Source organism: Nomascus leucogenys, chromosome 13 (genome assembly GCF_006542625.1).
Source record: "Nomascus leucogenys isolate Asia chromosome 13, Asia_NLE_v1, whole genome shotgun sequence".
In the NCBI taxonomy this organism is placed as follows: domain Eukaryota; kingdom Metazoa; phylum Chordata; class Mammalia; order Primates; family Hylobatidae; genus Nomascus; species Nomascus leucogenys.
In genome coordinates this window covers 79,164,610-79,280,677 of record NC_044393.1, presented here as the reverse complement: position 1 = coordinate 79,280,677, position 116,068 = coordinate 79,164,610, and the positions used below count along the sequence as shown (strand labels likewise).

The 116,068-nt window shown below is 46.2% G+C and overlaps 3 protein-coding genes and 2 non-coding genes across 9 annotated transcripts; all 5 read right to left on the bottom strand.

The window, feature by feature from the left end:
• Positions 1 to 10,597: 10,597 nt before the first annotated feature.
• Positions 10,598 to 34,483, bottom strand: CPA5 (carboxypeptidase A5). Of its 3 annotated transcripts, XM_003261331.2 has the most exons (13): positions 34,073 to 34,483; positions 33,387 to 33,444; positions 32,681 to 32,889; positions 31,460 to 31,541; positions 29,174 to 29,308; positions 19,643 to 19,741; positions 18,086 to 18,187; positions 16,784 to 16,885; positions 16,330 to 16,440; positions 15,816 to 15,906; positions 11,759 to 11,958; positions 11,340 to 11,424; positions 10,598 to 10,921 (listed from the first exon to the last, which is right to left on the bottom strand). In XM_003261331.2, exons 3-13 carry the CDS (start codon positions 32,794 to 32,796, stop codon positions 10,734 to 10,736), a joined length of 1,311 nt encoding a protein of 436 aa, XP_003261379.1. In that variant the 5' UTR covers positions 32,797 to 32,889; positions 33,387 to 33,444; positions 34,073 to 34,483; the 3' UTR covers positions 10,598 to 10,733. The 3 variants fall into 3 exon arrangements, with proteins under 3 accessions (XP_003261379.1, XP_003261381.1, XP_003261382.1); XM_003261333.2 differs by lacking the exon at positions 33,387 to 33,444 and having other exon boundaries at positions 34,073 to 34,458; XM_003261334.2 differs by lacking the exons at positions 11,340 to 11,424; positions 33,387 to 33,444 and having other exon boundaries at positions 34,073 to 34,458.
• Positions 34,484 to 34,755: 272 nt separating this feature from the next.
• On the bottom strand, positions 34,756 to 34,859 carry LOC115838158. The gene has a single exon (XR_004033199.1). It is a non-coding gene; the product is annotated as a small nucleolar RNA U13 (small nucleolar RNA).
• Positions 34,860 to 56,580: 21,721 nt separating this feature from the next.
• On the bottom strand, positions 56,581 to 89,160 carry CPA4 (carboxypeptidase A4). Of its 2 annotated transcripts, XM_030825495.1 has the most exons (11): positions 89,046 to 89,160; positions 82,619 to 82,700; positions 82,042 to 82,176; positions 80,539 to 80,637; positions 76,574 to 76,675; positions 75,233 to 75,337; positions 74,243 to 74,353; positions 72,728 to 72,818; positions 70,108 to 70,307; positions 68,971 to 69,055; positions 56,581 to 58,266 (listed from the first exon to the last, which is right to left on the bottom strand). In XM_030825495.1, the coding sequence occupies exons 1-11, from the start codon at positions 89,111 to 89,113 to the stop codon at positions 58,079 to 58,081; spliced, it is 1,266 nt and encodes a 421-aa protein (XP_030681355.1). In that variant the 5' UTR covers positions 89,114 to 89,160; the 3' UTR covers positions 56,581 to 58,078. The 2 variants fall into 2 exon arrangements, with proteins under 2 accessions (XP_030681355.1, XP_030681356.1); XM_030825496.1 differs by lacking the exon at positions 80,539 to 80,637 and having other exon boundaries at positions 89,046 to 89,133.
• LOC115838157 lies at positions 61,357 to 61,460 on the bottom strand. Its single transcript, XR_004033198.1, has one exon. It is a non-coding gene; the product is annotated as a small nucleolar RNA U13 (small nucleolar RNA).
• A 3,340-nt stretch (positions 89,161 to 92,500) lies between the features above and the next one.
• Positions 92,501 to 114,953, bottom strand: CPA2 (carboxypeptidase A2). Of its 2 annotated transcripts, XM_003261329.3 has the most exons (11): positions 114,870 to 114,953; positions 112,642 to 112,723; positions 111,849 to 111,983; positions 110,868 to 110,963; positions 108,488 to 108,589; positions 106,409 to 106,507; positions 104,924 to 105,034; positions 103,748 to 103,838; positions 102,003 to 102,202; positions 99,494 to 99,578; positions 92,501 to 92,735 (listed from the first exon to the last, which is right to left on the bottom strand). In XM_003261329.3, exons 1-11 carry the CDS (start codon positions 114,938 to 114,940, stop codon positions 92,548 to 92,550), a joined length of 1,260 nt encoding a protein of 419 aa, XP_003261377.1. In that variant the 5' UTR covers positions 114,941 to 114,953; the 3' UTR covers positions 92,501 to 92,547. The 2 variants fall into 2 exon arrangements, with proteins under 2 accessions (XP_003261377.1, XP_030681493.1); XM_030825633.1 differs by lacking the exon at positions 108,488 to 108,589 and having other exon boundaries at positions 92,548 to 92,735; positions 114,870 to 114,928.
• Positions 114,954 to 116,068: the final 1,115 nt, after the last annotated feature.

Sequence of the window (116,068 nt, the reverse complement as noted above, 5' to 3'; positions counted from 1 at the left end):
CAATACAGATGTTCTCTGACCTCAGGGAGCTCATGGTCTAGCTGGGAAGACAGAAGTAACCAACTAACTTGTTGGTCCTCTAACAGGTCCTCCAAGAAGCTGTCACCAATACGGGATTAGACGTACAAAGGACTTTTGGGGACTGTTCTCCCTGCAAGAGACATAAACAGCACATTTTCTGTGATGTGGTATGGAAAGTACCATGAGGGCTAAAAGGACACACACTATGGCACAAAGTCCAGGGAAGACTTTACCAAGAAGGTGACATTTGACCTAGACCTTTTTGTTTTTTTTAAGACAAGTTCTTGCTCTGTCACCCAGGCTGGAGAGCAGTGGCACCATCATGGCTCACTGTAGGCTCAACCTCCTGGGCTCAAGCGGTCCTCCCATCTCAGCCTCCCGAGTAGCTGAGACTATAGGTGTGTACCACCATACTTGGCTAATTTTAAAATTTTTATTGTAGAGATGGAGTCTCACTATGTTGCTCAGGCTGGTCTCAAACTCCTGGGCTCACCCAATCCTCCCACCTTGGCCTCCCAAAGTGGATTATAGGCTTGAGCCACCGTGCCCAGCTTAACTTAGGTCTTATGACAGGATTTTGCAAGGTGGGGAAGGGTGTTCATCACACTATCTAGTACTTGAACACAAACTCAATTGATTTCTTCTTCATTGCTCCTAGAATGTTATTTTTGTCTCTCCATGGAGACTGTAAACTTCCTTAGCTGGGCGTGGTGGTGCCTATAGTCCCAGCTACTTGGGAGGCTGGGACGGGGGGATCTCTTGAGCCTGGGAGTCCAAGGCTGCAGTTAGCCATGATTGCCCCAGGCTGGGCAACAGAGTGAGATCCCATCTCTCTAAAAAGTTAAAAATGAAATTAAACATTAAAAAAAAATTAAATTACCCGAGGCCAGGAGCCATGTCTTCCCTACTCCTCATCTCCTGGTGCCCCACAGGGTCCTCACGCTTCTCTACCCTGCTCCCCATGGGGAAGGAAGGTTTTGTAGAGTCTTTATTTAGTTTGCATTATAAAAACGATATTGCTTTTTCTATTCCTAAATATGAAGCTGTCCTATAATTTTGAATCTCTTTTGCTCACACTACACGTTGGGGGATGTTGGCTGGTTCTTGGGCCTTCTGTGAATTCCTTCCAGAAAAGATGACACCTCTGAAAAAGGGGGCAGCCTGGGGGAGAGGGTGCAGACTCACCAAGGGAGCCTCTTGTACCTCCAGCCAGCAATTTACGATGCCCAAGAGTCATATAATGTATTTTTTTGCGAGGCTGGAAAGGATTAATTCGATGCTACAAGTTCATCAGGGCCAGCACCAGCAGAAAGTGGGCAGCATCATGGCAGAGGAATTTGGGTCTCAGGTGCGGGCTAAGCCTAATGCTTCGGGCCCCTCCCGGCCACCTCCAGAAGCCAAAAATGTACCTCTTGGTAAAGGCCAATTTGCTAGAATGTAACCTAGGTCAGAGGGCTAGGGTTCTGCCTTCCCACTCCATGTGATGGTTTCACATTGGTCCAAGCAAGGCAAGGGCAAAGATGGAGGCCACTGGGCCGAGGGCTGGGTAAATAGAGCACCAGGACCTATCGCCATGAGAAAGAAGCCACCAGGCTGGGATCTAGATTCAAGAATGAGTCATGGGCAAGTGCCAGAACGCAAACAGTGGGAGGCCTGCAGCAGCCGCGCTGACTGTGGCCCACAGCGTCCCTCCCCGTTTCTTCCTTGCTAAATAAACCAGATTGTGTGTCGGCATCCGCCCCCAGAAACACTGCCATTGCCAGCTCAGGGACAAATTCTGACTGGTCTAAGACAATTGAAGAAATCTCATTGGCTTTTGCAAGTCACTGGTTTAAAGGTGGGCACATGACCCAGCTTTGCCAATGAGACATGAGAGGAGGCCCATGAGGAAGCTTCTAGAAAAGGTTTCCCCACTCCCAAAAAGAGGGCACCTTTCTCTGGATACTGTCAGGTCTGTTGCCTCACCTTCAGACTATATATATGTATATATATGTTTATGTATATGTTTAGGTCTATATATATATATAGGTGTTATATATATGAAAGAATGTACATTTCTTTTTTGTTAGTTGGAGTTTATGTTGTTGAAAAAAGCATTCTAACTGATGCAGCTCTTAAGCTTTTAAAGTGTTTGTATTTTCGGAAAAGGGGACCAATTCTAGCCTATCAGAGCCTTTATGTAAAATGCAGAAAGGCACCTGTTTTGGTCCATGTTCACACTGCTGATGAAGATATACCTGAGACTGGGCAATTTACAAATGAAAGAGGTTTAATTTGACTTAGAGTTCCACATGGCTGGGGAAGCCTCACAATCATGGCAGAAGGCAAGGAGGAGCAAGTCACATCTTACATGGATGGCAGCAGGCAAAGGAGAGAACTTGTGCAGGGAAACTCCCCTTTTTAAAAACCATCAGATCTCATGGGACTTATTCACTATCACAAGAACAGCACGGGAAAGACCTGCCCCCATAATTCAATTACCTCCCACCGGGTCTATCCCATAACATGTGGGAATTCAAGATGAGATTTGGGTGGGGACACAGCCAGCCCATATCAGCACCCCTCCTTGTCTGGGCAGGTATAGTCCCTTTCTCTGTCAGCAGGATGACTTTGAGCAGTGCACAAACTAGACAACTATCCATGACAGCCCTCCTTCCAGAACATCCCCAAACATGGTAGACAGAGGCTCTAAGGCAATGCTTAGAAACCCCCAAACTGAAACTTAGAAAATGGATTGTCAAAGAAGCAAAAGGAGAACTGGTCCTCAGTGTCCACATTAGGGATCAGTAGGGGACAGTGGAGAAAGATCCCTGTAGAGAATATGATGGGCGCTGTCAGAAGGGCCGGATGCAATAGCTAGATGAGACTTCAGCTGCCTCCCTTCGGCAGGCGCGTTCAGGGTTGGACATGACACAGTTATGCACATGGAAGGGAAGTCTGAGAAACTGCAGCAGCCGAGTCAGGGACTGCAGTGTATACCTCTCATTACCCTGCCTGGTAGCCTCTTCCATCTGATAACAGGACCTCCATTTTCCCCTGGAGACCACTCCTTGCCCACTCTGAGACCACGTGATTCAGGTGGACTTAGACATCCCAGCCCAACCCCAGTTCTCCGGATGGGCCAATGAATTAATTTCTTCTTTTCCTCAAGCTTTTTCAAATTGGTTTTCTGTTACATGTGACTGGGGACAGTGCACAGGTGATACAAAGACATTCTCTAACTTCAGAAGAGAGCAAAATAAAACAGGAATACTTTCTAAGTGGTTTGCCACAAACTCGTTATAGGACTTTGGGCAGGTCACTTCACATCCCTGGGCCTCGGTTTCCTCATCTATTAAATGGAGGAGTTGGTCAGAATAATCTCCGTGGTCCCTTCCAGTGATGACACTTTACAATGCTAGGATATTTGGGTTTTCTTTTTTCTTTTTCTTTCGTTTTTTGAGATGGAGTCTTACTCTGTTGCCCAGGCTGGAGTGCAGTGGTGTGATCATAGCTGATTGCTGCCTGGAATTCTTAAGTTCAAGGGATCCTCCTGCCTCAGACTCCCAGGTAGCTGGGACTACAGGTGCATGCCACCACACCCTGCTGATTTTTTTTTTTTTTTTGAGACAGAGTCTTGCTGTGTCCCCCAGGTTGGAGTGCAGTGGCGCGATCTCGGCTCACTGCAAGCTCCGCCTCCTGGGTTCACGCCATTCTCCTGCCTCAGCCTCCCGAGTAGCTGGGACTACAGGCGCCCGCCAACACGCCCGGCTAATTTTTTGTATTTTTAGTAGAAACGGGGTTTCACCGTGTTAGCCAAGATGGTCTCGATCTCCTGACCTCGTGATCCGCCCGTCTCGGCCTCCCAAAGTGCTGGGATTACAGGCGTGAGCCACTGCGCCCGACCACCCTGCTAATTTTTTAAGTTTTTTTTTTTTTTTTTTTTTTGTAAAGATGAGGTCTCACCATGTTACCTAGGCTGGTCTCAAACTCCTGGGCCCAAGCAATCCTCCCACCTCAGCCTCCCAAGATGCTGGGATTACAGTCATGATCCACTGCATCTGACACACTTAAATTTTTTACCCCAAAACAAATCAAGCCATGGTGACAGGTCTGGGAAGGGTGGAGAGAGGATGCCATGTTTGCAGGGAGGTAAAGATTGAGCCAGGGAGGGCCTGGGCTTGCAATGGCTATGCATGTCCAGGGCAGTGTAGGTTGAGAGGGGCTGCATCCTGCTGAGGCTGTGGTAGTGGGAGGTCACCAGGGCTTGGGGGCATTGTGGGAGGCTGAGAGGATGAGGTCCCGTCAGTGGCCTCCTTAAGTTTTGCTTTTATAACTGAGTGTCCAGCAGAGCCTATTGGTGTGTTTGCTTTGAAGCTGCAGGGCTGTCAAAACTTTAAAGTGGCTAGTGGTATTTTTTCTCTAGAAGTAGAGGCCGAATTTTTCTCTGATGGAAGGGTGCCCTGAAGAGAGAAGCCCCCCAGTGTCCAGGGTCTTTAGGGAATGTTGAGAACAGAGCCCCAGTCTCAGAATGGAGATCTGCCACTAAGAGGAACTGGGCCGGGGTGCACCTCGGGTACCGGGAAAGATGGCGGGAGCCTGAGAGGCTTCAGGAGCACCTGGAGGGTGTCCTCACTGTGGGAGGGGGTATGGGCCACCCCAGCAGTGTGGGAGCCGGCTGAGGGTCAAGGAGAGTGAAGGCCTATTGGGGTGACCCGTGGTGGGACATGAACCACAAGCTCCAACACCAGAGACATCCAGCGTCCAGCTTCCATGTTTTATTTTCTATATTGTATGTTCCTTCCATATCCCAAGTAAAGTTGTCGGAACTGTTACCCCGTGGTCTAGCCATGCTTTGGGGAATTGAGAGAGGTGGGCTGACAGGGCAGGAAGGTGGAGGGAGAGCCGCAGAGCTTGGCAGAGCTGGTTAGGAGAGAGCAAGAGGTGAACTGCAGGCCCCAGAGCAAGAGCCTGGTAAGGGACGACCAGAGGGAACGGATTCCCACGCTAAGGACATCCCAGAAGCTCAGGGAAGAAGAACCGCAGTCAACCAAGCAGGCTGGAGTTCTTCTTCAGGGGCCCCCTCCACAGAAGGACATTTTTTGCCCCCCAAGTTTGAGATGTGGGACAGGCCTGTCCCACACGGGCAGGCCATGCTGGAGGACAGGGCAGGAGAAGTCTGCTACGGAAGGGGTATCAGCAGGACCCAGGGCTGCAACCCAGGAAGTGGACCTGCTGCCTGGGAACATTCCACAGAGCCCAGCCGGCCCGTGTCCCAGCATGCCTGGGACTGGGTCTGGGAGCCACAGCAGACAGGCCTGGCTCTGGAACGTCAACAAAGTGACAGCAATAAATAATGGGCGAGGGAGGCGTCCGGAAGGACAAATCCAGGCAGCCTGTTTGGCCTTCAAGGTTCTCCTACCCCACGTACTTGGGATAGTCCTTGGAAATGATAACACGTTTCCCAAATCCGGTCTGGCTTGCCCGTCCTAGCCTCTGGCCCTGGGGCCCCGCAGGCCTTCTCCCGCCTGCTGTTGACTCTGTGCTGGTGTGGTTCCCACCACCAGTCTGGGAAGCTCCGACAGGCCCCATGTTCGCTGCATTCTCTCCCAGCCTGTGCTGACCGGCTGCCTGGGCCTTCTTGTTTTCCTAAAGGAGCATTTTTACATTAAATTAAATGTTCTCAGTAAAGTCTTTTTCTGTCTGGCCCTGTTTCTCCCTGGAGTGGTCAGAGGGGCCATGGAGGAGGATCGGGGCGTGAAGGGCCCCTCACTGCACTCTCTGGATCCCTGCCAGGGCCCAGCCCCCGCGGCCTCCCGGCCAGCCTGGCCTCACACAGGCCCCTCACATTCCAAACTGCCTGCCTGGTTTGTTTTTTTAAGAAAGCAATAACCGCAGCACATTCGCTGTGGTTCTTTATAGCTTTCCATATGTAGAATTGCTCTTTCTCTCTTCAGTTTTTCCAATGCTTTTTTTCTTTTAAATAAATGCTCATAAATTTTGCTGGTGTAAAGGATGAAAAAACATACCTAAAAAGAGCAGTTTGTTGGAAAAAGAAAAAAAAAACACCACCAAGCAGTATGTTGAAAAACGGAGCTGCTGTTTAGCATTATATACTTGAGAAAATGGGGGAAAAAACATTCAGCGTTTATAAAAAGGAGAAGGTTCTTCTGTAACAGCTCTACAACTTGCATGTCTACGTCTTGAGCTGTTATTTGATAAACTTAAACCCCCGCCATCATCTCTCTGGGCTTGCTGAGGAGACCCAGAGGGGTGGACCCTCAATCTGTGGCGGAAGGAAGCTGCAGTGGGGCTGGGACTAGAGCATCCCCCTGGCTTTAGTCTTCTCCCAGATGTTAAATTCACGTGGGGCCTTGTGCAAATCTTGTGATCCAGAGGCCCCTGTCTTCATAACTGCAAAAATGAGCAGGTTGGGCTAAAACATCTGGATAATTATATGGCTTTAGGATTAAGTCCTTGATAAACTAGAGCAAGAAATGAGTTCTGAGGCCTCTTCAGATCCTCCCTGCCCCTCAGAGAAGCTGCTGCAGACTCTGCTGGCTCCTTCCAAATATCCGTTCTTCCCTTCCTCCTTGCCCACAGAACTCCAATTTTCTTTGGGGCAGCAATATGCCCAGCTATGGAGCAATTTCCCAGCCTACCTTGCAGCTAGGCATGGCCACATGACACAGTTTCAACAAATATAGTATAAGGCGAAGTCTCTGGACCCGCCACCTTGGCTGGCTCACTTGTTTGCCCCTTGCTCTTCCTGCCTGGAATTCCATCACAAGGGAGGTAGAGCAGCCAGCCATCTTGAAAGTAGAGGTCAAAATAGATCAGAATGGTGAAGCTCTATTTCTGAAGAGATCAGAAGGGTCTGGGTCCCCAGTATACCCTGGAGTCACTGTCCAGCCCTGGACTGCCCACCTCAGATGACTACTTGTTATATGACAGAAATAAAACCCCTATCTGGTTAAGCCACAGTAAGGTGGACTTCTGCCACATAGAGTGAAACCTAGTCCTAATTTTACTAGGCTGAGGAGAGACAGTCCTTTAACAAATATAGAGAATCTTCTGTGTGCCCAATGCTGATAGGTGCAGAGAGAGTGAGCAAAGCACACACGGCCCCTGCCCTCACGTAGCTCGCACATGATGGGGGCGACAGACAACAGTAGACTAAGAAGTCAATTAGTTATTGATTATCATTGCATTGCTCTGAAGGAAATAAATGAAGTCCTGGAAAAGAGAATAATAGGAGAAGATCTACTTCCAGTGGGTGGCCCTAGGACTTGTGAGGAAAGGATATTGAAGGGGGAGAGAGGGAGAAAAGAATGTTCCAGGAAAGCAGCACACACAAAGCTGCTGGGCAGGAGCATTGGTGTTGAGGGAACTCAGAGGAGACAGTGAGGTTGGAGCTGATGAGCAGGGAGGCAAGAGGTACTGGCACAAGGCAGGAGATGTAGACAGAGCCACCGGGCAGCACCTTGGGCCTTTTAAGAAGACCTCCATCTGGGGCCAGGCGCAGTGGCTCATGCCTGTAATCCCAGCACTTTGGGAGGCCGAGGAGGGCAGATCACCTGAGGTCAGGAGTTCAAGACCAGCCTGACCAACATGGAGAAACCCTCTCTACTAAAAATACAAAATTAGCCAGGCGTGGTGGCACATGCCTGTAATCCCAGGTACTCAGGAGGCTGAGGCAGGACAATCTCTTGAACCCGGGAGGCAGAGGTTGTGGTGAGCCAAGATCGCACCATGGGCAACAAGAACAAAACTCCGTCTCAAAAAAAAACCCAAAAAAAACCCCTCCATCTGGACAGCAGTTTCAGCCTCAACTTTTGTGAGCTTGATGGCTGTACAGAGATCTGGCCAAGCTGGCTGTGAGAACAAGTTCCCCATCCCTGATCCTGCAGAGCCTTGGCCGTGAGTTGGGCTCAGGTTCTGAAGGCAGATGATGAGCTAGCAGGCTGCAGGTCAGCCCCAGCCCTGCCACTCAGGACCTGTGTGCCTTTCAGCGACCATCCTGTCTCAGCCTGAGTCACTTCCTTGGCTGAAAATAAGGACAGTAATAGTCCTGCCTCTGAGAGCTGTGAGGAGGCGACATGTTGAATCCCCTAATGCACTTGGCACCATGCCTGGCACATTGTAAGTGCTAGAAAAGAGTTTATTTCGGCTGTTACTGGGAAGCTTATCAGAGCCCAAGGCCTTCTGCCCCTAGGCCAGTTCTTCTCCAATTTGGCATTTGAATCTCCTAGGCCCCACGCCCCAGAGACTTGGATTTAGTAGGGCTGGGATTAAGCTCCCAGGTGATGTGATGCCTGTGGTCTGCAGACCATACTGCTTTAGGCTAGGGCCAAGGCAGCCCCCAGGAAGTACTCTAGAGAATGACTGGCCTCCCTCTGTGGCAGCCATCTCCAGCCCCAGTGGACAATGGCAGAGTAGGGAGACCCAAGGCCCAACTCCCCCCGGAAGATTGGAATATATTCTTCCTGGGAGGCAGGGGAACAGGGATCAGTGGGTATTTGAAGAGACCTCAGAACTCCTTGGGAAGTTGGTAAAAATGCAGATTTGGGGTGTCTACCCCCAGATATTCTAATTCAGTCTGGAGATGGAACTAAATCCCTTCCTGTTAAACAAGTCTCCATGGATTCTGCTGCAGATGGGCCACTGGCTGTGCTTGGACAAATGGTGACAGTGGTTTTGGAGTTTGACAAACCCAAGTTCAAATCTTTCTCAACCATTTTCTCTCCATGTGGCCTGTATGGCTTTTAAAACATCTCCGAACCTTGCTTTCCTTATCTAAAAAAATGCACTTATTAATACCAGGAATACCCTCCCCAAGAGGATGAAATAAAAATAAAAATATTTGTATAGACAGCATAAAAGTTATAATCACAGACTCCACTGTGCAAAGGTATAACTTGCTTTATTTACCTCTAGCTTGTATTAACTTAGCCCATGACCTCGAATTTCCACTAGCAGCAGAAAACTTTGGGTTGGAAATTCTAGCTAACTTAGACGAATTCTAGCTTTAAAAAAAAAAAAAAAATGTCTCCTATGGGAAACTTCAGCTAAAATCAAGATTTTCTCCTCCTCTGCTGCTGGCTGTTCCCCTGAAGATGAGCTGGGTTGTTCAGGGGTTAATTACCCTCACTTCCTCAGGGCTTCCATGTGGCACAGATGGCCTTGGGCATCTACATGCCCAGCCAATGCCCAGCCAGTGCCCGCTGTGCCACCATGGCCACTGACTGCACAGCCCCAGGCTTGGCCTTCTGGCCTCCTCACCTGCCAACCTTGTTTCTTTGCTCAGAGCTCTCCACAGCTGCACCAGCCCCATGGCTGCCTCTAATCCTCTGTCTAGTCTCCTTCTTCAGCCATTAGTCATTTACTGCTTAGACACCATATTGGATATGAACCTTACTTGGAGTTTTGATCATCTCCCATCCCCTTCTGCTACCAAATGGCCCAAGTACAACCAATTTCACAGGTTGAATGGAAAGGGAGGCTAAGTTAATACACACTAGAGATAAATAAAGCAAGTTACACCTTTACACAGTGGAGTCTATGATTATAACTTTTATGCCTTCTACACAAATATTTTTGTTTCACTCTGTTTTCTTCCCTGTCTCCGTGTCCTCCAGGGGTCGGCTAGTGGCCATCCAGTTTTACACATACACACACAGACACACACACACACACGCACACAAACACACAGCCTCACTCTTGCAAATGCAAGTCTTGCTCTCACGACTAATGTTTCTGCCTCAGACTTACACAACCTCATTTGGCTCTTCCTGTTTCTAGGGGTTGTCTGCCTTCCTGAGGGCAGAGCAAACAGCCCTGCTATCCCTGCTGCCCAGTACAGCCTGCCAGTCCCATCATTTCCCAGAAGGCAGCAGGCAGAATGAAAAGGCAAAAGGTACAAGGAAGCCTGGGGCTGGGGGAAGGAGCCTTATTAGTATCTCACGAGTGCCCCTTTAACTCTCTTAGGGGAAGTGCCTACTTAACACAGCTCAGGGATGACAACCAGGATGGTGTCACTGATGATGAGGATGAGGAGAAGCTCTTCTTCCTGGATATGCGATGCTTTGATGTGCTGGCTCTGACTAGCTCTGACCCTGTGTTCCCAAGACCAAGGGAGCCTTTCAGGACACCTCGGGGGGAGCAGGTCATAAGCCAATGACTCATTCATGTTGGGTTGTGGGGTGAGTGGTAACCTCCAAAATGTGCTCCTGCTCCCTCCCTGCATGGGAAGTAAAGCCAACCGAGGCAGAGGTGGCCTGTCTGGGCCAACCTTTCCCTCAAGGTGGCAGAAATGCCCCCATCAGAAGTGCTCTTTTAGAGCAAACGTCGTCCCCTCCAGGAGCATCTTAAAATGTAGATATGCTGGGACAATGTGTGCCTTCTCTGTTCCGGGCCCTGAAAACACTGCAAGAGGAGAAAAGCTACAGCCTCTACCCCCTTATTTTCCTGAAGGTAGCCTGGAGAGTGAAGAGGCTTCCCCCACATTTCAGGCTCCCCTGCGGCATGAGAAGCAGCCTCTCGTCCCCTTGTCAGTGCTGAGCCCATAGGGGTGGTAGCCAACACTAGAGGCAGCGAAGCCTGTTCAAACTTGTATTTATTTTCTAAGAGGTCGGGATGAGGGCATGGGGATGGGGATGCATAATGTGTTTCAGGAGGAGCCGCAGACCTTGGGGAGAAGGATGGAGCCTCCTGCCCCGCCCTCAGTCGTGCTGCTAGTAAGGGTGATTCAGGGTGTGCTCCATGATGGTCCGAAGCGCCATCCATGTCTCCTGGGCCGTGGGGATGATCTGTGTGGCCGGCAGCAGGAAGCCATAGTGCCCAATATCCCGGAGCTCAAAGCTGAAGGCATACTTGATGCCACTGTCATAGGCCCAGTCGACGGTGATCCCACTGGCCACATCTAGAAACAAAAGGTCCAAAATGTGTCCCCAAAAGGAAGAAGGGGATGTGGCTGCAAGGTACAGAGGCATCCTGGGTGGGAAGTGAGCCCTGGGAGCCAAACCCCCACCCACCCCAGGCCACACCAGGCTTCCTGCCCAGGCCTCAAACGGGATCACATCCGTGCACCCAGCCCATTCTCTACTCCTGCAAAAAGAAAGCTCCTGCAGGCTACCAGGCTTAGGAACCTTGCAGTAAACCAGGCACTGGGAGCTGTGCACAAAAGCTACCAAGAAACAGCTGCCTGGGTACCACTGTTCACCCTTCTATCCAGTGTGGGAGGCAGTTTTGGGCCAGCCCAGCTAGATCCATGGCACTGCCCTGCAGCCAACCCCAGGCAGATGTGGTGTCTGAAGCAGGGCCAGGGAAGGCTCACTCACAGAGGGTGGTGCTGATGCTGCCAAAAATGTACTCGATCCCATGGACCTTATACAAGGCCTCCACCGCATCCTTGGCAAGATCGTACTGCAAGATGACATTGGCGGGGTGAAAGGCAGGGGCTCCCCGGGGCTCCTGCACACTCCCCCACCCTCACCAGCTGGTGAGAAGCATGGATTTAGGAGTCCTAGAAGTTGAAGGTGGAGATGGCCCTTGTGAGAAGGGAGCACAGCATCTCCAGCTTTGAACTTGATCACACGTGAGAACAGCAAGCTCCCCCTACCCCATCCCCGCACCACGGGGTCTATCAGTCCAGACCGTTGCTTTCAGAGTAACAACCTGAGCCCTCTGGGAGTATGACAGATATGGATTTTCCTGAGAAGCGGTCTCTTCTCCCCAAGCCCTAAGCAGCCAGTCTCACCAACTCCCTCTGATTTGAAACGGGCTCCAGTGATCGGCCATAAGGGTACATGAGCATCTGAGAGTAGCTGTGGATGGAGATCAGAGCCTTGAAGTTGCCATGGGCTGTGATGAAGTTCACTATGGCAGCCACCTCCGGCTCCGACTGAGGGGAGGGCCCGTGATAAGTCTCTGAGCAGGGGTTGCTGTTAGAACCATTTCCTGGAAGTAAAATAAAGCCACCCAAAGAGTCAAATCCCCACGTGCGACACAGACGGTGCTCACAAAATACCTGTGTGTTCCCCTACATTTCCCAGCCTCCTTTGCAGTATGACTGAAGTCATGTGACTACTTTGACCAATGGAAAAGTGAGCAGAAATGACATGGCACTTCTGGGTTGAGATTGTTAAGAGCAAGTGTGACTTCTCCATGCTCTTTTCTGTCTGTGTGGCTGGAAGGAAAAAAAAAATCCAGATAGAAACAGCCTCCTGGATCCCTCTCTCACTGCGGAAGAAAGCTGCCAAGGAGAGTCACCTATTCATGTTGGACTTTGTGTGCATGAAAAACAAACTTTTATTGTGTTAAACCACTGAGATTGGGATGGATATTTGTTACTGCTGCATCCTCTAGTCTAATATGTCAGAGGACTGCAGCCGCACCCTACCCCGCAGTTCTGAAGCCCTGCAGGGAGCCCCCTCGGCTTGTCCTGTGGTCCCTTTAAGAAGGTGGGCCTGGCTCAGAAGTTGCATCCAGAGGAAACTGTAAGTCTCTGCCCCAACCCCGGCTTCCCCTGGTGAGCAGCAAATGCCTTTAGGCTGACCCTTCCTGGGTGTGCCATCAGTTGAGGGCTCAGACTCGGTGTCAGCTGAAGCTTTGCCACAGCCATGGCCCCAGGTGCGCCATGAACTTGGGGTCTGGGGATATGGGAAACCAATATGGGAGGATAGTTCCCCATAGTTGCCTGAGGCTGTTCTGGGAGCCAGAGGTGCAAAGAAGTCTTTGAAAATTCTTCTTGGGGACTTAAGATGAGGGAGAGAACAAAGAGGAGCAGGGCTTTTATTCTTTTCTCAAGTTTCATTTGTTTCCATTTCCCCCTGGACTCTTTGCCTTCGCCCCATCTCTCTCTTCCTCTTCCACTCCTCCTCTGCTTTTCCCTTATTCCTGAGGGGAGGGTTGGGCTGCGCTGAGCTGGTCAAGACTTTGTAGGCTAAGGACACACTTGGAAGGAGTCATCCCAGTTTCTCTTCTCTCTCCTCTTCCCTGGAATGGTGGCACCGTCCAGAGATCAGGGATCGCCTCAACTTCTGAAGTCTCCTGAGGAGGCCACAGCATTCCTCTTGACTCCTGGGGCTGGGGACTGGCCCATGGACCACTTCAGATGATGCTCTAGGAATGCAGCACACAAGTCCTCCCCAGGAATGCGCAGGAGGCCAGGCACGGGTGGGAGGGATGGTCTACAGGTTACTCATTACACAGCCATTCAATTAAGGCAATAACAAAACCATAAACAAAATCGTCCAGCCTGAGTCACCGACCCAGACACACACTCTTGCTGGCCCCAGGGAGGCCCAGGGAGCGTGACCCCTCTCGGTTTGGTGGTCCTCACCTGGGATGGGGACCCTGGTTAGAAGGGGATGTGCCGGCAGAGCTAGGGGGTGGAAAGGCAGCCCCCAGGCTGGAATCAGCCCATCTAACAGCGGCCTTGTTTGTTATGTCTGCCGGGAGCTCCTGCACCTGCTCCACTTGATGAATGACAAACAGCAACAGATGCGCAGAGCGGGGGAGGTTGAAGGCTTTGTCTGCCTTTGCGGCCCACGCACAGAAAGCGGTTCCCCTGCCAACGACCAGGTGGCTTTGCCCAAATATGGAGAAACACTTCAGGCCATTAGTTCTGGTTTGAGCTAAGCAGAATAAACTAATCTTCCCCTGGCCAAATGGGAATTGGCTGCCTGCATCTCTGACGTTCACAGTCGAGGTCCTCTGAGTCCGCCTGTTTCACAAGTACCTGCTAATGGATTCATTAGCTATTTATTTTTCCTTCTCTAAAAAATGTAATTTGTAGCAAGGGGAAATCTTTGGAAGGACATGGTAAATTATTAAAAGCAGTGATCTCTGAGTGGTGGGATTATGGGAGCTTTTTGCCCCCTCTGGGCCTTTTTTCCATAATTGTTTTGTACATTGTGTGTACACATATTTTTTTTCCTGTGGTGAGACCCACAGAAGTTATTTTCTTTAAGAGGTAATTTATCTTTCTACTAGCCAGCCTATCTTAGGATCCATGGATACTCACTCCAGTCAGTGCTGAGGGGCCACATGGATGCCCCCGCTGAGGCAAGCGTCTGTTCATTTGGAGGTGGAAATGCCTAATTTTGCATGGTCTTGTTCCCTTACACAAGCAGTTACAACCCCCACGCTAGGGCCAGGGGCCTCACTCTCAGTGCTTTGGGGCCATCCTTATTTTTCAGTGAGAACAGACCCCAAGAAGTCAGATTTTAAAAGCAATGGGCATCCAAATCTAAAATGTTCTATCTCATTGGTTGGGACACCAGCCTATAGGTCTGATTATCAACAGCAATGACACCGTCCCCTGTGGAGCCAAACCCTGAGCCCCCGGTGAAGTGCAGATGCCACGTCTGGGGGCCGAGGGCTGTGTCTGTTCTGGAATCTCTGTCATGACTGGACCCATCAAATTGTCCTGCCCATCAAATTGCTGTATTTCCAGGGCCCATGGACCTGTCTCTGAGCTTTCTGGAGGCCTCAATTTCCCAATCCCTATGCCCCTCGCATGGTAAGGGAGATAATCAGGGAAGAACACCAAGGAACTCAGGAGAAAGCTGCCCCTCCCCCTCACTGGGATCAGACAGCTCTGCAGGTATACACCAGGGTCATAAAGTAATGGGTCAAAAATAAAAATCAGGCTCAAGCCAGCCTTGATGATAAAGAATTGGCTGGAGGCCAGGTGTGGTGGCTTATGCCTGTAATCCCAGCACTTTGGGTGGCAGAGGCGGCTGATTGACTTGAGCCCAAGAGTTCAAGATCAGCTGAGGGAACATGGTGAAACCACGTCTCTACAAAATTTTTTAAAAATACAAAAATTGGCTGGGCGCAGTGGCTCATGCCTATAATTCCAGCACTTTGGGAGGCCAAGGTGAGTGGATCACCTGAAGTCAGGAGTTTGAGACCAGCCTGACCAATATGGGGAAATTCCATCTCTACTAAAAATACAAAAATTAGCCCAGCGTGGTGGTGGGCGCCTGCAATCCCAGCTACTCAGGAGGCTGAGACAGGAGAATCATTTGAACCCAGGAGGCAGACATTGCAATGAGCTGAGATCATGCCACTGCACTCCAGCCTGGGCAACGGAGCAAGACTCAGTCTCAAAACAAAAACAAAAATTAGCTGGGTGTGGTGCTGTGTACCTGTGGTCCCGGCTACTTGGGAGGCTGAGGTGGGAGGATCACTTGAGCCCAGGAGGTCAAGGCTGCAGTGAGCCATGATCATACCACTGCACTCCAGCCTGGGTGACGGAGTGAGACCTTGTCTCGAAGAAAAGAAAACAAGAAAAAAAAGTGGTTCATTCTATTGGACACTTGAAACTATTGCCCTGGCCTCCCCAAAGGGCAGATTTCAGGTCCTAGCTCTCGGGGAAAGAGTTCAGAGGCATTTCTTCGTGTTGTGCTCCCTTCAGGGCAGGGCTAGGGATATTTTAGGAGCACCATAAACTCTGGATTTTGAACAACAAGCAAGGCTACTTTGTACCTCCTTTAAGCCTTTCTCTGTCATATTTAGGACTTGACTCATGCAGTTAGTCCTCATTTCAGGAGCTGGGGGCTCCCCTAAATGTTTCCCATGAAGGTTTGGCACATGTGTACATTCAACACACACACACAACCTCTCCCATACCCACAGCCAGTCTGAGGTATGTACTTGCCTGTCCCTGGCCGTGACTCATGCATATTAGCTGACTACATTGTCCCGTGCCTCCCAAGTTGAGTCGACATAATCTGACTGAGTGGGAGAACCTGCCATGGGCCAACACCTCTTCTCCAACCCTGCCCCAGGACAGCAGGTTGCCATACCTCCAAAGCCTGACTTCCAATTCCTGTTGAGATCCACGCCAATGCAGAAGATTCCAGGTCTGATGGACTTGTTCTTCCGCCATAAGCGGTTCTGGGAAAGCCCAGGTCAGGTGACCTCATTCGCTGGGCCCATTCCCAGGGATGGGAGCCTCTGATATCCTGGCCTATGGGGTAGGGGACCCTGGTGGGGCAGGGAGGAGCAAAGGGAAGGAATTGCCAGGACAGGATGACGCTGGCATGGGGCTGGGCCAAGGATGCAGCTCAGATACTGTGCAGTTGAAGTCAGGGTCTGGGGAGAGGCCTGGGCACAGGCTGCCAATTGTGGCCTTCCCTGGGCAGCAAGAAAGAGGTCAGAGGGCAAGAGCCTGCAGGTGCAGTACCTGAGCAGCCCTCCTGCCCTTGGTGAGGGCTTCTGCAAAGAGGCTCTGAAGGGGCTGGTTCCCAAAGCACAGTGACCTTTTCTCCATCCCCCTAGAGCTGACCCCCTCCTTCCATCCTTCCCAGGTGCCCTCACCATGCTGTGGGTAAAAGCAAACCCATCAGGGTTTGTGACGAGCTCTATGAAGATGTCCATGGCATTCAGTATGTCTGTCAGGACACGGTCTTTGCCATAATCACTGACAATCTGCAAGAAAGAGTGAGGAGGGATGGGAGGCCCTACTGGATCTCCTGGGAGGTGGCACAGGACATTTTCACAGCCAGTGGCTGCAGGAAGGGGTGGCATGAAACCCCTGAGGTATATCTTTTATGCAGAACCAAAGGCTTGGATTTTAAACAACTAGAAGGCAGGGGATCAATGTGGGCTCCGTGCTGCAAAAGGTAAGAGTGCATGGTGGCTGCTCCAAAGGGCAGGATGGAGACAGCACCCTGAGTGTAATTGTTCAACTGAAAGTGCCCTTAAATAGTAAGTCCCTGCCCCAGTTGCAGCCCCCATCATGGGTGCACCTTGGCTACAGGTCCATGCTGACCTTATTGGCAGTCCAGATGCCGGTGGCGTGGGTGATCCACTCCCGGGAGTGAATTCCAGTGTCAATCCAGATGGCTGGGTGCCAAGAACCTCCAGTGCTGAACTGAGAAAAAGAAGCGGGCCCCAAACCAAGGTTTGAACTCAGACAGCTACTGTCTCTGGGCTACCTGGAAGGAGGCCCCCGAGGCATCCTCAGTGCCTGGGGAAGCTTTAAGCACTGGGTAAGAGGGTGTGTGTGCAGGTGCCTGTCCATGTGCCCAAAAGTGCACACGTGTGAGGGCCTTTGAAAATATGGTGGTGCCCTTGGGGAGCAAAGTGATCCATCCAGAAGCACAGAATTTCCCAGGGTTGAAAGTATCTTAAGACCAGAGTTTCTCAAACTCTAGTGGGCTACATGAGTCTCCTGGGGATCTTATTCCAGTGCAGATTCTGACTTAGTAGGTCTGGGGACGGGTCTGAGGTTTGGCATTTCTAATAAGCTCCCAGGTGATGTCGATGCTGCCATGCAGGGGCCGTGCTTTGAGTAGCAAAGGCTTCAGACAACATTAGAGAAAGAAGACCACGGCCCTGGAGAAATGGAAGCAGGGACAGGTTAAGTCAAATCCCAAGTTAGGTGGGTTCACTTGGCTTTTCTGAGGAGCCCACCAGAGAATCGTTGAGAGTGGCTGCAGGCACCTGTCCTTCCTGACAGCTGATGCTAAACGCCCTGCAGGGTTCACACTCCCGGGTGCCCTTTTGGGCGTGAACTAAGAATTGCTTTCTGATGGGCTCTGCATTCACCTCTCCTATTTCCTTCATGACCCAGGGAACTGCAGGGTCCTGAGTTTGCTTGAATTCTGTTCCAGTGGCTCCTGTGAAGGGCTGGGAGGCTTCTCTATAGACTCAGGCATGTCTGCAGGACTGTCTGAGCCAGATGACCTCGTTAGCAAATGGGCCTTCTGTGTAACTCTCTTCCCATAGAACAGATGAAGCAACTGAGGTAATAGAACGCCAGCTCACTCACACTCACACCCCAAGTCCAGGGTGACAACTGCCACTCTGCAGCCCCAACTCCTTAGCCATCCATCCTCCCACCTACTTCCTGACCAAGGACAGGCTAGGTCACCACACTGTCACCTCTTCATACCTACAAGGGTGGATCTCTGAATGCCACAACCCCAAAGTTTATGGGTCACCTGGAGACAGGAGTAGACACATTATCCTTCTCCCAAAAACTCCCACCCAGCCACTACCCCATATGAGCTCAATCTTATGCCAGAGGCCCTCAATGTAGAGTCTACAGGTTGATGCTGTTGGCTTTTACCTTCAGGACAAGAATTGACCGGTTTTCAAAACTGTTGCCAATCTGAATTTTTGAGACAATATCGGAATGCTCCGTTACAAAGTTGTCAATCCAGCTATATATCTGAAAGGAAAGAAGTGTGTAAGATTGGCAGTTAAGCAGGAAGAGGGATGAACACCAGGGCCTCTCTGAATGTTCTCCCTGCCCCTTCCCACTCTCTTCAATGCTTTGGATATTTAGACCCTCGAGGGTCTAAAAGAACCCAGATAAAGAATTGCAAAAATAGAGCACTCCCTCAGAGCTAAAGGAAGTGAGTTGTGATCTTGCTGGATTCCCAGGCTCCTTGCTCTGTGCAGAGCTATGCCTTTGCCTGGGAGAACAGTGTGTGCTGAGCCTGCTGAAATCCCCAGGCTTGACCCACATGGCTCTCTCTGGTTAGAAATTCTCTCTTGCCTCCATTCTTTGGCCCATTCAATCCATTTGACAGATCTGACAGACCTTGTAGTGTTTTTTTTATCTTCTTGCTCCTTTTAGACTGTAAGCCCCTTGAAGGCAGGGTTCTTGTTTTATTTATCTTTGGCATCAATAAATAGTGACAGACTGTATTATTTCATTCTCTTGTTCTTTCAATACATTTAATTGAATTAAATATATGAAAGAAAATGGATGCTCTATTGCATGACTTGTGAAGTGGGAAAAGCAATGATGATAATAGATGGATGATATCAAGAATGTCATGTCCTTTGACATGCAAAATGAGACACGTGCCTTGAGTTCTTTTCTGGAGTGGGCATCCCTGCACCCTCTGTGTACATTTTCCTTTATAAACAAGTCACTTGCCCTGGCTGGCTGTAACTGTGATCATGAACTTTCTCCAAGTGAAGGCATCTCCCTTTTATTCTACAAGCATGGCTGTCCAAAGTGCCTGGCTTCCTGCCCCTTGTATTATATACCTCAGCACCCATGGCTGGGGCCACTAAACACCAGGACTGGTCACGGAGAGGCTGAGAGCCCTAGGTCCCTAGCTGGAGGATTGGATATGTGTAAGAGTTAAAGAAAGAGGAAAGAAACACAAAATGTGGCTTCACAGTCAATGACAGGTTTATTTTAGAGAAATAAACCCAGGAGGGGCTTCTGGCTGATTTTGTCCTTTTTATAACTATAAGGACTGGATTTGGGCAGTTTTTTGATCAAGGGGAACTTAGAATGGTGGTGTTTGTTCAAGATGGTGATGCTCCTGCTCTGTCAAGATGAAGGTAGCTCCTACCTGCTCTATTCTGGCCCATAATGGGTCCCTGCCTTAGTGTTCTGCCTAGTAGACCCATTACTCTGCACTGTACCTCCCTAGGGCCGTACAGTTGAACTATTGTCCCCTCTATCTGAATTCTGGCTTCCAGATCTCTTTGAATATGACTCTCTGCCTAAGAGACCTTTACCTAATGTCTGCTGTACAGTCCCTAAGTGTCAGTCACAGTTTCCCATAAACCGTAGAGTCCTTCACTAGTTTCTGACTGAGTCAGGAGACCCTAAGGGGCCCAAAGACACAAGAGAGCACAGAGCTTGACCGGCCATACCTACCTCCTCCAGCGTGTGGTATGAGGAGTAACTGAAGCTGCTGGTACTGCGCTCCAGCCGGCGGGATTTCGCCATGGCCTCTCTTTCCTCATCAAGCAGCACCTGGGTGATGGGTAACACATATTGGAAAGGAAGGGGAGAGCTGGGCTGGCTATGCCTCTTCTGAGCCCTGCCTCTGCTGGCTGTGCATAAAGACAGCAGCAACACAGGAGAATGAGCCACCGTGAGTGTGAACTGCACAACAGAAGGAAGGTCCAGGTTGCTGGCTGATTCTTCTGCCTGGCAAGCTGGCAGTCATGCTGCCATTTCCCAAATGATCACAGGGCAAGGAGTCCAGAGAGCTGGGTTCTAGGTCTGCCTCTGCCACTAACTGGCTGTGGAACTTACTGGGCCTTAGTTTCCTCAGCTTGAAAATTGGGAAAGCAATATCTGCCTTTCCACCTCATAGGATAAAATGCAATAATGGATTTGAAGGTGTTTTGGGGGGACAAAAAGGTGCTCACAGTCTACTGCCAACATTGCTTTTGCACTCAATAAACACTCTGTTGAGTCAGGACCCAAGCTGAACCATGTGCACTGACGCCCCTGGGGGAAGCAGAGGGTTCCCCTGACCCCCAACATTAACTCCACTTCCAGGAAACAGCCTAGACAACTGGTACGCAAGCCATTCAGAAAGCCAGGCATGGCCAAAGTCAGTCCAAATCATTATGATTAATGTGCCAATGGTCTTTCACTTACCTCCTAAACACAAGTCTGGATGAGCCAAAAGCAATGTCCTTGGGTATCAACATGGAGTCAAGCATTCAAGCCTTACATGGTACTTCCCGCTGCCCATACAGAGGGCAGTATAATGCCTGGTTGGGTTAGCCACTCACTCACTGCTCAGACCACCTACATAATCTTGGGACATTTTTCTCTGCTTGGGTCACAGGGAGATGAGCTAGTGTCCTTCACCCAAGCTCATGCCCTTATAATGGCATCCAGGAGCCAAGGCACCCCAGGATTTGGCACAGACTGTCCAGTGTGGGAAGTACTCAGGTCCTCTGCCACAGAGGATACTGAGAAAGCACCCTCATTAACCCAAGTTGCCCTTTGTTTGCAGCACTGGGCCACAACTAAGTCTTGCCAATAACTTATTTGGGGCTAGAGCCTTAGTTGACCAATCTTCTTTATCTTCATGATCTCACTTGATCTAGTCAGACGACCTGATAACAGGACAGAAATGAGCTATTTGTGTTTTAGAGCTAAAGCAGATTGGAGTGGTAAAGGGACTTAATGGCAAAGCTAACAAGTGGTGGAGGTGAGATAAGAACCAGGCATTCTAGTCTGTACCCTTGGGTTCCTTAAGGCCAACTATCAAAACTAAAGGCCAACGGTAATAACACATATGCAGGTTGGGCATGGTGGCTCACACCTATAAACGCAGCACTTTGGGAGGCCAAAGCAGGAGGGTCGCTGGAGCCCAGGAGTTTGAGACGAGCCTGGGCAACAAAGCAAGGCCCCATCTCTACAAAAAATTAAAATTAAAAAATTAGCCAGGCTTGGTGACGCATGCCCATAGTCCCAGCTACTTAAGCTGAGGCAGGAGGACTGCTTGAGCCCAGGAGTTGGAGGCTAGAGTGAGCTATGATTGAGAGTGAGTTATGATCGTACCACTGTACTCCAGTCTAGGCAACAGAGCAACACCCTATTTCTAAACACACACACACACACACACACACACACACACAGAGGCACAAAAACACACAAACACAGATATGTTTATGTCTGTGAGTATGCATATGTATGTGGACAGAAAGAGCATGCAAATGTTAACAACAGCTAAAAACTCCATTGTACTATTCTTTCAATTTGAAAGTTTTTACAATAATGAAAAATCACGCTCAGGGGTCTGAGCATAAGAACACAAGACACTAAAATGCCAAAAATATAAACCAAAATGCTCACAATGCCTGCTAAGATAGAAGAAGGCAGATTTGGAGTAAATTTTTTCTATCCTCTATTTTTACATTTTGGCAATGTGCTTATACTACTTCAATAAGATCTTTTTTTTTTTTTTTTTTTTTTTTGAGGTGGAATTTCTCTCTTCTTGGCCAGGCTGGAGTGCAGTGGCGTGATCTCATCTCACCGCAACCTCCGCCTCCCGGGTTCAAGCGATTCTCCTGCCTCTGCCTCCCGAGTAGCTGGGATTACAGGTATGCACCACCACGCCTGGCTAATTGTTTGTATTTTAGTAGAAACAGGGTTTCTCCATGTTGGTCAGGCTGGTCTCGAACCCCCAACCTCAGGTGATGCACCCACCTCAGCCCAGAACTTTTAAATGAATAAATAATAGCAAAACCAAAAGCCCTAATGGCTACCGTGGAGTCTTCCACCCCCGTCAGGAAGAGCGGTGTCCCTCCCCACCCCACCTGCCACAGATGAGGCAATGCCTAATGACTCACTCATCCCTGAGGCCTAGTCGGCTCGCTCACAACGCTCAGGTTCATAGATTTAAAAATGGGACTGGAAATTGATGTTCGGGGCTCACTTCATTTTTGAGCACCAACTCCATGCGAGGCAATCACAGTTGCGATGTTTTCCAGCTGCACTGGCTGGCCAGGGGCAAAGCCGGGATTGCTGGGTAAGTTAGATACGGCTGGAGGAGCCCCGGTCCTCTCTGGCCCTTCGCAAACACTTCTGGGAAGCTCTAACAAAAGGAATTTGTCTTCTTCCCAGGAAGCCGACCCAAATCTCAACAGCCTACCATGACCAATGTGTGCCCGGTGCCATCAGCTGTGACGAGCAGCTGCAAGGAAGACAGCAGCCTGCCAGCCGTGAGGACAAGGCAAAGGGTCTCCAAAGATCTGGTGGAAGCCTGAAGTTGGGGTGAAAGTGGAGGACAGGGAGGAGAAATCGGGAAAAAAAAAGGACCAGAAGACACAATTTTCCCCACACAGCCTGGGACACCCACAGGAAGACAGGACCCAGGAGGCTGTCCTTTGTTCCACACAAGAGCTTGGAGGCAAATGGGAAGTCAGCACCAAACTGCAAACAACTTTCCAGACACCCTCACAGCCTTGTGAATGGAGGTGACACCCTCTTTCGAACTGGGAATTCTCAGCCCTCACAGCTGGCTCCACTTCCAGGAACAGGAATCTGCCTTGGCCTGGAAAATGCACCAGTGTTTGCTCCATTCCTGGGGCTGGGGGAAGGGGATGGGTGACCGAAGAATGCGGTCTGGCCACAGGCTGAGGAATGCCTAATGACAGCCCTGTCAGCCTTCTCAGGAAAAAATAACAAAACAAAGAAACCAACCAACTCAGAAGTAAGCCATCTGCCTCCCTGGAAGCCATAACCTGACAGGGAAAGCAATACCTCGGTGTGAATTAATTTACGATGAGTCAGGAAGGATGAGGGCCCTAAGGGAAGAACAGTCTTCCGGGTTGGGTAGGGGAGGAGGCAGCGGGCCCCCAGTGCTGAAGCTGAGGCAGAGGAGAGCAGGATCTCTCACAGCCGAACTCCAGCCACAGATGCAAAATGGACACGGCTCGTGGAAACAGAGTGGATTGGGGGCTCTGGGACAGCAGCCGCTGCCTCTCCTCCCAGGTTCCTGGCCTTCTCTTCCAGGTCTAACATCTGCAGTTAGCAGCTCTGTGGCCAGTAGCAACTCCAGTCCCGTGGCACGGGATGTGGGGGGTGGCTGCCCATCTGATGTTTTCAGAATGGACCCCCTCAGAGGTCAAGGCCAAACCACAAGGCTTCCCAAAGAGGCAAAGTTAAAATGCCACACAGACAACAGTGATGACCGCTGAGGGGACAGATGGCTTGAGAGTGGAGTCTGAGGGTGCGGGAGCTCAGATTAAACCCTGATTCTGCCACCAACTCCATCAAATTACTAACTTCTCTGTGCCTCAGTTTCCCCTTTGTAAAATGGAGGACATGTTATCACATACTTTATCATGTACTTTAAAATGTTCTCATGAGAGCCAGGTGCAGTGGCTGACACCTGTAATCCCAGCACTTTGGGATGCCAAGGCAAGTGGATCACTTGAGGCCTCCGGAGTTCGAGACTGGCCTGGCCAACACGGCAAAACCCTGTCTCTACTAAAAATACAAAAATTAGCCGGGCGTGGTGGTGCGCGCCTGTAATCCCAGCTACCTGGGAAACTGAGGCAGGAGACTTGCTTGAACTCAGGAGGCGGAGGTTGCAGTTAGTGGCGATTGTGCCACTGCACTCCAGCCTGGGCGACAGAGCAAGTCTCCATCACACACACACACACACACACACACCCCAATGTTCTCATGAGGATTAGAGCGGTTAATACATGCTAAATGCTTAGACTTTTGCCAGGTATGTAGTAAATGCTAGTGAATGTTAGCTATGATGATGAGGAGGAGGGTGACAATGATAAGGAGGGTGATAATAACTTTGGGGTGACTCCAGGGCTCTGTGATGGAGCATTACAAGGCATGACCAGGAAGTCTGGGTTCTCCAGAGGTAGGATAGCTTCTGTAGGACTTGGAGGGCAGAAAGCCCCCATTAATGGTCATCTGGGTGAGTCAGTCAGCACCTGAATTTCAGTGGCCCAACAGAGGGGCCTGGGTCCTCTTCTGTCCCTACCCCCATGATGCAGGCAGGCTCCACCTCTCTTAGGGTTTTGCCCATCACTGCTCCTGTCTTCCCTGGCTTCTCCTGCAATCTTTCCTGTTGTCTTCTTCTCCTCTCTGGAGCTGCCACTCACCCTCAGACCAGCCAACAGCATTTCTACCTTTGAAACTCTGCTGTTCAAGCCAGGCATGGTGATGCACGCCTGCAGTCCCAGCCATTCAGGAGGCTGAGGCAGGAGGATCTCTTGAGCCCAGGCGTTCAAGGCTGCAGTGCGCTATGACTGTACCTGTGAATAGCCACTGCACTCCACCCTGGGCAATATAGCAAGACCCCATCTTAAAAAAAAACAAACTCTGGTGGTTCACGCCTATAATCCCAGCACTTCGGGGGGCTGAGGCAGGTGGATCACTTGAGGCCAGGAGTTTGGGACCAGCCTGGCCAACATGGTGAAACCCTGTCTCTACTTAAAAAATAATAATAATAATAATACAAAAATTAGCCAGGGGTGGTGGTATATGCCTGTAATCCAAGCTACTCGGGAGGCTGAGGCATGAGAATTGCTTGAGCCTGGGAGGTGGAGGCTGCAGTGAGCCGAGATCATACCACTGTACTCCAGCCTGGGTGAGGGAGTGAGACCCTGTCTCAAAAAGAAAACAAATAAAAAATAAAAACTGTACTCTTCAGCTAGCAAGATAATAATTTAAAGAAGTAAAGAATTAAATTATATAGGCAATGAGAAAATGGTAAATGTCAACAAGAGTGAAATGGGAAGGAAAGAGGAAGTTGGGGAAGTGGGGAAGAAGAAGGGTACAATTTAAAATAAGATGAGCAGTCTGGTGTGGTGGCTCACACCTGTAATTTCAGCACTTTGGGAGGTCGAGGTTGGCAGGTTGCCTGAGCCCAGGAGTTCAAGACAAGCCTGGGCAACATAATCAGACCCCATCTCTACAAAAAATACAAAAATTAGCTAGGTGTGGTGACATGGGCCTGTAGTCCCAGCTACTTAGAAGGCTGAGGCGAGAGGATGGAGTGAGCCTGAGAGTTCGGGGCTGCAGTGAGCCATGATTGTGCCACTGCACTTCAGCCTAGATGACAGAGTGAGATCTTGTCTCAAAATAAATAAATACAATAAAATGAAAAGCCTTATGACCATTGCAAGGGCTTTGGCTTTTACTCCAAATTAGTTGGGTTTTAAGCAGAGGAACAACATGCTTGAATTTGCAATAGTTTTAAAGGACATTTCTTGCTGCTGTTTTGAGACTAGGTAATAAGGAATCAAGGTGGGGAATGGGGGAGAGCAGTTAGAAAGCAACTGGAAGAACCCAGGTGAGGGACGAGATGGCGCATGGGCCCTAGGGGGTGGTGTGGGATGTGCTAAGATCTATTCTGAAGGCAGCGATAAATCTGTTGTTGATGGGGGGTTTGAGGAAGGGGTGAAGAATGGCTCCCAGCTTCTGATCTGAGTGACTGGAAGGATGGTGTTGCCATTTCCTGAGATACAGAGGGCTGTGGAGGCACCGATGAAGGGCCAGGGGAGCTTGGTCTGGACCTGGAAAGTTGGAGATGTCCATTGGACCCCCAGGTGGAAACACTGAGTAGGTGGTTGGATCCAGGAAAGGAGGTGCTGGCTGGAGACAGAACACAGAAGTCCTGGATGCCAGGAGAAGAGACAGGCTCCAGGAAGGAGAGAGTGACCAGTTGTGCTGTTGGAAGAGGAACATTGAGAGTTGGCCATCGGGTTGGATCTGGAAGTTGCATGTGACATTGTCGAGGGAAGCTTTGGTGAAGTGAGGGGGTGGGCAGCCTGCCAGCAGAAAGGGATGGAGATGACAGGGACAGTCAGTATTTTCAGGAGTTTCAGTCTATGGGGAAGCATAAAAATGGGGTGATGGCTGGAGGGGAGAGGGAAGGGATCAAGAGAGGGTTTTTTTAAATGGGAGAAATAACTGTATTTGCATGGTGATGAGAGTGATCCACTAGGGCGAGGGAAATTGGCAAAGCAGTATTTACACTCAATTGTATTCTGCTCTAGATGGTCAAAGTTTGGGTGATTTTTGTTTTCTCCTTGTGCTTTCCACTATTTTCCAAATTATCTAACATGAATATTTATTAATTTTGTAATCAGAAAAAAAGCCATTAAAAGCCACAGAGCTGATTGCTCAAGTGAAGTTTTTCCATGGTGACTCATCCTAGGGAAAAAAAAAAAAAAAAAAACCAAAGGGCTGAAAAGAACGAGGAGGTGAAGAAAAATTAAATGCAAATAGAGCTCGCTCGGAATCAGATAATTTCTTGCCTGGCCCACTGCAATTTCCTCACCACCCTCCTGCCTGTCAATCTCTCCCTGGCCCTGTCCCCAACTCAACACTGTCACTGTCAGGGTGGTTTTTCTGAAATGCAAATCTGATCGTGTCAAACCACCTCCCATGACTACCCCCTAGTTGTCAGGATAAAATCCTGACCTCATCACATGGTGGAGGGCACTCTTTGTGATGGGGTCTGGCTTCATCGCCAATCGGGGTGGGGGCCCCCTTCCTCTGGCCAGCCCCCCTCACCTGCTCTTCAGCGCACCGTAATTACCGCCGTCTCAGAAGCACGGCGTGCAGTGCCTCTTGTATGCGCTCCCATAGCAACCGCCCTCACTCCATCAGCCGCTCATCCACTCCATTGTAACCACCGATTTACTCCCCTCCATCCCCGGCCCCCGCGACCCTCCAGCTGTCCTGGATACAGGGCCAGGTTTTTTATCTCTGTGTTTCCAGCCCCTTGCCCGATGCACAGCACACAGTAGGGCCCTCTGTGTCTGGGAGTGGAATGAATGGCCCTGCCTCATGTTTCTCAAGCATCCCTCTGATCACAGGGCAGAGGGAAGGAGAGATTCCAAAATCTCCTCTGCCTCTGGCCAAAGTGAAAACCAGCATCGAGGTTTTCCAGCCTGGTCCTAGCCACCAAACACGACCACTCCTCTTTCCTTTCCTCCTCCTGATGAATGTCCATTAGTTCCACTGACATTTATCAAGCCCCAACGAAGCAGCAGGTCCTGTGGTAGGTGCTGGGATAGGAAGATGGATATGGAGCGTGGAGCTGAACCTTGGCTGAGGGGAGGGGGCCAGAGGAACAAAGACCCACATGTGAATAAGGTCGTGCCTGTCCTGAACTCTCCAACAGAGCCAGTCATTCAGCAGACAACCACCGAGGGCCCACCCTGCAGGGGACATTGCCGAGTACTTGGCTGAGGGGATCCAGGGGACAGGGAGAAAATCAGGCCCGTGAGTCTGTATCTGAAATACAAGACGGGACGCCAACAACCCGAGGGGTGCAAAGTCCTTCCGGTCCTGTTAGCAAATCTCAGCTTCCCTCCTCCTGGACCCCTCCCCATCAACAACCCCTCAACACATCAACACATCAGCCACCCCCACCCCCAGCTCCCTCTAAGCCAAAATATGATCTCAAGTATGGCAGTGAGTGCTTGATCCCTGCAGGAAGTGCGAGTTGGTGAAAATCCTGCCTGGCTGGATCAAGGCTAAGAGGTCAGAGCATTTTCCTGAGAGGGAGGGCAAAGCCCTAGAGGGACTCGGGGCTGCGGATGTGGGGAAAGGACAGGCTAAAGCCAGAGCGGGAGGCTCAGAGGGGACTCTGGGGCCGTCCCTGATGTGCAGAAATCAACAGAAAGTTTTTAGAGACCTCTGTGTGTCTGTTTGCCAAATGCTGCGGAGTTCCCAGGGTGGGGCTGAACCAGGGAAATGGAAACTTCAAAATAGAGGCCTGGGCTAAAAATGAGAATGCAGTTCTATTTCTTTTGATGTGGTAGCCTCTTTTGTCTGCGGGAGTTTCCCCATTTTTGTTTGTGGGGGATTTCATTAGAGAAATATCCCCCCCACACACACGTTGAGCGGGAAACAGATGTGCCTGATGAGGGATAAAGGTCTTTGAAAGGACCAAAGTGCCCCAGCCCTGCGCTCGCATGGGAACGGAATGCTGCCTGATGCGTTGATCCCCTGACATACGGTGTCAAGTGTGTGCGCTCCGGGAGGCTCTGTGTTCCCACAGTCGGAGCCCTTAGGGGAGATTAGCGCCATACAACAAGGTTGGGAATGAAATCCTTATGGATGCAGTTCCACAGGTACATGGCCAGCAGCAGCAGCTGCAGAAAGATGCAGCCAGGGAGGCTTAACCAATGAGTGGTACCCACAAAGATCTCTAGGAAGGAGGCTGTGCTACCAGCACCTTTCAGGGGCTCTTTAGGATATACTGGAAAATAGAACAATTGAAACAGAATTTCATGATGTTCAGAAAAGATGCAGGGAAAGCAGCAGGGAGACTGGGGTGTCCAGGATGAAGGCTACCTTTGTCCTACCCAAGAGCAGGTCTGTAGCTGCCTCTCCCAAAGAGGTTCCTCTGGGAGAATCCTGCCTGGGGGAGATGCCCCGTGCAGACAGCCATGCAGTGGAGGTTGGGGGAAGTCAACCACACCAGTGCTCTGTGTGCTTCTTTCACCATTTCCCAATCCTCTGAAGTAAAGCCGTTCCCCCAGGCATTGGATGGCTCAGACACAGCGGGAACAGGAGGGAGTGGTCAGATAAGCAAAGGAAGAAGCTATCCAGAGGCACCTTCCCACGGTGCCTGGGGAAGACCCCAGCTACATCCTCCTGTCTCTCTTCTCCTCGTGCCTTTGCTGTTTATTAGCTGCAAATCCCTCCCCAGGAGGACTCATCACAGGCGCCCTCTCCACTCCCACACTGTGAGTGCTTCTCCCATGAACTCTGTCCTAGCTTCAGATTCTGAGAAGCGTACAGCTCATTTCCTTCCACAGCATGTTCACAAACACGCCGATGGAGACCCAGAAACCACATGTCCACTTTTAGCCCCGAGAACATCTCCTCCATGTTGGGCCCCAACCAGAAAGGAAGGAGGAAGGCAGGGTCCCAGCTGGGGCAGGGCCTCACCTGGATGTCCTTTATCATGATGCTGTAAGCAAGGCCACGGGACTCCAGATAAGCTTTGATGTCGTTCAGTTCGGAGAAAGGAACTCTCATATCCACGGGGAGGCTGGGCCTGGCTGGGCCACGCCAGAAGTCCACCTTGTTCACCAGGGAAAGAGAGAGAGAGCTGCGTTACTCCATGTCCTTCCACACAATCCTGTAGGTGACCACAGAGAGCCAGAGAATCTCTCAGCCAGTAGAGACCCTCTTTCTACGCAGGAGATGGGGAGGGGGTGTGATGTCCCAAGGCCCCCCAGCGGATGCCTGAAACAGCAGATAGTACTGAACCCTAGACTGTGCTCTTTCCTATACATACAGATTTGGGATACAGGTTTTTTTGTAATTTTTAATTTTTGTGGGTACATAGTAGGTGTGTATATTTCTGGGGTATATGGGATATTTTGATACAGGTATACAATATGTAATGATCACATCAGGGCAAATGAGGTATCTATCACTCAAGCACGTATTCTTTGTGTTGCAGACAATCCAAGTACTCCAAGTACACTCTTTTAGTTATTTTAAAATATACAATTAAATTATTATTGACTATAGTCACCCTGTTGTGCTATTAAATACTAGATTTTATTCACTCTATGTTTTTGACAGACCTATAATAAAATTTAACTTATAAATTTTTTTTTTTTTGAGATGGAGTTTTGCCCAGGCTGGGGTGCAATGGCATGATCTCAGCTCACCGCAACCTTTGTCTCCCGGGTTCACACCATTCTTCTACCTCAGCCTCCTGAGTAGCTGGAACTACAGGTGTGTGCCACCATGCCCGGCTAATTTTTGTATTTTTAGTAGAGACAGGGGTTTCACCATGTTGGTCAGGCTGGTCTTGAACTCCTGACCTCAGATGATCTGCCCACCTTGGTCTCCCAAAGTGCTGGGATTGCAGGCATGAGCCACCACACCTGGCCCTAACTTATAAATTAGGCACAGTTAAAGATTAAAAACAATAGCTTAATAATAAAATAGAGCAATTATAACAAATGCCAGCATCACTACTCTTGTGTTTTGGGGCCATTATTAAGTTGAATAAGGGTTAGACGAACAGAAGCACTGCAACACCTTGACAGTCGGTCTGATGACCGAGATGGCCACTAAGTGACTCACGGAGGGGAGTGTGGACAGCGTGCAGGTGCGAGACTTCATCACACTACTCAGAACAGCTTGCAATTTAAAACTTATGAGTTGTTTCTTTCTGGAATTTTCCATTTAATGTTTTTGGTTGACTGCCAATCAGCAGGGACTACTGTACACCTAAACGGGCCGCAGTCACGTAATGAAACCCTAAGACTGAGCGGAAAGACTGGGACAAACAAAATCCCCAAGGCACTGAGGTTCCTTCCCTAATTCCAAGTCCTGTTGCCTCCACACCTCACTCATACTGATTGCAACTTCGTCTGGATCCAGAGACCCCTAAAGAGTCCTCAAGGTGAGGCCGCTCATCATCTGGGACATGAACACGGACAAGAACACTGGTCAGGAAAGGGAGGCATCACTGTTCCCATCCCCGCAGAAGTAGGAGAGGCCGAATCTGGGTCTCTAGGTCAGCCTTTTGCAATGCCTATTTTTCAATTAGTAAAAGGGAGAGAATGATCATAAAGCATCATGAGTCCCAGTCGACGGGACACTCAGACAAGTAGGAGCAAGGGCTTTGACCACATCCAGGAATATCTGGTAGTTCCAACGGCCCCCTAACAAAACCCTTCTATGTAATAGTCAAAGTCAAAGAAAATGTTTTCCATTGTGAAAACCTGCAGAGGACAAATGTTCTCAGGAAAGATGCTCAGGCTGACAGGGACGAACCCAGATAAAATACAGGTTTGCCAAGCTAAGCCATTTCACTTGGGAGGCCAATGTATCCAATCTCCATGCTACGTGGCATCCCACCCAGAGACATTGTGCCCTCCCACCTGTGTGGCTTTAGGAAATTCTGTGTGGCTTTAGGAAATTCCTGCTGTTTGGAGATCGGTGCCCTGATGGGTCATGCAGCAGCTCCCTATCCAGGAGAGAGTGGGTGGCTAGAGGAGACACAGCCTAAAAAGCAGCCCAAATTTCTGGGCAGGTGTCCCTGATTTTTCCCGAAGAGGAGCTGTGCACATGTGATTTCCCACAGGTCTGTACTCTTTGCAAGGACCTCAGGAGGGCAGGTTTGGGGTAAAGGGGGGCAGGACAAGGAGCTAAAGGTGTGAGCCACTGAGGAGGGGGTGGGGGGTGTCCTCAAGCCTGAGGAGTCCTCACCTTCTGGGGCTTCAGGCCCTCCATATCCCTGAGAAGTGAAAGCTGCTTCTCATCTTTGGCCAGGACTCGAAGAACCTGGTGCCTAGAAAAACACAGGGAGGGGCGGAGGAAGCTGCAGAGAAGGATCCCTGGAAGACTGTGGCACTTGGAAGGGGCAGACTGGAGCAGAGGCCCAGCTGAGGGCCAGGCGGGAAGGCCGGGAGGGACCACATGAGTAGAGGCTGAAGGAGCCCTGAGCAGGCAGGACTCGCAGGCAGCTCTGAGATGCACATGGTCCTTCAGTCTAGAACCAGTGGGCTCTCCAGCCCCAAGGACAGACCACCCCGGGGGCTAAATAAAGCCTGTCAGTGCTACTGCTGGACTGAAGGCCAAGCCAGGGGAAGAAGAAAGGGAAAGGAATGGGGAGGGGGGCGGTGTGTCAAATGAAAGGAATGAAGGGGAGAAAGGAATAGACACAGGGGCTGGGGGGACCAGTGTGGCCCCAAGGCCATGGTCTGTCTCAACGCCCGGAAGGTGAGATCAGACAACCTCACCCCACCTGACATGGAGGAAGCTGAGCTCCTTCCCTTCCCGATGGAGGTGGGTGGAATTTTCGTATCCAAGAGGCTTGTGGTGTGGGCTCTGGGGTGCGACACCCGGGATGGGGTTGGTGCCCTCGCAGGCCGGCTCTGAGACCATGGGTGAGGAACCCCATCTCTACACTAGCTGTGTCTCCTCTTCTCTACTGTGGAGCACTGTGGGGCATCCACCTGTGGACCTTGGAGAGGCTCAAAGTCCATCCACAGAGGGCCTGGTGTGTAATACTAGAACTTCCTGTCATTTGAAGGAGGACAACACCCACATCCATTTTTGGTAGGGGTATGTAGTCTTGTGGGGGCTACAACTTCTCTGAGAATCAGAGGAAAGCTATGAATGCTTCCTCCACGAAGAAGCCCCTGTTGTATAGGAAAATTGTTGCATGTGGTTTCAGGGGATTCTTGGAGCCCTGGGGCTTCCTCCTGGACTCTGGATTAAGAACTCCGGATTTGGGGAGGACCACCAACGAGCCAGCCCCGGAGCATGAGAGTGGGAGGCTGCGGAGCTGGAAGTGGGTTCAGGACAGGAACCCACATCCTGACTCTCCGCCTTGATCAGGCACCAGCAGGGCAGCCACCTCCTGCTGGGACATCCAGTCCCCTCCTCCCAGCCAGTCCTCCCTCCCACTGCGGAGCAGCCACTCACCCTGTGAAATTCATTTGGCCCAAAGCTGCTGCCAGGATAAAGCTGAAGACCAGGAGTGTCCGCCTGTCCACAGGGGATGGCCCAGGGCACGTCCCTCCTCCAGGGGTGCCCTGCATGCTTCTTCCTCCTGGTGAGCTTCAGGGGCTTTCCTTGGGCACCATGGCCCAGGCCTCAGGACAGCACAGCACCTAGAGGCTGGAAGGCCCGTCCTGAGAATGAGCATTAGGCTGTCTGGGGCACCTTGCATGTGGCTCCCACATGCCAGGCCTTGGGAGAGCTAGGGCTGCCCCTCCCCAACCCAGCACATCCTCTCCTGGGAAGGAGAGAGGGAAGAGAGAAGGAGGAAGACAGGCCCTTAGCTTTTCTTTTCTCTCAGGAGGTTGGCCAGGGCAGCCCCTTGTGAGCATCAAAGCTTCCATCTCTGGAGAAAGACCAGAGTAGCCAGCAGCCCTGGGATACTCCTCCTTTCCTCCCTCCTCTACAGCATCTTCTCTTTTGCTCTTCTTCTCCCCCTAGCCCACTCATGCTTTCCCTGGGCCATATCCTCCTTACACATAAGGTGTGGATGCCATTGAAAGACCACTGGGCTTAGAGACAGAGACTGGGTGCTCACTTCTCGTCTAAAATATCTGGGGCAGCTGCCCTAATCTCTAAATCTCAGTTTACTCATCCATCAAATGAGGTTAATCATACCTCCCCTCCCTACCTCACAGGGTTTGAAGGGGTATAGATGAGACAACTTGAGTGAATTGGCTTGGTAAAGCCTGCAAAATGCAATGTATTATTATTTCAAAGGCATTAACTTTTACTCACAGCTGCATTTGAGATCAGTCCTCCAGTGGCGATGGGGAGAAGGGGAAGAGAATGGAGAGGAGAACAAAGGAAATAACTATATATTGTATGAGAAGGAATTCAATCAAGATTCCCCTTTCTCTGTCTTCAGGTGGTCATCATTGTGCTAGCACAGATAGTGGGTTTTCTGCTAGACATGAAGGTCACCGCAGTCATTATTATAGTTCTCAACAGACAGCAGAGTCAATTTCTCAGTCCTGCTGAAGCCCCACATAGTTCCCTTTATAGTTTGGGAATAGCAGGAGTAAAGCAGGGGCCAGCACACAAAGCAGTCATGTTGGAAGGAGAAAGTGAAAGATGACGCCTGAATGGCAAATGATGAATCTAACAGAAAATCCACAGGGGGTGGGGGTAAGGCAGAAGCTGAATCCAACCAAGTCCTTCAGCAGAGGACGTCAACAATAGGCCACTTAACTGTCACTGGCGATTCTCAGAAGCCCCCCCTCCCCATCCAAACTATCTCAGAATGGCCGATTAACTGGCTATGTGTGCAAAGAAGGGAGCTCTTTTATCAACAGAATGCCCTGCTCCCCCACCCACCTGCCCTACTCCATTATTTTCTAGTTCAGCTGTTCAGACATGCCAGAGTCTCCTAGAACCCTGGCTTTAGGGACTCTCAAACAGTAACATTATCAAAGGGTTTAAGGACATAGAAAAGAAAGCAGTTATGCTTTCCACTCAAGTAACATTCAGCTTCAGTAGCAATGGAGATAAAAGGGCATACTGCTAAACAATAGCTCAGGAATTTAAAAGGAAAAAAACAGAGATAGTGCTAGTCACCAAAAGTATCCAGCGTCTTCTTGTTCAAAAACATCATTTTAAGCCACCAATAATGAGACAGCTATCCCTGTACTTGGCTTAAGGGTGGGAAAAGAGAGAGAGTGAGAGAGAAAGAATAAGAGCAAAAGAGAGAGAGAGAAGCAGTTAGGAATTTTTGAGAATTCTATGACACAGCTTCCAATAGAACTTTCTGTGATAATGGAAATATTCTATGTCCACACCCCACAATAGGATAGCCACTAACCACTTGAAATGTGGCTAGTGTGATTGAATATTGATTTTGGAGTTATATTTAACTTTAATTAATTTAAATAAAATTTAAATAGCCGCATGTGGCTAATGGCTACCATATTGGACAGCAGAGTTCTCTGGGAATTCACCAACCCTGAAAGCACCATCTCCAATGGCTGGATTTGTTTTTGGTTTTGCTTCCTCTAAGTTCATGTTAGACGGGTAACGTGTTGATGTCGTAACAAGGTTTGAGGGTGACACGTCTCACACACGCATGCGTGAGCACCCAATTATCACACTTATGAACTGCAATTATCAGCTTATGGCTGGATTTGAAGCGGAGACACATAGCTATGCTTGACCTAATACCTCATGTTGGCTTTTCACTTATAATTAATTACTCACCTAATCATTTACTCAGTAAATGTCTTCTGAATACCTACTTTGTTCCAGGCCCTTGCTAAAGTCTGGAAGCAAAATAGAAAGCAACACATATCTGGCCCTTACATTTCTAAAGGGGTAAGTAGAAAATTAATTTAAATAGCCTGCAGATAATTGGTGACCCCACGACATAATGGTAGCCCATCTCACTCCAGATAAATGTAAAACTATAGATGGTGTTTGTGTTACAAGGGAAAGGCACATTGTACCATGAGGATGGGGAACATGGGCTCCATATAGACTGAAGGAGAGTTTCCCTAAATTAGAAATTTTATTGGAGGACTTTTATTTCCTGCAGGTGGGTGGGTTAGATACCTAAGCAATCTTGCCCAAATGAAAGAACTCAAATGCAGGATGAAATATTTTTAGTAACAACTTTTTAAAGCCATCGCCGGGTTAGCACAAAAATAAGAATCTATAGATCCCAAAAAGAAGGACAAGCCAGACAGACACCCAAGAGGTAAGCAAGCTTTGCCTCAGAGAACTTCTCAGAATGCGGGTGTCCTTGATTTTCCTACTGGATGCATGTACCGTGTATCTAGAATCATCTTCCCTCTGCTTCAAATCTATCTTTTCAAACCTTCCGTTAGTGAAGGTTTCTGTTTTTACTTATTTGAAAATTCTTGGCCAGGTATGGCAGCTCACATCTGTAATCCCAGTGCTTTGGGAGGCCAAGGCAGGAGGAGCCTAGGAGTTTGCTTGAGCCCAGGAGTCCGAGACCAGCCTGGGCAAGTCAGGGAGACCCTATCTCTGCAAAAACAAAATAAAATTAGCTGGGCATGGTGAGGCACGCATCTGTAGTCCTAGCTACTCGGGAAGCAAGCAAGCAGAGTGACTGAGCCCAGGACTTTGAGGCTGCAGTGAACCATACTCCAGCCTGGGTGACAGAACAAAAACCTATCTCCAAAAAAAAAAAAAGAAAAGAAAGAAGGGAGGGAGGGAGAGAAGGAGGGAGGGAGGGAGGGAGGGAGGGAGGAAGGAAGGAAGGAAGGAGAGAAAGAAAAAAACAGAAAGAAGAAAGAAAGAGAGGGAAAGAGAAAGAAAGGAAGAAAAAGAAAAGAAGAAAGAAAGAAGAGAGAGAGAAAGAAAGAGAAAGAAAGGAAGAAAGAAAGAAGGAAAGAAAAAGAAAGAGAGGGAAAGAGAAAGGAAGAAAAAGAAAAGAAGAAAGAGAAAGAAAGGAAGAAAGAAGGAAAGAAAAAGGAAAGAAAGAAGAAAGAAAGAAAGAAAAGAAAGAAAGAAAAAGAAGAAAGAAAGAAAGAAAGAAAGAAAAGAAAAGAAAAAAAGAAAAGAAGAAAAGAAAAGAAAAGAAAAGAAAGATTATTTTGCTCTCATCCTTGAAAGGGTTTTTTGGGATAGAAATTCTGACATGATTACTGTTTTCCTCTCAGCACATTGAAAATATTATCCCACAGTCTTCTGGCTTCCATTTTTGCTGCTAAAAGGTAATCAGTTTGTTGACTTACTGTTCTTCAGAAGGTGACCTCTCTTTGTTCCTGGTTTCTTTGAAGAGCTTCTCTTTGCTTTTGATGTTCCGCAGTTTTATCATCATGTATTCTTCAGATACACCATCAGAAGTCCAGGTATGGATTTTTTTTGTTTTGTCTTGCTTGAGAATCATTTGAATTCCTGTATCTGAGTGTCACTCACTTTCCATTATTTTCCAAATTTCTCAGTCATTATATTTTTAAACATTGCCCCTTTTCCTCTCTATTACCTTCATCTGGAACTTTTGACTGGATAGATGTTAGACTTCCTCATTCTAGCCCCCAAGACTCGTAAGCATTCTCTTATATTTCCATTGTGTGGTCTCTCTGGGCTACATTCTGGATAATTTATTTGTAAAAAATATTTGTGTCTTTATTCCAGTTACCTGATTCTTTCATTGGCTGAGTTTAATCTGCAATTTAATTGATCTATGAAGTTTTACATTTCGATTGCTACGGTTCACTGATTCTGCAACCTTTTTTTTTTTTCACATTTTTAACACTGCTAAAATCAGGATACGTCTTACAATTGGTGGCATCTTGCAATGCTAAGGTGGCACATAAAATTATGGTGCATCTTATAAAATCAATCCTGTTTTGTAGTCAATGCAATATGATATTCATTTTTCATTTTTGGAAGTTCTGTTTGATTCTTTTTTTCTGATTCAAGCCCAAATGACTTGAATTTCTTATCTATTGCGGGATCTGGCCAGCAGCCTGCAATGCAACGGGCTCTCTTTGCTCCTAGGCAGATCGGCAGGTTGAGAAATAATAGACACACACAAGATAGTGAAAGCTGGGTCCAGGGAGGGTCACCGCCTTCTGGTCCCGAGGTGCCAACAATGCACTGGATATACCAGCATTTATTATCAAGTTTAGTGAGAGCGGGGGTAGGTTAGTGAGGGATTTAGGGTCATTTGATTATGAGGTGAGACGGTCACATGGGGATGATGTAATTCTTTAACATAACAGTTGTATGTAGAAGTACAGTACATTTGTATGTAGAAGTACAGTATACAGAGATAAGAATTTACAATATAGTGTGTGCATCAGTAATTTCTAACAGAGCCTTAGGACAGAAACACAGTCTTTCCATAACCTATGATTAGCAAGATATTAATCAGCAGTAACAATTGCAACAAAAGCTGGTTACAAACAATCCATGGAAACAGGACGTGAAGCTAGACAACCGGTTAGACCAGAAATTCTCAGAAGGGAGTATGCCTTAACCCTAAAGAGGCCTAGAAGAGCCATGGCAAGATGAGGGCGTTTATAGCCCTGTCTTATCCATATGGACAGGCACCCCCGCCCCATGCATCCGTTTATAGGCTTTCCACAAGGGTCAAATTGCATTCCCAGGGCTATGAACATCTGCCTTCCTGGGATAGGAATCTTGGTGATGTGAAACCTCCCTGACTGCACGACCATTCATAGGCTCCCTGCAGGGGGAAGCACATCACGTACTGTTGGCTCGTTCTGGCAGTCCAGTCTGGCATTGTCTTTACACAATCCTGCATGCAATTTTGTATTTACAATAATCAGGAGCATTTCATCTTTTATTCCATAGCAATAGTTTCAGGGGGTCTCCCTACACTTACCTATTTTAGAATTTCTTGATTATTTCTTTCAACGTATAAGACAGATATTTTATATTCTGTGTTAGATAATTACAATTCCTAGATGTTTTAAGTCTATTTCTGCTGCGTATTCTTTCCGCTGGTTCTCACTCATGGTGCATTTTCTCTCACGCCACGTATCTGTGAACCAATCATTTTCCTTGAACATTTATCTGTGAGAATCCCTTGAGGCCTGGGTTGAAGGTGGGTTCTTCCAGAGAAGATTTGCCGGGGACACTGCCAACCTGAGACCACTCTAAATTAAATAATTTAAGATTTTTTTTTGGACTGCATAGTTAGCATAAACTTAAACCACAAACTCACTTCAGGGGCTTTCTTATGGTTATGAAATCTCAGGAAATATTTTTCCCAGCATCATCTAACAACAAAGTTTTAAGTCCTGGACAAGACTAGCATGTTATCTGCAAGTGGGTCATCAGAGTTAAAGTGTCTTTAAGGTCCTGGAATTGTTGGGAGAAAGGAGAGATATTGATAATTTTTTAGATTTTGGTAAATATGCGTATTCAAATAGCTAGAGCAACAACTAGAAGAACAGGCCCAGTGCACATAACTTTCAAATAGGTAGAAAGGGTAAAGATGAAAAGAGATGAAGAAGGAAACATAAACCAGAAAAAGATGAGGAAAAAAGGTTTACAAAAAGGAATTTTAAAACGTAGAACATAAAAATACTCCAGAACCTAGAAAAAAAAAAAAAGTAGAACAAATTGAAAGGGCATAAAAAGAAGAAACTTGCCTAAATATCGTTCCAATAATACTAAATGTAAATGGATTTAACGCTTCAATAAAGGACAAAAATGATCAATATGATTTATTTAAAATACTAGCTATATGGCCAGGCATGGTGACTCAGGCCAGTAATCCCAGCACTTTGGGAGGCCGAGGTGGGTGGATCACCTAAGGTCAGAAGTTCAAGACCAGCTTGGCCAACAGGGTGAAACCCTGTCTCTACTGAAAATACAAAAATTAGCTGGGCATGGTGGTGGGAGTCATCCCAGCTACTCAGGAGGCTGAGGTGGGAGAATTGCTTGAACCCAGGAGGCGGAGGTTGCAGTGAGCCAAGATCGTGCCACGGCACTCCAATCTGGGCGACAAAGCAAGACTGTCTCAAAAAAAAAAGAAAAAAATACTAGCTATATGGTTTCACAAGAGGCACTCTTACAACGTAAGAACAAAGAGAGACTCAAAGTCAAGGATGGAAAAAAGATATTCCAAGTAAATACTAATAAAAGAAAGCATGTAGCCAGGTGCAGTGTCTCATGCCTGTAATCCCAACACTTTGGGAGGCCAAGGAGGGACGACAGCAGTTCAAGACCAGCCCAGGCAATATAGGGAGACCCTGTCCCTACAAAAAATAGAAATAAGTTAACCAGGCATAGTGGCATGCACCTGTGGTCTCAGCTACTTGGGACACTCCTTAAAAAAAAAAAAAATCAGGAATAATTCTAACAAGCAATGTGCAATCCTCCCTGTTCTGAAGTAAGCAGGTATATGCAAACCTGCCCCCAAAGTCTTAGGAAGCTGAGAGGTCCAAGAAAGAGGCCGACAAATCTGTTTTTTAGAAAGAAACATTTAATAGGGACTTACAAGCAGAAGCCATGTCTGTGTCTCAGGTGTTGGTGAGACAAGCTGGTGGATTCCTGCACCACTACCACCGAGACCCATGGCCCATACACCACAGGGACAAGATAACTCCGAAGGCATGTGTAGGACAGTTGAAGGGTGATAGCATCAAGGCTGTACCAACCCCAGGGCAGGATTCACGGCAAGCACATACTCCACTCAAGGAACAACAGACAAACTGGAAATCCCGAGGCCTTCCCCGATCGGGGGGCAACCAGAAGTCAACATGGCAGATTAGCATCCAAGATGGAGTTGCTTTGGCCTCCACACTTTCTGGAGACAATTATAAAACTATTGGAAAATGCTAACATTCCAAACGAATTTAATAGTATACTCTATTCTTTTTTTTTTATATATACTTTAAGTTTTAGGGTACATGTGCACAATGTGCAGGTTTGCTACATATGTATCCATGTGCCATATTGGTGTGCTGCACCCATTAGCTCGTCATTTAGCATTAGGTATATCTCCTAATGCTATCCCTCCCCCTCCCCCCACCCCACAACAGTCCCCAGAGTGTGATGTTCCCCTTCCTGTGTCCATGAGTTCTCATTGTTCAATTCCCACCTAGGAGTGAGAACATGCAGTGTTTGGTTTTTTGTCCTTGTGATAGTTTGCTGAGAATGATGGTTTCCAGTTTCATACATGTCCCTACAAAGGACATGAACTCATCATTTTTTATGGCTGCATAGTACTCCATGGTGTATAAGTGCCACATTTTCTTAATCCAGTCTGTCGTTTTTGGATATTTGGGTTGGTTCCAAGTCTTTGCTATTGTGAATAGTGCCGCAACAAACATACGTGTGCATGTGTCTTTATAGCAGCATGATTTATAATCCTTTGGGTATATACCCAGTAATGGGATGGCTGGGTCAAATGGTATTTCTAGTTCTAGATCCCTGAGGAATCGTCACACTGACTTCCACAATGGTTGAACTAGTTTACAGTCCCACCAACAGTGTAAAAGTGTTTCTATTTCTCCACATCCTCTCCAAACAGCACCTGTTGTTTCCTGACTTTTTAATGATCACCATTCTAACTGGTGTGAGATGGTATCTCATTGTGGTCTTGATTTGCATTTCTCTGATGGCCAGTGATGATGAGCATTTTTTCATGTGTTTTTTGGCTGCATAAATGTCTTCTTTTGAGAAGTGTCTGTTCATATCCTTCTCCCACTTTTTGATGGGGTTGTTTGTTTTTTTCTTGTAAATTTGTTTGAGTTCATTGTAGATTCTGGATATTAGCCCTTTGTCAGATGAGTAGGTTGCGAAAAGTAAGAAAACTCAATGTCATCACGCCACTGTGCTCCAACCTGGGTGACAGAGTGAGACCCCATCTCTACAAAAAGTTAAAATTAGCCAGGTGTGATGGTGTGCGCCTGTGGTCCCAGCTACTTGGGAGGCTGAAGTGGGAGAATGGCCTGCACCGGGGAGGTAGAGGCTGCAGTGAGCTGTCACTGCACCACTGTACTCCAGCCTGGGTGACAGAGTGAGACCCTGTCTCAAAAAAAAAAAAAAAAAGAGAGAGAAACTCTTGCACATGTCACCAGAACATATGTACAAGATTGGCTGAATAAATGGAATACAAAGAGCAGAGAAAAGGAGTCAGCTACAGCACCATACATCCACATGGTTGAAGCTCAAAAAATGTAATGTTGAGCAAAAGAAGCCAAGTCAGAACACACTGTGTTTCCATTTATATACATCCACAAAGCAGTATATTGTTCAGGAATATGTCCATATGTGGTAATTATAAGGAAAAGAAAGAAAATTATTAGCATGATTACTGGTTTTGTCTAGAAAAGGAAAGGAAAGGGAATACATTTGAGGGGCATGTGCAGGCTACTCGAATAATGTTACGTTCTTGTTCTTAAGCTGAATGATAGGGTAAGAGTGTTAATTTAATTTAATTTTTTTTTTTTGAAATGGAATCTCACTCTGTCACCCAGGCTGGAGTGCAATGGTGTGATCTTGGCTCACTGCACCCTCTGCCTCCCAAGTTCAAGTGATTCTCCTGCCTCAGCCTCCCAGTAGCTGGGATTTCAGGCTCCCGCCACCACACCCGGCTAATTTTGTATTTTTAGTAGAGATGGGGTTTCACCATGTTGGCTAGGCTGGTCTTGAACTCCTGACCTCAAGTGATCTGCCTGCCTTGGCCTCCCAAAGTGCTGGGATTACAGGCGTGATCCACCGCGCCCGGCTGTTAATTTTATTTTTAACAGCCACTGAAGTTTTATACGGGATCTTGTACGTATGGTATACTTCACAATAAAACATATTTTAAAGGAAATATGGGGAAGTTAATTTACTTTTTATAGTGAGAATCAATCAAAAATGCCCAAAACTGAAAAATCAAGAAGTAGCACTTTACCTAGTCTTATGAATGCTGAGGAAAAAGGCTGGAAGAACTCAATGTGGTTATTGCCAGAGAGCAAGACCTGGGAAGAAAGCAATGAGCAGGACTCTGTTGCTTTTTCTAACAAGTCTTGTAGAACTCTGACTCTTCATATGATGTGCTGTGAAACCCTTTAAATTAAAGCGAAGTTGTAAAAGTGGCATTTAATACCTACAGTAGTCCAACTTATAGAGACAGCAAGCAGAATGGTGGTTGCCAATGGGCAAACGGGAAGTTATTTAATGAGGATATAGTTTCAGTTTAGGAAGAGGAAAAAGTCCTGGAGATGGATGGTGGTAATGGTTGCATAGCAGTGTAGATATACTTAATGCCACTGAACTCTACACTTAAAAACAAAATGGTACATTTTATGTTATGCGTATTTTATCAGACACACAAAATCAAAGCTAAAAAACCCCAGGCAAACAGTAACATTTGAGCTGAGTTAGGTAAGATGTGAAGGAGTTAACTCGACAAAGCGTGATGGGGAGATTGCAGGAAATCTGATTCTAGCCCTGAATCCCTTCCTCGTTAAAGGTATTAATTCCCATGTCTGGCTGGGGACCACCCTGGGGGTCTCCTGAGATTGAATGAAGTGCTCCAACATCCGCAAACAGAACTTCCAAACTAAATTATGTTTTAGTCTCCAGAAGTCCCCTTTGAGTGTTTTAGGAAAATAAATACATCGAGTGTAATCTTTAAAAAGAACAACAGGAGCATCATCGCTCCCTTTCTAAAAGGATTCTTTGATTATCGAGAGGATTTGCCACTGTTTCTTAAAATGAAAGCTCCCCTAGTGCACTCAAAATGTGATTTAATTAACAAAAAAACAGGCTTATCCCACCTTTCAGAAATATGCCAAGCAGGTGCTTTCAGGAAAGGGAATATTAAAAATCCAAGAAAACAATGAAACGCCTAAAAGGTAGGTTAATGCCGCTCTGGATTAGAGGTTTGAAATCTACTTTCTCATGCAAAATCCCAGTCTGGGGCCACCCACTGTGGGGAACCCGAGCCTACTGACCACATCTCCCCAGTTTAGCTAATCATGCCTTGTGCCTCCATCACACACCATAGATTCTAATTCTTTACAGGCATCTGCAAACACAGTCTTCGTGGGCTGGGGCTGTGTCATATTCATTTGCGCCATCCCAGGAACCCTTTGTATAGCCAGGCCACTGCCCAGGACCTATTTGTTGACTGATCTGTTGATTCACTCATTCCAATGACTCCCCAAATCTTAGGGGAACAAACCTTCATATCCGGGACCTTCGCCCTTGCCTGCTCTGCTCAGCTGTGCCTCCATCAGCCCAGAGCTCCTAAACCTTTGCTCTGAGCTGCTCCCCATGTTTTGTTACTGGACCTCACTCTCAGCCCCACAACCAGGGACCTACCTCCCCTGGCGTCATCCTCAAATGCAGGCCTCTAACACCAGGGTCTTGCCTCCCTCTCCCCCAGGACGTACGTCCCTGCCCAGATGTAGGCCCAGCAGTTGATGATAGACTCTTGGGCAACCCTCTGCCACTTGGCTGCCTCCATCCGGGCACCCAGCTGGCCTCCTTTCAACTGTACTACACCCACGCCTTCCCCGTTAGCTGGGTGTCTGGTAAATTGGAGTCGAGAATTAGAAGAATTTTCAATCAAATCCAGTGATTTCCAAAGTGAGGCATTCATTCCTACCAGGGGGTAAAGGAAGAAACTAAGACTTATAAGCTATATTTTTATTCTGTCCTTTTTATTTTAATTTTTATGGTTTATAAAATATATGAGCACAGTGGCATTTGTACAGAATTTATAAATACATAATTACATATGTTGGGTGTGACAAGCTAGATTTTTAAAAAATTACAGGAGTGCAAGATAAAAAAAATCTGAAGAATTCTGCCTAGAGTTCTTACATCGATTTATTTTGTAAACTTGCATAGCACCGTGCCTTTGTTTCTATAAGTACCTCTTCTCTCACATAGTGGTGGGTGGCAAAATCTGATTTTTAAAATTAAAATTTATTTAAATTCATGTTGATAGATGTTGCAGAATTTCACTGTCCTTGAAAGCTATGTATTATGGAGTGAAAGGTTATTTACTGAGCACCACTATGAGCAAGGTTCTGACTTTGTAACCTCATGTCTGGTTGGGGAAAAAGTGGGCAAAAGTTTTACACTTTTTGACCAAAGTTCACTTTTTTTTTTTTTTTTTGAGACAAGGTTTTGCTCTTGTTGCCCAGGCTGGAGTGCAATGGTGCGGTGCGATCTCAGCTCACCGCAACCTCCGCCTCCCGGGTTCAAGCGATTCTCCTGCCTCAGCGTCCAGAGTAGCTGGGATTACAGGCATGCGCCACCACACCTGGCTAATTTTGTATTTTTTAGTAGAGACAGAGTTTCTCCATGTTGGTCAGGCTGGTCTATGAACTCCCGACCTTAGGTGATCCCCCCCTCCTCGGCCTCCCAGTGTTGGGATTACAGGCATGAGCCACCACGCCCGGCCCAAAGTTCGCTTTGAAATAACACTAGACTATTTCACATGTAGTGCAGGTTCCTTATAACAAAGTATTCCCAATTTCTTTCTCCTGCCCCTTATGACATTGCTGAAATTTATTTCACTTATTCATATGTTATAATCACACAATACATTGCTACTATTATTGCTTTAAACAAAGTTATCTTTTAGATAAATTAAGAATAAGAAAAATAAGATATTTTACTTTCATTTATTCCTTCTCCTTCCCTTTCTTTATGTAGATCTGAATTTCTGATTTACTATTTTCCTACTCACTGAAATGCTTCTTTTAACATTTCTTGTAGAGCAGATAATGCTGGTGATGAATTCCCTCAGTATTTGTCTGTCTGAGAAAATATTTATCCTTCACTCTTTTGTTTTGTTTTGTTTTTGAAGCAGAGTCTCACTCTGTCACCTAGGCTGGGGTGCAGTGGTGCAGTGGCACGATCTCAGCTCACTGCAACCTCCATCTTCTGGGTTCAAGCGATTCTCCTGCCTCAGCCTCCTGAGTAGCTGGGATTACAGGCATGTACCACCCTGCCCAGCTAATTTTTGTATTTTTGGTAGAGACGGGGTTTCAGCATGTTGGCCAGGCTGGTCTCAAACTCCTGACCTCAGGTGATCCTCCTGCCTCGGCCCCTCAAAGTGCTGGGATTACAGGCATGAGCCACTGCACCCAGCGGAGCCTTCATTTTTGAAGGATAATGTCACTGGGTATACAATTCTAGGTTAGTAGGTTTTTTTCTTTCACCACTTTAAATATTTCACTTCACTTTCTACTTGCACGCATAGTTTCTGACAAGAAGTCTGCTGCGGTTTTTATTCTTGTTCTCTATAGGTAAAGGGTTCCCTCCGGCTCTTTCAAGACTTCGATTTTTTTTTCAATTTGATTATGTTGTGCCTAGGTATAGTTTCTTGATATTTATCTTTCTTGGTTTTCTCTGAACTTCCTAGATACATGTTTGGTATCTATTTATTTTGGAAAATCCTCAAGCATATTACTTCAAATATTTATTTGGCTCTGTTCTCTCTTCTCCTTCTGGCATTCCAATTACGTGCACATTACGCATATAAAAAAAAAGAAAAAAGAAACTGTCCTACAGTTCTTGGGTGTTCTCTTCTGGGTTTTTTCATTTTTTCTCTTTTGCATTTCAATAGGAGAAGTGTTTGTTTTCCCCCTTCAATTTCACTGATTCTTTCCTTGGCTGTGTCCAGTTTACTAATAATGAGCCCATCAAAAGCATTCTTTGTTGCTGTTACAGTGTTTCTAACACTTTCCTTTGATTCTTTCTTAGAGTTTCCATCTTTCTGCTGCTTGCATTACTCATCTGTCTTTTCCCTTAGAACACTTAACACATTAATCATTGTTATTTTCTTTTTATTTATTTTACTTTTTTTCTAGAGACAGGGTCTCACTATGTTGCCCAGACTGGACTCAAACTCCTGGGCTCAAGCAGTCTTCCTGCCTCAGCCTCCCAAGTAGCTGGAACTTAGGCATGAACCACCACACTCAGCTCTAATCATTGTTATTTTTAATTCCCTGTGTGATAATTCCAGAATCTCTATCATGTTCAAGTTGCTTTCTTTTCCTCTTCAGACAGCTTTTGCTTTGTTTTGTTTTGTTTCTCCAGAGACAAAGTCTTGTTCCGTTGCCCAGGCTGGAGTGCAATGGCACTATCATAGCTCACTGCAGCCTCGAACTCTTGGGCTCAAGTGATCCTCCCCAGCAGCCGGCTGAGTAGCTGGGACTATAGGCACGTGCCACCACACCCAGCTACAGACAATGTTTTTGATTTTGGTTGGGGGTTTTGTTTTGTTTTGCCTTTTAACATACCTTGTAATTTTTTTTTTTTTTGAAAGCTGGACATGATATATTGACTAATAGAAACTGAGGTAAATAGGCTTTCAGTGTGAGACTTTATATTAGTCTGGCTAGAAGTTGGGCTGTGCTTAATGTTTTCTGTAGTTATTGGTGCCAGAGGCTTCCAATTCCTCAGGGGTCTTCGGTTTTGTCTCCCCAGTTGTCTTTTGGCCTCCGTAAGTACTCCTCCTCTGAGAAAGTCAGCATCTTCCAGTTCTTTCAGCTTTAATCCAGTTTCATTATACCTCTTGGTGTGGTGGTAAGATGTGGGAGGAGAAAAATGTTCTATCATCTTATGATTGTGAGATGAGTAGGTCTCTGGGCTGTGACTTTCACGAGTGTTTCTTAGCTTTTTCCTGTCTCTCCAGAGTGAGATAGGAATATTAGAGGGACTGGATTTGGATAATTTCCCTTCCCCCAAGTAGATAAGGCTCTGGTAAAGTCTTCTCCTAGCAGAGTAGGTCTTCGTTATGAAGAACACTCGGACATTTCAGAATGGTTACCTATCCTTCACCCTGCCAGAAACACCAGAGAATTTTTCTTGGTTCTTCATTATGAGAACCTGGTGGAGTTCCTAGGGGTAAGATCCACAAACATATTGGAGGAGCCCCTAAGTCTATAGGCCCCCAGGAGTTTCTCAGTCTCAAGCAGGTTCACACTCAGCCTCCAATTACATCAAAATTACCATGTAAGTGTTTTTACCAACTTATGGCTTTAACAGCTTCTGCTCTCAGAAGGTTGGCCTGTCTCTCCAGATTTGGGGGTGGCAGGTACCTTGGGAGTTCAGTTCTCTGACAGGTCCAAGAAAAGTCATTAACTTTCAGCATATTCAGCTTATTTCTTGTTGAAAGAGTTTCCAAGAGTTTCCAAGCTCTTTACATGTCAGCACTAAAGCCAGAAGTCCCCAAACCTTTTATAATAGGCAGTGAGCCAACTGCCCTTTGCTCTAGAAGGAACATTACTTTTATTATAAGGGACAGTAAAGAAATCTGCCCTTCACTCCAGAGGGAGATATTGTCTATCTTCCAAGGTTGTTTGTTATTCTAACATCCTTGAAAAGATCATCTGGAATAATCTAGATATGCAGAAATATAAAAGGCCCAAGGAGAACTGTCTCCCAACGGATGTATAAAACATTGGGAAAATGGTGCCAGAAATAGACTTTAAAATGGTAGTCCTCAACCTTGGCAGTCCGTTAGCACCACCTGGACGGATTTTTATAAAACCAATGCCCAGAGATACAGTTTCCATTGGTCCTGGGTAAAGCTCCAAGTGTCAATAGTTTTTAAAAGCCCCTGTGTGATTTTAATGTATAGCCAAGGTGGAGACCACCTGTCTAAAAGTTGATGAGGTGAGATATAATTAATAATATATTTTTTAGCTCAGTGCTTCCCAAGCTTTGCTGTGCATGTGAATTACCTGGAATTATGTTCAATGCAGATTCTGATGCAATAAGGTCTGGAGGAGGGCCAGAGATTCTGTTTCTGACAAGCTCCCTGGTTTTGCCTGATACTGTCATTCTATTTGAGCAGCAGGATTTTGGCTCACTGGAAACAGACTTCTCATTATAATCTGTGTCTACTGCTAGACTTGCATACTTAAGGCTTTATATAGATAGATATACATACATACAGATAGATAAATAGGTAGATAGATGATAGATAGATAGATAGATAGATAGATAGATAGATAGATAGATAGACAGATGATAGATAGAGGTATAGATATGTTCAGGAATGTATCATGTAGGGAAGGAGAAGGTAGCCTGACTCTGGAAGATGATTCTTGCAATGAGAGTAAGGCCAACATGTATACGTATGTAACAAACCTGCATGTTGTGCACATGTACCCTAGAACTTAAAGTATAATAAATAAATCAATAAATAAAGAGTAAGGCCTATCCTTTCCCAGGACCACAGAAATACCCTGGGCATTGAGATAGTGAGAAAGTTGAGAGATGCTTCAGGATGTTGAAAACAAAGATTTAGAACACAGTGCCGTCAAGTCCTAAGCAACAACTTCCCTCTGAGCCTTACATTGCTCAAGTATCGATGGTAGCTGTTGGGGAAGAGTATTCGGATCCGAGTATCAGAGAAATAAAAAGTAAAATCTTAGTATTGCTAGAGTAAAAGCCGTTTCCAGTATGAGCGGCCTAGAAGAGCACTGATCAATGTTGTTTCTATTTCTTGCATTGGGAGTAAGGGAAACATCTCTGGCCATCTTCCTCCCGATCTCCTGATTTAATTTCCAAAGGTTATGATACGGTTGGCCTCCACGACCGCAGAGCTGGCGTCTGGGCTTTCCCATCTCTCTGCAGTGCTGGCAGCAAGAGGGAAGGCCTCTTCCAGGGCCAGCACTGCTCATGAACAGGCCTTCCACGGCCCAGCAAAATGGTCCACTTTCCAGCTTGAATGAGTCTCTTTCTGGCTACACGTGTCCTTCATTTGTTTTCCAAAGTAAACAGAAGACTCCTAGATAGGAGTCAGGTTCCAGAGAGCCCATAAGGACATGCAGAGACTTGCCTGTTAAATACTGATTGTATTGGTGGCCCTGGCGCAGGAGGGAGGGAGGAAGATCTAGTGCCTTCTTCTTTAATGTCTCTTTAACCAAGTTAATACCTGTCCACCTGTCAGCTGCCTCTGGAAGCATTTTAGAAATACCACTTCACAGTGAGGAAACAGGTTATCCTTTCCCACCAGGCCTGGTGTCTCTGAGTTTTCTAATACAGATTTGCTGAAATGGGAACAGAAGGTCTTTGCTTTTCCTGACCTCTGTGCTTCTCACATCCATCAGAAAGAACAATGCCACGGCAAGGTACTCAGAGCTGAGGGAGGAAGATTGCTGCAGCCAGTGAGCTAAGCAGAAAGAATATCCCGGGCTTCCTTGGGATCCGATGTGGACTTGGTCCTGCTGCAGGTAGTCATTCAATACCTCTTTATGATGCACCACTGTATGCTTAGGTGCTGAGGATTCTAAATGAATAAAACCTTGGCTCTGCCCATGAAGAGCTTATAAGCCCAAAGCCGAGGTTAATGGTAAAGCTAGGCCAAATTGCTTAAATACTCAAACAGAATACATCTATTTGCTTGTTGAGAGAAGTGGACATTTTGTCATCCAAGGATGTGAGAGGCTAAATAAAGATGGGGATAGGTGGTTCTATGGGCTGTGAATCCCTATGAAAAGACATAAAGTCCCTTGGCCAGGCACAGTGGCTCACGCCTGTAACCCCAACACTTTGGGAGGCCAAAGCGGGTGGATCACGAGGTCAAGAGATCGAGACCATCCTGGCTAACACGGTGAAACCCCGTCTCTACTAAAAATGCAAAAATTAGCCGGGCATAGTGGTGAGCACCTGTAGTCCCAGCTACTCGGGAAGCTGAGGCAGGAAAATCGCTTGAATCCAGGAGGCAGAGGTTGCAGTGAACCGAAATCACACCATTGCACTCCACTCTGGCGAGAGAGTGAGGCTCCATCTCAAAACAAAAAAAAGACATAAAGTCCCTAAAGGTTGGAAATAGAGTCTTCAGCCCATTCCAGATGTCCATAACTCTCCTGATGGCAATCCTGAGCCCAGACCCATAGTGGGAGAGCCTATAGGAACAGCAGGATGCCCCTCAACCGGCGAGGGAGACCTGGCTTTTGCTCCCTAAATTCCCTCTCATGAGTGCACAATTGAAAGTCAAAAGGTTTCAGGAGCCAGGCACAAAATACAAAAGTATGAGACCAGAAGGACTGCAGGAGCTATGTGTATTTTAAAGACATTCAAATTCAAAACCAAAATCAGCAAAGCATCTCCTGCCCTCTTGCTACCTTAGCAACAATCTGTAGAGCCACTCTTGACAATCTGCTTTGCCATTTCCATCGCCTTAAGTCTGGGCATGTTCCTTTGCCTCTTCAGCACTTCAACTGCCTCAACAGTTAAATAAGGATTATAATACCCAGCCTGCATCTATCACCAGGTGATTGGGATAATTTAATTATCCAATAGCTATAAAGCACCTTAAAACTATAAATCACTACAAAGCTGCAAGCAATTTAACCAATATCAAGCCTTCCTTATCTCTGAATATTTAATTTATGCTCTGTCTCTCTTAGAACTTAGGGACATACATTCTAATATATTTTCCAAACTTCCACTGATATATTGATTGGAAAAAGTACTTTTTTCCTGTTGCCCTGACTTGTTGAGAGTATGGCTTCTGCAATTGTTACCTGGCTGCCCTGCAGCAAATCATATCAACAAATATTTACTAGCTGCTGAGCTAAGCCTTGTAGGAGATATAAAAAAGCATGAGATTCACTTTCTACACTAAAGGAGCAAATTGCCCAGCTGAACCACAGAACCTGTGTATTCTAGAGGAGGAAAAACCGCCTGTGCTCCCTGGATGCCCCCAATATACCTGAAGCTTTACTTCAAATACAAGAAACAGCTGGTGTTCGTGATTTAAGGCTCAGTACAAATAGCAGAGAGAATTTATTTTACAAGCTGCCTGGGTTGGCAAAATTCCAGAATTCATTAAACAGAAAGATAAGGATGATAATGATAATGATAAAAATGATTCTGCATAGTCTTTCTATAGTAACATAAAAGAAGTGCAATCTACATAGGACATTCCAGAGTTGGAACAGGCCCTCAACATCACCCCAAATTGATTTACAACAGGGCCTTTCCAAGACCTGTAAAACCCAGTGACCCCCTATGTTTGATGTGTTGTGTTTGGAAGCGCTGGACCTATGAAGGTTTCAGGCAGTGATTCTTTGTCTTAATTTCATAAAGGAAACTCGATATCTATAGAACCTGGGAAAGCTCCCAGAGAAAGAACCCCAATATTTCCAAACCCAAATAATAATAATTACTTAACATCCAGCTAGTGTTTTTCTGTGATCTGTTGAGATCTTTGTTATTACATTTCATGAACAATCTGAAGCAAATAAGTCTGTCACTTTAGGGAAAATGCTGAAGACCTGATTTATAAATGAATTTCCACCACTCAGTGAGAATAATTCTTTTTTGTTTGCTTGCTTGATTGTTTTTGAGACAGGGTCTCACTCTGTCACCCAAGCTGGAGTGCAGTGGTGTGATCGTGGCTCACTGCAGCCTCAACCTCCTGGGCTCAAGCCATCTTCCCATCTCAGCCTCTTAAGTAGCTAGGACTATAGGCACGTGCCACCACACCTGGCTGTTTGTACTTTTTTGTAGAAACAGGGTCTTGCCCTTTTGCTCAGGCTGGTCTCAAACTCCTGGGCTCAAGCAGACTGCCCACCTTGGCCTCCCCAAATGCTGGGCTTACAGGTGTGTGAACCACCAGGCCCAGCTGAGAATAATTCTTTTATTTGTTTATCTTTTTTTTAATTTCACTTTAAGTTCCAGGATACATGTGCAGAACGTTCAGGTTTGTTGCATAGGTAAACGTGTGCCAGCTGAGAATAATTATAACACATACCAAGAGCTTCTACTGCCAGGTAAATAACTGAATGCTTTAATATTCGCTTAGTTAATTCTCTTGATAAGTCATTGCAGATACTATCGTTATTCATTTAAAGGTGAGAAACTGAGGAGCCCAAAGGTTATCTCATGAGCCAAAGTCATATGTGTCGGTGAAAAAGTTGGTCCATTCCACGGCTTTCCACCACCTGTGACCCTGAATACAGAAGTGGCTATGGTCTGCTCCCTGCCTCCGGGGGGTTACAGTCCAATGAAGGGCTCTGGTGTCAACTGGACAACAGCTAATCCCAAATATATCCCTCATTCTGTCAGCTACTTCACAAAGATCTTCTTTTGGGCCCCAAGAGAATTGGGTGCAACACCTGGAGGTGGCTCAGAGAAACCCATCCTCCCCATTACTGCAAAAAAGAGAACTCAAGACATTTTTCCCCATTATTGATAGAATATACTTTTTCCATCCTCCTTGATGTCTTACTGGTGGAAAATTCCCTACAGACTGATTTGATGAGGTATGAAAGCCTTTCAAACTTAAATGTGCTTCAGCAATTTAAGTCGCTGCCAGGCACTGTGGCTCATGCCTGTAATCCCAGCACTTTGGGAGGCCAAGGCAGGAGGATCACTTGAGCCCAGGAGTTTGAGACCAGTCTGGGCAACATGGAAAGACCCCCATCTCTACAAAAGATTTTTTTTTAATTAGCCTAGCTACTCCAGAGGCTGAGGTAGGAGAATTGCTTGAGCCTAGGAGGTCAAGGCTGTAGTGAGCTGTGGTTGTGCCACTGCACTCCAGTCTGAGTGACAGAGGGGAGATCCTGTCCCAAAATAAAAAATCTAGCCCACCTTTTTTAGATGTTTTTGGGAAGGAAACAAAGAATACAAAGAATAAAGTTAAGAATAGTTTATAATACTATCTTCCCTAGCTTTCCAAATCTAGACAGGCTCCCCTACCACCCGTCACTCTCCTGACAGTCTGTTTTCTTTTATTTATCGCAGCTCTCCTCACCCAAATTAACTTCTTAATTTAGTTGTTTACTTGAGTACTTCCGGTCTTTCCAACTACAATGAAATTTCATGCAATAAAAGATTTTGTCTTCTTCTTTGCAATAATAAAATAATAAAACTGTCTCGAGAGCCAGGTGTGGTGGCTCGTGCCTGTAATCCCAGCATTTTGGGAGGCTGAGGTAGGAGGATCGCTTGAGCCCAGGAGTTTGAGGCTACAGTGAGCTATGATTGCCCCACTGAACTCCAGCCTTGGTGACAGAGCCAGACCCTGCCTCTAAAAAAAGAAAAAAAGAAACTGTCTCTGGCACATAGTAGGTACTCAATAAATGCATGTTGAATAGTACAATTTTTGTTTAAAATTAGTATCTTTATAAACATTTTTAAAATTGGTTTTCAAGTCCATAGAAATAGATTAATTACAATCCATGGTTAGTGGCACCCTCATCATTGATCTATGCATGGTCCTCTTTTTTTTTGAGACAGAGTCTTGCCCAGTCACCCAAGCTGGAGTGCAGTGGCGCGATCTCAGCTCACTGCAAGCTCCATCTCCCGGGTTCATGCCATTCTCCTGCCTCAGCCTCCCCAGTAGCTGGGACTACAGGCGCCCACCACCACACCTGGCTAATTTTTTTTTTTGTATTTTTTTAGTAGAGACGGGGTTTCACCATGTTAGCCAGGATGGTCTCAGTCTCCTGACCTCATGATCTGCCTGTCTCGGCCTCCCAAAGTGCTGGGATTACAGGCGTGAGCCACCATGCCCAGCCACATGGTCCTCTTTTAATTATTTATTTAGCTACTTAATTAGGTTTTTAAAAAAATCATATAATAGGCTGAGTGCAGTGGCTCACACCTATAATCCCAGCACTTTGGGAGGCCAAGGCAGGAGAGTTACTTGAGACCACGAGTTCAAGACTGACCTAAGCTACATAGGGAGACCCTCATCTCTACTTAAAAAAAAAAAAAAAATCACATAATAAACACCTGAAAAAACAGAATCTAAGACAAAAGCTAAGGTTCGTCCTCTAACCATAGGGCCCTGTCCCTCTCTCATCCTCTACCTCTCCCCATTTGAAGGAATCATCATTCAGGAATCCCAGGTTCTCCATTTCCCATCGTCTTAGTCTCCCTAGAAGCAGAACGCAAGATGGAGATTCTTATGCAAGTGATATGAAGGGGAGTAGTCTCAGGAAGAGTGAGGAAAACAGGCGGGGCGGGAAAAAAAGCTAAGCAAGGGTGACTTGCCTGAAATCATCTGGAGCTCTAGCCCAACCCCATGGGAGCTCTGGAACATTTGTTGCGCCAAAGTGTTGATCCCACCTTGAAGCAAAGAGCTAGCTGTGTGTACGCCTGAGCCAGTCTGTCATGGGTGGACATTTGGGATGATGGTAAAAGAAAAAACATGTGCACAGCCTCCTAGGTGAAGCAACCCCCATTTGGCCAAGAGCAATTCTTTAGAGAGGGATGTAGCCCTGAACATTGGCAGCCAATACTTAACAGTCGCTGCGATCTGTGCACTCAGCCAGGAAGCGGGGTCTGGACAGGTCCACTATGGCTTGCTTCTCTTTTTATATAGTTTCATCAAAATTTGTATATCTTCTATAAAAGTATGCATAAATTTTTTTCAGGTGTTTGGATCTTTCTAGAAAGGAAATCATACTAAATTTTGTTTTGACTGTAGTATAATATCTCAGTATGTGAATATACCACACCTTTTTCACCCATTCTCCCACTGTTGGTCTTCTGAGTTATTTTTAGGTTTTTACTATTGTGAACAATGTTGCTATGAACATTCTCACCTATGTCTCCTGTTGTACGATTGCAAGAATTTTTTGAGGCCATGCCTAGGGTGGAACAGCTGGATCATAAGACGTAAACTTGAGAAGATGTCAAACTGTTTTGTAAAGTAGTTTTACTAATTCAGCTGCCCACCAATAAGGTATGAGACCCTGCCATTCACATCCTCTCCAACTTTTTGATTTTTGTAAATTGAATGAGTATAAAATGGCATCTCATCTCATTGCAGTCTTGATGTGCATGTCCTCAATCACAAATCATCCTTTCATATGTTGATCAGATATATCTGCTTTTTTTTTTTTTTTTTTTTGGAGACAGGGTCTTACTCTGTCACCAAGGCTGAAGTGCAGTGGTTTGATCATAACTCACTGCAGCCTCAAACTCCTGGGCTCAAGCAATCCTCCCACCTCAGTCTCCCAAGTAGCTGGGACTACAGGTGCACACCACCACCACACCCAGATAATCTTTTTCCTTTTCTTATAGAGACATTGGAGGCAGGGTCTTACTATGTTGCTGAAGCTGGTCTCAAACTCGTGGGCTCAAGTGATCCTTCCACCTCAGCTTCCTGAGTAGCTGAGACTATAGGCGCTTGCCACCACACTCAGCTAATTTTTTATTTTTATTTTGCTTTTATTTTTGTTGAAACAATGGTTTCACTTTGTTGCCGGGGTTGGTCTCTAACTCCTGGGCTCAGGCAGTCTTCCCACCTCGGCCTCCCAGAGTGTTGGGATTAGAGGCATGCGCCACGGTGCACGGCCTGTGCCTCCTATGTGAAATGCTTGGTTATACCTTTGGCGCATTTTTCTATTGGGTTATCTGTGCTTTCTTTATTGATTTGTTGAAGTTCTTCATACGTTCTTTGTCTGTTGTTTGTATTAGAAATATGGTGAACATCCTCTCCTGGCCTTTAACTTGTTTCTCTGTTTCTATAGTATCTTTTAATGAACAAAAGCTCTTAATTTCATTACAGTATCTGACATTTATGTCTCATTTAAGCAATCTTTCCCTTGGCCGGGTGTGGTGGCTTACACCTGTAATCCCAGCACTTTGGGAGGCCAAGGTAGGAGGATTGCTTGAGGCCAGGAGTTCAAGACCAGCCTGGGCAACATAGCAAGGCCCCATCTCTCTATAGAAAGAAATAATAATAAAATTTTAAAATAAATCTTTCCCTTAAGGAATCTGCAATCTGAGGAGAGTGATCACAATTAGGCCCAGGTTAGAGGCCAGTCACAGAGGCAAGCTTGGTTATGCTTACCGAGGCAAAGCCCTATCTGAGGCAGTCCTGACCAGCCAGCACAAGTGGCCAGCTGGCTGACTGGCAGGTGTGCTCTGGCTATAGAACTGGATATATCATGCTATTAGAGCTGGGTGCTATTAAAAATTCTAATCATAGACTTTAATTAACTTTCCTTGCTCTGACGCCTGCTCACTAAGCAACCTTCTGATTATAATTTGGCTTCCCATGTATCTTGCCTACAGGGAGAGAATGTACTGCTCAGGCCGACGTGAGGATCCAATCTACTCACCAGTTACATGCCACGATGTAAATTAATAAATTCACATTCTGATTTTATCATCTGCCTCATCTGAGGTCTGTAGGCGTGAGTCAGCATCCCCTAGTTTAATCAACATGGACACTGAGACTATCAAGCTTTTGAGCTGAAAAGCTAAGAATTAGACCCAGGACCAGAGTGAAATCACCAAGGTAACATTGCCCTGGAGGCCCCTTGGCCTGATGAAGGAGGACTTCTTACATGTCATGCGATACAGACAGGGATTAAAGTCGACTTCTGACATTATAAAGAGTTGCATATTCAGAACCATAGCTTGGTTCCATTCAGGTGAAGGCAAAGAATAGGAGATGATCATGAAACTCACATTGAATATTTATTGGCTTATAAGCACACACCAGATGCTGTACAAATCCTAGGGAGGAGGTTAAGATTTACAGACACGTTTGGAAAAAGCAAAAAAACAAAAACAAAACTACAACAACAAAAGGACAGATGGTACGTGCTGAGGTGAAATGAAACAAGAGGCAGCTGGTTGATGAATTCTTGCTCTACTTAGGAACTCATGGTCCAGGACACAAAATAGACAGACACACACACACACACACACAAACCAGGACAAGGAAACACAGGATACACCACAGCACAAACGGGAATGTGCCAGGGCAGTGAGATTATCCAGGCCAGAGGAGTGATTTAGGACCTGTAAGATGAGGCCTAGATCTTTGAAGTGAGTTCAAAAGGCAAAGAGGAGGTGAGCCCATTAGGACAGATGGGGATAATTTCACCACCCTGCAATTTAGATGGTCACTTCACCCAGCCTTCCTGGGTGAGCAGTACCTACAGTGACACAGATCCCCTCCCGCCATGCTGGTCACACTGAATAACAAAGGGAGGAGAGGAGTAAGAACTATAATATCTAGAAATTCTCAGTGCAGTGAAGGGAAGTGATCTTCTACTTAGTATTCAGGCCTAAAAAAGGAGGGGAGGGGCCCGGCACGGGGGCTCACGCCTGTAATCCCAGCACTTTGGGAGGCCAAGGTGGGCAGATCACCTGAGATTGGGAGTTTGAGACCAGCCTGACCAACATGGAGAAACCCTGTCTCTACTAAAAATACAAAATTAGCCAGACATGGTGGCATGCGCCTGTAATCCCGCCTGCTCGGGAGGCTGAGGCAGGAGAATTGCTTGAACCCAGGAGGCAGAGGTTGTGGTGAGCCAAGATCGAGCCATCGCGCTCCAGCCTGGGCAACAAGAGCGAAACTCTGTCTCAAAAAACAAACAAACAAAAAAAAAAACAAAACAAAACAGGAGAGGAGGGAGGGAGTGACCTTCACTGATATCCCTAAAAGATTTGGTGCTCAAAGGAAAATATTTTCCAGGAAGACTGCGAGAAATTAAAGGAACTTCTATGTCATCTTTGAGACCCACCTGAAGACAAGCGGTGTCTCCCACAGTGCCACCAGAGCAAGGTCACTGGCTTGGCTAGATGTGGATGAGGGTAGAGAATAATCTCAGATGTTCTTTGGTTCTAAAAATGAGGTAGAGAGAGACATGCCGCCCAGGAAGGGGTGATGCTGAGTGCAGCTGCCCAGCCAGCAGGGTGGAAGGAGAAACAGACAAAAGGCTCATCAAAAACAGCGGGACCAAAATCGAGCAGGCTGGCAGAACCACTTCTTGCAGGGACACTGCCAGGACACACGACTCCAGGGAGCTGGCTGGAGAGGGGCAGGCCTGTGTGCTCTACAAACCCAGAGGGCTCTGACTCACACAGGAAGGAATGAGCTCCTTTAACAATGGCCTCAGTGTGTGCACGTGTGGGTACAAATAAATGTAGACAGAGCGGGACCATCGCCTAGTAGAGGTTGTCCCGCACATGCTCCATGATGGTCTTCAGCCCCAGCCAGGTCTCCTCTGCAGTGGGGATGATCTGGTTAGCTGGCAGGAGGAAGCCATAGGTCCCGGTATCTCTCAACTCAAATGTGAATGCAAATTTGATGCCGTTGTCATACGCCCAGTCGATGCTGCTCCCGCTAGCTGGATCTATAAGTCGGAGGACAAAACACTCTTGAAGCCCAGTTCCCTCCTGGGTTAGATGGGAAGGGGCCAAGAGCTCTGCCTGCCTGGGGTTCCTTTAGGAATCCAGAGTTTGCTCCTCAAGTCATCAGTCCTATGACAAAATCATCAGCCTGATCCCTATGTCTCAGGCCATCCTGCATTGGCCTGAGGTGCACACTGGTCTCAAACCAAGAGATCCAAAACCCCTACTCCCACCTTATTACTAACACTGTGTCCATCCTGTAAGTCCCTCAAAACCAATCTCTATACAGAGTATGGTAGGCAGCCTCCAAGATAGCCCCAATGATACTTGGATCCCAGAAGTCAGGTCTTTGTGCAGCTCCCTCGCTAGTGTAACTGACAGGATGCTGCAGAAATGAAGCCGTCTGACTTTCAAGGCCAAGTCATAAAAGACACTGTGGCTTCTGCCTTGCTGTCTCTTGGATTACTCACTCTGGATAAGCCAGCTGTCGTGGTGAAAGGACATTCAAGCAGGCCTCTACAGAGGTTCATGATAGTGAGGAACTGAGGTAGTGAATGAAAAATGCAAGCTGATATGGTTTGGCTGTGTCCCCACCCAAATCTCATCTTGAATTGTAGCTCCCATAATTCTCATGTGTTGTGGGAGGGACCCAGTGGGAGATAATTGAATCATGGGAGTGGTTCCCCCATACTGTTCTCGTGGTGGTGAATAAGTCTCATGAGATCTGATGGTTTTAAAGGGAAAACCCCTTTTGCTTAGTTCTCACTTGCTCTTTGCCCTGCTACCATGTAAGACATGCCTTTTGCCTTCTGCCATGATTGTGAGGCCTCACCAGCCACGTGGAACTGCGAGTCCATTAAACCTCTTTTTCTTTATAAATTACCCAGTCCCAGGTATGTCTTTATCAGCAGCGTGAAAATGGACTAATACACGAGCCTTAGGTTGACTGTGGCCCTGGAAGACATCTTGACTGCAGCCTCATGAAGGATCCTGAGCCAGAGCCATCTAGCTAAACCATTGCATTCTTGCCCTACAGAAACTGTAAGAAAATGTACGTTGATTGTCTTAAGCTGCTAAGTTTTAGGATTTTTTTTTAACATGGCAAGAGATAATGGATACAGAGAAGGGAGCACAGCCCTTGGGACTTACCTTTGCCAAAAGGCTTATGAAGGGCAAGAGGTGCATTTTTCTGCTTCTTACCAGTCAAACTCTACTAGCTTAGAAATTGCCTAACAGTACAAAGCATAGATAATTTTTTCTTTTTTCTTTTTGAGATGAGGTCTCACTCTGTCACCCAGGCTGGGGTGCAGTGGCATAATGACAGCTTACTGCAGCCTTGACCTCCTAGGCTCAAGTGATCCTCCCACCTCAGTCTCCCAAGCAGCTGGGACTACAGGCACATAATACTATGCCCGGCTAATTTATTTATTTGCAGAGATAGGGTCTTACTATGTTGCCCAGCTGGTGTCAAACTCCTGGACTCAAGTGATCATCCCACCTCAGCCTCCCAAGGTGCTGGGATTAAAGGTGTGAATCCCACACCTGGCCTGGATGACATTAAATAATAAAACGATGTCAGTAGCAGCTACCATTTGTTGAGCATCTACCATGAACCCCGCATTATATCAGACACTTCACACTTATGATCTCCTAATCTTTAAAAACTCAATGAAGTAGGTTTTACTGTCCTTGTTTTACAGATGAGGAAATCCAAGTTCAGAATGGATAATTCACCTAAGGAAATACAGATGGAAAATGGCAAAGCTGCAATCTAAACCCAGGTCCATCTGATAATAAAGCCCAGGCTCTCCTCAACCAACCTCAGATCTAGTGAATACACTAACAAGCCTGTTACATGGAAATATGGGTCCTTTGGCTTTTCCATGGTTCCTGAGAGCTGTGTGATTCCTCAATAGCATTTGTGATTTTTCTAGGGATGCTTCCAGTGAGACTCCGTGCTCCCTCCCTGTGTGGTTCCCATGGCCTTTCTCTACCTTAAGAAAATGCTGAATGAAAAGTAATGGTACCAGAAGTTTCTAGAAGTTACTTATATGGCAAGTGCAAGTATTTCAGAACACATTTGAGATTCAGGAAGGAGGCAAAAAGGCTTCTGCTGAGCAGTCAAAACGACAAAGTTTGTAAACTTCACTTTATTTGGGTCCCTGCTGAAAGTCTACCTACTCTTTAAAAACAACAACAACAACAAAAAAAAAACAAAACAGGAACACACTATTAACACTCTTCTGCACACGTATTTTTCAATTAACAATTGGTGAGTATTCCCTTTTAGTGCACATAGATCTACCTCATTCACTTAAGGGCTGTGTAGTGCTGCACTGTGTGAACGCACCAAATGTGTATTTATCCTGCATTCTCTAGGTGGACATTTTAGATACTTACAAGGGTTGGGACTCAGAAAGTGATATCCCAAAGGCTGATGTTTTGACACGCTGAGGGCCCTCAGAAGCCGCCCCCGAATCAAGGTCCCTCTAACTTCTTGTTCCCCATACCTGCCCCACCACCAAACACAGGGAGGGACTGTCTGTCTTTGGAAATTTCCTCATCTGACCAAGAAAGCATCTTTCCAAAAGAAATGCTATTGTCTTAAACACCCTCCCTAGAGGTCTCATCAAATAACCAAGAAAGATAAACCACCAGAAGAGATGAGACTGGGAATCATCAACACACCCAGACAGACTTCATCTATTCTTCTGAGGGCAGCTCTGAGAGATTGCCTGGAGGACTTTATCTGCTTAGTAAGACAACCTTTGTTCCTGTGCAGCTCTGCCCCTCACCTTCCTGTAATGTCTGCCTCGCACCTCCCCAGTCCATATATCTCCTTCCTCCTGTATGAAAAACGGTATACAAGCTTCTGTGCCCCATTGGGTTATTGGGAAATCATTCTCTTGTGATTCCCCTGTGCCATGCACACTAAAATAAAATTTTGTATGCCTTTTCTCCTATCAATCTGCCTTTGGTCAGTTGATTTTTCAATGAACCTTCAGAAGGCAAAGGGGAAGTTTTCCCTTGGCCCCTATACACATCTTTTGTGACTATAGATAATGCTGTCATGAACACCCTTTCTTCCCCCAAGTCTGATGGATAATGCACCAACATTGTAACAAGATTGGAGGAAGGCATATGTCACACATGAGCGTGAAAACCCAATCACCATGCTTATGAACTACAAAAAGTAAATGAAACTACCTTATCCACGAGTCAGGTGAACCCAAAGAACTTGTTTCCAAGCTCTTCCTGGAGCAGAATCAGTGAAGAGGAGGGGAAAGCGTTGCTAGAGGCTGTTGGCCTGAAGCAATACAAGCTACTGCGACAGTCTGGCAGGAGAAAGGAGACACAAAACTCTACAAAGCAAGCACAAGAATTAAAGAAGCAAAACAGGCCGGGACCATTTAGCAGAAGGTCCAAACAGTCCAAGATGGCAGAGTAGCCCATTAGCATATACGAACTGGGGTTGAGAAGTCCACTTACTCATGAAGAAAGGGGCTTAAATCTCTTCTCCATGCTCCGTTTTAGAAGGCAGAAGAGTGTAAAATCCATTTTAGAATTATTTTCCTCTAAAATGGCGATCTAGGAAAAGGTCCAGCACTTGAAAGGACAAACGTCGACTGTGTATGTAGCACACACCATAACCTATGGCATTGGATAGAGTGCTATTATACAAAAATTGATTGCTTTTTTTGAAAAAACAAGGAGGACAGACAAGGCCTATAAAGAATATGGAAGATGGGCTCTTAGCAAAGGTGGACATTTTGGCTGGGCGCCGTGGCTCACGCCTGTAATCCCAGCACTTTGAGAGGCTGAGGCAGGCAGATCACCTGAGGTCGGGAGTTCAAGACCGGACTGACCAACATGGAGAAACCCCGTCTCTACTAAAAATACAAAAATTAGCTGGGCGTGGTGGCACATGCCTATAATCCCAGCAACTCGGGAGGCTGAGGCAGGAGAATCGCTTGAACCTGGGAGGTGGAGGTTGTGATGAGTGGAGATCACGCCATTGCACTCCAGCCTGGGCAACAAGAGCGAAACCAAACTCCATCTCAAAAAAGGAAAAGAAAAGAAAAGGTAGAAATTTTATGTCTCCTGGACAGCCCTCGGGAGAGCCTTCCTCCTCTTCTGTTGGAGCAATCTGATGAGTATCTCCCGGTTTTGGCAGTTTATGCTGTGGAGGAGGGAGAAGAATGTGTCTGATGCAGGAGGACAAGGCCATTATTTAAGCTGGTGTTTGACCCAAAGGCTGGGACCCTGGTGACCCCCAAAGATCTTTGGAGAGGACGTCCTCAGAGGGCACCTACCAAGTCTCTTTTAACTGTCTTTGGCCCCTCACTCCGTTCTAATTAAGCAGAGGATGCAGAAACTCTCCAGGTGTGTTGTCTGAAGAGTTCCCACTTAGCAACACTAATATCAAGAAACCATGAATTATTAATGGATTGTTGCTGCAATTAGCAACACAAACACCAACATCATCTGATGGCATCTGAAACAGAGACAAGACTGTTGAGATGGAGTCCAGAGGAGGGCCCAGGGGGTGGATGGAAGATCTTCCTAAAAGAGGGGGTCTGAAGCAAAGCCAGTTGAGACTGAGTCAAGTTGGAGGGGAGAGTGGGCGGAGAATTGAAGAGGAAAGAAACAGCAGTGAGTTTGCAAAGTTCTGAGGGTGGACCAACTATTAAGACACTATTATAGAAAAGCCAACAGAGGAGAAGGAAGGGCGAGGTGGCTCACGCCTGTAATCCGAGCACTTTGGGAGGCTAAGACAGGCAGATCGCTTGAGCCCAGGAGTTTGAGACCAGCCTGAGCAACATAGTGAGACTCTTTCTCTACAAAAAAAAAAAAAATACAAAAATTAGCTGGCATGTTGGTGTATGCCTGTACTACCAGCTACTCAGGAGGCTGAAGTGGGAGGATCACCTGAGTCTGGGGAAGTCGAGGCTGCAGTGAGCTGAGATTGCACCAGTGCACTCCAGACTGGACCAGAGAGTGAGACCCTGTCTCATAAAATTTAGAGAAATAAAAGGAGGGCACTACCTTAAGGGGGATCAGAGTTGCGCCTCCCATGTTTATACAGCCATGCATCACTTCACAATGGAGGTATGTTTTCATCATCGTGCAATGTACTTACACAAACCTAGATGGTATAGCCTACTGCACATCTAGACTATATGGCGTAGCCTATTGCTCCTAGGCTACAAGCCTGCACAGCATGTTACTGTACTGAACACTATTGACAGTTGTAACACAATGGTGAGTATTTGTCTGTCTAAACAAATCTAAACATACGAAAGGTACAATAGGCCAGGTGCACTGGCTCGTGCCTGTCATCTCAACACTTTGGGAAGCTGACAAGAGAGGATTGCTTGAGCCCAGATAAAGATCCCTTCAGGTATTTTCTTCTCACAGTCTACAAGATATGCTCAGCCATAAGGCGTTCAGCTCCATCTCATCCTTTCCATGCTCTCGCATGCAAGCCCTATATTCAATACTTTTTCAACCTTCTATCTCCCTTCGTAGATGCTACCCCCCAAATCCCACCACTCTTTTACCTTCAATTTTTTTTTTTTTTTTTTTGAGACAGAGTTTCACTCTTGTAGCCCAGGCTGGAGTGCAACCTCCACCTCCCGGGTTCAAGCGAGTCTCCTGACTCAGCCTTCCAAGTAGCTGGGATTACAGGTGTACATCACAACGCCCAGCTAAAGTATTTTAGTAGAGATGGGGTTTCACCATGTTGGCCAGGCTGGTCTCAAACTCCTGACCTCAGGTGATCCACTTGCCTTGGCCTCCCAAAGTGGGAGGATTACAGGCGTGAGCCACTGCGCCCAGCCTCAACACCAATTTTAAACCCCAACCAACACTCATGCTCTGATCTAATTAAAAGTTCTCTCACCATGTTTCACCACCTTACTTCCACTCACATAAAGGGAGCCCCAAATTAGTTTATAAATGGCAGCGCATCAAAAACCCCTCCCTCCAAGCAGGATATGCCATCATTAAGGGATATCATAATGATACCCACTTTCTCCCACCTAAAAGAGTTGTAGAGGCTGCCCCCTTGCCTTTGGGCACATCCTCCCAACAAACAGAATTAGTTGCCCTAAGAGCACCAACCCTAGCAAAAAACACACGAGTTAATTTATACACCGATTCTAAATATGCCTATAACATCATCCATTCCAATGCCCAAATTTGGAGCGAGCAGGGCTATCTCACGGCTGAGGGAACTCCTATCATTAATGGAAAACTAATCCATCATCTAAAGGCAGCTTTACTTCCAGAAAAGGTTGCAGTTATCCATTGCAAAGGACATCAATCATATAAAAGCCACATTTCTTTAGGGAACCGTGAGGCTGACTGTTGAGCAAAACATGTCTCAACCAATCATCCAGTTCCCCAACACCTATTTCCCCTCATACAACATATCCCCTCCTTTTATCCTAAACACCAAATGCAGCAACTAGTTACGGCAGGGGTACAATTCAAACCCCCATACTGCTTTATACAAAACAAATTAGTCCCACCTAACCCTGAAAAAACAACTCTTTTATGAGACATTCACAATCTCTTCCACAGTAGCCATTTCCCTCCACAACATTTCATAAGTTCTCATATACACACAACCCCAGATATAAAGGAACAGTTAAAAGCCATTTCCCATCAACGCTCTATTTGCTACAAAGTGTCACCCTATTCCAACACTAAACCCCTTCTTTCCCAACCCATCGAGCCAGGGGACACCTTTCAGGACAAGACTGGCAAATTAATTTTACCCATATGCCCCAGTAAAAAAGGTTCAATTTCTTTTAGCTCTGGCTAATACCTTTTCGGGATGGGTGGAGGCTTTTTCCATCCAACAATCGAATTTCTATTGTCGCCTCCAAATTAATAACACAAATCATCCCCAGGTTCGGGGTGCCTCCTTCTTTTCAATCTGATAATGGCCCTGAATTCATTTATCAAATTACTCAAATACTTGCACAGGCCCTACTAATCACCTGGAAGCCACACATCCCCTATCACCCTCAATCTTCAGGAAAGGTTAAAAAAATGAGTAACATTCTAAAAAACACCCTCACCAAGTACTCACTCCAAACACATACAAACTGGGTTACACTTTTACCTTTGGCCCTTCTAAAATTCAAGCACTCCTACCTAAACTTCCAATGCTCAGCCCCTTTAAACTCACGTACAAAAGACCACTCACACCTTTTGTTCCACCTCAGAGTCAAGCCCTCCCTCTACCAACCCCTCTCGTTTCCCCTCTTCTACGTACCATCCACCATTTTATTTGGGAATATGCTAACAAATGCCTGCCACAACCCGTAACTGACTCCTCTAATCCCTTCCTACAGCCAGGAGACTGGGTTCTGGTAAAAGATCCCAGTCCCACCCCCAATTCCCCGCTCACACCTAAATGGAAGGGACCTTACCACATCATCCCTACCACACCCACGGCAGCAAAACTCCAAGGACTCCCCAACTGGTTTCATTATACTTCTCTCAAGAAAACAGACTTCCCTTCACCACATACCCAAACAACCAAGTCTAAAATCCCTTCAACCTTCTCAGTGTCTCCATTTCCCTTCACCTCACCTGAATCCTGAAGAAAAAGGAAGAGAAATCCACATAAGCCGCTTACATCTCTTTCTCTCCCAAACTTTCATCGCTTCCTAACCAACCTCATTACAGCCCTTCAGTGGTACCCTTACATAATTCCCATTATACATCCTGAACAGCTCCTTACTGTGCTATGGGACTTATGGCTTCAAGGAACTTTCCAGGATTTTACTCCTACCCAAATAACTTTTTTCTCTTTTTCTTGTTTCTTTCAGTATAAATTCCCTAATCACATCAACCTTACCAATACAACCACTCATAACTGCTCTCAAACTAGAACTCTCTATAATTACATGATCCCTCTTGCTGCAAGCTAACTGTTCCTTTGCTCCGGAATGCTGAATGTGCTTATCGCTGTCTTCCTCAGCTTACACAGCTCTTCCTACAACCCTTCATGACCTTTTAACAGGAAACATAACCCTAATTTATAAATTCCAAAAAGGAGTTTCCTTTTTTAAAAGAGCTGACACCCTGGTCAGCGATTATCCTGCTTCCAGGGCCAATCAGGCCAACAAATTATTTCAAACCTATTACAACTCCCTACAACACCTCAAGCCCCAAGGCCCTCCCGTTAAAGGGCCCATAACTAAACACACCCCCATTTTACAACAAGCCTCACTTTGCTTTTCAGCCTCTAAGGAAAATTTCCCTTTAGGGTCCTTAACACCTAACCAATGCAACCGCACTCATTATTATTAAACACTCTCTGACCATCAAACTAATGAAATTGACTACCAAGGATCATCAGAAGCAAATGGAGCATTTTTGCAACTGGCTCTTTTCACAGCTTCTCCCTCAACCAATGCCTCCGGCCCAACTTGTGTTGTCCCTGGTGCCCACCTTTTTCGATGGTTGGATATCAATAGTGCAACATCCGACTGCATTATTGTGTAAAAAATAACTCTTCCTATATCTCTACCACAGTGGGTGTCTCCCTGGCCTCCTCCTTGTCCACCCGGAGTAATGAACCACAGGAAAGAAAAAACATCCCAGCTTTAATTCACTTGTTTTCTTTCCATATCTCCACCTGTATTTACAACAAAGGCTTGCTCTTTTGGTGTGGCACAAACACATACCTTTGTCTCCCCACCAACTAAACTGGAACCTGTGCCCTAGTTTATCTTTCTCCCTCCATTAAACTAGTTCCTCCTAATCAACCTTTACCCATTCCATCTGCCCAATAGGTTTTAAAAAAGAGGGCCATCCACGTCATTCCTTTGATGGAGGCCTTAGGTGTAACCTCTATACCTGGATTGGGAGCAGGCAGATCGACCACGTCTTTAACATACTTTTAAAAACTCTCTCAACAGAATTACAGGGTTCTTTAAAAAATATAACTGAAGCCTTATAAAAGCCCCAGACCAACTAGACTCCTCGGCTGTAGTCCTCCAAAATAAATGGGGATTAAATCTTATAACAGCTGAAAAAGGGGGCCTCTGCCTTTCATTGGGTAAGAATCAGGCCTAGTAAGAAACACTGCTGAAAAACTTTTAAAAAGGGCTAAAAAGCTAAAGGAATAGCTAAACAACCAAATAAATTCTTGGTTTGGAAACAAAATCACAACACAGGTCATCCCATTCCTGGGCTCTCTCCTAATAATATGCCTAAGACTAATGTTCTTACCCTGCCTAATCAACCTTTTTCAAAGATATTTAACTGACAGAATCCTGCCCATCTCACAGACTACTACCCAAAAACATCTACAGACAGCGTTACTCCTACAGTCCGAGACCAAAAAACTCTCCGTGCCCCCCTCAGCAGGAAGTAACCAAAAGGAACATGCTGCCCTTCATCCTTTTATAACTATGAGGTCTGGATTAACAGAGCAGGAGCATCACCATCTTGGGCAAACACTGCCATTTTAAGTTCCCCTTGATTAAAAACTAGCCCCAGCCGGGCGCGGTGGCTCACGCCTGTAATCCCAGCACTTTGGGAGGCTGAGGCGGGCGGATCACGAGGTCAGGAGATCGAGACCACAGTGAAACTCCGTCTCCACTAAAAATATAAAAAATTAGCCAGGCGCGGTGGCGGGTGCAGGGTGCCGGTAGTCCCAGCTACTCCTCAGGCTGAGGCAGGAGAATGGCGTGAACCCGGGAGGCGGAGCTTGCAGTGAGCCGAGATGGCGCCACTGCACTCCAGCCTGGGCGACAGAGCGAGACTCCGTCTCAAAAAATAAAATAAAATAAAATAAAAATAAAAAAATAAAAACTAGCCCCAAACATCAGCCTAATGGGTAATGTCAGCATGACCAGAAACATTCCAACTCTAAGATAAACCTCCCCTCCGACCAGAAACATGCCAACCCCAAGATAATCTCCCCTTTGACCAGAGATATTCCAGCCCCGAAATAAAACTCTCCTTCACACAGAAACATTCCGAGCCTGCGATAAGCTCCCCCTCCCTAAACCCTTAAATACCCTTAGTCTGTAAGAGAGAACACTCCTGACCAAAATTAGCCAGAAACCCCTCTCAGGTTTATTCCCAGAATAAACCTACCTTTGACTGTTAAGCTGCTTTTTGTGTTTCTTTCCTCTTTCTTTAACTCTTACAAGAAGAGGGCTTGAGCCGGAAAACTCCTCCTTATAATAACCATCAGATCTCATGAGAGTTACTCACTATCATGAGAACAGCACAGGAAAGACCTGCCCCTGTGATTCAATTACCTCCCACCAGGTCCCTCCCACAACGTGTGGGAATTCAAGATGAGATCTGGGTGGGGACACAGCCAAACCATATCAGATGGGGTCTTGCTATGTTGTCCAGGCTCAATGTTTGTCCATCTCCTTTAGGAAGATGAGAGAGTCTCCCCCAACTCCACTACCACCATCAGTTTACCAGCTGAAAGGTGGGTTTCCCTTGAAAATGGACGGAAGGACATGAGGAATTTTTGATATGATGTTGATGAAGGGGACTGCATTGCAACAGCTGTCACCACACAGGTGTGACATAGTTGTCTATTACCAACAACAAAAACAATCAGATGACAAGTAAGTCTAACTTACAGCTCTCCTCCCACTCCATTTCAAGTTTCCTCTCAAAGTGCCTTCTAAATAACTCATAAATAAGCGAGTACTTACAGACAGTGGTGCAGGTGGGACCCACTTGGTACTCAGTGCCAGATACAGAAGCCAGAGCTTTGGCTGCATGCCTTGCCACCTTGTCCTGGGAAGGGGGAATCCATGGAGTGAGAAAAAATGGATCCTGAAGCTTGACCTTCCTCAGCTGCTCTGCTCTGGGATGGTTTGGAAGATTATCGGCCCCTCCCCTGATTTCCTTTCTGGTCCCTTGTTTCCCCTTCACCCAGTCCCAAGGCCCAACTGTAAACTGAGGGAGGTGGCATGGTTCCTTCAACTCCTTCTCCCACCACACCCCCAGTTCTTGACTCCCAGTTTGGGGGAGGAGATGAGGAGGGAAGTGGAAGCCTGTACGTTATGTACTCAGACTGGAAGAGATGGGGGTTCTGGGGCTGCTCACTGACCCACTAGGAATCTGGTAAAGGCACCGCCGTCTTCACTTATCCTGAGAAGGGGGACATCATGCACACATGAGGGAAGGCCAAGCATGCTCAAGAGAAAGCTCTCAAAGAGTTGGGTGTTGCAGAGGAGAGAAGGAGAAGGACCACCATAGGTGGATGATCCCTGTGTAGAGTGCCTGCCTGAGAGGCCGGGTGGGGGTGGGGGAGCAGAATCAAGCCCGCACTTTGCCATGAGCCTGGGACGGGCTGCGTCTGCCTGAGGTTTAAGGGCTGGCTGTGAGCCTGAGCAGCCGCCTGCAGTCACCCTCCAGATGCCAGGCCTGCTCCTGATGGTCCACGTTCTGGACGAGACACAGAGCACCCCAGGCCATGGCCTTCACCCTCCTTAAACTCTTCCTTCACTAGAGTGAGGAGCTCTCCCCCTTGCCCACCCGGGTGCCACCCACAGTCCTTGGCAAGCAGCGGGTCTACAATACATGGCAGTCAGAAAAACAAGGGAGAAGGAAAGGTGGGGCAGGTATGGTTCTGGGAACTCATAGCAGACACAGAAAAAAGGACACTGTTTTCCTGTCCCCAGCAGACGACAACATATCCCAAAGGGCAGGGAGAGAAGACTGGACCTTCAATGAAACATGCCTAGGCTCCTGGACCCTCCCTATAAAGCTGCAGAGCTACCACCTTAGCAGCGCCAGGAGGGTCAGGCGGTCCCCAGGCTGGGTGGGAGGCAGCTGTGACTCACCAGTTCCTTGGCATCTGGGGCCTTTTTGACTGAGTACCCATATGGATACATCAGCAGCTGCGAGTAGCTGTGCAGGTCGATGAAGCACTTGAAATTCCCATGTTTCTGGATGAAATCTACCACAGATTTCACCTCCACTTCCGAATTGGCGTGGGGTCCATGGTACACTTCGGAGCAAGGGTTGTCACTGGCTCCCTTTCCTATTGGGGATAGCCCAAGAAGAAACATTAACTCCTAGTCCAAGAACACAGAAATGCAAGACACTCCACCTAGAGAGGGGCCGAAGGCGTTGGGAATGGGCAGGCCACGGCGAGACGGCCCAGAGCACCTAGTCCACGGTGGGTGTGGACTGCAGAGAAGGCATGGAAGAGGGAGGGTTGGGTGTTGGGTCTACTACAGCTGAGGAGAAAAACTGTTGGAGTTGACCTTGCCTTGTACCAATAGCAGTTGTCATAAATAATTAATATCACCCTTGAGAATGAGTTGTAATTAATAAGTAGTCTAGATAATTAATATGAATACCAATAAATAATGAAAATTGCTCCATTTATTCTGGTGTCAACTTATTCTCTGGTTCAGATCTTAAAGGCCAAGTGTGCCAGAAATAATCAATTGTTGTGGCTAAAATCTCTTGATTATTTGACAGGTATTTAGAAACACTGCCTTCTGTATTACTTCATAATACAGTTCCCTTGGGTTTCTAGGGTGTGTGTGTGCACACGTGCATATGTGCGTGTGTGTGTGTGTGTGTGTGTATGAGGGTGACTGAAACCACCCCAGTGGTGGGAATATCTGACTTAACTTTGAAGCTCTGAGTTCCCACATTTGTATCAGTTCCTTTCCCACAGTCATTATTTTCCCCCAATGGTTTGTGTGGTATTTCTATACAAGTAAAAGAAGTACATTAAAAACAAACCATCAGGGCCGGGCACAGTGCCTCATGCCTATAATCCCAGCACTTTGAGAGGCTGAGGTGGAAGGATCACTTAAGCCCAGAAGTTCAAGACCAGCCTGGGCAACATGGCAAAACCCCATCTTCACAAAAAAATACAAAAATTAGCTCGGCATTGTGGCATGCGCCTATAGTCCCAGCTACTCGGGAGGCTGAGGTGGGAGAATCGCTTAAACCCAGGATGTCGAGGCTGCAGTGAGCCGTGATCATGCCACTGCACTCCAGCCTGGATGACAGAGCACGACCGTGTCTCAACAAAACAAAACAAACAAACAACCCATCAGTATAGCCATGGGACAGTGAAAGAGAACTGTCTGGATTTGGAATTGGAAGGTGAGTTTAGATCAGAACTCTGATCACCCGTGTCATCTTGAGATTGTCTCTGAGCTTCCACCGTCTCATTTCAGATCATAAAATTCACTCGCTAGGTGAGAAGAATAAATATGATAAATACTGGAAGGTACTTGGTACACAGTCGGCACTTTTGTGGAGGGTGGGTTTTAAATCGCTGGCACTCAGAGGCCAGGTCTCCTAATTCTCTTTCCCTTTCCATGACAGCCAGCTGCTAAGGTTCATATCTACACATCTAAGGGTACTGGAGTGGAATTTTCACAGCACGGTCTTGCCCCTTGGGGTGACAGTGCTAATTCCTCTCTTCTGAGGTGCTGCCAGGAGTCCTTCCACCTGCTCACAACTTGCCCAGGCAGGGCTGGTAGGGTCAGGGATAAGGAAGCTTCCCCGTTTTGTATGTCTTAGAAGAGAGTGTTTTTAAAATATTAGCGTAGATGGCAATCTCAATGTAAGATGCTCTGTCCCACCATTCTCTCAGGAGGACAGACATTACTATCATTCCCTTTCAAAATCACAAAAATATATTTTAAAAAACAACAAACAGGCCAGATGCGATGGCTCATGCCTGTAATCCCAGCACTTTGGGAGGCTGAGGCAGGCAGATAACCTGAGTTCAGGAGTTCAAGACCAGCCTGGCCAACATGGCAAAACCCTGTCTCTACTAAAAATACAAAAATTAGCTCGGCATGGTGGCACGCACCTGTAGTCCCAGGAGGCTGAGGCAGGAGAATCATTTGAACCCAGGAGGCGGAGGTTGCAGTGACAGTGAGCCAAGATCCTGCCACTGCACTCCAGCCTGGGCGAAGGAGCAAGACTCCGTCTCAAAAAAAAAAAAAAAAAAAAAAGGCTGGGATAGGTGGCCCAAGGCTATACTCCCAGCACTTTGGAAGGCTGAGGCAGGTGGATCATGAGGTCAGGAGATCAAAACCATCCTGGCCAACATGATGAAACCCCATCTCTACTAAAAAAAAAAAAATAAAAATACAAAAAATAGCCGGGTGTGGTGGCGTGCACCTGCAGTCCCAGGTACTCAGGAGGCTAAGGCAGGAGAATCACTTGAACCCAGGAGGCAGAGGTTGCAGTGAGCCAAGATCACGCCACTGCACTCCAGCCTGGGTGACAGAGCAAGATTCCATCTCAAAACAGCAACAACAAACAAAACACTAAGTCAGAGCCTAAGGAGTGCTCCTCAGTCTCTCAGTGACACAGCAACGGAACCAAAGTGGAAACGGGCTCCGTCCCGGCCAGCTCAGAGCACTGGTAGACCAGGCGAGCCCAGGGACAGCAGGATTTGAAAACTGTCTCCCCACCACCTACCTGCAAAACTAGCGTTCCAGTTTCTATTTGGGTCAGTACCAATGCAGGAGCTTCCAGGATTTCGGGACCGCGTCTTCCTCCATAATCGGTTCTGAAAAAGCCACCAAGGAGGGGACAAACAACCAGAGGCAGATCAGATCACCGAAGAGGGCTAGGGTGGAGATGACATGCAGGCAGGGCAGGCTGCTTGCAGTTCTGCCAGGAGGGCCCTGGGGCTCCTAGTCCTCATTGAGCAGTCGTCTCTCCTCCCGCAGAGAGAGGAGTATTTCCCCTTCTGGCTCTAAAAGAAGGACTTCTTCCAAATGTACTGATGAGACCTTTATATGCTAGAACCAGGCAGATACCACCTGAATCCACTGAATAATTTTTGGCTTTGGCAGAAGTGGGCAAATGGACACTATATGCCTCGATGATAATAGATGTAGCTGGAAGCGCACAGCCCCTGTTTCTTGGTTGCCTAAAAAATTCCCCTGAATCCAATCAAGCTCTAGACCTGGCAATCTGTGAACAGGAAATACAGGGGATAAGGGAACAAACTAAATGGCATAACAAAGAAGCCATCAGCCAAATTCAGAATGTGAGACACTGTACAAGACAAATTACTTGGCTTCTCCCCTAAATGAGTGAGACTTTAAAAGGTGTGTGTGGGTGCTGTTGTAGAATAAAAGAGACTGCAGAGACACAGCACCAGGTGCATGTGCAGACCTTGTTGGGTCCTCACTTGAACAAATTGACTCTTAAAAACACTTTTTTTTTTTTTTTTTGAGACGGAGTCTCGCTCTGTCGCTCAGGCTGGAGTGCAGTGGCGCCATCTCGGCTCACTGCAAGCTCCGCCTCCCAGGTTCATGCCATTCTCCTGCCTCAGCTTCCCTAGTAGCTGGGACTACAGGTGCCCACCACCACACCCAGCTAATTTGTTTGTATTTTTAATAGAGACAGGGTTTCACCGTGTTAGCCAGGATGGTCTCGATCTCCTGACCTCATGATCCGCCCACCTCGGCCTCCCAAAGTGCTGGGATTACAGGCGTGAGCCATCGCGCCTGGCCTCGGCCTCCGTTTTTAAGATAATTGGGGGTGTTAGATGATATTAAAAAACTTTCTTTATTCCTTTAAAAGTGATAGTAGCACCATAGGGTTTTTTAAGGTGGTTTTTTTTTTTTTTTTGCTGTCATCAGTTAGAGATGCATACTAAAGTAGTTTAGGGTGAAATAACATAATGTGTTGAATTTGTTTTAAATACGTCAGGAAAAAAAAATGTATGGGAGGGCAAGAGATGAAAAGAAGATTGGTAAAATGTTGGTCATTGTTAAGACCCAAGATAGGGAGTTCATTAGACTATTTTCTGTAAGAAAAAATATCCCCTGGTGATTCTCAGCTCTGAGGATGACTAGAAGATGACATCCCAAGGAAGCTCATAAGGTGCACATTTATGGAAATTCTCTCCAAGGTCAGACAATTAGTGGCAAAGCAAGGAATTCAACAGTCCCCAAGCCCAGCCCATTTGGGAGTACTCACTTGAGTTTGAGTATACACATATCCATCAGGGTTGGCCACAGGCAACAAGAAAATATCCATTTTCTCCAAGATGGAGGTGATAGCTGGATCCCTCTGGTAATCAGATACAATCTAAGCAGAGACAATATGCTTGTCAGCTATCCCATCGCAGGATGGGCCATTAGGGCTGAACCATGTATCTTCTCAAGATGCCTGGCATCCAGCTAGAATGGGTGCTCCTAGAACAGCATCCACCCTCAAAAGCCTCCCTACCATCCTCAGAGGCTCTGCTCTCTGCAAAGCCCTCTGAGTCCTTCAAAGCCTGGAGAGACACGGCTGCTTGGGGACATGGCTGCTAATGGCATCAACTGCAGTGAGTCCTGGGGTACGTGCTTTATTCCTTCCTTCCAGGAGAAAGGAGCCACACATTGTAATAGTTTTTAGGAATTTGAATCTCCAAGGAAGAGGGAGGGAAGATGTGTCCTCCACATGCACCCCTCCTCCCCTCCCAGCAGACTTTCTTTCTTTTTTTTTTTTTTTTTTTTTTAGGACAGAGTCTCGCTCTGTTGCCCAGGCTGGAGTGCAGTGGCGTGATCTCGGCTCACCAAAACCTCCGCCTCCTGGGTTCAAGGGATTCTCCTGCCTCAGCCTCCTGAGTAGCTGGCCTCCCAGCAGCCTTTCTAGGAGATGGAGATGGCGTGAGGTCCCCGAGGGCCTATGGGGCTTCGTCTGGGTGTTGCTCTGCTCGCTTTCTGCGGAGTGGACTGCGCTCAGAGGCTCAGGCCCACCTCTGCCGCATATGAGCTTGCGCACCACCAGGAACGCAATCATTTGGCCGCAGTGAGCTGACCAAGGGGTTTTGACCGTTTGCTTCTCCAATCTGAAAAGGCCCCCAGCCGACTGGGTCTTAGCAGAGAACCCTCCCACCTAGTGCCCCAGGCCAGCCACATGGCATGCTTCAGGGGCACCCCGGCACCATCAGCATTCTTGGCTAATACCATGCGACATGACCTTCCTTGCCGTCCAGATTGCAGTGGCCTGGGAGATCCACTCTCGGGAATGGATGCCTGCATTCAGCCAAACGGCCGGCCGCCGCGCGCCTTTCCCAGTGCTGAACTGCAGAAGGGAGAAAAGGCTCGAAAATGACCGCCTGCCCGCATCTCTGCTCACTTCTCCTCTCTCCAGCTCTCTCCTATTCATTTAATTCATTTAAGATAATTCAGAGACCAAATGTTCCTAAGGGCACCATCTATTTATCGAGCTTATGCGTGACCTGGAAGCTTAACTGGTTGGCTGCGGGGCCAAGCTGCAGCTCCAGGCAGCCTGAACCTCTCCAGCATTAGGAGCAAATGGGAGGGGAAACAATCGTTACTGTGTTTTATGATGCCGGTGCCATTAGAGATAATGTTATGTCTCTTGAAAGACCTCAAATGGTATCCCAACAGCGAGAGACATAAGGGTACACAAACCAGGCTGTTTCGGTCGGCATGATAAATGAATTTGCTTTTAAACTAAGAAGAAGGGGGGCTCGCTATAGCTCTTTGTAAATGGCAGCCATGAATCCTGGCTCCTGCCTTTGCCACAGTGTTGGGCCCCCTTGGGTCAGAGCTTGATGCTAATGAAGCCAGGATCTCCAACAGATTGGCAAAATATTTAAATGTAATTATCCAGCTCCGTGGCAGGTCTCCTCTCCCACTGGTAATTTGCTTAGTGCTATAAGCCTGAGTTCTTTGGGATTTATACGAAGCTGAGGGTTTGGCAAATTCTTAGCACCATCAGTGTTTGGTGGGTTATATGCCCAAATTCCTTCTTATTCATTCAGCTGGATTTTTATGTAATTTATGTCATTATCATAGCTCTCTACCTCCTTTGCCAATACAGTCTTGAATCTGTTAGAAATATTTGGAAATTAGGCTTTGTGCAGCCAAGGATCAGAGGCTGGGCTTAAAATTATACCAACCCACAAATTCACTTCCTAGGTTGATTTTCTAATAAGTACCCCCTGAAAGCAGAATAGAAGTCAGGCCCACCCCAACTTGTCCTGCTATTTACAGAGGTGAGAATGAAAGTAAAAGACTGTCCCATCTGAGAGCTTTCTGGAATACTAATTACCTCCCTTTGATCCTGCCTTTCAGCCAAAACTTGGAATGGGATGTGCTCCTTCTAACTCCCCCTACATTAGACAAAAGCAGGGGACTCTCTCAGACCAAGTTCCAGCCCAGGTACAATGTGTCCTGACCTCGCTTTCCTCCCTGAAGTCAAGGAGTTCAAAAAGCTGCCCTTTTCGGAGGTCTGAGGCTGGGTCCTGGGCATGAGGACCCAGGAGACCCTTCCAAGTGCTTGTGGCCTCACCTTCAGTACATACATCGGCCGGTTTTCAAAGGAATGGCCAATCTTCACCCTCCTCGCCAGGTCAGGAAAGTCTGCGGCAATGTTGTCCATCTCGTGGTAAATCTGAAGCATGAAAGAGTGAATCCAGGGACATTTTAAAAATCTGCTCAGCTCTGGCTGGATATCTGTGATTTACTTTGTTGATCTTAACTGTCTCTTCTGGGACCCTAATCTTGGAATTGACCATATTATCGGCATGGAAACGCTGATTATGAGACCTGCCTGAATAGTCCTTTTCTACAATTTTCTAGAGAGTAGCACACTTGTTTGTTCACAAAATTGTAGTCCACTAAACTAGAGTACAGAGGCTTTTGCAATATTGCTCTAACACTGTGTCCTTTGTCACTGTACTAGACTGGACAGTCAAAGACAAGGGGCCAGGCACAGTGACTCATGCCTGTGATCCCAGCAATTTGGGAGACTGAGGCGGGAGGATTGCTTGAGGCCAGGAGTTTGAGACAGCCTGGGCAACATAGTGAGGCCCCATCTCTACAAGAAACATTTAAAAATAGTTCATAAAAAATATGGAAGAGGGAAGAAAAGAAAAAAATCTAATAATTTAAGAATAATAATAATAAAATAAAATAAAAACAAGCCAGGTGCAGTGGCTCATGCCTATAATCCCAACACTTTGGGAGGCCAAGATGAGAGAATCACTTGAGCCCAGGAGTTAGAAACCAGCCTGGGCAACGTAAGGAGACCCCCAGCTCTACAAATAATGAAACAAAAAAAAATAGCCAGCTGCGGTGGCATGTGTCTGTGGTCCCAGCTACTCGGGGAGCTGAAGTGGGAGAATTGTTCAAACCTGGGAGGTTTAGGCTACAGTGAGCCGCAAATGCACCACTGCACTCCAGCCTGGGCAACGAGGGAGACCCTGTCTGAAAAATAAAAAATAAAAAATAAAAGAAAGAGCTCCAAGGCTCTTAAAACAGTACTCTCCAAAATTCTGTGATCACTTTCTCTACTCAAAAATAATAAAAAATTAGCATGCCCCATATACATATACACACATATACACACACACACAATGATACAAATATATTGTGTACATTATTAAACAATTGAAATGGTTGTGTTAATAATAAACAAATATATGTTGAAATATAAATAGAAGTTGTAATTGTTTCTTCCTTCATCCCAGTGGACTATCTTGCTTACATCCTGTGGATACATGTGCCTCACTTTGGAGATAATTTCTCTAAAGGCTTTGTGAGTGCAAGTGAAGAAAGGTAAATAAACGACTAAGAATACCCTTATTTGCTTTCAGGAAAAAAGTTCGATTTAAATAGAATTTATCCATCTTAGTTTTCAAACCACTTGAGGGCCAAAAGAAAATAAACAAATGTATTTGTTTCGGCCTTAAGACTGGAAGAAGGAACTATACAGAGGAGGAAAATGTGTAATTAATATAGAACAAAGTCAAGCTTAAAGGGTTTATCAGACTTGCCGTCAATATGGTAGACTGAGCAGAAGCAAGAAACCACCTCCAAATACGTAGGCAAACCAGGTAAAATACAAGGAAAATGATTCACAGCCCAGTTTAAAAGCTAAACAAGAGGAAATTGTAGGTGCCAGAAACAAAGAAGGAACTAACTAGGAGGGTGGACGGTGGGAGATGATGCCACAGAGCCCCATCTCTGCCTTGGGTGCTACAGGCTTAGGCAAACCTGGACTAGGAGGGGAGCCATAGGACCCAGCATGGCACAAGGAGCTGGAACTTGAGAGCTAGGAATGGGCAATTTGGGCCACAAAAAGGGCCTGGAAATTCTACCCACTCTACCCACTGACCCTAGAGAGTGGAGGAAAAGCAGGATAGCTGCCTTGAGCTCTGAGAGAAAAGACAGTCATCCAGGAAAAGTTGAAACACCAAGCTGGGCCGGGCGCGGTGGCTCACGCTTGTAATCCCAGCACTTTGGGAGGCCGAGGCGGGCGGATCACGAGGTCAGGAGATCGAGACCATGGTGAAACCCCGTCTCTACTAAAAAGTACAAAAAAATTAGCCGGGCGTGGTGGCGCGCGCCTGTAGTCCCAGCTACTCGGAGAGGCTGAGGCAGGAGAATGGCGTGAACCCGGAAGGTGGAGCTTGCAGTGAGCCAAGATTGTGCCACTGCACTCCAGCCTGGGCGACAGAGCAAGACTCCGTCTCAAAAAAAAAAAAAAAACACAAAAAAAAACACCAAGCTGTGTCCAGGTGTGGGGTGCAAATTCGCACTGCCCTCCACTACCACAACACAGACAATGGCTTTGGAACCAGAAACTCTGGCAGAGACAAACATGAAATTCCCACTAGAGACCTAAGAAAGACTAAGTGGTTATAAGAGCCAATATGAGCGCTCTTTTTTTTTTTTTTTTTTTGACAGAGTCTCGCTCAGTCGCCCAGGCTGGAGTGCAGTGGTGCGATCTTGGCTCACTGCAACCTCCACCTCCCGGTTTCAAGTGATTCTCTTGCCTCAGCTTCCCAAGTAGCTGGGACTACAGGTGCCTGCCACCACGCCCAGCTAACTTTTGTATTTTTTTAGTTGAGAGGGGGTTTCACCATGTTAGCCAGGCTGGTCCTGAACTACTGACCTCAAGTGATCTGCCCACCTCAGCCTCCCAAAGTGCTGGGATTACAGGTGTGAGCCACCATGCCCAGCCTAGAATATGAGTTCTTTAGCTGTTTTTAGAAAGAACTGCATATGACTGAGCTAGGAGGGTGCTGGCACACCAATCCACAGCAGAGAGTGTCACAGTGAGGACAAGATTGCTGTAAGCCAGGCTGCAAAGGGCGCCTCAAACCAGAGAAAGCAGTGGTGAGCCAGTGAGACAGTGAGGCTCCAGCAGTCGGCAGGTGAGGGGATGGCCCCTCCAGGGTCTTGGGTGACATTTGCAACTGGTTAGCTCAGCTGGCGAGGGCTCCATGTTCATGAGGCTGATGTCATGGGCTTGATCCCTGTGTGGGCTCTGAGCTCTGCTTTCGTCCATGGCCCGAGACTGAACTTCTAACTTTATCCAGCTGTTTTGCAGATGTATGTCACTGGTCACAACAGGGATCAAGGGGCAGTGCCGTTGGAAGTGTATACAATAAACAAAGCTACCGACAAGCATGGGAAAGAAGTGGAAATAGTCAACCTTTGAAATCCTCCCTCAAGAAGAGAAACGACTCAAAGTATACGCCTTGTGAAATGCATGCCAACAACACCATGTCTGTATATCAAGAACAACGTGTATTAAGGTACACCAGGGGGAATACTAATTTAGATGTGGGGGAGTGTTCTTGCGCTAGTTGTCTGCAGATGAATGAAGGAGACACTGAGGGGTGTAAGAGAACTGTACCGCATTCATTGTACAGTTCTATTCTACAGCCTCTCTTGATTTCTTAAGTTCCAGTATCCTAGGAAATTATTCTGCTTCAAGTTTTTCATTTGAAGGTTTGGCTTACCTTGAAAGTCAGCCATCTATATCAAGTGGTTTCTAGTTAAACACGGCACCAAAATGCATGATGGAACAAATATATACATCATAAGTAGTCATGATAAATGAGTGGAAATAGTTGGTTAACCTTCGAAATCACCACTTGTCTACTTGCCTGGAATAAGTAACATTTTATTCTGGGTGAGTAAAATAGAGGGATTATGGTAGGGTAGAAGAAGTTGAATTACAAGGACTAGAAATGATTGCAATTATTTTCATGGTATTCTGAAGGAGTTGCTTAAGGAGAGAAGGATGGTTGAGGGAGGAAATAGCCAGGCTGTATTTCATGACACTCTGAGGTGCTGGTAGGAGTTAAGCAATCCAAGAATTAGAAAGGAATTGAAGTGTACACATTTTAGCCCCTCAGTGAGGGGATATTGTGCTGAAGACTAATGTCTCCTGGAAGTAAGGAGAGAGGTTACAAAATTCAGGAGGCAGAGAACCTTGATCTTAACCCACTCTGAAACACTTACAGCTTCCAGGGAATGGTAAGCCCCGTAGTTGAAGTTATTACTGCTCCGTTCTTGCCCTTCATTCTGTTGCATTTCATCATCTTCATTGTCTAAAAGGGCCTGAAAACACACAGCAATGTTGTGAAGTGATCCATTGCAGATGCAGGTTTATGTTTTTTCTGCCATATCTTGGCATATGGGTCAGCCAAGATGGTGGCCCTTTCAGCATATCAAGCAGCACAAATGTCAAGGTTTAAAAGGGGGTTAGATTTCTTTCATATCTTTATAAAATTTTATTTCTTGGCTGGGCACGGTGGCTCATGCCTGTAATCCCAGCACTTTGGGAGGCTGAGGTGGGCGGATCACGAGGTCAGGAGATCGAGACCATCCTGGCCAACATGGTGAGACCCTGTCTCTACTAAAAATACAAAAATTTGCTGGGCGTGGTGGTGCGTGCCTGTAGTCCCAGCTACTTGGGAGGCTGAGGCAGGAGAATCGCTTGAACCAGGGAGTCAGAGGTTGCAGTGAGCCGAGATTGCACCGCTGTACTCTAGCCTGGTGAAAGAGAGAGACTCAGTCTCAAAAAAAAAAAAGATTTACTTCTTGGGGCCCAATTTACATGGCCTCATTCAAAACCCACTTACTCCCTGGAAGCAACATATGCGCTCTTTGGCTATCCTATAGTATGAACTCTGCAGACATCAGCCCGCATCTGGTATCCAATGCCTCTGAAATACACAGCTTGGGAAACCATTCAGAAACAAAGAAATTCTTATAACCACTCGTACTTTGAAGGTTCCTGGCAGATGTCTGTGACATGTGAGGATGATTAATAAGCTCATAGCTGCTAACGCCATCAGGAAACTCCCAGGCCAGATCACCAATTAGTCCATAACCCACCTCGGTGAAGGAGAGACCATGAGCCAGACCCTGTCCTGATGTTCAGATACAGGTCGTGAGGCCAGAGGACGGTATTCCCTCTGCTAGGGCGACCCACGACATTCCCCCTGTCTCAAAGGGTGCCTCTGTGGCTGGTCCCCAACACCCTCCCCCTGCTCTGCTCTTGCCACCTGGAAGGACTTCAAAGAAGGAAAGAAAGAGGGACTTATGACTTAATGGCAGATGTAGGATATGCCAGGCACTGTTAGACATTTTACATACATTTAATCCTGAGTCTTCTCAACAAATCACATGACGAAGGTCTCACTATCACCATTTAACTGATGAAGAAACGGAGGCTCAGCAGGTTAATAACTTGTCCAAAGACACAGCACGTAGCACTAGCAGTTAGCAAAATCAGGATTTGGATCCAAATCTGTGTGGTTCCCTGGCCTATTTATGCCCTTTCTACTACAAAATGTTGTTCCTCTAACAAGTCACTGCACTTTACCTCCATTTGCCTCCATTTCCTCATCTATAAAATAGAAAAGGATAAAACCAGAACTTGAAAATCGCTCCAGTCTACTATGGACTGGCTGCCTGGTCCTGTGTGAGACCAGGAGGCAGGGGGCATAGTCTACCTACCTGCAGGTCCTCAATTGTCACTGCATACTCTAAGCCCTGGGATCTCAGGAAGGATTTAACTGCCTGCAGACTGACAGATGGGACCAGGACATCCACAGGCCGATTGAAGGTGGAGGGAGATTTCCAGAAATTGAGCTGAAGGGAACAGAGATGAAACCAGGTTAAAGGACAGTTCAGGTAATATGTACAATGAGCTTATTCTTCTAGAACACTGCCAAAAGCCAGGGTGATCCCTGAGAGGCTGGGCTCTGCCCAAGGGCAAAGTTGGCCCATTTCACCATTGTGTCTGGTTGGACCTGCCCAACAAGCAGTATCTGACAGAGACCAAGAGTCATAAGCGGATGGCAGCTAGAAGGATGGAGCCTATACTGTTCATGCATCCCCTCTCCCAGGACACCACAGCTGTGATGTGCTCCCTCTCTCCCATCGGCCCCCTCAACTGTGTAAATGGCAAGTGGACTCCCACGGGATTATATTCAGAGACTTCTCGGAAATAAAAATAATAATACCAGTAGAGCAAGAGTCTTCTCTCACCAAAGTTAGAAAACACTCAGGAGAGCTAAAAAGAACCAGGTACCTTCAAGTTGTTTGACTTCACTAGTTGACTCAATTTGCTGATCTCGTCTCCATTTCTGACATTAATCCTAAAAACTTGGTCCCTGGGGAAGAAGCAAAAAGAAAAAAAGAGCAAAAGATAATGATGAGCTTTCAGCTGGCAAAGAAACCCCAAGTCTCCTATCCCAGACGTAACCAGGCCAAAAGAAAGGAAATGGTCTAGTCTTTGGTTTTAATGTATGGCCATTAAAAATGAGGCTACATGGCAACTATGAAAAAGTGCTTATGGCATAACTTTAAGGGAAATATTAAGTGAAAGAGCAGGACACAAAATTGTATGTATGCCATGATTATAAGTATGGAAAAAGCAGATGCATTGGAAGAAAAACAGACAGCGGAAATATACCAAATGCTGACAGCCCTTATGTTCGGGTCGTGGGATTATGGATGACTTACTTTTTTCCCCCTTGTATCTGTTTTCTGTAATGTGGTCATATTACTTTATAATGAAAAACACATATATTTTACAGGAAGGAATGTGCCTGAGTTACACGCAAAGCTAACTCAAGACATAAAGAAGCACTTCTTCACTGTCAGGGCTGAGGACTGAAACCCTGATGGAACCTCCGTGCTGGAAAGAAAACAGCATCTCCGTGCTGGGAGGGTGAGCTGTGCCCTCTTAAAACACAGGCGAGGCTGGGTGCTCGCTCAATCCCTTCCAGCTCCAGAACCCCACACAAAGGCTCGTTTGGGTGGAAACTGACTATGGCCCATGGTGCTGAGGCTGGATGTGGGATCCACTCCTCCCCACGGGGTGAGAGGGGACCCCTAAAGGACACAGATGGGGCCGGCCAGTCTCAGTCCCCTTTGTCATTTGTCTTGAGCTTCCTTCAAATATGTGATTTAGCTTCTGCAGCGGCAGCAGGGGTAATGGCCCCTGAAGTCCTGTGTGTGGGTGGGAGAAAGTGGGGCCTGAAATGCTGCCTTTATGCTCTCAGCTGGCTGAGGGAGACAGGGGAGCCATTAGGCTGTTGCTAGGTGACGGCTCCAAAGAATCCGCACTCGATGTTGTCACTGCGTCATCTCTTTGACACAAGTGAATGCAGAGAGCCGCTGTGAGCTCAAGGACCTGTTGAGAGTGAATGGCTGTCACAGGGAGCTGAGTGTGCAGCCTCATGGGGCAGCTCCTCATCAGAAAACCGGTTTCATCCAGATGGCCCTTCAGGGTTTTGCTGGGTTCTGGAAGGTTCTAGGGGCTCTCCAGTGGGTCTAGGCCAGCCTTAAGGAGTCAGGGTCCACTGCAGAGCCGCTCCTGCTGTAGGTGGCTGGTCTGGAGGAGATGACAGTGCTGAAGGTTCCCTTTCTCCCAACCCACCTGGTCCCCAAAGGGTCCTGGAGGTGAGCAGATAACTGCACCCTGTGGGCACTGCCGAGGGCCATGAAGAGATACCACTGGATGGGCAGGTCTCAGTCTGAACCTAACAGGCTTGCCAAGAGTTGGACCTACCGCCCTGGGAAGATGAGGCATCAAACCTGATCTTTCCCTGACCTCGGCAAGCACCATTGAAAAAAAGAGACCAGTGTAAGACAGAATGGAGCCAGCTACCGTGGCTCAACTTGTGATCCCAGTGCTTCAGGAAACCGAGGTGAGAGGACTGCTTGAGGCCAGGAAGGGAAGATCATCCTGGACAAAATAGTGAGACTTTGTCTCTACAAAAAAATGAAAAACAATTAGCTGGGCATAGTGGTTCACACCTGAAGGCCAGCTACTCAGGAGGCTGAGGCAGGAGGATCACTGGAGCCCAGGAGTTCAAGGCTGCAGTGAGCTATGATCACACCTCTGCACTCTAGCCTGGGCAATAGAGCAAGACCCCCATCTCAAAAAATTAAAATTAAAAACAAATAAATTTAAAAAACAGAAAGGAAATCTTTACTCCTCGATGGGGACAAGGGCCCGTCTGCTGAACTCATGCTCTATCATAACCTACCTCCAACACTCCAAAAAGAGATAGCTTTAAAATGGGGATTCTATACTTGGGAGGCTGAGGCAGGAGGATTGCTTGAGCCCAGGAGTTCAAAGCTGCAGTGAGCTATGATTCCATCACCACACTCCAGTCTGGTTGACAGAACAAGACCCTGTCTCAAAAAAAAAAAAAAAAAGGGGGGGGAGCTTCTAGAAAGATCTTGTGTGGTGAGATACTTATTAGCACAACTAAGCGTGTGTAAAATGCAGCACTGGCTACAGCAATCACAAAGAGGAAAAGGAGGAAGAAGGGACAGGAGGAGAAAAGAAGGAGGACATAAGAATAAGAAGCTCTTTGAGTAGGAAAATCATGTTACACATTCACCCAACACATGCGTTTTAGTTTTTCCAAAGTGGTGACTTCACAACAGAACTTGTGCACATTCTTGGGCACAGTGCCAGGACAATGGGACACCATGTCTCTGACTGGCCCTGGGGATGATTAAATCCGCAAACCCATTTCATCCTGCTCTAATCAGCCGAGCTACAGAGGTCAACGAAATAGCTGTAGCATGCAAAGCGGCAGGGCAGAAGAGCGGGTGCAGAGTGAAGCCCATTCCATCTGCCTCTTCTTCACCTCTCCCTTCTACCCCACCTCAGACCCAGCCCAAACTCACTGTGTACTTTTGTATGCTTTTGTGCACGCTGTTCCCACTGCCTGCAATCCATCCTTTTTCTCATCTGTCAGGCCCATCTAGTCCCATCTAATCTTTAGGACCAACCCACATCACTCATGAAGCTTTTCCTGACCAGAGGAAGCAAAGTCCTAACAGTCTTCAGATAGTGCTAAACATTGGCGATTGTGGTAGTGGTAGCATTATCTTTTTTTTTTTTTTTTTTTCAGACAGAGTTTTTGCTCTTGTTGCCCAGGCCGGAGTGCAATAGCACAATCTCAGCTCACTGCAATCTCCGCCTCCCGGGTTCAAGTGATTCTCCTGCCTCAGCCTCCCAAGTAACTGGGATTACAGGCATGCACCTCCACGCCCAGCTAATTTTGTATTTTTAGTAGAGGCGGGGTTTCTCCATGTTGGTCAGGCTGGTCTCGAACTCCCGACCTCAGGTGATCCACCTGCCTCAGCCTCCCAAAGTGCTAGGATTGCAGGCGTGAGCCACTGCACCCAGCGGTAGCATTATCCTTATGAACAGAAGCACAGCAACACCCGAAAGCAGGGAGGACATTGCGGGGTGCCATGCGAAGGGCAGCCTTTTTCTTGCCCTCACTGTCCTTGTCTGTATTTGGAAAATGCCCTCGTCAGTTCATGAGACTCAAGATGGTGGAGCACGTCCTATCTCCACTATCTAGAAATTCACTCAAAGACCTTGAGCTCTTTCTGAAGATGGAAATTGGCCTGGGAGGGGCACGTGTTGGGATTTACAGGTGGCCATGTCTGCCCCTCCTACTCCACACAGGTGTTCTCGCAGCTCCTCTTAACTTGATCCTCTCCAATAGCCAGGGCGTCCAGCTGCTGCCATTGCAATGGCTGGCACTCCCGCCCTCTCACCCTCACAGGCGTCTGTGCTTTGGACAGTCAATACCCACTTTGGTGACTGAGCATCTATCCCTCCCTTTTCACCATGCTGGCAGCCAAGTGGCCCGTCCTTTGTGCCTTTCTCATCTGCCTCCCTAGCCAGGCTCAGCAGCCACCACAAAGAATATTAAGAGATGGTTTCATAGAACTCTTAGATGCCTGCCAGCTACTGTTGATGCTACAACCAGCTCTGCAACTGGTTCCTGTTCTCTGCCTGCCTGGTGCCTCTAGGCATCCTGGCCATTGTCCCATCCTGAAGATCTCTGAAGACCAGGGCAGAAGACTCCAGTAGAGCAAGAGAGACTGAGGAGATAGGTGAGGCAGATGGAAGGGAGGGGAATGGGTGGTAGGTGATGGGGAGAAACCATCATCCTCATCTTCAGCAGCCAATCCAGAGCCTGGCTTCCCAACCACTTGAATGCTCAGAGGCCAGCTTCCCCTTGCTCTAAATGTTCCCCTTGCTCTAAAAGCTGGGTGTCTGGGACACCTCTAGAGAGCCCAGGAAGAATTCCACTACCTTTGCTAGGTTTCCTACGATGGTGTGAGAACGGATTTGGGGATGAGAATGACACTATCAGTTAAAACCATCTGCAGTCAGCTCAGGCACACAGCTTTTTCTGTGCGAAATTCCTGCAGAGAGCATTCAAGGGCCTGGCCCAGCTGTCGCAGCCCAGGTGCCCACCGCATTGCAAGAGAGGTCTGTATCTTGCGAAATAGAGATTTTTCAGCCACATGAATAGCTGCAGTGGGAGCCTGACAGTTCCATGCGTCAGCCCACACGGCAGCAAGTCTAGTCACTACACACCTGCTGCTGAGCCACCTATGGGAAAATCTTCCCTGGCCACCTGCTACGCCTAACCCCTCTGAGCTATTTGGCAATAGAGACGCAGGTGTGAACAAAAGTCATCATCATAAAACTTAGTCAATCTCATATAAGTAATTACCTCACAAAACAACCCCAAAGTCTCATTAGCCAGATAGTAAAATAGAAAGTAAACTAAGAGATAGATCCAAGAGATATAGGATTTTATTTGGAGATGAACTTGTGTTATAGCAAAAGGGTACGAGTTTTATGTTCAGAGTTCCAGCTCCCCTGCTTCCCAGCTAAGTGGCCTTGAGCATGTTCCTTAACATTTCTAAGGCTGATTTTTTTCATGTTTAAATGGAAGAAAATAACACCCCTGCCTGGCAAAGTTGTTGCATGATCAAAAAGATAATGTACATGAAAGCTCTTTGCAAATGGTAAAGTATTATGCAGTAATGAGTTATTATAATTCAGTCTTCTAACAGGGCACCATGGTATCCCTTTTATCTCTCTTACCACCCGAATGTCCTCTCCCCTGCAAACCTCAAAGCATTCTGCATGGAGCGTGTTGAGCACGTGGATGTGTGTGTACACACACACACGCACACACATACACGGTGTACAGGCATGTGTCTGCATGTCATTTTCATAGCTGTGTCTAGGCAAGACGTGTGAAATCTCCACGTCCCAGAAGCCAATAAGAAAGCACCAGCTCATGCAGCCAGAAAACACATGAAGAAATGCTCATCATCACTGGCCATCAGAGAAATGCAAATCAAAACCACAGTGAGATACCATCTCACACCAGTTAGAATGGCCATCATTAAAAAATCAGGAAACAACAGGTGCTGGAGAGGATGTGGAGAAATAGGAACACTTTTACACTGTTGGTGGGACTGTAAACTAGTTCAACCATTGTGGAAGTCAGTGTGGCGATTCCTCAGGGATCTAGAACTAGAAATACCATTTGACCCAGCCATCCCATTACTGGGTATATACCCAAAGGACTATAAATCATGCTGCTATAGAGACACATGCACACGTATGTTTATTGCGGCACTATTCACAATAGCAAAGAGTTGGAACCAACCCAAATGTCCAACAACGATAGACTGGATTAAGAAAATGTGGCACATATACACCATGGAATACTATGCAGCCATAAAAAATGATGAGTTCGTGTCCTTTGTAGGGACATGGATGAAACTGGAAAACATCATTCTCAGTAAACTATCGCAAGGACAAAAAACCAAACACCGCATGTTCTCACTCATAGGTGGGAATTGAACAATGAGAACTCATGGACACAGGAAGGGGAACATCACACTCGGGGGACTGTTGTGGGGTGGGGGGAGGGGGGAGGGACAGCATTAGGAGATAACCTAATGCTAAATGACGAGTTAATGGGTGCAGGAAATCAACAGGCACATGGATACATATGTAACAAACCTGCACATTGTGCACATGTACCCTAAAACCCTAAAGTATAATAAAAAAAAAAAAAAAAAAAAAAAAACAGAAACAAAAAAAAAAAAAAAAAAAAAAAAAGAAAGCACCAGCTCAGAAGAGGGTATATCTCAGGGGTAGAGCATTGAACTGCAGATCAAGAGAAGTCACCAGCTCTGCAAAGCCTTCGCCATTAACAAAGAAGTAAAACCAACAAGCTTGAGACCCAGGGTTTCCCTTTACACATGGCGGAAATTGGAAACAAACCATTTCTGGTAACCAGTAACTCTTAGTAATTAATAACGTAGCTCTTAGTAACCAGTAACTCTTAGTAATTAATAAGGTAGAAATAAGAAAGTAGATGCCTGGAACTGACCTTATAAATAAGACCTAGGCAGAAAAAGAACTGGCAGGAGATGAGGGAGCTGGGGAGCGTCTGCAATGATCATCTAGTCCTGATTTCACAGATGAAATCGGGTCTCAGAGAAGAGAGTGGACTTGTCCAGGATGACACAGGGGCAAAGCTGGAACAAGAGCCCAGGTCTCCTTCCTCCATGTGAGCTATTATCAGCCATTCATTTTCAGTTCCATTTGGCTCCCATATTTCTGAAATAACCAAATAAGAAGAAGTCCAAAAGGAACTTACCCAAAAAATTTTTCTCGGCCACAGAGGCTGGACCCAATAAGGGCCCCAATGAACAGTATCCACCTCATGTCCCCGGGGAGTCAGTCATACAGTGGCTGAGTCAAGCTGTATTTATAAAGAGTCTGAGAGTGACTCAAGTCCTCAAAAATGCTAATGTGATTCCCAAGCACCCTTGCAACTCTGACTGTGACAGGCAGGCCCTACCAATGCCTCTCCCATTCCTTTCAAGTGATAAAGGTTGAGCCTCTCGATTTACAAGGTCAGGAACTTGCTCCAGGAGCTGAAAAAGTCTGTGCCAAGTGTACCATATTGCTCATCACTTGGCATTTAAATAGTGTTTTTTCAGTGAATAAGAAAGTTCCACAGTGTTGGATGGAATTTATCCTGATAGGAGAGGTCAGATTATAAACCTGGCATAGAATTACCTCTAGAATAATAAAAAAAAAAAGTTACGACTATCAAAGCAAGACTGAGCTGGCTTCAAGACCACATGCTTGACAAGCCCTGCCAGAGAATTTCACCCGGGCAGGTCAGGATGGGGAAAGAGGTTTGTGGCCTCTTTTATGTATCTGAAGCCTAATTCTTATGACTCCACTAAGAAAATAGAAATGTATCAGGCAAATGATATAGAAAGGATGTTTTAGTCTGAATAAATTATCAGTGTTCCTTGGGGTCTGAACTATAGGGAAGGCTTAATGGTTTTATCAATTATAAGATTTTCAGCGGGGCACGGTGGCTCATGCCTGTAATCCCAGCACTTTGGGAGGCCGAGGTGGGCGGATCACGAGGTCAGGAGATCAAGACCATCCTGGCTAACACAGTGAAACCCCGTCTCTACTAAAAATACAAAAAAATTAGCCGGGCGTGGTGGCGGATGCCTGTAGTCCCAGCTACTCAGGAGAATGGCGTGAACCTGGGAGGCGGAGCTTGCAGTGAGCCGAGATCGCGCCACTGCACTCCGGCCTGGGCAACAGAGACTCCATCTCAAATAAATAAATAAATAAATAATAAGATTTTCTTATACTTCCTAGACTGTGGGTCTGGTGTCCTTTCCACCAAGTCACAGCTGAATAAATGGAAGACACCCATGATCTCCATAACGTCTTCAGGGGCTCTGGGACCTTTGAGTCTGTCCTGGGAGCCCCAGTTCCCACAGCCTTTCCCATCCCACCCTCCCTACGGTCTACATGCTTTCCACACCCACACAAAGGGAGTGGACACAACCAAGGGTCATAGCTGAGAGAGTTACAGAAAACTATCCTGACACGTGTTAAAATGTAAGACCTAATTCAAGATTATTATGATTAGGACCAGGGCTATTTCAATAGGAAAGACTCATTGTGCTTAACACTGAATACGGCAAAGAAAACAGAGAGGATCAGTGGGATTACTAAGAGAAGACATCAAGGTAGGGGGATTCTTGCTAAAGGCAGGCCAAGGACTTATACATCAAAGGTGGGGATGAGGAACTTGATCAGATATCAAGGTGGGAGGGATGACTTCGCAGGATCTTTGCTCAGGCTGGCTTAGCCAGGGCTCAAGAACCTAATCAAAAAGAGGGTGCAGAATCCCAAGGGTGGTCCCAGAGAGAGCCTTTGTTAGGAGCTGTGGAGCTGGAGGCCATCATCTCCTCTTGCTCCCTCAGGGTCCTTTTGTCCTCTCGACACTTAAACTGAATTCTACACCCACCCTGTCCACCACAAAGCGTGGGCTCAGTGTCACTGAGATCGATGTCAGCTTTGAAGTTAGCAAAAAGAACAACTGAGACCCAAATCTGTAAGAGATGTGAAGTGGAAGAATCAAGGACCCAGAATTCCAGGCAAGCTGAAATTTAGTTCTTACCTTTTTCTCCCAGGGAAAATCATCCACATGAAGAAAACCTAAATCCCTAATGGGAGTCAATATCTAAAGAGAAACTGTGTGCAACCTGAGACCGAGGCTTCATAGGGCAACCAGGAAAAAGGAATGTCGTTGGCTTGGGTCCCCACCGTTTGTGTGTTTGTTTTTTTGAGACAGGGTTTCACTCGGTCGACCAGGCTGGAGTACAGTGGTGCAATCATAGCTCACTGAAGTCTCAAACTCTTGGGCTCAAGTGATCCTCCCAACTTAGCCTCCCAAGTAGCTGAGACTAAAGATGTTTGCCACCATGACAGGCTTTTTGTTTTGTTTTGTTTTGTTTTTGTACAGATGGGGTCTCACTGTGTTGCTCAGGCTGATCTCAAACTCCTGACCCCGAGGGGTCCTCCCACCTCAGCCTCCCAAAGTGCTGGGATCACAGGCCTGAGTCACCATGCCCTGCCCCACCAGTTTTCATAAAGCAGCACACCAGGAAAGGAAGAACCAAAGGCAACAATGGAATCAGGTATAGCACCTGGCATGAGGCCTGGCACAGTGCAGTTGCTTCATGAGTATTTATTGAATAAATGAACTTGAAAGTCCATTGCTAGCCCTAAAATGCTACACTCTTAAGATGAAGGAGCTGACACATGCTACACCATGGATGAACCTTGAAAACATTATGCTAAGTAAAAAAAAAAAAAAATGCCAGCCACAAAAGGGCAAATACTGTTTAATTCCACTTACATGAAGTACCTAGAATAGGCTAATTCATAGAGACAGAAAGTAGCTAGTAGTTGCCAGGGGCTGAAGGGCAAGAGGAATGGGGAGTTATGATTTAATGGGGAAGAGTTTCAGTTTGGGATGATAGGAAAGTTCTGGAGATGGATGATGGTGATGGTTGTATAACGTTGTGAATGTACTTAATGCCACTGAATTGTACACTTAAATATGGTCAAAATTGTAAGTTTTGTGTATAATTTAACACAATAAAAAACTGTCAAATGGGGCCAGGCACCATGGCTCATGCCTGTAATCCCAGCACTTTGGGAGGCCGAGGCGGGCGGATCACTTCAGGTCAGGAGATCAAGACCAGCCTCACCAACATGGTGAAACCCTGTCTCTATTAAAACTACAAAAATTAGCCAGGCGTGGTGGCAGGCGCCTGTAATCCCAGCTACTCGAGAGGCTGAGGCAGGAGAATTGCTTGAACCCGGGAGGCAGAGTTTGCAGTGAGCCGAGATCGCACCATTGCACTTCAGCCTGGGTGACAGAGTGAGACTCTGTCTCAAAAGAAAAAAAAAAAAAAGCTGTCAAATGATGTTGGGAGCACTCTGCTCCAGATGGATTTTTTTCTTTAATATTATTCTTTTTAGAGATGGGGTCTCCCCATGTTGCCCAGGCTGATCTCAAACTCCTGGGCTCAAGCCGTCCTTCCACCTTAGCCTCCCAAAGTGCTGGGATTTCAGGTGTGAGCCACCACGCCTGGCCTCAGGATGGATTTTTTAAAAGACGAAGGGGTACAATGCCATGACTTTCTATGTTTGAGGGCAGCAGAAACTGGAGAAATGGTGCTGCCAGATCAGGCTTAGAAAAATAAACAACACAACCCAACTTTGCTTCAAACCAAAGAGATTTTAATGGCTCTCGTTTCTTCCCCAGGGCCCTAATAGAGGTGGTCTCGCACATGCTCCATGATTGCCTTCAAGCCAAGCCAGGTCTCCTCAGCTGTGGGCAGGATCTGACGGGCTGGCAAGAGGAAACCGTAGCGCCCTGTGTCTCTCAGTTCAAAGGCAAATGAGTACTTGATGCCATAATCATAGGACCAGTCAATGCTTCCTCCACTGGCTTGGTCTGAAGGGCAAATGAGAATAAAGTTTGGTTACGCGACTCCCACTAGCCTTCACGCAATGGAACCTCTATATTAAATTCTACTATCATAGGTAAGCCAGGCCCTTAGGTGTGAACTGTAAGAGGGGGGAGAGTTTAGTAGAGGGTCACATTTATGAAAAAATACAATAATTTGAAAAGCAAAAGGTGTTATTCAGCGGACACTGAACTGAGCCTTCCTTCAGTGCTCTTAGGAGCCTCCGGCTTTACCCACACCATCCTAAGTGGCTCTTCTCCACCTTAGATAGGCCACACCACTTCCTTCTTTAGAAGGCACAGACATAGTTTTCTCTAGTGGGAGTGGAGGGATTACAAATGCGGTAAGAGATTCGGTCCCTACCCTCAGGGGACTTTGAGCATTAAGGGTGGAGCACTCTCTGCTCTGCTATCAAATTGCATGTCCGGCACCTCTGTGTGGTGGGTTCAGCCAACACAGTAATGTGCACCTGAGATCTGTGTGGCCGCTGATGTGACAGATGATGAAGGAAGATGGCATTAACTTACGAGTCAGTCATGACTCAGAAAAGCTGAGCAATGGACCAGCCCTGTGGCCCCTCCCAGGAAGGGCAGTTAGAGGTCACAGGAGGACTTGGCTGAGGCACAGATGGCGGAAGCCACCTAGTCCCTAAGAATGGGGCTGGAAAGACCAGGGAGGTTGTACCAGAAAAGAGTAGGACTAGAGGTTAATATTGTGAATTAATATTGTCAACTCCCATGATTTTTGTCTTTGCCTTCGCCCAGCAGAGCAGCTTGGAAATTAATGCCTGGTAAATAATAAATACAAAAAGGTTGCTGATTTGAACTGAATCTTCTCTGGATCAAAATTACCAACTCATACCTTTTGGTGTGGCTACATGACACAGACAATCACACTAACAGGTCCACTGTAGACAGAATACTGGCCTCAGATAGAATCCCAACTCTATAAATCATTACCTGGGTGACCTAAAGCAAGTCATTTATTTCCAGATGCTTCACCTGTCACATAGGGATGATATTACTACTTGTTTCACAGAGGGGAGAGAATTAAATGGCATCATGGTTGTGATGACACTATTGGCTGTGTCAATGTGCTAGGCACTGTGTTAAACTGGTTCATGAATCTCTAGGTAGGTACTAGCATTATTCCCATTTTACAGATGAGGAAACTGAGATTAAGAGATTAAGTGGCAAGGCGTCGTGGCTCTCTGTCAACACTCTGGGGACCAAGGCAGGCGGATCACTTGAGCCCAGGAGTTTTGAGACCAGCCTAGGCAACATAGCGAGACCCTGTCTCTACAAAAAAATTTTTTTAAAAAATGAACTAGGTGTGGTGGCACATGCCTGTGGTCCCAGCTACTCAGGAGGCTGAGGCCGGAGGGCTGCTGGAGCCCAGGAGGTCCAGGCTACAGTGAGCCATGATCCTGTCACTGTACTCCAGCCTGGGCAGCAGAGTGAGACCCTGTCTCTAAAAAAATAAATAAAATAATAAAATAAAAACAGGGATATTAAGTGAAGGAGCTAGGATAATGTATGTAGAATAAGCATTCAATAAATGTCAGTTATGTTTGTAACTATCATTGTCAATAAATGACCAGGATCCAATCAAAAAAGTTAGGTCACATTAAGGACTGGAGTTATCTGTGGGAGAGCATTCACCAGGAAACTAACAATCAACGTTTATATAGTGCTTTAGAATTAGGGAACACTTGTATTCCACATAATATCTTTTGAGCCTCTCAACAACCTATTTCACAGATATAAGAAGCCAAGGGAGAATAAGGGACTGGACCATGGCTACTTGGTTCCGTTGTGGCAGTGCTATACCTCAAACCCAGGGCTCTGTACCCAAGCTCTGTGGGGCTTTTTTTGTTTGTTTGTTTTTTTGCGCCCCCACCCCATGCCTCTCTGAGAAATAATTCAAAGAACAACTTCTGGGCCAGGTGTGGTGGCTCATTCCTGTAATCCCAGCACTTAGGGAGGCCAAGGTGGGCGAATCACCTGAGGTTAGGAGTTCACGACCAGCCTGGCCAACATGGTGAAACCCCATCTCTACTAAAAATATAAAAATTGGCCGGGCATGGTGACACGCACCTGTAATCCCAGCTACTCAGGGGGCTGAGGCAGGAGAACTTCTTGAACCTGGGAGGTGGAAGTTGCAGTGAGCCAAGATCACCCCATTGCACTCCAGCCTGGTGACAGAGCAAGGCTCTGTTTCAAAAAAAAAAATTTTTTTTTTAAAAAGAACAACTTCTGAACCAAACACCTACTGTAGCACAGCTCCTCAAAGCCCTTTCCAGATGGGAAGCTGCCCAGGAAATGTCTCACCCACTACAACCATACAGCCATCTCATGGGTGAAGTGAGGCGGGTGTTCTGCCCAGAGCTGCATACTGACCTGGGGCAGGAAGCAACAGGTGCTGAGTTATAACTAGTCCTTAGAGGTAGAGCTTGTCCAAGCTGGAACGAGGCCAGGATAAAAGTCAGCTGTGGACAATGATGCAGCTAGAACTTGGTGAGCCATTCACAGTCGGGCTCCAAGATCATACAGCAAATCCTATACCTGTCCAATATCTGTTTGTTGGAAATCTCTTCCATTTCTGTGACCTCACCAAAGAAAACATACTAAACCTCAGCCTTCCAAGGTCTATCTTACTAGTAAATACCTCCAGATAAGGTGGATGTAAAGCTAGATTCATTGTAATAAAATGGCTGAGACCTATGTAGGGGTCTCGGGGATACACAATGCTATTGGGCTGACACTCTGAACTCCAGCCTCCACTCAAAGGCTGCTAAGCAAAGGTACTAATTCCTCAGTATTAAGCTGCCATCATGTCTCAAGCTAGGTCCATCCTCTGTCCCCACTGCCACCACTCAGAAGACCCTTCTCCCTGGGGGTATCCTTGATGAAAGTGAGGACAATCCCATGTGGAACATGGTTTAAAAGTCTCAGCAACTGTGAGCAGATCAGTCTTCCCAGAGAACCGCCTAAAAAATATGTAACAAGAGGCCGGGTGTGGTGTCTCATGCCTGTAATCCCAGCACTTTGGGAGGCCAAGGAGGGCAGATCACGAGGTCAGGAGTTTGAGACCAGCCTGACCAACATGGTGAAACCCTGCCTCTACTAAAAATACAAAAATCAGCCAGGCGTGGTGGCACGTGCCTATAATCCCAGCTACTCAGGAGGCTGAGGCAGGAGAACTGCTTGAACCCAGGAGGCGGAGGTTGCAGTGAGCCAAGATCACGCCACTGCACTCCAGCTGGGGCGACAGAGCAAGACTCCGTCTTAAAAAAAAAAAAAAAAAAAAAAAAAAAAGCAACATGAGCGCCGAAGCTGTTCATTCCATTTAACTTGACAATCTTGCCGCAGGAATATATTCCAAAAAGATCATCTAAGAGAAAAAGGAGTTGGTACAAACATGTTTATAGTAGCACTGTTAAGCATAAAGATGAAACAATCCAAAGACTCAATAACTGGGATATAGCAACATCATGGAATAACAAAAAACTAGAATGTAAATTCATAAAACTTTACAGGAAATGATGCTAATTTTAAAAAGCTGAACATACCGGTAATCCCAGCACTTTGGGAGGCCGAGGTGGGTGGATCGCTTGAGGCCAGGAGTTCAATACCAGCCTGGCCAACATGGCAAAACCCCGTCTATACTAAAAATACAAAAATTAGCCTGGCATGGTGACACAGACCTGTAATCTCAGCTACTTGGGAATCTGAGGCAGGAGAATCTCTTGAAGCCAGAAGGCAGAGGTGGCAGTGAGCAAAGATTGTGCCACTGCACTCCAGCCTGGGTGACAGAGCAAGACTCTGTCTCAAAAAAAGAAAACCATGAGTAGCACGGGTGCATTCCCGTGATTCCCGCCATCACCCCTCCTATGGCTGCGGCTATATCCATGCCCACAACACATCCAAAGACATGCTCCTCTCATTCCATCCTGAGCCACAACTTCTGCCCACCTCTGCTCGTCCTCCTGTCCCCAGCTCTGGAACCTCATTGCACTGGTCATTTCTTCTCTCTCCTGTATCTTCCACCTCTCCCTCTTTATCTGTTCTTTCCCACAGTCAATAAATATATCCCTTATCTCAAAAAGAAAAAAGGCTTCCATTCTGCTCTCCTTCCCTTATCCACTCTTCTGAAACTGCTCTGGGTTAAGGTCACCAATAAGCTAGTGATGAAAATTCAATGGAAAATGTCCTGTCCTTATCTTAGTTGACTTTTCATGGCCTTCACCATTGTTGATTGCTGCCTCCTTTTTAATAATTACTTCTCCCCTGGTTTCTGACATCCAGGGTTCTCTGCCTTTCTGCCTAGCCCTTGCTGCTAACCCCTTCTGCTGCCTAACACCTTGCTCCCAGCTTTGCCCAGGGTTCCTCTCACTCCAAATGTTCCCCCTGCTCTACTGGTCCAACCACCCACTCTATGCCAACTCTTCCCAAATCTCTCTCTCCACAGAATCCCAGGGCATGTAGTCCGAAACCTACAGACCATCTCCATTTGAATACACTACAAGGAGCTCAGCGTCAATATGTCCACAGCTGAACTCATTATCTTTGCAACCTCACCCCTCTTTCACCTTCCTGGACTTCTCCCTCAGTGAGTGGCACCACTCAATGACTTTCAGTGAGGACCGCTCCCCATCCAATAAATGACAAAGCTTCTTGGCTTTACCTCCTAAATCCCTTCCATCGTCACTGGTCCTGCTGTAGTTTGGGTCATCGTCTCTCACCTGAACTCCTCCTCCTCTTCCTATGGGATGTCTCTACTGCAGTCCCTCATCACTCCATCTGCACTGCTGCTATGTTTTAGCTAAACACAATGCCTCGATTCCCTCACCGTCCTGCTGAAAACCCCCCAATGGCTTTTAGAATCCTCTGGGTTAAACCTTAACTCCTTACCATGGCACACAAAACCCTGAACTTCCCCAACTCCCTTTTCTCCCTCTTTCATTTCAGCGATCTCAACCTACTTATAGCTCTCAGCACCCGTCGTGCAATTTTATACTTCTATGCCTTTGCATATGCTGTTGGCTATGAGAATGCCCCATCCTTTTTCTCCTTCTCTAGCTACCTGGCAACCAGTCTTTACAACCCTACCCTCTTCCTACATGAAGTTTTTCCTGACTCCGCTTCCATCAAATCCCCCGACTTTCTAATACTTCTGTACCATGTATAACCTACTATTGCACACATCATACAAAAGTTCTTTTGCCTTCCTGTTCATCTCTTCTATTAAAGAGTTCTGTGTGGGCACATTATGTCTCCAGTGCTGGGCATAATGCTTAACGTATAATAGACGCTTAATTTAAAAGTCTGTTAGAACGGGTGGCCAGGCATGGTGGCTCATGTCTGTAATCCCGGCACTTTAGGAGGCAGAGGCGGACAGATCACTTGAGGTCAAGAGTTCGAGACCAACCTGGCCAATGTGGTGAAACCCTCTCTCTACTAAAAATACAAATAAATAAATAAATAAATAAGCTGGGTGTGGTGGCGGCGTCTGTAATCCCAGCTACTCCAGAGGCTGGGGCACAAGAATCCCTTGAACCTGGGAGTTGGAGACTGCAGTGAGCAGAGATGGTGCTACTGCACTCCAACCTGGGTGACAGAGCAAAACTCCATCTCCAAAAAAAAAAAAAGAAACAAACAAACAAAAAAAAACAGAATGGGTGCCTATTAAAGGCATTGCTTTCCAAAGGATCCTTGGGCATGGAAGCACTAGGGAACTCCTGGGCATGGAACTGTGTGGTCCTGAGTTTCCAGCTTTGTCCATAAGGAAGGGACCATGCCTTTGAAGGATTCAGAACCTGCACAAGGGTGCTCTCGGATTTCCCAAAGCATTGTAGTAGTTTCTTGTTTTTATCTCAATCAACTGGGGAAGAGGAGGGCCTAGAAAGTCTGATGGCAGGCTCCCCAGACTTATTCCTCACACTGCCGCTATTCCTGACTTCTCCTCTTTCATCTCCACATACTCTGCATCAACACATGGCTGCAACAGAGTCTATCCACAGAACCACCTGGGTCCTCTTCAAGAGTCACACCCATTCTGCCCCCGCAGTCCATGGAATTCTCAGGGCATGAGCCCCTCTTAGCCTGGAAAGGGAAGATAATAAAAGAGCCAGGTCTTAGGCCAGGCACAGTGGCTCATGCCTGTAATCCCAGCACTTTGGGAGGCCGAGGTGGGCAGATGACCTGAGGTCAGAAGTTTGAGACCAGCCTGACCAATGTAGTGAAACTCCGTCTCTATTAAAAATACAAAAATTAGCTGGGCATGGTGGCACACACCTGTAGTCCCAGCTACTTGGGAGGCTGAGACAGGAGAAGTGCTTGAACCCAGGAGGTGGAGATTGCAGTGAGTTGAGATCAAGCCACTACATTTCAGCCTGGGCAACAGAGCGAGACTCCATCTCAAAAAAAAAAAAAAAAGAGGTCTTGATAAAGGCTTATTTTTAGATAAAGAACGTCTACAGAATGAGAGTGAGCTGTAAGGATCTGAACAAGCACAGGAGAAGGCACAAAACATATACTTGGGGAGCTCTTTGTTCCGGCCATCACACAGTAAGTATCTCATGGAGGAGACTAGATTCGCTGAGGGAAATTGGGGAAGGTTGTGTTCCATGCATGAAGACCTATCCCTTTCAATAAAGGCATTTAAAAGTTTTGGCTCAAACTCACGCGGTGCCTGCCATCTTAGTGGGTCATTCATGAAAACTTTCAGCACATTGGATACTTACAGATGACAGAGCAGATTGGTCCCACTTTGTACTTGGTGCCATGCAGGCTTGTCAGTGATTGGGCAGCCTTTTGGGCCACTTCACTCTAGAGTAAGAGAACCAAAGAAAAGTAGACAGATAACATTTGTCTCTTGGGAGATCAGTTGCCCAACAGCAGAACATAGAATGCTCTAACTGGACTGTCTAGTTAATTGAGGTGAAGGCACAATACCCTTTTTATTTGAAACATTTTCACTGGGAAGTAAGCACAAGTTCACTTCTACTGGCTTTGAAAATACAACATGAAGGTCCTCATTGTCTATTTGATCATCCTGGTGTTTGCAACACTCAAGGATTCGTTATTTTGCCACCAGTTCTTGTTCAGGGGTGTGGCTAGAAATAGGGTAGATTTAAGGGGTCTAAAGAGAATGTGGACTGACCCCAGGACATATGTGAGAAGTTGACTTTTCTTTTACTAGATCCCTACATTGGCTTATTTCCCTATGGCTGTCTCTTTTTCCAAGAAGTAGAGCTCAGAAAAATATTTTCCATTATTTGAGGGTTCCAATTTTGACTGATTGAGGCTTTACTGTCCTTGTCAGGGATAAATGTAAGGTCTTGAACTTGGGTCCAGGAGAACAACTGTACAATTACCAGATGGGGGAAACCTGGCTTGGTAGAATCCTTGGAGAGCCTAGGGGTTACTCTTGTCAATGAGCCCAACATGAGTCAACATCACAGGGCTACTGCCAAAAAACTAATGTGATCCTCAACTGAATTTGCAGAAGTGCACGGTCTGGCTGAGGGTAGTTATGGTCACACTCTGCCCTGTGCTGGGTAACCCACAACACACATTTCACATTCACTTCTGGGAGCTACCTGCTATAGTTTGGATGTGCATTCCCCTCAAGCCTCATGTTGAAATCTGATCCCCAAGATTGGCGGTGAGGCCTAATGGGAGGTGTTTGGATCACGGGAATAGATCCCCCATGAATGGCTTGGTGCAGTCCTCACAGTTAGGAGTGAGTACTTGCTCTATAGTTCCCTCGAAAGCTGGTTGTTAAAGAGAGTCCGGCACCTCCCGACTCTCTCTCTTGCTTCCTCCCTCACCATGTGATCTCTGCACACGCCAGCTCCCATTTGCCTTCCATGAGTGGGAAGCAGCCTGAAGCTCTCACCAGATGCCCAATCTTCCAGCCAGCAGAATCATAATCCAAATAAAACTTTTTCCTTAATAAATTATCCAGTCTTAGGTATTTCTTTACAGCAATGCAAACAGATTAAGACGCTACCCTTGAAGAAGCATATTCAGAAAACAGCGACCAGAATAGTAAAGGAACTGGAGCCCATAATATGAATGCTTGAAGGAACTGAGGTTATTTAGAAGGTGTAAGAGCTAGGAGAAGCAGGTTGGTGGTCTTCAAGTAATTAGTGGATTCACCTCTCAAAGGGAAATAAACTTGCTCAGTAGAACCAGATGATAAACCAGGACTGATGGGTGAAAACCATACAGAGATTTTGCTCTCTATAAAGAAGAACGCTGTCAACCTTCCCCAACACAGAATAGGCTCCCCTGGAGGCAGGAAGCCATCTAATCATAGCCTAGATTGACTATCTGCTAGAGGTTTGAGCACCAGGTTTAGATAATTTAAGGTCATCTAGGTCTAAAAAAAGAACATTTTAGAACATTCTTTTTCCCTGATATGACCTTGAATGGTAATACTCACCATCAAAACCTCACAGCGCTCAAATCTAACTGATGAGATGAAAGGCACACTTGAATTGGAATAATCTAGTCTATTTCTGCATGCGGCTGCTGACAATAATCTACTTGAAGGTAAATTGACAAAACGGTCCCAACTCTGGGCTTATTTCTGACATATGGGTTTCACAAACCAAGCCTAAAAGCCAAATTGGAAATATTTGCACATTCTTTTTAGCTGGGGACAGCTCTTGCTCAATTGTAAACAGCCTCCTGAGATGTCACCATCTGATCTAAGGCTGGGGCCAGTTGGCTTATTCCTGAAACAAGAAGGGTGACAGAAGGTATCAAGTTAGGGAAGTGAGTGTTTTACCCCCAACATCATACACCAGTGCATCGTCATGGTAGATCACAGAGCCAAAGGCCCCAGAAGAGTATAAGACAAGTTGCTGAGAAGCAGAATTGCTCAGCTTAGAGCGTTTGACTACAATCAAAGAGCCTCATATCCAAATCCAAGGGTTTTTTCCCCCATATGCAACAGAAAAGCATGTTCTGGGAATTTATGCTCAAACCAGGCTCCTGCTCATCTAGATTAAGGTAACAATAACTTCATGAATTCTATTTCCCAAAGAAACTTAATTTAGGAAAGTTCAAAACCAGTCTTTCAAACCTTTGGCTGCATCATAATCTTCTCGGTGGTTGAACTTATGTTTCATTCATCATTGTAATGGTACACCTCCACTTTAGGGCATGACTTTATGCCTGAAACTTACTTGACCACACAATGGATGTTTGTTGCCTGGCTGAAATTAAGTTTCAGAAACTCACCAGCTCATCAAAGTCATCTAACTTGGTACATTTGTACCCATAGGGGAACATCAGCAGCTGGGAATAGCTGTGGAGGGTAATGAAGGCCTTGACTTTTCCATGACTCTTGATGAAGTCCACTATGGATTTCACTTCAACTTCAGAGTTGGCACTGGGTCCATGGTATGAATCAGAACAAGGGTTGCTGCTGGCTCCAGATCCTGGGGAGATGCAGAAGTAGCCCAGTGAGGACAGTGAACTCTAAGAAGACACTGTAGGGAGGAGGTCACCATGCATCACTAATTTTCTCCTCTGGAAGTCGGGGCAAGATTGTTATTGTGTTAGATCAAGTCTCTTCCAAAGGTTATAGTCAGAAAGCCTAACTGAAGTGATTCTGGACACATCTCTTCTTCAAAAAATATGGTTCCGCTATACAGTAGAAAGAGCCATCTAATTAGATCATCTCCTCTCTGTAGGAGTTATTGGAAGAAAAGCTAGATTTAATATTATGGATGGAATTCCTGCATTGGGTGGGAGTTTAGCAAGTTCATTTTCTGGGATCTCATCCAATCCTTAGAGTCCAAGTGTAGAAGATTCTATGCATCTGTAATTCCAAGGCACAAAGCCACAAATGCAAGGAACCTCTGACGCCCTTTCTGCAGTGAGGAAATCATGACTGCATTTGACAACAAGGCCACCTTTGGCCTTGATTGTCTCAGCAACTAGAGTAGCTCAAGACCACTGAAATGGGTCCATGGTAGGCCTGGCCAGGGCTCTCACTGCTAGAGAAACTTCCAGGGGATGAGTAGGGGTTAGGATTCCCTAGGGTCCCCATGTGATACAGACAAAACGTCACCTTATTTTAAAATTATTTAATGAAAATAATATTGGGGGGATTGACATTGAACTGTGGGCCATTGCTCAGTATTGTGCTTTAATTATTTTTCCCCTACACTAAAAAAAAAAGAAGAATTGTAAAAGCAATGAATGAAGTTGCCACTCATCCATATCCTGTGGCAGTTCTCTAGTATGTCCTGTCTTAGCTCCATAACTCTAATTAATTAATTTGTCTTACAAATACATAGTGATTGCCTTCTGCGTTGCAGACACTGTGCTAGGTGTTAGGAATACTACAGTGAAAAAGACACAGCTCCTGACCTCAATCTTATCATAGCCTCGTGAGGGACAAAAAATTTAATTCTATGGTTACTGAAACATAAGGGGTTTTCACCAGTGGCTGAGGGCATAAAGGAGCCCCTAACTAGCCTGACACGGAACTCCAAAACATAAGAGCTGTCACAAAGCCAGGGCAGCAAGCTCACATTTTATATTTGAATCTGTTTTGAAAGTCAGTTTCTTCATCCTGTGTGTATGTACTTCTTTTTAGTTTTCTTTCTCGAAGCATCCATAGATGATGTAATGCTTCTCCTTGGAATAGATCCTAACCCCCTCTAGTGGCTGGCTCAGGGCTTTCCGAGTCCTCCCGTCACTGCGCAAAGTCTTGCTCCCGCTGCACAGAAGGCTAACCGGGCGACAGCTTGTGGGAAAACCAAGATGTGAGACAAAATACATTAAATGCTGCTCAGAGCTCTGTGACAGCACTGTGCTCCTGTGAAGGGAATTTAGTTAAGTGTTTTTCAAAGAGGTTTTTAAATGGCTTAAATCCTGGATGGGCTTAGCCAGCTGATGCACTGCAGGGCCATTTGAACCAGCTTGTGGGCCAGACCACGGGCTGACCATCCCTGGGGGCAAGTCCCTGCGCTCACCTCCAAAACCTGCATCCCAGTTCCGGTTAGGATCCACACCAACACAGACGCTTCCAGATACCTTGGACCGGGTCTTCCGCCACATACGATTCTTTCAGATCCCACCCAAAAAGCACATGGAAAAAAAGAAAGAGGGTCATTCAGCCTGATCAGAAGGTTCCTTTAGAATTCCGTCAATTTCCCTAGTTCTCTGGGACACTCCTTTCCCTTGGCTTGGGGAGGTGTTGGACAGTCCTCATACAGGTTCTGCTAGGAGTTTCTCTGCCATCTCACCAAAGTGAGACATGAATACGCCCCCATCTCCTCAAACGAACGCCTGCCAAACACGTGCCATGGAACCCTAGTTCTGTCCAAGACCAACAGCAAGAACCAAAAGCAGAAGAGAGGGTTCTGCAGTGAGACTATTTGGGGAAAATATGGAGCTAACTTGGTAAACTTACTTCAGAACTTCTAAGGATTGTTAATGCCTTGTTTTTTATAAACCTCTAAGAAACGGATATGGTGGGCGGTGTTTCCTGGTCTTGACAATGGAACCCTTGATTCATACGGTATCTCATGGGATGAGTACTAGTATTAGTATTAGTTTCTTTGAAAATGTCTTTGAAAATGCTACCGTAGTTAGCTCTAAAAATAAACTTGAAGCTGTCATTCATTTTGAATATATGTGGGGTCATGGTTGCTACAATAGTGTATTGTAATGAGATTTTAAGGGAAAAAAAAAAAACTACGTAACTCTTTTTAGTGATATTACGGAGGATTTCTCCCACAGATTCTAAGTAAAATGCTAGATGCACTGTACTGCCCACCTAAATCCTACTGCAATCTAATTGTCAGCAGGTAACATCCGCCTCCTCTTTTCTATCAATCCTACCACAAAATAACGCAGAGATAATTGGAACAAATCTCCTAGATGACTCACCGTGAACACTGAGCTCTAATAGCCCAGCCTAACAGCTGAAATGGGCCCTGGCTGAGGCAATATGTAAAGACATCATGTGTTGGAATAAGAAGTGATTATAACCACTTCTCTATCCCTCATTTCCGGGCGACTACTGAGAAATTAGACATTCCATTTTGAGTAAATCAAGAAAAGAATAAGTACTTTTATTTTGCTTTTGAAGTTCCTACACATCTCCTTAGGTCCTTGTTGAAGAAGGGAACAAAATCCAGGCTTACTTTGGTTTGAGAGAACACGTATCCATCAGGGTTTGTGACTGGCAGGAGGAAGATATCCAGGGTGTCCAGAATGGAAGTGATGGATGGGTCCTTTCCATAATCAGAAGCAATCTGAGCAAAGACAAGATACATGTCAACCCCACACACCACTTTTGTCGGGAACACAGGACAGAATAATAAGGTAGTGTGTTTTTTCCAGATGTGAACCAGGGATCACTATTGATCAAGGAAAGTCTTCTAGGCATCCAGCAGTCCGGTCTCCTGCAATGTTAATGTGTTGAATATGCTAGCGTCTATACTTTTATTTCTAATCAGAATAATTTACTTCTATTGAGTAAAAATCAGATATCATATATCTACTCTCTTTCACAAGCAGTAACATTCTTCCTATTCATCCCAGTGAGACATTTTGCAATAGTGAGCAGCGATATATGTGACTTATGTGGACCTATGCACCAAAGAAATTTTGATATTCCTTAATCCCTACATGGGATAACTTTCCAAAAGAACTCACAACCAACAGCAGATTACTTAAATATGCAGAGACATTGCTAAAGACACAGAGAACCAGTTAAATTCCATTTGGGGAATTACATTTTTACTTGCCATTAACTGCAGTTGAGTTGAAGTTTCTGCTGGATTAAAATTTATTCATTTCCTGTGCTCAGCCATCCTAAGACATTATTATTCAACTGTTAAATATCCATTTCATAATACCCTAAAGGTAACCGCATTTTAATTGAAGGGAAAAATGTATCAGTCGGTATGCACGTGGTTGCACATGCTTGAATGATCTGATGTGGATTGATTTCCTCTGCTCACGAATTAACATTCTGATTTATAGCATGTCATTTTTGAATTACTTAAGAAATACCAAACTAGGTCATACCCAGCCCCATGTCCTGACTCTAATGCCAACAAACTTGTGAAAGAAAGATCTTACTACACCCTACCTTCAAAATCAAATTTGGGAAATTTTCAGAACAACCCAAACACCCTTAGCCAACTCTACTTTGGATCTGTGGGTTAACTCTTCTTATACCTGTTTGTATTTTCCAGGTGACCCCCTTTCATGATTTTATAAATTTCTAGCATATCACACCTCAGCCCTCAGGGTTCCAGGCAGCAAAGTGATTTTTCTCTAGTCAGTTCTTAAGCTGAAATCTGGCTCCCAAGGGTCTCCCTGGCCACCTGTTCAATCTCTTTAGCTTACTGAGTCTTTTTTTCCCCCTCTCTCACTCAACAGCAATCATCACATCGTGGTGTCTTTTAACACAGCGCACAGTGGCCTGCCCAAGGGTAGGAGCCTGGGGTGCTGGATGGGGCAGTACCAAAAAAGTCTGGATGGGTTGACTGCCAGCCCGTGTGACAAGAGAAGGGTTTTGGCTGAGAGCGCCAGCCATCAGGACCACTGGGACTGTCACGGATTTTGGTGGGACTGATCCCAGAAAGGCAAAATAAGCAAGGAATGTTAGGCAAAATGACCTTATTTGCTGTCCAAAGTGCCGTAGCTTGTGTAACCCACTCTCGAGCATGGATCCCAGCATCCAGCCAGATAGCTGGCTTGTCTCCTCCGGCGCTGAACTGCAAAAGCAAGTGTGGCAATGTGAACGGCTCCACCACCATGGCACCTGGTTGCCTCCTTTCTACCCTAGACCATCCTTCTCTGTCCCTCTCTCTGTTCTTGATGTGATTGACAGAGAAGGAAATACAGACAGTGATGATGTCGACTAACTCTCATTTAAGGAGAATTTTCTTTTGTCCCTTTCTTCGAATGCAAGTGTAAATGCAGACTGAGGAGCATAGACAATTCTCCTCTGAAGTTTGTAAAAAATCATTGTAGATGATGACATGAAAATATCTTCATATGCTGAAAATCGGAAAAAAATGAATTACAGGATTTCATTTTTATTTTTAAAGAAACTAGTTCATTTACACACACACATACATATGAGAAAAAAGGAAAAGGAGAAGGAGGAAGAGAGAAAAGGAAAAAGAAAAGAGAGAAAAAAGTAGAAAAATATACAACAGATTGTTAATAGCTATTATCCCATAGTTGTGGAATTAGAATTATGAGGATTTTTTTTCTTTTTTCTTTTCTCTGTTTTCCAAATGTATGCACTAATAGTGTTTTTTTATAAAAATGCTTGTGATAACCTTTTGAGACCTTCATAAAAACAGGATAGCAAGCCTCTGGAGGTACTTTCCAGAGTTTAAATTTTATGATCTAAGTGACTTAGTTTTATTTGAAACAGTGGCTTTGCCAATTGGATCAGTAAATGGGGAGGAAAAGATTATTTTTGCACCATCAACTTCTATCTCTGTGCAGCATTCTAAACACAGCAGATAAGGTAAATGAGAAATGCAAATCCTTGCTAAAAATTACAGTTCATGGGTTCTAGGAGTTTTAGTTAAAAGTGTTTTGTGCCTTTTCCTCTAAAGAGCTCAAATGTAAAAAGCAGGCAACTTCCAAAAACACAACATCCTCCACCGCCGAACCACCCCGGAAAAGGGAAGGCCAGGGAAGACCAAGGTGGAAGAGAATCTGGGGTTTTCTGACCCAACTCGGCGCGGGGCGGGCCGGGGCGGGGGGGTGCGGGTAGAGGAAATAAAAAGAAAGAAGGGAGGTAAACATCAGCAAATGTATCCTAGTGGTATAAAGTAGGCAAATCACTCCTCTCAGGCCTGCTTTGGGAAAAACGTTCTGGAGAAATCCATCTGTCCCAGTTAGTCAGTTGGTTCCCAGCCAAAACGTTTCCAAATTTAGCGAGGAGTTGTGACATTGCCTCTTTTTGATTTTTTTTTTCTCTTAACAAACTCTTTCTAGGAAATCTGGGGAAATAATTTTCGCTGTTTTTGAGGACAAAGTGCAAAGCTTGAAATTATGTGCACAAAGACTGTCAGAAGTTACGAGATGGCGTAAAACCCTAACCTTTTTTCATCTATATCGTTTTTCAAAAGATCTTCGTTCAGGGCATTTGTCTTTGCGGTTTAGGGTTTAGTTGTCCATCATCCTTCTGCATACGACCAGAACTCTTCTTTAAAAAACAAAAAAGAAAAAAGAAAAAGAAAAAATGCAGCTTAGGCAATTAGTGCTTTTTCTTTTTTAACTGGTGTGCGTGTGTGTGCGCGCGCGCGCGTGTGTGTGTATGTGTGTGTGTTTAAAGAGGAAAGAAAAAAAAGAGAAAGGGAGGGGAGGCAGAGAACTCCCAGCTTGATGAATTACAGCCCCCAGCCCCCAACCTCCCCCGGCCCGCACCTCCCCCTTCCTCGGCTCCTATTGGCCCATTTGCCCCGGTTCCCCGGGAGCTCATCTCTCAGGACGCGAGCATTAATTCACTCCTGCAGACCTGCGTCAGCTTGCTCAGGAACAGAGAAAGAAAAAGAAGGGGGCGGAGGTGGGGGAGTGGATACTCAAAACCAGCAAGGACCGGTTAGGAGGAAAAGAAAAAAAAAAGTAATAAAAAGGAGCCGCTCTGTAGCACAGGCTGGGACTGCCGGCTAGCCTGGGAGGAGGGAGATTCTAGAAACATCGAGAGGAAGAACCGTCCCTGCACCGTGTACCTTGAGCACGTTCATAGGCCGGTTCTCAAAAGAAGAGCCAATATTCACTTTGCTCACTAGACCAGGGTGCTCAGCCACGAGGTTATCCATTTCTTGGGAAATCTGAAATGTTTCAAGTGAATAAATAGACATTTGCGAGTGAACCATCTGTTGCATGAGATCTGATCCCCTGGTGATTTTCCCCATTCCCTTGGGACACAGCGGAGCGGGCTGCGCGGCCCGAGCTGTAGGATTGGAGGGTTTGGATCCAGCTGAGTGCTGCTGAGTCCATCAGCGTCTGCAGGGGCTGCAGCCCAGCCGGCTCTTTGCAGTTTTGTGCAAAGCAAAATGGCACACTTCCCTGAGGTACTTATGGCTTTTGGCGACCCCAGCCCTGAGGTGGGGTTTCTCGCCCTTGCTAGCAGAGGAATACAAATGGTAGTGCCCCCTCAACCCCAAAATGGATGTAGAGGCGATCTCTACAAAATGTCTCCCGGCTAAATCAGGCCCAGGGACAATGGGGTTTCTGCTGCAGACGCACTAACGCCACCGGCTACTCCAGCTCCTATTTTCAAGGCGATTGAAATTTTATGCATCTGGAGAGCCCAATCTGTGTCCATTGCTGGGATTGAGACGTGTCCGGGCGCGTTTGGAGAGCTAGCGGGAGGAAGTCAATCCCTCCAGCTGTTGCTAGTATTTGCACTCCGTAGGAGACAGACATCAGTTTGTCTGGGAGAGAGGGAGGGCGTCTTGTTTGCTTCACTTCCTTTTCTTTCTTATTCTCTGTGCTGGTCCACAGTCCCCTATCTGAAACCCTTGAGGCCATATATATTTCAAATAAGATATTTTTTTCAGGGGAGAATTTTAGAAAGGTAATAGGAAGTATATATTATGTATTACGCATGGGACATTGCTCCATATTCAAGCACATTAATATTATTTCTGTCAGTGAAACAAATGAGCAGTGAGGCAGTTCAGGTCAGATTTTGCTCCCAAATGAGTTTAGGTCAAATCAGGTTTTCCCATCAAATAAATTAGGAGAAAAAAATGTTTAAAGCTTTTTGCATTTAAAAACTGCCAACTTGGAGACTTGGTGCCTACCAGATACCTCTTCTCTGGCTCTTTCCTACTCCCCATGCCACCCCTTAGCCCTACAACCACCATCCCCTGCAGCCCCTTTCCATCCCTCGACTCTTAAGTCAGTGCAGATAGATTCCCGTGGGCCTGGAGAAGAGCTCTGTGCCACAGAAGTAAATGCAGCACTGCCCAGGATCCCCACAGCAGCATGGAGTAGCAGATGCAGGAAGGGGATAGTCTCCACAGAAACAACAAAGCCCAGGAAAGACAGCAGAGACTCCATGAGGCTTTGGGGCCATGAGGTCTTAGAGAGGGCATCCCTGTGAGACAGAAGAATAGGGTCTGGAGGCAGGGAACCTACGGCCAATTCAGGCTGACTCCCTAGAACTAAATCAAAAAGAAAACCCCAACTTTCCATGCCCAAGTAACAAAAGGACCAGGGGCTACTCCCTTTGCACCAACCCCCACTTTTTGGCATGGTAGATGAAAAATTGAAAGTCCCCTCCCGCAACAAGTCAGATTGGTTGCAAGCCAAGTCTTCATTTGCATAGGAGTATAACTTTGTAACTTCCCTTCAGCCTCTGACTGGCCACTTTCTGCAACCAATCAGACTGATCGCAGGCTACTACTTCATTTACGTAGGGTGTACACCAAGTAACCAATGGGAAACCTCTAAAGGGTATTTAAATCCCAGAAAATTCTGTAATGGGCTCTCGGGCCTCTATGCTCGGGCTGCTCCCGACCTATGGAGTGTAATTTTGTTTTCAATAAATATCTGCTTTTGTTGCTTCATTCCTTCCTTGTTTTGTTTGTGCGTTTTGTCCAATTATTTGTTCAAGACACCAAGAACCCAGACACTCTCCACCAGTAACACTTGGATGGAAATCAGAAGCATCAAGGTGGTCCCTGATTCCATCATCAGTGGCAGCCCGAAAACACAGCTCTCACCTGGCTCTGTGCCCCGATTGCATCGTCAGTGGCAGCCATGATGGCTTCCCTGGCTTTGTGGGCAGCACAGGTCAGAAGTCAGCAAGGGGGCTGAGGGCAAAAGTACCAGCCTGAGGGGGCTGCTTGTGGGTACCCTTTAGACACTCCACAGTGGGTGGCTGTTGAGATGGGCAAGTGGACTTCAGGTCCTACATGAAGCAGGAGTAGGTGTGAAGCCAGTGACACTGGTCCTGGTTGTGAAATCCTAAGGAAACTTGGAGAAGTTAGAAAATAACAGAATAATTTCTAGGCCATTAAATCACCACGTGGAAGTATGAGCTTTGTCCTTAGAGGAGAGAATGGCCCGTCTCCGTGATGTTCATTTTGAAATACCTACCTCTTCCAGGGTATGGTAGGCCCCAAAATTGAAGTTACCACTCCGTTCTCTTCTCCTATTAAAAAGCATTTCTTCATTCTCTTTGTCCAACAGGACCTAAGATAAAACAATTCTCTGATTGGTTTACAGCAATGCATTTCAGTCTGTAATTGTGAAGGAAGGGGTAACACTCGGGTCCCCAGTACCAAGCTTTCCTCTTCTTGTCCTGTAGGCTTTGAGGTTGTTACTTTCCCTTATTCTGGCCCCACTGTGAAAGGGGATGGAGCATTCATGGGACTTCCTACCAGCCAGATGCTGCAGGTGTGCCGGGGTAGGTTTGCAGGCACAGTCTTATGGCTCATCCTACCTTTCTGAGAGCTCAGGGCCTCAGTTAAGAGTTAACCTCTAAACAAGAACTAAATCAGGCCAGATGCGGTGGCTCATGCCTGTAATCCCAGCACTTTGGGAGGCTGAGGCGGGCAGATCACTTGAGGCCAGGAGTTTGAGATCAGCCTGGGTAACATGGTGAAACCCTGTCTCTACTAAACATACAAAAATTAGCTGGGCGTGATGGTGCATGCCTGTAGTCCCAGCTACTGGAGAGGCCGAGGCTGGAGAATCGCTTGAGCCTGGGAGGCAGAGGTTGCAGTGAGCCCAGATCGTGCCACTGCACTCCAGCCTGGGCGACAGAGTGAAACACCTTCTCCTCCTTCTTCTGCCTAACACCCTTTGGTTTGCACTTTATATTTCATGCTGCAGCCTGTCTTTTGCCCTTTCCCTTAAATTCTTTGTTACCATATTCTGCATGTGCCAAATGCAAAAGAGAGAGAGACAGTGCCCTCCTACCCACCTTGCAAGGGAAGCCCAGACTGCTGGAAGGTCCTAGTGGCACCCACAGGTCCCTTCCCTGCAGAGAGTACTCAAGCATAAAAGAAAATAGAACTGAACTGACGTTCATGTGGCCCAGCAAGCTGCAGGAAGGCGAGTCCATGGCATAATTACCTGCACATCTTCAATCATGATGGAATAGGCAATTCCCTGGGACTCCAAGAACGCTTTGACTGCTTGGACGCTGACGAAGGGAACTCGGACGTGGACTGTCTCCCCTGGGGTGGTGGGTGATTTCCAAAAATCAAGCTGAAAGGGATAAAAGTCCAAGCCAAGGAAATGAATGGGCTGTTCTGGGGAATGGACAGTTCAGCACTGATAGATTTCTAGAAATCAACTTGCGTCCATTTTATCTTGATCCCACAAGTTTTGGAATCATTGTGGAATCACTATGATACTGCAACAAGGCCTTTTAAATATCCACGTGTCAGCAAATCCATTATATTGTTTCCCCTGCCCCTATGGCTAGATATTAAAACTGGCAGAAGGAAAAGATTATTAAAACGATGGCAGTTTTTTTAAGCTGGTATTCTAGTGATCCAATTCATTTAATAATGGGATATAAATGCTATAAATTATTTTACAAGGGAAATATGCACTAAAGGTGTTTAATTTTTGAAAGTAACTTTCACATTTGATATATCTTTTCGTTCTTACAATAAACCCGAGAGATAGAAGAACGGCATATTTATCGCCATTACTCTGAGTGAGAAAATGAGACACAGGGAAGGTAGGTGACTTGCCCAATGTCCTGTAGTTGGGACTAGAGCCCAGGTTTCCAGAAACCCAGCTGCATGAGTTAGCATTTCACGCTATGTCATGGGACTCAGAATACAGTCGAAAATAGATCTCAATCATGTTTAACTGTATTCATTCTGGGAACAGCAACTCCCACTAGATCAAATACCTGGAGATGTTCTTGAGCGTCCAATTGTAGCAGATTTTTAATTTGTTCTTCATTGCTTGGTACAATCTCAAGAACTTGGTCTCTAAAGAAAATTAACCACAAATATGACCTTAAAAGCAAAACCTGGACACTGTTTCCTGTTGCTTTCTGCGCCTGTTAGTCTCTGCGTATAACAGATTAATGCAACAGTCAATAATCTCTGTGACAATCCAGAAACTAATAAATAGTATACTAAACCCACACTGCCAGAATGAGAAGGTGATAGAATGGCGTTATTTCTTCCCAGGAAATGTTATCTAAATAATAATGAATAGGTGTACCTGCTCCTAGCAGGAAGCCTGCCATTAAAGTTACCTTTCCCTTAGCTAATGAGTCAAATAACACCTGCTGCTGGTGGAGTGTTATAGCTTTTAATACTTGCCTGTTCCTGTTGTTAAGAAGTAAGTTTTTAAAAAGTGGAATAATTTGGTGCTTGTAAGAGGAAACAATTCATACGTGGGTAGACCTAAGGTTTTGTTTTTAATGGTTTTGGGGGTTTTGTTTGTTCTTTGTTTTTGTCAACTGAAAATGTATCAAGGTTCTATCCCCAGACCCCATTCATGTGGCCCAAACATGGGGCATGGCCAGAGATAGTTGGGACCCTGACAAATTATGTGCCGTGCCTCTCTTTACAAACACACACACACACACACACACACACACACACACCCTTAATAGGGAATGAAGGATGAACACGAAAGAGAAATCTCAAAACAATCAAGCACATCTGTTTAGGAAGAGTTCCCTTGGTGACAGAGCTTCCCCTTCTAGCATTTCTCCAAGTAGGCAGACTTCCTAAGCCACTGCCCCAACTGTCTGTGCAGTGGGGAAGGAATCAATACAATGAGCCGTGTACAGGGACCAGAATATGGATCTTCTGAAACCAAGCCCCATGCAATTTCCTACAAAATCCAGTGGAATAGAGAAGTGATGGAACGTGAGCTCTTCGAGGCTCATCTGTCACAAATGGTCTGAAAATTCTTCCATCGAAGTCTCATTAGTTTTGGTTAATGCATGGACTCCCAGGAGTCCTCCTTTATAATGGGAAGGCACTGAGAAAAGTAATACAATAGGGTCATATTCCCCGGTGTGTGTTCTAAAGAATAGTAGTTCTTTGAGTTACTCAGTGAAAGAAAAGAAAAGAAAAGAAAAGAAAAGAAAAGAAAAGAAAAGAAAAGAAAAGAAAGAAGGAAGGAAGGAAGGAAGGAAGGGAAGAGAGAGAGAAAGAAGAAAGAAGAAAGAAAGAAAGAAGAAAGCAAGAAAGAAAGAAAGAAAGAAAGAAAGAAAGAAAGAAAGAAAGAGAGAGAAAGAATAAAGAAGAAAGAAAGAAAGAAGAAAGCAAGAAAGCAAGAAAGCAAGAAAGCAAGAAAGAAAGAAAGAAAGAAAGAGAGAGAAAGAAAGAGTGAGCAAGCTGGGGGCAGTGGGTAGTTTGATTAAAAAAAAAACAGTACATGCTGCAACCTAGATCCCCTCTTATAGATTTATAATGCACACTGATTTAGCCAAGCCTCCTAGAAATCCTATAGTTTGTTTAATCTTCTGATTCCCACAGTTATTTGACCAGTGGCTTTTTGGGACCAAACTTATTTGACTGCTTTCTTAGTTCCCTGGACCACTCTTCAAAAAATGCTGCCTAAAACCCTTCATAGAATCATGAAGCAAAGTACTTTGGAGCAAAGATGAGTCCTCCAAAGCCAGGAGAGGAGGAGTTGAGCTGAAATCTATAGCCCTGGCCTTTCCACTTCATGAGGTTCCACCGCCTAGATGCTGAATCTAAAGATCGGGGGTCAGGGCACAAGGGCTAATGTGGATGGTAAAGCCCAGAAGAGCAGGAGGAGGTGGGAGAGTAGTGTTGACACCCGCTGAGTTGCCTGAAACAAATGGCCACACAGCTGTATTTTCCCTGATGTCTATCATCCCTGTAGTCTGATCACTGGAGGGAAAAATGAGTGAGGACAGAGAGAAATAGGGTTATGTGTGTTCAGTTTTCACTTTTGTCTTTTCCTTTAAATGTCATTCATCTCCTTTTTGATCATCCACTCCTATTTTTCCCACTATTGACTTATCCCCACATCTAAGAGAACTTCTCTGAAAACACTGAACACTTATACCCATTTACTCTGTAACAATCAAAGGCTCCATCAATCAGGTAAGTAAAATTCAAAGAAGCACCAGAAAGCATAACTTACCCCACAAATGTTTCTAGACAGTAGATATGCCCAAAAAGGGCACCAAAAAACAGGATCAACCTCATGGCCATGGATTTTCCTGGAGTCCAGAATTCAGAGTCCTTCCTGAACTTTATTTATAGGGATGGCAGCTGAGGGTGATCTGCTGGCCCTCTGAGAACTCATGTGAATTCCCACATGGGAAAATTCCCACCTGCATGTGAAATTCTCAAGGTTGTAGACATCCACCTGTGTGATATCACCAATCTGTACATGTTCCATTCCTAGGATAACAAACTTTGATGGAAAGAGAACAAAATTGCTAGAGCATACCAAGGGCAATATAGTTATGATTGAGAACATAAAATGCCACTAGCTACCCTGTGATAGAAGCCAGATTAATAGACCTAGAGGTTAAAGTCTTTTCTGGGTCTCTGACAAAAAAAAAAAAAGGCCAGAGCATTTATAGTAATTACTCAGGCATCCTGTCTATCACATTCCATTAGTTTGCTCATTTGTTTATTTTTATAATGTTTACCTTGAAACACTGCAATCACTCAGTCCACATCTGCTGAGTGTCCCTGTAGATGTGGCCCATTCCAATCCTCACTCTATATTAAAACAAAACAGAAGGCCTTTTAATATCCAATTTTGCACTGTCTTGAAAGTGATCCATCTGCATTTACACCAAATTGATATCCCTCTTTCTGTGCTTTTTCCCAAAATGAAAATGTCTTTCTGATGACATTTCCTATAACAAGCAGCAATGAAGTTGCTTGTTATTAAAAGTATGAATTAAAAGAAAGTGTTTTCTTTAATCATCAATAATTCTTCCATCCAAAGAAAACCATTTGGCATATATCTTTCCAAATTTCTTTCTCTGCTTTCGAGTTTTTTTCTTAAACAAAGATTAGACCATATCGCGTATACTGTTCTTTAAACAAAGGTGATCTTCTCTTGTTCATAAACATAGATCTACATTAATCTGACTTGTTCTTCATTGCTTAAGAAGAAAATATAACTGCTTATTTTTAGAAACCATAGTTTATTTAATTTTAGTTGTTCATACACGTTATATTAAGCCTAGAAAGCCTCAACCACAACAAGCAGCAAGGAAATTTTCGTCTGTCCTTTGTGTGTCAAATTTATCAGCACACACTTTAAATCTCTGGGTTTGCATTCTCAAATATCTGCTTTAAGGGGAAAGGTGTATACACAGT

What these genes read in the sequence shown, in the direction of transcription:
- CPA4 (XM_030825495.1), bottom strand. Translation starts at nt 89,113, where the DNA reads ATGAGGTGGATACTGTTCATTGGGGCCCTTATTGGGTCCAGCCTCTGT. An exon ending in GGCCGATGTATGTACTGAAG is followed by an intron (nt 75,338 to 76,573) that starts GTGAGGCCACAA and finishes TCCCTTCTGCAG; the next exon opens with TTCAGCACTGGGAAAGGCGC. An exon ending in CCCCAGATGCCAAGGAACTG is followed by an intron (nt 69,056 to 70,107) that starts GTGAGTCACAGC and finishes CCCCCTTCCCAG; the next exon opens with GACAAGGTGGCAAGGCATGC.
- CPA2 (XM_003261329.3), bottom strand. Translation starts at nt 114,940, where the DNA reads ATGGCCATGAGGTTGATCCTGTTTTTTGGTGCCCTTTTTGGGCATATC. An exon ending in TCATGATTGAAGATGTGCAG is followed by an intron (nt 110,964 to 111,848) that starts GTAATTATGCCA and finishes GTTTTATCTTAG; the next exon opens with GTCCTGTTGGACAAAGAGAA. An exon ending in CCTACCATACCCTGGAAGAG is followed by an intron (nt 108,590 to 110,867) that starts GTAGGTATTTCA and finishes GAAACATTTCAG; the next exon opens with ATTTCCCAAGAAATGGATAA.
- CPA5 (XM_003261331.2), bottom strand. Translation starts at nt 32,796, where the DNA reads ATGCAGGGCACCCCTGGAGGAGGGACGTGCCCTGGGCCATCCCCTGTG. An exon ending in CATACCACACGCTGGAGGAG is followed by an intron (nt 18,188 to 19,642) that starts GTAGGTATGGCC and finishes CTTTCCTTTCAG; the next exon opens with ATATATAGCTGGATTGACAA. An exon ending in TTGCTTTTACCCACAGCATG is followed by an intron (nt 15,907 to 16,329) that starts GTGAGGGCACCT and finishes GGGCTTTCCCAG; the next exon opens with AACCGCTTATGGCGGAAGAA.